The 141,673-nt window shown below is 53.3% G+C and overlaps 1 pseudogene; it reads left to right on the forward strand.

Moving 5' to 3' along the window:
- The first annotated feature begins 49,814 nt into the window (after positions 1–49,814).
- LOC136110108 (dynein axonemal heavy chain 9-like) lies at positions 49,815–120,958 on the forward strand (annotated as a pseudogene).
- Positions 120,959–141,673: the final 20,715 nt, after the last annotated feature.

Genomic DNA, 141,673 nt, shown 5'->3' on the forward strand with positions numbered 1-141,673 from the left:
CCCCCCATTGTGTCCAGGGCCCATTGTGACATCCTGGCGATCCCTGCTTGGCCCCAGAGCCCATTGTGACGTCTTAGGACCCCCCGTTGTCCCCAGGGCCCATTGTGACATCCTGGGGATCCCTCCTTGTCCCCAGGGCCCATTGTGACGTCCCAGGACTCCCCACTGTCCTCAGGACCTATTGTAACATTCAGGGGACCCCCTTTGTCACTGGGGCCCATTGTGACATCCCAGGACCCCACATTGTCCCCAGGGCCCATTGTGACATCCTGGGGACCCCATTTTCCCCAGGACCCATTCTGACACTATGGGTACCCCCCCTTGTCCCCAGGGCCAATTGTGACATCCCAGGACCCCCCATTGTTCCCAGGGCCCATTGTGATGTCCTTGGGAGCCCCCTCTCTTCCCAGGGCTCATTGTGACTCTCAGGGGACCCCACCTTGTCCCCAGGACTGACTGTGACGTCCTAGGGCCCCTCTGTGTCCCCAGGGCCCATTGTGACGTCCCAGGACCCCCATTGTCCCCAGGGCCCATTGTGACATCCTCGGCACCCCCTTGTCCCCAGGGCCCATTGTGACATTCAGGGGACCCCTCTTTGTCCCCAGGGTCCATTGTGACATCCTGGGGACCCCCTCTTGTCCCCAGGGCCCATTGTGACGTCCCAGGACCCCCCATTGTCCCCAGGGCCCATTGTGACATCCTGGGGATCCCTCCTTGTCCCCAGGGCCCATTGTGACGTCCCAGGACCCCCCATTGTCCCCAGGGCCCATTGTGACATTCAGGGGACCCCCTTTGTCACTGGGGCCCATTGTGGCATCCCAGGACCCCCCTTTGTCCCCAGGGCCCATTGTGACATCCTGGGGATCCCCATGTCACTGGGGCCCATTGTGACGTCCCAGGACCCCGCATTGTCCCCAGAGCCCATTGTGACATCCTGGAGACCCCCTTTGTCTCCAGGGCCCATTGTGACGTCCCAGGACCCCCCATTGTCCCCAGGGTCCATTGTTACATCCTGGGGACCCCCTTGTCACTGGGACCCATCATGACACCATGGGGACCCTCCTTGTCACTGGGGACCCATTGTGACACCATGGGGACCCCCCCTTGTCCTCAGGGCCCATTGTGACATCCTGGGCATCCCCCCTGTCCCCCGGGACCATTGTAACACCGTGCGGACCCCCTTTGTCCCCAGGGCCCATTGTGACACTGTGGTGAACCCCCTTGTCCCCAGGACCTATTGTTACGTCCCAGGACCCCCCATTGTCCCCAGGGCCCATTGTGACACCTTGGGGACCCCCTTGTCACTGGAGACCCATTGTGACAGCATGGGGACCACCCCTTGTCCTCAGGGCCTATTGTGAACATCCTGGGGAACCTCCATTGTCCCCAGAGCCCATTGTGAGTTCCTGGAGACCCCCTTGTCCCCAGGTCCCATTGTGACATCCTGGGGAGCCTCTTTGTCCCCACGGCCCATTGTGACATCCTGGGGACCTCCTTGTCCCCAGGACCCATCCTGGCACCGTGGAGACCTCCCTTGTCACTGGGGACCCATTGTGACACCATGGGGACCTCCCATTGTCCTCAGGGCCCATTGAGACATCCTGGGGACCCCCTTTGTCACTGGAGACCCATTGTGGCATCCCAGGAACCCCATTGTCCCAAGGGCCCATTGTGACATCCTGGGGACCCCCCTTTGTCTCCAGGACATATTGTGACACCGTGGGGACCACATTAGTCCCCAGGGCCCATTGTGACATCCTAGGGATCCCCTCTTGTCCCCAGGGCCCATTGTGACGTCCCAGGACCCCCCATTGTCCCCAGGGCCCATTGTGACATCCTGGGGACGCCCTTTGTCCCCAGGGCCCATTTTGACACCGTCGACACCCCCCTTTGTCCCCAGGGCCCATTGTGACATCCTGGGGACCCTCCTTGTCCCCAGAGGCCATTGTGACATCCAGGGGACCCCCTTTGTCCCCAGGGCCCATTGTGACATCCTGGGGTCCCCCCTTTGTCCCCGGGGCCCATTGTGATATCCTGGGGATCCCTCCTTGTCCCCAGGGCCCATTGTGACGTCCCAGGACCCCCCATTGTCCCTAGGGCCCATTGTGACATTCAGGGGACCCCCTTTGTCACTGGGGCCCATTGTGACATCCCAGGACCCCCCTTTGTCCCCAGGGCCCATTGTGACATCCTGGGGATCCCCATGTCACTGGGGCCCATTGTGACGTCCCAGGACCCCGCATTGTCCCCAGAGCCCATTGTGACATCCTGGAGACCCCCTTGTCACTGGAGACCCATTGTGACAGCATGGGGACCACCCCTTGTCCTCAGGGCCTATTGTGAACATCCTGGGGAACCTCCATTGTCCCCAGAGCCCATTGTGATTTCCTGGAGACCCCCTTTGTCCCCAGGGCCCATTGTGACATCCTGGGGTCCCCCCTTTGTCCCCAGGGCCCATTGAAATGTCCCAGGATCACCGTTTGTCCCCAGGGTTCATTGTGACATCCTGGGGACCCCATTTGTCCCCACGGCCCATTGTGGCACCATGGGGAACCCCTTTGTCACTGGGGCCCATTGTGACATCCCAGGACCCCACTTTGTCCCCAGGGCTTATTGTGACACCATGGGGATCTCCCTTGTCCCCAGGGCCCATTGTGACATCCCATGACCCCCCTTTATCCCCAGTGCTATTGTGAAATCCTGGGGACCCCTTTTGTCCCCAGGGCCCATTGTGGCACCATGGGGAACCCCTTTGTCAGTGGGGGCCATTGTGACATTCCAGGATTCCACTTTGTCCCCAGGGCTCGTTCTGACACCTTGGGGACTCCCATTGTCCCCAGGGCCCATTGTGACATCCTGGGCAACCCCATTGTCCCCAGGGCCCATTGTGACATCTGGGGGACGCCCTTGTCCCCAGGACCCATCGTGGCACTGTGGGGACCCTCCTTGTCACTTGGGCCCATTGTGACACCTTGGGGACCCCCCCTTTGTCCCCAGTGCCCATTGTGACATCCTGTGCGCCCCCCTTTGTCCCCAGGGCCCATTGTGACATCCTGGGCAACCCCATTGTCCCCAGGGCCCATTGTGAAATCTGGGGGACGCCCTTGTCTCCAGGACCCATCGTGGCACCGTGGGGACCCTCCTTGTCACTTGGGCCCATTGTGACACCATGGGGACCCCCCCTTTGTCTCCAGTACCCATTGTGACATCCTGGGGATCCCTCCTTGTCCCCAGGGCCCATTGTGAGGTCCCAGGACCCCCCATTGTCCCCAGGACCCATTGTGACATTCAGGGGACCCCCTTTGTCACTGGGGCCCATTGTGACATCCTGTGGACCCCACATTGTCCCCAGGGCCCATTGTGACATCCTGGGGACCCCACTTGTCCCCAGGACCCATTGTGACACTATGGGAACCCCCCCTTGTGCCCAGAGCCCATTGTGACACTGTGGGTACCACCCTTGTCCGCAGGGCTCATTGTGACATCCCAGGACCCCCCTTTGTCCCCAGGGCTCATTGTGACATTCTAGGACCCCACTTTGTCCCCAGGGCCTATTGTGACACCATGGGGAACCCCCTTTGTCCCCAGGGCCCATTGTGACATCCTGCGCACCCCCCTTTGTCCCCAGGGTCCATTGTGACATCCTGGGCAACCCCATTGTCCCCAGGGCCCATTGTGACGTCCCAGGACCCCCATTGTCCCCAGGGCCCATTGTGACATCCCAGGACCCCACTTTGTCCCCAGGGCTTATTGTGACACCATGGGGATCTCCCTTGTCCCCAGGGCCCATTGTGACATTCAGGGGCCCCCGTGTGTCACGGGGGCCCATTGTGACATCCCAGGACCCCACATTGTCCCCAGGGCCCATTGTGACTTTCAGGGGACCCCACTTGTCCCCAGGACCCATTGTGACACTATAGGGACCCCCCCTTGTGCCCAGTGCCCATTGTGACACCGTGGGTACCACCCTTGTCCGCAGGGCCCATTGTGACATCCTGGGGACACCCCCTTGTCCCCAGGGCCCATTGTGACATCCTGGGGATCCCTCCTTGTCCCCAGGGCCCATTGTGACGTCCCAGGACCCCCCATTGTCCCCAGGACCCATTGTGACATTCAGGGGACCCCCTTTGTCACTGGGGCCCATTGTGAAATCCCAGGACCCCACATTGTCCCCAGGGCCCATTGTGACATCCTGGGGACCCCCCCTTTGTCCCCAGTGCCCATTGTGACATCCTGCGGACCCCCCTTTGTCCCCAGGGCCCATTTTGACATTCAGGGGACCCACCATTGTCCTCAGGGCCCATTGTGAGGTCCCAGGACCCCCCATTGTCCCCAGGGCCCATTGTGACATCCTCGGCACCCCCTTGTCCCCAGAGCCCATTGTGACATCCCAGGACCCCCCATTGTCCCCAGGGCCCATTGTGACATCCTGGGGACCCCACTTGTCCCCAGGGTCCATTGTGACACTATGGGACCCCCCCTTGTGCCCAGGGCCCATTGTGAAACCGTGGGTACCACCCTTGTCTGCAGGGCTCATTGTGACATCCCAGGACCCCCCATTGTCCCCAGGGCCCATTGTGACATTCAGGGGACCCCCCTTTGTCCCCAGGGCCCATTCTGATACCGTGGGGACCCCCTTTGTCCCCAGGGCCCATTGAGACATCCTGGGGACCCTCCTTGTCCCCAGAGCCCATTGTGACATCCAGGGGACCCCCTTTGTCCCCAGGGCCCATTGTGACATCCTGGGGACCCTCCTTGTCCCCAGAGCCCATTGTGACATCCAGGGGACCCCCTTTGTCCCCAGGGCCCATTGTGGCACCATAGGGACCCCCTTTGTCACTGGGGCCCATTGTGACATCCAAGGACCCCCCATTGTCCCCAGGGCCCATTGTGACATCCCAGGACCCCCCATTGTCCCCAGGGCCCATTGTGACATCCTCGCACCCCCTTGTCCCCAGGGCCCATTGTGACATTCTTGGACCCCACTTTGTCCCCAGGGCCCATTGTGGCACCATAGGGACCCCCCCTTGTCCCCAGGGCCCATTGTGACATCCCAGGACCCCCCCTGGTCCCCAGGCCCCATTGTGACATCCTGGGGACCCCCTTTGTCCCAAGACTTCATTGTGACATCCTGGGGACCCCCCTTGTCCTCAGGGTCCATTGTGACAACCCAGGACCTTACATTGTCCCCAGGGCCCATTGTGACATCTGGGGGACCCCTTGTTCCCAAGGCCCATTTTGACATCCTGGGGACCCACCCTTGTCCCCAGGGCCCATTGTGACATCCCAGGACCCCCCATTGTCCCCAGGGCCCATTGTGACATCGTCGGCACCCCCTTGTCCCCAGGGCCCATTGTGACATTCAGGGGACCCCTCTTTGTCCCCAGGGCCCATTGTGACATCCTGGGGATCCCTCCTTGTCCCCAGGGTGCATTGTGATGTCCCAGGACCCCCCATTGTCCCCAGGGCCCATTGTGACATGCTCTGCACCCCCTTGTCCCCAGGGCCCATTGTGACGTCCCAGGACCCCCCATTGTCACCACGGCCCATTGTGACATTCAGGGGACCCCACTTTGTCCCCACGGCCCATTGTGACATCCTGGGGACCCCCTTTGTCGCCAGGGCCCATTGTGGCACCATGAGGACCCTCTTTGTCACTGGAGCCCATTGTGACATCCCATGACCCCCCTTTGTCCCCAGTGCTATTGTGAAATCCTGGGGACCCCTTTTGTCCCCAGGGCCCATTGTGGCACCATGGGGAACCCCTTTGTCACTGGGGGCCACTGTGACATTCCAGGATTCCACTTTGTCCCCAGGGCTCATTCTGAACACCTTGGGGCCTCCCATTGTCCCCAGGGCCCATTGTGACATCCTGGGCAACCCCATTGTCCCCAGGGCCCATTGTGACATCTGGGGGACGCCCTTGTCCCCAGGACCCATCGTGGCACCGTGGGGACCCTCCTTGTCACTTGGGCCCATTGTGACACCATGGGGACACCCCCTTTATCCCCAGTGCCCATTGTGACATCCTGCGGACCCCCCTTTGTCCCCAGGGCCCATTTTGAAATTCAGGGGACCCACCATTGTCCTCAGGGCCCATTGTGAGGTCCCAGGACCCCCCATTGTCCCCAGGGCCCATTGTGACATCCTCGGCACCCCCTTGTCCCCAGGGTCCATTGTGACATCCCAGGACCCCCCATTGTCCCCAGGGCCCATTGTGACATTCAGGGGAACCCCTTTGTCCCCAGGGCCCATTGTGACATCGTGGGTACCCCCTTTGTCCCAAGACTTCATTGTGACATCCTGGGGTCCCCCCTTGTCCTCAGGGTCCATTGTGACAGCCCAGGACCTTACATTGTCCCCAGGGCCCATTGTGATATCTTGGGGACCCCCTTGTTCCCAAGGCCCATTGTGACATCCTGGGGACCCCCCCTTGTCCCCAGGGCCCATTGTGACATTCAGGGGACCCCCCTTTGTCCCCAGGGCCCATTGTGACATCGTGGGGACCCCCTTTGTCCCAAGACTTCATTGTGACATCCTGGGGTCCCCCCTTGTCCTCAGGGTCCATTGTGACAGCCCAGGACCTTACATTGTCCCCAGGGCCCATTGTGATATCTTGGGGACCCCCTTGTTCCCAAGGCCCATTGTGACATCCTGGGGACCCCACCTTGTCCCCAGGGCTCATTGTGACGTCCCAGGACCCCCCATTGTCCCCAGGGCCCATTGTGACATCCTGGGGATCCCTCCTTGTCCCCAGGGCCCATTGTGATGTCCCAGGACCCCCCATTGTCCCCAGGGCCCATTGTGACATCCTCTGCACCCCCTTGTTCCCAGGGCCCGTTGTGACATTCAGGGGACCCCTCTTTGTCCCCAGGGCCCATTGTGACGTCCCAGGTCCCCCCATTGTCCCCAGGGCCCATTGTGACATCCTGGGGATCCCTCCTTGTCCCCAGGGCCCATTGTGACATCCCAGGACCCCCCATTGTCCCCAGGACCTATTGTGACATTCAGGGGACCCCCTTTGTTCACTGGGGCCCATTGTGACACCATGGAGACCCCCGCTTGTCCTCAGGCTCCATTGTGACATCCTGGGCACCCCCCATTTTCCCCAGGACCCATTGTGACATCCTGGCCACCCCCTTGCTTCCAGGGCCCGTTGTGGCACCATGGGGACACCCCCTTTGTCCCCAGGGCCCATTGTGACATCCCAGGACCCCCCTTTGTCCCCAGGGCCCATTGTAGCACCATGGGGACCCCCTTTGACCCCAGGGCCCATTGTGGTACTATGGCAACCCCTTTTGTCCCCAGGGCCCATTGTGACATTCTTGGACCCCACTTTGTCCCCAGGGCCTATTGTGACACCATGGGGACCCCTCCTTGCCACTGGGGACCCATTGTGACACCATGGGGACCCCCCCTTGTCCTCAGGAGTCATTCTGACATCCTGGACACCCCCCATTGTCCCCAGGGCCCATTGTGACATCCACTGCACCCCCCTGTCCCCAGGGCCCATTGTGACATTCAGGGGACTCCTCTTTGTCCCCAGGGCCCATTGTGACGTCCTGGGGACCCCCCCTTGTCCCCAGGGCCCATTGTGACGTCCCAGGACCCCCCATTGTCCCCAGGGCCAATTGTGACATCCTGGGGATCCCTCCTTGTCTTCAGGGCCCATTGTGATGTCCGAGGACCCCCCATTGTCCCCAGGGCCCATTGTGACATCCTCTGCACCCCCTTGTCCCCAGGGCCCATTGTGACATTCAGGGGACCCCTCTTTGTCCCCAGGGCCCATTGTGACATCCTGGGGATCCCTCCTTGTCGCCAGGGCCCATTGTGACGTCCCAGGACCCCCCATTGTCCCCAGGACCTATTCTGACATTCAGGGGGCCCCCTTTGTCACTGGGGCCCATTGTGACACCATGGGGACCCCCCCTTGTCCTCAGGACTCATTCTCACATCCTGGACACCCCGCATTGTCCCCAGGGCCCATTGTGACATCCACTGCAACCCCTTGTCCCCAGGGCCCATTGTGACATTCAGGGGACCCCTCTTTGTCCCCAGGGCCCATTGTGACATCCTGCGGACCCTCTTTGTCACTGGGACCTATTGTGACATCCCAGGACCCCCCTTTGTGCCCAGGGCCCATTGTAGCACCATGGGGACCCCCTTTGACCCCAGGACCCATTGTGGCACCCTGGCAACCCCTTTTGTCCCCAGGGCCCATTGTGACATCCACTGCACCCCCTTGTCCCCAGGGCCCATTGTGACATTCAGGGGACCCCTCTTTGTCCCCAGGGCCCATTGTGACATCCTGGGGACCCCCCCTTGTCCCCAGGGCCCATTGTGACGTCCCAGGACCCCCCATTGTCCCCAGGGCCCATTGTGACATCCTGTGGATCCCTCCTTGTCCCCAGGGCCCATTGTGACGTCCCAGGACCCCCCATTGTCCCCAGGGCCCATTGTGATATGTTGGGGAGCCCTCTTTGTCCCCAGGGCCCATTGTGAAATTCAGGGGACCCCAACTTGTCCTCAGGGCCCATTCTGATATCCTGGGGACACTCTTTGTCCCCAGGGCCCATTGTGACATCCTGGGGACCCCATTGTCACCAAAGCCCATTGTGATATCCTGGCGACCACCTTTTGTCCCCAGGGCCCATTGTGATATCCTGAGGACCGCCCTTTGTCCCCAGGGCCCATTGTGACGTCCCAGGACCCCCCATTGTCCCCAGGGCCCATTGTGACATTCAGGGGCCCCCGTTTGTCATTGGGGCCCATTGTGAGATCCCAGGACCCCACATTGTCCCAAGGGCCCATTGTGACTTTCAGGGGACTCCACTTGTCCCCAGGACCCATTGTGACACTATAGGGACCCCCCCTTGTGCCCAGTGCCCATTGTGACACCGTGGGTACCACCCTTGTCCGCAGGGCCCATTGTGACATCCTGGGGACACCCCCTTGTCCCCAGGGCCCATTGTAACATTTTGGGAATCCCTCCTTGTCCCCAGGGCCCATTGTGACGTCCCAGGAGCCCCCATTGTCCCCAGGACCCATTGTGACATTCAGGGGACCCCCTTTGTCACTGGGGCCCATTGTGAAATCCCAGGACCCCACACTGTCCCCAGGGCCCATTGTGACATCCTGGGGACCCCCCCTTTGTCCCCAGTGCCCATTGTGACATCCTGCGGACCCCCCTTTGTCCCCAGGGCCCATTTTGACATTCAGGGGACCCACCATTGTCCTCAGGGCCCATTGTGAGGTCCCAGGACGCCCCATTGTCCTCAGGGCCCATTGTGACATCTTCGGCACCCCCTTGTCCCCAGGGTCCATTGTGACACTATGGGGACCCCCCCTTGTACCCAGGGCCCATTGTGACACTGTGGGTACCACCCTTGTCTGCAGGGCTCATTGTGACATCCCAGGACCCCCCATTGTCCCCAGGGCCCATTGTGACATTCAGGGGACCCCCCTTGTCCCCAGGGCCCATTCTGATACCGTGGGGACCCCCTTTGTCCCCAGGGCCCATTGTGACATGCTGGGGATCCTCTTTGTCCCCAGGGCCCATTGTGACATCCTGGGGACCCTCCTTATCCCCAGAGCCCATTGTGACATCCAGGGGACCCCCTTTGTCCCCAGGGCCCATTGTGGCACCATAGGGACCCCCTTTGTCACTGGGGCCCACTGTGACATCCCAGGACCCCCCCTGGTCCCCAGGGCCCATTGTGACATCCTGGGGACCCCCTTTGTCCCAAGACTTCATTGTGACATCCTGGGGACCCCCCTTGTCCTCAGGGTCCATTGTGACAGCCCAAGACCTTACATTGTCCCCAGGGCCCATTGTGATATCTGGGGGACCCCCTTGTTCCCAAGGCCCATTGTGACATCCTGGGGACCCCCCCTTGTCCCCAGGGCCCATTGTGACATCCCAGGACCTTACTTTGTCCCCAGGGCCCATTGTGACATCCTGGCGACCCCCCCTTGTCCCCAGGGCCCATTGTGACATCCTGGGGATCCCTCCTTGTCCCCAGGGCCCATTGTGACATCCCAGGACCCCCCATTGTCCCCAGGGCCCATTGTGACATCCTCTGCACCCCCTTGTCCCCAGGGCCCATTGTGACATTCAGGGGACCCCTCTTTGTCCCCAGGGCCCATTGTGACATCCTGGGGACACCCTCTTGTCCCTAGGGCCCATTGTGACGTCCCAGGACCGCCCATTGTCCCCAGGGCCCATTGTGACATCCTGGGGATCCCTCCTTGTCCCCAGGGCCCATTGTGACGTCCCAGGACCCCCCATTGTCCCCAGGGCCCATAGTGACATTCAGGGGACCCCCTTTGTCACTGGGGCCCATTGTGACATCCCACGACCCCACATTGTCCCCAGGGCCCATTGTGACATCCTGGGGACCCCCATGTCACTGGGACCCATTGTGACATCCCAGGACCCCCCATTGTCCCCAGGGTCCATTGTTACATCCTGGGGACCCCCTTGTCCCCAGGACCCATCATGACACCATGGGGACCCTCCTTGTCACTGGGGACCCATTGTGACACCATGGGGACCCCCCCTTGTCCTCAGGGCCCATTGTGACATCCTGGGCATCCCCCTTTGTCCCCCGGGACCATTGTAACACCGTGCGGACCCCCTTTGTCCCCAGGGCCCATTGTGACACTGTGGGGAACCCCCTTGTCCCCAGGGCCTATTGTTACGTCCCAGGACCCCCCATTGTCCCCAGGGCCCATTGTGACACCTTGGGGACCCCCTTGTCACTGGAGACCCATTGTGACAGCATGGGGACCACCCCTTGTCCTCAGGGCCTATTGTGAACATCCTGGGGAACCTCCATTGTCCCCAGAGCCCATTGTGAGTTCCTGGAGACCCCCTTGTCCCCAGGTCCCATTGTGACATCCTGGGGAGCCTCTTTGTCCCCACGGCCCATTGTGACATCCTGGGGACCTCCTTGTCCCCAGGACCCATCCTGGCACTGTGGAGACCTCCCTTGTCACTGGGGACCCATTGTGACATCCCAGGAACCCCATTGTCCCAAGGGCCCATTGTGACATCCTGGGGACCCCTCTTTGTCTCCAGGACATATTGTGACACCGTGGGGACAACATTAGTCCCCAGGGCCCATTGTGACATCCTAGGAATCCCCTCTTGTCCCCAGGGCCCATTGTGACATCCCAGGACCCCCCTTTGTCCCCAGGGCTCATTGTGACATTCTAGGACCCCACTTTGTCCCCAGGGCCTATTGTGACACCATGGGGAACCCTCCTTGTCACTGGGGACCCATTGTGACACCATGGGGACCCCCCCTTTGTCCCCAGTGCCCATTGTGATATCCTGCCCACCCCCCTTTGTCCCCAGGGTCCATTGTGACATCCTGGGCAACCCCATTGTCCCCAGGGCCCATTGTGACATCTAGGGGGACGCCCTTGTCCCCAGGACCCATCGTGGCACCGTGGGGACCCCCATTGTCCCCAGGGCCCATTGTGACGTCCCAGGACCCCATTGTCCCCAGGGCCCATTGTGACATCCCAGGACCCCACTTTGTCCCCAGGGCTTATTGTGACACCATGGGGATCTCCCTTGTCCCCAGGGCCCATTGTGACATCCTCGGCACCCCCTTGTCCCCCAGGCCCATTGTGACATTCAGGGGACGCCTCTCTGACCCCAGGGCCCATTGTGACATCCTGGGGATCCCTCCTTGTCCCCAGGGCCCATTGTGACGTCCCGGGACCCCCCATTGTCCCCAGGGCCCATTGTGACATTCAGGGGCCCCCGTTTGTCACTGGCGCCCATTGTGACATCCCAGGACCCCACATTGTCCCCAGGGCCCATTGTGACTTTCAGGGGACCCCACTTGTCCCCAGGGCCCATTGTGACATCCAGGGGACCCCCCCTTGTGCCCAGTGCCCATTGTGACACCGTGGGTACCACCCTTGTCCGCAGGGCCCATTGTGACATCCTGGGGACCCCCCCTTGTCCCCAGGGCCCATTGTGACATCCTGGGGATCCCTCCTTGTCCCCAGGGCCCATTGTGACGTCCCACGACCCCCCATTGTCCCCAGGACCCATTGTGACATTTAGGGGACCACCTTTGTCACTGGGGCCCATTGTGAAATCCCAGGACCCCACATTGTCCCAAGGGCCCATTGTGACATCCTGGGGACACCCCCTTTGTCCCCAGTGCCCATTGTGACATCCTGCGGACCCCCCTTTGTCCCCAGGGCCCATTTTGACATTCAGGGGACCCACCATTGTCCTCAGGGCCCATTGTGAGGTCCCAGGACCCCCCATTGTCCCCAGGGCCCATTGTGACATCCTCGGCACCCCCTTGTCCCCAGGGCCCATTTTGACATTCAGGGGACCCCACATTGTCCCCAGGGCCCATTGTGACATCCTGGGGACCCCACTTGTCCCCAGGACCCATTGTGACACTATGGGGACCCCCCCTTGTGCCCAGGGCCCATTGTGACACCGTGGGTACCACCCTTGTCTGCAGGGCTCATTGTGACATCCCAGGACCCCCCATTGTCCCCAGGGCCCATTGTGACATTCAGGGGACCCCCCTTTGTCCCCAGGGCCCATTCTGATACCGTGGGGACCCCCTTTGTCCCCAGGGCCCATTGTGACATGCTGGGGACGCTCTTTGTCCCCAGGGCCCATTGTGACATCCAGGGGACCCCCTTTGTCCCCAGGGCCCATTGTGGCACCATAGGGACCCCCTTTGTCACTAGTGCCCATTGTGACATCCCAGGACCCCCCCTAGTCCCCAGGGCCCATTGTGACATCCTGGGGACGCTCTTTGTCCCCAGGGCCCATTGTGACATCCTGGGGACCCTCCTTGTCCCCAGAGCCCATTGTGACATCCAGGGGACCCCCTTTGTCCCCAGGGCCCATTGTGGCACCATAGGGACCCCCTTTGTCACTGGGGCCCATTGTGACATCCTGGGGACCCCCCCTGGTCCCCAGGCCCCATTGTGACATCCTGGGGACCCCCTTTGTCCCAAGACTTCATTGTGACATCCTGGGGACCCCCCTTGTCCTCAGGGTCCATTGTGACAGCCCAGGACCTTACATTGTCCCCAGGGCCCATTGTGATATCTGGGGGACCCCCTTGTTCCCAAGGCCCATTGTGACATCCTGGGGACCCACCCTTGTCCCCAGGGCCCATTGTGACATCCCAGGACCCCCCATTGTCCCCAGGGCCCATTGCGACATCCTGGGGATCCCTCCTTGTCCCCAGGGCCCATTGTGACATCCTGGGGATCCCTCCTTGTCTCCAGGGCCCATTGTGATGTCCCAGGACCCCCCATTGTCCCCAGGGCCCATTGTGACATCCTCTGCACCCCCTTGTCCCCAGGGCCCATTGTGACATTCAGGGGACCCCTCTTTGTCCCCAGGGCCCATTCTGACATCCTGGGGATCCCTCCTTGTCCACAGGGCCCATTGTGACGTCCCAGGACCCCCCATTGTCCCCAGGACCTATTGTGACATTCAGGGGACCCCCTTTGTCACTGGGGCCCATTGTGACACCATGGAGACCCCCGCTTGTCCTCAGGGTCCATTGTGACATCCTGGGCACCCCCCATTTTCCCCAGGACCCATTGTGACATCCTGGCCACCCCCTTGCTCCCAGGGCCCGTTGTGACATCCTCTGCACCCCTTTGTCCCCAGGGCCCATTTTGACATCCCAGGACCCCCCTTTGTCCCCAGGGCCCATTGTAGTACCATGGGGACCCCCTTTGTCCCCAGGGCCCATTGTGACATCCCAGGACCCCCCTTTGTCCCCAGGGCCCATTGTGACACTATAGGGACCCCCCCTTGTCCCAGTGACCATTGTGACACCGTGGGTACCACCGTTGTCCGCAGGGCCCATTGTGACATCCTGGGAATCCCTCCTTGTCCCCAGGGCCCATCGTGACGTGCCAGGACCCCCATTTTCCCCAGGGCCCATTGTGACATCCTCGGCACCCCCTTGTCCCCAGGGCCCATTGTGACATTCAGGGGACCCCTCTTTGTCCCCAGGGCCCATTGTGACATCCTGGGGACACCCCCTTGTTCCCAGGGCCCACTGTGACGTCCCAGGACCCGCCATTGTCCCCAGAGCCCATTGTGACATCCAGGGGACCCCCTTTGTCACTGGGGCCCATTGTGACATCCCAGGACCCCCCCTGGTCCCCAGGGCCCATTGTGACATCTGGGGGACCCCCCTTGTCCTCAGGGTCCATTGTGACAGCCCAGGACCTTACTTTGTCCCCAGGGCCCATTGCGATATCTGGGGGACCCCCTTGTCCCCAGGGCCCATTGTGACACCATGGGGACCCCCCTTTGTCCCCAGGGCCCATTGTGACATCCTGGGGTCCCCCCTTTGTCCCCAGGGCCCATTGAAATGTCCCAGGACCACCCTTTGTCCCCAGGGCTTATTGTGACACCATGGGGATCTCCCTTGTCCCCAGGGCCCATTGTGACATCCCACGACCCCCCTTTGTCCCCAGTGCTATTGTGAAATCCTGGGGACCCCTTTTGTCCCCAGGGCCCATTGTGGCACCATGGGGAACCCCTTTGTCACTGGGGGCCATTGTGACATTCCAGGATTCCACTTTGTCCCCAGGGCTCGTTCTGAACACCTTGGGGCCTCCCATTGTCCCCAGGGCCCATTGTGACATCTGGGGGACGCCCTTGTCCCCAGGACCCATCGTGGCACCGTGGGAACCCTCCTTGTCACTTGGGCCCATTGTGACACCATGGGGACCCCCCCTTTATCCCCAGTGCCCATTGTGACATCCTGCGGACCCCCCTTTGTCCCCAGGGCCCATTTTGACATTCAGGGGACCCACCATTGTCCTCAGGGCCCATTGTGAGGTCCCAGGACCCCCCATTGTCCCCAGGGCCCATTGTGACATCCTCGGCACCCCCTTGTCCCCAGGGTCCATTGTGACACTATGGGGACCCCCCCTTGTCCCCAGGGCTCATTGTGACATCCCAGGACCCCCCATTGTCCCCAGGGCCCATTGTGACATTCAGGGGACCCCCCTTGTCCCCAGGGCCCATTCTGACACCGTGGGGACCCCCTTTGTCCCCAGGGCCCATTGTGACATCCTGGGGACCCCCTTTGTCCCAAGATTTCATTGTGACATCCTGGGGTCCCCCCTTGTCCTCAGGGTCCATTGTGACAGCCCAGGACCTTACATTGTCCCCAGGGCCCATTGTGATATCTGGGGGACCCCCTTGTTCCCAAGGCCCATTGTGACATCCTGAGGACCCCACCTTGTCCCCAGGGCCCGTTGTGACATCCCAGGACCCCCCATTGTCCCCAGGGCCCATTGTGACATCCTCGGCACGCCCTTGTCCCCAGGGCCCATTGTGACATCCTGGGGACCCCCCCTTGTCCCCAGGGCCCATTGTGACGTCCCAGGACCCCCCATTGTCCCCAGGGCCCATTGTGACATCCTGGGGATCCCTCCTTGTCCCCAGGGCCCATTGTGACGTCCCAGGACCCCCTATTGTCCCCACGACCTATTGTGACATTCAGGGGACCCCCTTTGTCACTGGGGCCCATTGTGACACCATGGAGACCCCCGCTTGTCCTCAGGCTCCATTGTGACATCCTGGGCACCCCCCATTTTCCCCAGGACCCATTGTGACATCCTGGCCATCCCCTTCCTCCCAGGGCCCGTTGTGGCACCATGGGGACACCCCCTTTGTCCCCAGGGCCCATTGTGACATCCCAGGACCCCCCTTTGTCCCCAGGGCCCATTGTAGCACCATGGGGACCCCCTTTGTCCCCAGGGCCCATTGTGGCACTATGGCAACCCCTTTTGTCCCCAGGGCCCATTGTGACATTCTTGGACCCCACTTTGTCCCCAGGGCCTATTGTGACACCATGGGGACCCCTCCTTGTCACTGGGGACCCATTGTGACACCATGGGGACCCCCCCTTGTCCTCATGACTCATTCTGACATCCTGGATGCCCCCCATTGTCCCCAGGGCCCATTGTGACATCCACTGCACCCCCCTGTCCCCAGGGCCCATTGTGACATTCAGGGGACCCCTCTTTGTCCCCAGGGCCCATTGTGACATCCTGGGGACCCCCCCTTGTCCCCAGGGCCCATTGTGACGTCCCAGGACCCCCCATTGTCCCCAGGACCCATTGTGACATTCAGGGGACCCCCTTTGTCACTGGGGCCCATTGTGAAATCCCAGGACCCCACATTGTCCCCGGGGCCCATTGTGACATCCTGGGGACCCCCCCTTTGTCCCCAGTGCCCATTGTGACATCCTGCGGACCCCCCTTTGTCCCCAGGGCCCATTTTGACATTCAGGGGACCCACCATTGTCCTCAGGGCCCATTGTGCGGTCCCAGGACCCCCCATTGTCCCCAGGGCCCATTGTGACATCCTCGGCACCCCCTTGTCCCCAGGGTCCATTGTGACACTATGGGGACCCCCCCTTGTGCCCAGGGCCCATTGTGACACTGTGGGTACCACCCTTGTCTGCAGGGCTCATTGTGACATCCCAGGACCCCCCATTGTCCCCAGGGCCCATTGTGACATTCAGGGGACCCCCCTTGTCCCCAGGGCCCATTCTGATACCGTGGGGACCCCCTTTATCCCCAGGGCCCATTGTGACATCCTGGGGACCCTCCTTGTCCCCAGAGCCCATTGTGACATCCAGGGGACCCCCTTTGTCCCCAGGGCCCATTGTGGCACCATAGGGACCCCCTTTGTCACTGGGGCCCATTGTGAGATTCCAGGACCCCCGCTTTGTCCCCAGGGCCCATTGTGACATCCTGGGGACCCCCTTTGTCCCAGGACTTCATTGTGACATCCTGGGGACCCCCCTTGTCCTCAGGGTCCATTGTGACAGCCCAGGACCTTACATTGTCCCCAGGGCCCATTGTGATATCTGGGGGACCCCCTTGTTCCCAAGGCCCATTGTGACACCCTGGGGACTCCCATTGTCCCCAGGGCCCATTGTGACATCCCAGGACCCCCCATTGTCCCCAGGGCCCATTGTGACATCCTCTGCACCCCCATTGTCCCCAGGGCCCATTGTGACATTCAGGGGACCCCTCTTTTTCCCCAGGGCCCATTGTGACATCCTGGGGACCCCCCCTTGTCCCCAGGGCCCATTGTGACGTCCCAGGACCCCCCATTGTCCCCAGGACCCATTGTGACACTATGGGGACCCCCCGTTGTGCCCAGGGCCCATTGTGACACTGTGGGTACCACCCTTGTCCGCAGGGCTCATTGAGACATCCCAGGACCCCCCATTGTCCCCAGGGCCCATTGTGACATTCAGGGGACCCCCCTTTGTCCCCAGGGCCCATTCTGATACCGTGGGGACCCCCTTTGTCCCCAGGGCCCATTGTGACATGCTGGGGATGCTCTTTGTCCCCAGGGCCCATTGTGACATCCTGGGGACCCCCCCTTGTCCCCAGGGCCCATTGTGACGTCCCAGGACCCCCCATTGTCCCCAGGGCCCATTGTGATATGCTGGGGAGCCCTCTTTGTCCCCAGGGCCCATTGTGAAATTCAGGGGACCCCAACTTGTCCCCAGGGCCCATTGTGACATCCTGGGTCCCCCTTTGTCCCTGTCGAGGGTTAGGATTGCGGGGTGACAATCAAACCCTGGCAGATGTGTTGTCAACCTCCTCTCCCCCCCAATTCCCCCTTTTGCCCCTCCCTCTCCCTCCTTCCCACTCAGCACAGGCGATCGGGAGGGGAAGAAGCACAGAGGGGAGAGAGCTGGAAAAGTTCAAGATGTTTTACTGATGCTACTGATAAGAACAGAGAAAATAATACAAATATACAAAACCCATCTTGTAAGTCTGAGCAACTGCAGAGCCAGCACCCAAAGTCCTGGATCAGACTCTGCAGCCAACCGGAGCTGGATTCAGTCTCTCACTGGCCTCCGTTCGCAGGGACGACCAGCAAGGTCCTCTCCTGATGTCGGCCATGAGGAAAAAAGGGAGAAAGGGAAAAGGGGCGAGATCCTCGTGATCTCCCACTTTTATATGAAGTATTCACGTGAACGGAATGTTATTCACCGTTGGTCAGTCTCTCGATCACCAGTTTCTCGTTGCCCCTCTCGCGAGATGTCCATCTGTGCTTGTCAATAAGTTTGCATTCCCTTGCTGGGTTTGCCAAAACATGTGTCGGGTTCTCCAGGAAAATGCAGCTGACATGAAGGCTTTGGCTGACAGGCAAATTCACTAAAAGAGAAACTTGTTTTTAACAAAACCAGGACATTCCACCCCTTATCATATGACATTCACTGAATACTTAAACCTTATCAATACAATCTATCAATACAATCTAATTAATCACTACTACTATATATATATATACATATGTACATATATACACAGGAGTAATTAATCAGTGGACCATCCTTTGAAAAGTTCATTAAGTTCATTTTGTCACCACAGTCTCCCAGGGCAGGGAAAATGGTCCAAGTGCATCTCATGACCCCTGTTGGTGGGTTAAGGACACCAACTTCCAAGAAGGTGTCGGGCGCCACTCGAAGAAGCCAGCGCTGGTTTCATCACCATTGTCTTGATCTGAAAGACACTTATTAAACATTGTTAGTGCGGCAATTCACATCGTACAGTTCAGCATTGCACATTTTCACCTAAAATCAAATCCCCTTGAGGTGCACACCGAACTTCTCCATCCTTAAGCATCACCCACCAGGTGCTGCCAGGTCCCTGGGCAAAAACAATCCCACGAATAGGTTTGCCTGTGCCCGATGCAGGAGGAACCCAGACTGCCTTTCCTAACATATTTTTCATGTGTACTACAGGGACTTTATCTCCTTCCACAGTCCATAGAATTTCTGATTGGGCAGGCCCGGCTCGATTGGTTGATCCCCTGGTGTTGACCAACCAAGTGGCTTTTGCTAAATGTGAATCCCAGTTTTTAAAGGCTCCACCAGCCAGTGCCTTTAGTGTAGTTTTTAACAAACCATTGCACCTTTCAGTTTTCCCAGAGGCTGGTGCATGATATGGAATATGATACACCCACTCAATACCATGTTCTTTGGCCCAATTGTCTATAATACTGGTTTTGAAATGAGTACCATTGTCTGATTCAATTCTTTCTGGCGTACCCGGCCACCAAAGGACTTGCTTCTCAAGGCCCAAGATGGTATTTCGGGCTGTAGCAGGAGGTACGGCAGATGTTTCCACCATCCAGTGGTTGCTTCCACCATTGTAAGTACATAACGCTTACCTTGACGTGTTTGTGGAAGTGTAATATAATCAATCTGCCAAGCTTCTCCATACTTACACTTTAACCATCGCCCCCCACATAAGGACCCCCCATCTAAGGACGCCCCAGTTGTGCCCAGGGCTCATTGTAACATATCAGGACGCCCCATTGTCCCCAGGGCCCATTGTGACGTCCCAGGACCCCCCGTCATCCCCAGGGCCCATTGTGACATCCTGGGGACCTCCCTTTGTCCCCAGGGCCCATTTTGACACCGTGGGTATCCCCCTTGTCCCCAGGGCCCATTGTGACATCCTGGGGACCCCCAGTTGTCCCCAGGACCCATTGTGACAACCTGGGGACCAACCTTTGTCCCTAGGGCCCATTGTGACATTCCAGGACCCCCCATTGTCCCCAGAGCCCATTGTGACATCCTGGGCACCATCCTTGATCCCCAGGGCCCATTGTGACATCCCAGGACCCCACTTTATACTGAAGGCCCATTGTGACATCCTGGGGACCCCCATTGTCCCCAGGGCCCATTGTGACATTCAGGGGACAGCCTTTTTCCCAAGGGCCCATTGTGACATCCCAGGACCCCCCTTTTTCCCCAGGGCCCATTGTGGCATCCTGGGGACCCCCTTTATCCCCAGGGCCCATTGTGACATCCTGGGGACTCCCCTTGTCACTGGGGACCCATTGTGGCACCGTGGGGACCCCCGATTGTCCCCAGGGCCCATTGCGACATCTCAGGACCCCCCAGTTGTCCCGAGGGCCCATTGTGGCATCCGAGGACCCCCCTTTGTCCCCATGGCCCATTGTGACACCATGGGGACCCCCTTTGTCACTGGGGCCCATTGTGACATCCCAGGACCCCCTTTGTCCCCAGCTCCCATTGTGACAGTCAGGGGACCCCACTTTGTCCCCAGGGCCCACTGTGACATCCTAGGACCTCCCTTTGTCCCCAGGGCCCATTGTGACATCCGGTGGACCCCGTTGTCCGCAGGGCCCATCGTGGAACCATGGGGACCCTCCTTGTCACTTGGACCCATTGTGACACCATGGGGACCACCCCTTTCTCCCCAGAGCCCATTGTGACATCCTGGGGACCCCCATGGTCCCCAGGGCCCATTGTGACATTCAGGGGACAGCCTTTTTCCCAAGGGCCCATTGTGACACCGTCGGAACCCTCGTTGTCCCCAGGGCCCATTGTGATATCCTGGGGACCCTCTTGTCCCCAGGGCCCATAGTGGCACCCTGGGGACCCCCTCTTTCTTCCCAGTGCCCATTGTGACATCCCAGGACCCCCATTGTCCTCAGGGCCCATTGTGACACCATGGGGACACCCCTTTGACTCCAGGGCCCATTGTCACATCCCAGGAGCCCCCTTTGCCCCCAGGGCCCATTGTGACCTCCTGGGGACCCGCCCTTGTACGCAGGGCCCATTGTGAAGTCCCAGGACCCCCTTTGTCCCCAGGGCCCATTGTGACATCCTGGGGACCCCCCTTTGTCCCAAGGACCCATTGTGACATCTCAGGACCCCACTTGTCACTGGGGACCCATTGTGACACCATAGGGACCCCTGTTTGTCCCCAGGGTCCATTGTGACACCATGGGGACCCACCTTTGTCCCCAGGGCGCATCATGACACCATGTGGACCCCCCTTGTCACTGGTAACCCATTGTGACAGCATGGGGACCCCCAGTTGTCCTCAGGGCCCATTGTGACATCCTGGGCACACCTCATTGTCCCCAGGGCTCATTGTGACATCATGGGGACCGCCTCGTCCCTCTGGCCCATTGTGGCACCGTGGGGACCCCCCTTATCACTCGGTACCCATTGTGACACCATGGGGACCCCCTCTTTCTCCCCAGGCCCATTGTGACATCCTGGGGACCCCCTTTGTCCCCAGGGCCCATTGTGGCACCATGGGGCCCCCTTTTGTCACTGTGGCCCAGTGTGACACCCCAGGACCCCAGTTTGTACCCAAGGCCCATTGTGACACCGTGGGGACCCCCTTTGTCACTGGGGCCCACTGTGGCACCATGGGGACCTCCTTTGTCCCCAGGGCCCATTGGGGCACCATGGGGACCCCTTTTGTCACTGTGGCCCAATGTGACATCCCAGAACCCCACTTTGTCCCCAAGACCCATTGTGACACCGTGGGGACCCCCCTTGTCCCCAGAGCCCATTGTGACATCCTGGGGACGCCCTTTTTCCCCAGGACCCATTGTGGCACCATTCGGAACCCCTTTGTCACTGGGGCCCATTGTGACGTCCCAGGACCCCCCTTTGTCCCCAGGGCCCATTGTGACATCCTGGGGACCCCCATTGTCCCCAGGGCCCATTTTGACATTCAGGGGACAGCCTTTGGCCCAAGGGCCCATTGTGACACCGTCGGGACCCCCGTTGTCCCCAGGCCCCATTGTGAAATCCTGGGGACCCCCATTGTCCCCAGGGCCCATTGTGACATCCTGGGGAACCCTTTGTCCCCAGGGCCCATTGTGACGTCCCAGGACCCCCCATTGTCCCCAGGGTCCATTGTGACATCCTGGGGACCCCTCTTTGTCCCCACGGCCCATTGTGAGATCCTGGGGGCCCCCTTGTCCCCAGGGCCCATTGTGACATCCTGAGGACCCCCTTTGTCCCCAGGGCCCATTGCAACATCTCCGGACCCCCCAATTGTCCCCAGGGCCCATTGTGGCACCATGGGGACCCCCATTGTCCCCAGGGGCCATTGTGACATCTCAGAACCCCCCAATTGTCCCCAGTGCCCATCAAGACATCATGGGGAACCCCTTGTCACTAGGGAGCCATTGTGACACCATGGGGACCCCCCCTTGTCCTGAGGGTCCATTGTGACATTGCAGGATTCCACTTTTTCCCCAGGGCCCGTTCTGACACTGTGGGTACCCCCATTGTCCCCAGGGCCCATTGTGTCACCCTGGGGATCCCCCATTATCCCCAGGGGCCATTGTGACGTCCCAGGACACCCCGTTATCCCCAGGGCCCATTGTGACATCCTGGGGACCCCCTTAGTCCCCAGAACCTATTGTGACATTGCAGGTCCCCCCTTGTCCCCAGGGCCCATTTTGAGATCCTGGGGACCCTCCTTTGTCCCCAGGGGCCATTGTGACATTCAGGCAACCACTCTTTGTCCCCAGGGCCCATTGTGACACCATGGGGACCCCACTTGTCCCCAGAACCCATTATCACATCCTGGGGACCCCTGTGTCCCCAGGGCCCATTGTGACATCCCAGGACCCCCCATTGTCCTCAGGGTGCATTGTGACATTCAGGGGACCCCCAGTTGTCCCCAGGACCCATTGTGACACCATGGGGACCCCCTCTGTCCCCAGAGCCCATTGTGACATCCTGGGGAGCCCCCTTTGTCCCCAGGGCCCATTGTGACATTTCTGAACTCCCCACTGTCTCCAGGGCCCATTGTGAACATCCTGGGGACCCCTCTTTGTCCCCAGGGCCCATTGTGACATCCTGGGGAGCCCCCTTTGTCCCCAGGGCCCATTGCGACACCATGGGGACCCCCCCTTTGTCCCCAGTGCCCATTGTGACATCCTGGGTACCCCTATGTCCCCAGGGCCCATTGTGACGTCCCAGGACCCCCCATTGTCTCCAGGGCGCATTGTGACATTCAGGGGACCCCTCTTTGTGCCCAGGGCCCATTGTGACATCCTGGGGACCCCTTTGTCCCCAGAGCCCATTGTGACATCCTGGGGAGCCCCCTTTGTCTCCAGGGCCCATTGTGACATCCCAGGACCCCCCTTTTTCCCTAGGGCCCATTGTGCCGTCCCAGAACCCCTCATTGTCCCCAGGGCCCATTGTGACATCCTGGCAACCTCCCTTTGTCCCCAGGGCCCATAGTGACATCCCAGGACCCCCAATTGTCCCCAAGGCCCATTGTGACAGCATGGGGAACCCCCTTGTCACTGGCGATGCATTGTGACACAATGGGGACCCCCCCTTTGTCTCAGGTGCCCATTGTGACATCCTGGGGACCCCCCTTGTCCCCAGGGTCTATTGTGACATCCTGGGGACCCCCTTTATCCCCAGGACCCATTGTGACGTCCCAGGACCCCTCATAGTCCCCAGGGCCCATTGTGACATCCTGGGGACTCCTCTTTGTCCCCTGGGCCCATTATGACATCCTGGGCCCCCCGTTTGTCCCCAGGGCCCATTGTGACATCCCAGGGTCCCACTTTGTCTTAGAAGGTCACTGATCGGACTACTGGTACATCCTGACTCTGCTTTCTCAATAAACATTGAAGAACACCTGGGGTTTGTTTGCTCCAAGGGAAAACTTCCCTGCCACGGTTCCTGGTTCCCGGTCCTGTTTCCCGGTCCGGTTTGGCTTCGCTATCAGAACAGCTGCTGCCTCCACAGCCGCGCTCAAAGTCCCCGTTGTGACACCGGGATGGCGGGAGAAGGGGGGTGGCGGGGGCGGCAGCGGCGGCGATTGGGGGGGGGCAGTCGGGGCTGGGCGGACAAGCGGCGGCTGCTGCGGCTCCTCAGGCAGCGACAGCAGCAGCGATCGGGGGGACGTGGGGGGCGGACAAGCGGCGGCTGCTGCGGCTCCTCAGGCAGCGACAGCAGCAGCGATCGGGGGGACGTGGGGGGCGGACAAGCGGCGGCTGCTGCGGCTCCTCAGGCAGCGACAGCAGCAGCGATCGGGGGGACGTGGGGGGGCGGACAAGCGGCGGCTGCTGCGGCTCCTCAGGCAGCGACAGCAGCAGCGATCGGGGGGACGTGGGGGGCGGACAAGCGGCGGCTCCTGCGGCTCCTCAGGCAGCGACAGCAGCAGCGATCGGGGGGACGTGGGGGGCGGACAAGCGGCGGCTGGTGCGGCTCCTCAGGCAGCGACAGCAGCAGCGATCGGGGGGACGTGGGGGGCGGACAAGCGGCGGCTCCTCCGGCCGCGGCCAGGACGTGGCTTCGCCGGCACCGGGGCCCGAGACCGCGCGCTGTGGGGCTGCGGGGCGGGTGTGGGGCCGGGGGTCTCCGCGGGTCCCGCAGCGGCCGCTGTGGGGCGGGATGGGGCGGCTGTGGAATTACCTGTGGGGCACTCATGGGGCTGCTGTAGGGCTCTTAAGAGGCATGTCTGGAGCACTTATGGGGCGACTATGGGGCAGGTGCTGGGCTGCTACAGCGGGACCTGTGGGGCAGCCATAGGGCTGCTATGGGGTTGGTTATGGGTCACAGATGGGAGGGGGCAGCTGGGTGTGGCCCCGCCTACATGGGGTGGGGTCAGTGCCGAGGGGCGGGTACTGAGAGGGCACGCCCACGGGGAGCCCCTCGGGGGGGCGGAGCCTCTGTGTCACGCCCCATGGGAGGTGGTCTGGGGGTGGGCATTCTCTGGGGCACGCCCCCATGGGAGGAGCCTCTTGGGGTAGGGAGAGGGTGCGGTCAACATGGCACGGCCCCAAGGGGGCGTGGCTTAGCTCGGGAAGAGGTGGAGCCGAGAAGGGGCTGCCCGACCCGGCTCTCCAGGCGGCTCTGAGACGGAGCGGAGCGGGCCGGGCGGGGCCGGGCCGGGCACTCCCCGGGGCCTCGCAGAAACAGCGGCGCAGCGAGTCCGCTCCGGGCTCCAACGGTGCGCGCACGTGGCCGCCGAGAGCGCCCCGTGCACCTCGCAGCGCCCATTTCTGCGCATGCGCATTGGGAAGCCCTCGAGACAACCCTTCCCCCGCGGCCCGCCCCTTCTCTTCCCTCTCCGCAATCTGATTGGCCAGCTAAGCACGTCAATTTCCATTCTCTCCGCCTATCATCACCCGTCCCCGTTTGCCCTGCGCTGCGCTCTGATCCAGTGTCTATTTACACTTAAATACATTTAAACTTCCATTTTAACACTCAGGTATCTTTTCAAATTTACAGATTTTGACATATTTACAATTATATATATTTAGACTGGGATATCGATTTACATTTATTAATAAATTAAAGGTATGTATACGGGTGTGAGTGGATATATATAGATGATATTTATTACCTATTTAGACTATGTAACACGTAGTAATTATACAGAGCTCTGCCTACTCACACTTTTTTCTATTTTAAGTTCCTATCTAGATATTTTCTTCTTTTTCAAGTCCTTCACTTTTTAATCTACAAATAGATAAGATGTTTGTATTCTTAAAACCATCAACAGAAATTTTTTACATTCTCAAATCCTTTATATAACAGAGTAGAAAAGGGGTTTTATTTTAAAATCATTTTATATCTACATGAATACCATTCTGCAATATATAAATACAAACGACAGACTTCTCTCTGTTTGAAATTCTCACGCTCATATTTACAGGGTTTAATAAGTTTTATCCTCCCCCAGGAATTTTCAGGCATTTTTGGACTGTGACCCCCTCTTTTCAGGGGGACTCCCTTTTGAGCCCCACATTGTGGGGGATTTGGGGGATTTTCTTGCAGTCAGTGAACATTGTATGGAACTGAACTGAACTGAACAGGGCTCTGAGGCCTCTGTGTCCTGCAAGAGAGCAGGAGAGCAGGAGTGGAGCAGCCCCCGTGTCTACGTGACTGTACAGCCTTCTTCAGTGTTGGAACCGAGCTGCTTCGCCTTCTGTTTGTCCACGTGCACACACACCATTCCTCACTGGAAAACAGGCAGAAACCTTTCCACACGCACCCAGGTCTGTGCACCCAGGCCTTGTCTATTCCTGTCGGGTTTGCTGGGCTCTGTCAGGCTCCTCTGGCTCTGTCGTGCTGTGACAGCCTCTGTCAGGCCCTGCCAGACTCCACTGTTCGCTGTCAGGCGCTGTCGGGATTTGTCGGCCCCTGTTGAGTTCTATCAGGCTCTGTCAAGCCCTGTTGGGCTCTGTCGCGCTTTGTCAGGCTCTGCCTGGCTTTATCATGTTCCACAAGTGCTCCAAAAACTGGATGCTCTTGCGATGCTTGTATTCACACAATTATCGCATATTCATTACAATTTGGGGGAATTTTTAGCATCAAACGCATCTATAGTAAGAAAAAATGTCATAAACCTAGGGTTAGACTGAGGTTAATAATTTCATGGTCTTTGCTGCCATCTAGCGTCCCTTAAGAGAATGCACAGAACACACATTCGGAGGTGCCTGCAGGTATGTGCCTGTTCTTGGACGAACCTGTGCGCGAAAGCCTTAGTGCCTATAAACGTTGGTCTGTCCACATGTGAGTGCCTTGATGTCAGCTCCATTTATGCTAAAGCTGGAGCATCATCGTTCAGACGTGTGCGTGTGTGCAGTGTGCCAAACATCCACGCACGTGTTTACCCTCAAGCACGTCAGTACATTTCACGTACGTCTTTCTGTCAATAGATGGGACTGGGCACGCTTGTGGAAGTGTGCGTGTGTGTGGCCACGTGTTTGCTTACACATCAGTGTGTAGCTGCGTGTGCGTGCACGCGGTGCTGGGTGCACATACCTGGGTGCCCCACAGGTCCCGCTGTAGCAGCCCAGCACCTGCCCCATAGTCGCCCCATAAGTGCTCCAGACATGCCTCTTAAGACCCCTACAGCAGCCCCATGAGTGCCCCACAGGTAATTCCACAGCCGCCCCATCCCGCCCCACAGCGGCCGCTGCGGGACCCCCGGAGACCCCCGGCCCCACACCCGCCCCGCAGCCCCACAGCGCGCGGTCTCGGGCCCCGGTGCCGGCGAAGCCACGTCCTGGCCGCGGCCGGAGGAGCCGCCGCTTGTCCGCCCCCCACGTCCCCCCGATCGCTGCTGCTGTCGCTGCCTGAGGAGCCGCAGGAGCCGCCGCTTGTCCGCCCCCCACGTCCCCCCGATCGCTGCTGCTGTCGCTGCCTGAGGAGCCGCAGCAGCCGCCGCTTGTCCGCCCCCCACGTCCCCCCGATCGCTGCTGCTGTCGCTGCCTGAGGAGCCGCAGCAGCCGCCGCTTGTCCGCCCCCCACGTCCCCCCGATCGCTGCTGCTGTCGCTGCCTGAGGAGCCGCAGGAGCCGCCGCTTGCCCGCCCCCCACGTCCCCCCGATCGCTGCTGCTGTCGCTGCCTGAGGAGCCGCAGCAGCCGCCGCTTGTCCGCCCCCCACGTCCCCCCGATCGCTGCTGCTGTCGCTGCCTGAGGAGCCGCAGCAGCCGCCGCTTGTCCGCCCCCCACGTCCCCCCGATCGCTGCTGCTGTCGCTGCCTGAGGAGCCGCAGCAGCCGCCGCTTGTCCGCCCAGCCCCGACTGCCCCCCCCCAATCGCCGCCGCTGCCGCCCCCGCCACCCCCCTTCTCCCGCCATCCCGGTGTCACAACGGGGACTTTGAGCGCGGCTGTGGAGGCAGCAGCTGTTCTGATAGCGAAGCCAAACCGGACCGGGAAACAGGACCGGGAACCAGGAACCGTGGCAGGGAAGTTTTCCCTTGGAGCAAACAAACCCCAGGTGTTCTTCAATGTTTATTGAGAAAGCAGAGTCAGGATGGACCAGTAGTCCGATCAGTGACCTTCTAAGACAAAGCGGGGTCCTGGGATGTCACAATGGGCCCCAGTGACAAAGAGGGTCCCCATGGTGCCACAATGGGCCCTGGGGACAAAGGGAGTCACCAGGATGTCACAATGGGCCCTGGGGACAAGGGGGGTCCCACCCTGTAACAATGGGCCCTGGGGACAAAGTGGGGCCCTGGGATGTCACAATGGGCCCTGGGGATAAAGGGGGTCCCCAGGATGTCACAATGGGCACTTGAGACAAAGGTGGGGTCCCCATTGTGTCACAATGCATCCCCAGTGACAAGAGGGTTCCCCATGGTGTCACAATGGGCCCTGGGGACAATTGGGGGTCCTGGGATGTCACAATGGGCCCTGAGGACAACAGGGGGTGCCCACGGTGTCAAAATGGGCCCTGGTGACATACGGGGCAGCCCAGGATGTCACAATGGGCCCTGGGGACAAAGAGGGGTCCCCAGGATGTTCACAATGGGCCCTGGAGACAGTGGGGGGTCCAGAAATGTCACAATGGGCCCTGGGGACAAAGGGGGCTCCCCAGGATGTCACAATGGGCTCTGGGGACAAAGGGGGTCCCCACGGTGTCACAATGCACCCTGGGGACAATGGGGGGTCCTGGGACGTCACAATGGGCCCTGGGGACACAGGGGTCCCAAGGATGTGATAATGGGCTCTGGGGACAAGTGGGGTCCCCAGGATGTCACAATGGGCACTGGGGAGAAAGGGGTGGTCCCCATGGTGTCACAATGGGCCCTAGTGAACAAAGAGGGTCCCCACGGTTCCACGATGGGCCCTGGGGACAAAGGGGTCCACCAGATGTCACAATGGGCCCTGGGGAAAACAGGGGGTCCCCACGGTGTCACAATGGGCCCTGGGGACAAAGGGAGGTCCTAGGGCGTCACAGTGGGCCCTGGGGACAAAGTGGGGTCCCCTGAATGTCACATTGGGACCTGCAGACAAAGGGGGGTCCTGGGATGCCACAATGGGCCCCAGTGACAAAGGGGGTCCCCAGGATGTCACAACAGGCCCTGGGGACAAAGAGGGCTCTCCTGAATGTCAAAATGGGCCCTGGGGACAAGGGGGGACCCCAGGATGCAACAACGGGCCCTGGGGACAAAGAGGGGTCCCCTGAATGTCACAAAGGGCCCTGGGGACAAGGGGGTGTCCTGGGATGTCACAATGGACCCTGGGGACAAATAGCAGTTCCCTGAATATCACAATGGGCCCTGGAGACAAGGGGTGTCCTGGGATGTCACAATGGGCCCCAGTGACAAAGGGCGTCCCTATGGTGCCAAAATGGGCCCTGGGGACAAAGGGGGTCCCCAGGAAGTCACAATGGGCCCTGGGAACAAAGGGGGGTCCTGGGATGTCACAATGGGACCTGGGACAACGGGGGGTCCCCCGGATGCCACAATGAGCCCTGGGGACAAGCAGGGTACCCACGGTGTCACAATGGGCCCTGGGGACAAAGGGGGGTCCCGAGGATGTCACAATGGGCCCTGGGGACAATTGGGGGATCCTGGGATGTCACAATGGGCCCTGGGGACAAAGAGGAGTCCCCTAAATGTCACAATGGGCCCTGGAGACAGAGGGGCTCCCCATGGTGCCACAATGGGCCCTGAGGAAAAAGCGGGGTCGCCAGGATGTCACAATGGGCTCTTGGAAAAATGGAGGGTCCTGGGACGTCACAATGGGCCCTGGGGACAAAGGAGGTCCCCAGGATGTCACAATGACCCCTTGGGACAACGGGGCCATTGTGGACATCACAATGGGTCCTGGGAACAAAGTGGGGTCCCCAGGATGTCACAATGGGCCCTGGGGACAAAGAGGGGTCCCCTGAATGTCACAATGGGCCCTGGGGACAAAGGGGGGTCCCCAGGATGTCACAATAAGCCCTGGAAACAATTGGGGCGTCCTGAGATGTCACAATGGGCCCTGGGGACAAAGGGGGTCCCCAGGATTTCACAATGGGCCTTGGGGATAAAGGGAGTCCCCACACTGTCACAATAGGCCCTGGGGACACAGGGGGTGCCCAGGATGTCACAATGGGTCCTGGGGACAAAGGGGGTCCTGTGATGTCACAATGGGCCCTGGGGACAAAGGGGGTCCCCATGGTGCCACAATGGACCCTGGGGACAAACGAGGTCCCCAGGATGTCAGAATGGGCCCTAGGGACAAAGGGAGTCCCCACCCTGTCACAATAGGCCCTGGGGACAAAGGGGGTGCCCAGGATGTCACAATGGGTCCTGGGGACAAAGGGCATCCCCATGGTGCCACAATGGACCCTAGTGACAAACGGGGTCCCCAGGATGTCACAATTGGCCCTGGGGACAATGGGGGGTCCTGGGATGTCACAATGAGCCCTGGGCACAATTCGGGGGTCCTTAGATGTCACAACGGGCTCTGGGGACAAAGGGCATCTCCAGGATGTCACAATGGGCCCTGGGGACAAAGTGGGGTCCTGAAATGTCACAATGGGCCCTGGGCACAAAGGGGGTTCCCAGGATGTCACAATGGGCTCTGGGGACAACGGGGATTCCAACGGTGTCACAATGGGCCCTTGGGACAAAGGGGGTCCCCAGGATGTCACAATGGGCTCTGGGGACAATGGGAGGTCCGGGGACGTCACAATGGGCCCTGGGGACAAAGCGGGGTCCTGGGACGTCACAATGGGCCCTGGTGACAAAGGGGGTCCCCCGGAAGTCACAATGGGCCCTGGGGACAAAGTGAGGTCCTGGGAAGTCACAATGGGCCCCAGTGACAAAGGGGGTCCCAATGGTGCCACAATGGGTCCTGGGGAAAAAGGGCGTCCCCAGGATGTCACAATGGGCTCTGGGGACAAGGGGGGGTCCTGGGACATCACAGTGGGCCCTGGGGAACAAGGGGGTCCCCAGGATGTCACAATGGGCTCTGGTGACAAGGGGGGTCCCCACGGTGTCACAATGGGCTTTGGGTACAAAGTGGGGTCCTGGGATGTCACATTGGGCCACAGTGACAAAAGGGGTCCCCATGGTGTCACAACGGGCCCTGGGGACAAAGGAAGTCCCCACGGTGCCACAACGGGCCAGAGGGACAAGGCGGTCCCCATGATGTCACAATGGGCCCTGGGGACAATGGGAGGTCCTGGGATGTCACAGTGAGCCCTGGGGACAAACGGGGGTCCCTATGGTGTCACAATGGGTCCCCAGTGACAAGTGGGGTCCTGAGATGTCACAATGGGTCCTTGGGACAATGGGGGGTCCTGGGATGTCACAATGAGCCCTGGGGACAAACGGGGGTCCCCATGGTGTCACAATGGGTCACCAGTGACAAGGGGGGTCCCCAGGATGTCACAATGGGCCCTGGGGACAAAGAGGGGTCCCCATGGTGTATACAATGGGTCCCCAGTGACAAGGGGGGTCCCCAGGATGTCACAATGGGCCCTGGGGACAAAGGGGGTCCTGGGACTTCACAATGGGCCCTGCGGACAAGGGCGGGTCCCCAGGATGTCACAATGGGCCCTGGGGACAATTGGGGGGTCCTGGGATGTGACAATGGGCCCTGGAGTCAAAGGGGTGTCCCCATGGTGTCACAATGGGCCCTGGGGACATAGGGGGGTCCTGGGATGTCACAATGGGCACTGGGAATAAAGAGGGGGTCCCCAGGGTGCAACTATGGGCCCTGGGGACAAGAGGGTCCCCAGGATGTCACAATGGGCCCTGAGGACAAGGGCAGGTCCCCATGGTGTCACAATGGGTCCGCAGTGACGAGGAGGGTCCCCATGGTGTCACAATTGGCCCTGGGGACAACGGGGGTCCCGATGGTGTCACAATGGGCCCTTGGGAAAAAGGCTGTCCCCTGAATGTCACAATGGGCCCTGGGGACAATGGGGGTCCCAAGGATGTCACAATGGGCTCTGGGGACAATGGGGGGTCCGGGGATGTCACAATGGGCCCTGGGGACAAAGAGGGGTCCTGGGACGTCACAATGGGCCCTGGTGACAAAGGGGGTCCTGGGATGTCACAATGGGCCCTGGGGACAAAGGGGGCTCACCAGAATGTCACAATGGGCTCTGGGGACAAAGGGGTCCCCAGGATGTCACAATGGGCACTGGGGAGAAAGGGGTGGTCCCCATGGTGTCACAATGGGTCACCAGTGACAAGGGGAGTCCCCAGGATGTCACAATGGGCCCCGGGGATAAAAGGGGTACCCAGGATGCCACAATGGGCCCTGGGGAAGATTGGGGGGTCCTGAGATGTCGCAATGTGCCCTGGGGACAAAACAATGTTCCCTGAATGTCACAATGGGCCCTGGGGAAAAAGGGGGGTCCCCAGGACGCCACAATGGGCCCTGGAAACAATTGGGGTGTCCTGAGATGTCACAATGGGCCCTGGGGACAAAGGGGGATTCTGGGACGTCACAATGGCCCCTGGGGACAAAGGGAGTCCCCACCCTGTCACAATGGGCCCTGGGGACAAAGAGGGTCCCCAGGATGTCACAATGGACCCTGGGGACAAAGGGGGGTCCTGGGACGTCACAATGGGCCCTGGGGACAATGGGGGGTCTTGGGATGTCACAATGAGCCCTGGGCACAACTGGGAGGTCCCTAAATGTCACAATGGGCCCTGGGGACAAAGGGGGTCCCCACGGTGTCACAATGGGCCCAGGGGACAGAGGGGGCTCCCCAGGATGTCACAACGGGCTCTGGGGACCAGGGGCGTCCCGAGGATGTCACAATGGGCCCTGGGGACAAAGTGGGGTCCTGGGAGGTCACAATGGGCCCTGGGGACAAAGGGGGTTTCCAGGATGTCACAATGGGCTCTGGGGACAACAGGGGTCCCGACGGTGTCACAATGGGCCCTTGGGACAAAGGCTGTCCCCTGAATGTCACAATGGGCCCTGGGGACAATGGGGGGTCCGGGGACGTCACAATGGGCCCTGGGGCAAAGGGGGTCCCCAGGATGTCACAATGGGCTCTGGGGACAAGAGGAGGTCCCCATAGTGTTACAATGGGTCCCCAGTGACAAGGGGGGTCCCCAGGATGTCACAATGGGCCCTGGGGACAAAGGGGGTCCTGGGACTTCACTATGGGCCCTGGAGACAAGGGGGGGTCCCCAAGATGTCACAATGGGTCCTGGGGACAAGGGGGTCCCCAGGATGTCACAATGGGCCCTGGGGACAAAGGGGGTACCCAGGATGTCACTATGGGCCCTGGGGACAAGGGGGTCCCCAGGATGTCACAATGGGCCCTTAGGACAACGGGTGGTCCCCATGGTGTCACAATGGGTCCCCAGTGACAAGGGGGGTCCCCAAGGTGTCACAATGGGCCCTGGGGACAATGGGGGGTCCTGGGACATCACAACAGGCCTGGGGACTAGGGGGATCTCCACCCTGTCACAATGGGCCCTGGGGACAAAGGGGGTCCCCATGGTGCCACAATGGGCCCTGGGGACAAAGGGGAGTCCCCAGGATGTCACAATGGGCCCTGAGGACAAGGGGAGGTCCCCATGGTGTCACAATGGGTCCTCAGTGAGAAGGGGGTCCCCCATGGTGTCACAATGGGCCCTGGGGACAAGGGGCATCCCCAGGGTGTCACAATGGACCCTGGGGACAAGGGGTTAGGGGGTTGTGTTAGGGGGTTGGAGGATTAGGTGGTGCAGGATTTGGGGGTGCAAGGCTGGGGGAGCAGGATTTTGCGGGGCCTGATTTGGGGCTACAGGGTCTGGGGTTGCAGGTTCCAGGGGTGCAGGATTTGGGGGTTCAGGGTTTAGGGCAGTAGGATCTTTGGGTGCAGGAGTTTGGGGTGCCGGGTTTGGGGGCCAGGATTTGGGGGTTCAGGGTTTAGGGGTGCAGTGGTTTGGAGTGCAATGTTTTGGGGTGCAGGATTTGGGGAAGGAGGATATGGAGGTGCAGGGTTTAGGGTGCAGGATCTTGGGGTGCAGGGGTTTGGGGTGGAGGGCTTGGTAGGGCAGGGTTTGGGGGTGGAAATTTTATTGGGTAGGGCTGGGGGTGCAGGATTTGGGGGTGAAGGGGTTGTTGGGTGCAGGGTTCTGGGGTGCAGGGTTTGGGAGATCGGTACGTGGGGCTGGAGGATTTGGGGTGCAGGGTTTGGAGCAGCAGGATCTGAGGGTGCAGAGTTGGGGGGTGCAAGATTGGGGGTAGCAGGGTTTTGGGGAGCAGGGTTTCGGGGTCAGGCTTTACGGGGACAGGGTTTGGGGGGCAGGGTTGGGAGGGATGATTTTGGGGTGCAGGGTTTAGGGCAGCAGGATCTTGGGGTGAAGTGGTTTGGTGTGAAGGGTTGGGTAGGACAGGATTTGGGGGTGCAGGGTTCGCATGTTCAGGAACTGGGGGTGCAGGGTTTGGGGGTTTGGGACGTGGGGCTGGAGGATTTGGGGGTGCAGGATTTGGGGTGCAGTGTGTGGGGGTGCAAGATCTGGGGGTGTACGAGCGTTGGGTGTGGGATTTGAAGGACAATGATTTGGGGGTGCAGGGATTGGGGGTGTAGGGTATTGGGGTTGCTGCGTTTGGAGATTCGGGATGTGGAGGTCAAGGATTTGGGGGTACAATGTTTGGTTGCAGGATTTGGGGGTGCAGGGTTTGAAGTGCAGGTCCAAAGGGGGCAGGATTTGGAGGTGCAAGATTTGGTGGTCTGGGGTATTGGGGTGCAGGGTTTTGGGGTGAGGGATTTGGGGGTCAGGATGTGGGGTGGAGGATTTGAGCGTGCGTGCTGTTGGGGCACAGAGTTTCGGGGACAGATCTGGGGGTGCAGGGTTTGTGGGGCAGGATTCAGGGCTGTAGGCGTTGGGGGTGGAGTGTTTTGGGGAGGATTTGGGGTGCAGGGTTGAAGGGTTTAGATCTGGAGGTGCAGAGTTCTGGGGTGCAGGGTGTCGGGTGCAGGATCTGGGGCTCCAGGATTTATGGGTGCAGGCTTTTGGGGTTTAGGGTAGGAGGATCGTGGGGTGCGGGGCTGAAGGGTTTGGTAGGGCCGGATTTGGGGTGCAGGGCTTTAGGGTGAGGCTTTGGGGGTGCAGGTTCCATGTCTTTAGGAACTGGGGGGGCAGGATTTTGTGGTGCGGACTTTTGAGTGCAAGTTTGAGGGGCCTTGATTTTGGGGTGCATGGTTTGGGGGGCAGGATTCCGGGTGTAAGGTTTTGAGGTGCAGGACTTGGGGGTGCAGGTTTCACACGTTAAGGAACTGGGGCTGCAGAGGTTGGGGGTGCAGCGTTGTGGGCTGCAGGGTTGAAGGGTGCAGGATTTAGGGGTACAGGTTTTGGGGGTGCAGGAGCTGGGGATGCAGGCTGTAGGGATCAGAATATGGGGGTGCAGGGTTCTGGGGTGCAGGATCTGGGTGAGCAGGCTGTTAGGGTACAGAACCTTGTAGTTCAGCGTTTACAGGCAGGATTTGGGGGTGCAGGGCTTTGGGGTGAGGGGTCTGGGGTGAGGGGTTCAGGTGTTCAGCACCTAGGGGTGCAGGACTTGGGGGTTGGAGGATTTGGGGGTGCAGGGATTTGGGGGTGCAGGGATATGGGGTGCAACTTGTGGGGTGCAGGGTTTTGGGCATAGGGTTTTGGGGTGCAGAGTTTTGGGGGGGAGGATTGGGGGAGCAGGGTTTTGGGGTGCAAGGTTCAGTGGTGCAGCGTTCTGGGGGTGCAGGGTTTAGCGCCAGAATTGGGGGTGCAGGGTTTGGGATTGCAGGGTGTTGGGGGAAGGATCTGGGGGTACAAGATTTGGGGTAGCAGGGTTTTGGGGTGCAACTTGTGGGGGCAGGATTTGGGGTACAGGAGGTTGGGGGTGCAGGGTTTGGGGTGTAGGATTTAGTGGAGCAGGGACTGGGGGTGAAGGTCTTGTGGAGGCAGAATTGGGGGTGCAGGTCTTGGGGAGGCAGAATTGGGGGTGCAGATTTTGGCTGTTCAGGACCTGGGGGTGCCAGATTTGGGGATGTAGGTTTTGGGGGGCAGATTTTGGGGTGCTGGGTTCGGCACATGGGTCTGGAGGATTTGGGGGTGCAGGGTTAAGGGGTTTAGGATTTTGGGGTGCACAGTTTAGGGTGCACGTTCTGGGCATGTATGATTTGAGAGTGTGTAGTGGCAGAGCCCCCCCCCGCCCCAGGGGGATGGGGTTGTCACCAGCCTGGCTGAGAGGTGAAGCCAGAGACAAAAGAGACTAAAGGAGCACCATTAGAAGGTAATAATGAGTGAGCAATCGCCGGACACATGCGTGCAGAGCGCGTGGACAGCACATGCAGCCTATCATGTTATTGTATAGCACGAGTTACAACCAATCACGTTGTTGTAAGGCGCGTGGACAGGGCAGCTTTGCTATAAAGCCAGCCCGGTCCGACAATAAAGCGAACTCTGTGAACATCATGTTGGTGTGTCAGGTTCCGTGGCTCGCATGGATAAAGCAACACTTTGGTGACCCTGACGTGATCCTTCGTATCGAAGCAAGATCGCCGGAAGTGAAGACGCGAGGACGCCACCTGGGGGCGACACCAGCCCAGCGCTCAATCATAGCGGAAAGTAGGCCTACGAAGAAGCAGGTGGCATGGGAAACACGGCATCCGTGGAAGGAAAAATAATAGTGAGAAGTATTCTGCAGCTGGCTGCAAGAACATGAAGAATTTTGGAAAAAGACGCGGTGGAGCGCCTTTTACTATTCGCCCAGCGTAAGGGCTGTGTTCGTTCGACGGACGAATTTTTTTCTCCCGGTACATGGGAGGACATAGGGACCGAACTATGGGAAGCGGTTACAAGGGGGAGCCGCGAGGCTTGCGATCTCGCCGGACCCTGGCGGGAGGTCAGGCAGCTGGTGCAGGAAGTCTCAGAGGAGCCGAGCTGTGTGCCGTCCCCTCGGAGCCGCCCGCCGCGAGCTGCCCACCCTCCGAGAACTCCGAAGAATCAACACCGCTGGTATGTCCCGTATCAGATCTGGAGTTCTGGGGCGGAGAGCAAATTCTACCCTCTGCGCCCGTTGAGCCATTGCCTGGCTCAAACGACGAATGGCAGCAACCGGCAAGTTTCAACAAGCCAGGACAAGTTAATCCAGCCGACGTGCCTTTGCCGGAGGACCCGATGGAACACCAGGACAGAGCACCGCAGAATCGCCCTGACTGCCAGGAGGAGAGCCACGTGCAGAGCCTGAAGGACTTACTGAGACGGCAGGAGAGCCAGATGCAAGAAGTTCTAGAAGCTATGAAACGACTAGATGGCGGTAACAGTAAAACTTCGCGGTTAATAGCATATAAAAAGGCGTCAGATGCAATTAAGGACGGGCTGGAGGCAATTGGCAGGGAATGTGAAAAACGGGGAAAACAGGAAAGGGAGGGGGCGGAATTAGACCTCACTCCCGAGGAGCTCCGTATCAAAAGGGAGCAAATACAAAAATGGGCTAGACAATGTGTTGAAGATGGGATGTGGTCTGTAAGAGAAGCAGATGAATATTTGAGAGCGCGATATGGAAAAGGGCTGGAGACTGGGTTAGCAGATCGGTTTGCAAATATGCGTCGACTTACTGATCCACAGGGAAACACAAGGGAATTGTATAGCAGTGATAATAATGATAATTTGGGTGCTGCCCTGTGCATCAGGGTAGAGATATTCCTCGAGATCATTCTTATAATGCAGGGCAACGTTGGCAAGGGGTAATCAGAGATGCAACTATTGAAGGGATCATGTTACCTGGTAGTATTACAGCAATGCCAGTGCACATAGATAATAGAGGACAAAGGCAGTGGTCGCCTTTTGATTGGAAAACGGTTAAGCAATTGCAAAGTGCAGTTATGCAATATGGTATGGATAATAAGCATGTGATGCAGCTAATCAATTCATTTTTCAAGGGGCAAGTACTAACTCAAACAGATATTAGGGCATTGATGGAGTTATTGCTTCCTCCAACGGGGTATTTGCTGTTCTTGGACACGTGGCAGGGGAAAGTGGAATTGGCAGTATTAGAAAATGTTCGTTTACCAGCTGATGATCCGTTGCGGTTAGCGAGCATGGACCGGTTACTGGGTCGTGGGCAATATGCGGATGGTGCTACTCAGGCAGCACTTCATCCAAGGATTTTGCAGCAAACGCAAGGGCTTGCCTTGGCAGCAGTGAAAGAATTGCCAAATATAGGTAACCCTGTGCCACCCTATTCTACAATAAAGCAGGATCCTGGGGAACCATATATGAAGTTTGTAGATCGTTTGAAAGAAGCTATAGATGCCTCTCCTAACTTGACTCCAGAGGCAAAAGCTGCTGTGGGGAAAGATTTGGCTATGATGAATGCAAACACCCAATGCCAACAGATATTAGCCGGTTTGGGAAAAAGTGCTTCTTTAGCAGAGATGGTGGAAGCTTGCACACGGGTACCAATGATGCAACAGGAGGTAGAAAAAGCAAAAATACATGCTCAAGCCCACGCTGCGGCCTTGGCTGCAGCACTTAAGCCTGCAATGAAAGGTCGAAGCCCTTCTTCTCGCGGCCTAGCATGTTTTACTTGTGGACAAACAGGACATATTAGAAGAAATTGCCCTCAGTATACTCGGAGAGGGGGACCTAGTAATGGCACTAGTCAGTCACCAGCCCCTCTCAATAATTTGCGCTTTGATGGCACGTGCAGTCGGTGTGATAAGTATGGACACCGAGTAGTGGAGTGTCGATCAAGATTTAAAAAAGATGGGACACCGCTGCCGGGAAACGGGAGGACCAGCGCCAGGGGCTGGGGCGCGATGACACCACAATACCAGCCGAGAGGGGGAACAGCCATGGTTGCTTGTCCGAGCTCAGGGCAGCAACCTCAGGAAGCGCAGGCGTCGATCTGGCCGTGGGAACAGATGTCACAATAACAGACCGGTCTGTACATGTAGTTCCATCTACAGTAACAGGGCCCCTAGGGTATGGATTGAGTGCACTTTTAATAGGTCGTTCTTCTGCTTCAAGACAGGGGTTGTTTGTTTTGCCAGGATTAATAGACTCTGATTATGTTGGACCCATAGGTATTATGTTGCAAGTCTTAACACCCCCTGTGACTATTAAACAGGGGACCCGTATAGCACAATTGGTACCTTTTAAAGCATGTGTTCCAAAGGCTTTAAATACAGAAAGAGGTCAGAAAGGTTTTGGTTCTACTGGAGCCCCTGTGGTTGCTTTCACGGAAAAACTGACTTTGGACAAACCATCTAGGGTAGTTTCCATTATTGGGCCTGGCAGTGAGATTAAGAGGAAAAGAATGCTTTTAGATTCAGGCGCAGATGTGACGATTATCCCTCGCACTGACTGGCCTTTGTGTTGGCCTTTAGAAGCAGTAAATACCATGGTAGTGGGGATAGGGGGGGCCACTCCCACCCACATCAGCACACATATGGTTAAGATAAGGGAGGAGGGCGAGGGCTTAGAGGCATGGGTACGACCTTATGTTCTAAACACAACAATTGCATTATTGGGAAGGGATGTGATGTCTCAGTGGGGAATAGTTATGCAGTCACCTTTTTAATAATGGCCATTGCAGCGAGCGACACCCGGCCATGTATGAAGCTGAGTTGGGAAACAAATGATCCTGTCTGGGTGGATCAATGGCCATTACCAAAAGAAAAGCTCGCACATTTAGAGGAGCTGGTTGAAGAGCAACTCAGTCTCGGACATTTGGTCCCTTCCACCAGCCCGTGGAATACACCTGTTTTTACTATCCAGAAGAAATCAGGGAAGTGGCGTTTGTTACAGGACCTCAGGGCAATTAATGCAGTAATGAAAGATATGGGGGCACTACAACCAGGTCTTCCTACCCCAACCATGCTTCCAAAAGATTGGGATATAACTGTCATTGATCTGAAGGATTGTTTTTTCACGATTCCTTTACACCCAGAGGATTGTGAAAAATTTGCCTTTACTGTTCCAGTGCTTAATCATCAAGCTCCCACAAAAAGATATCATTGGGTAGTGCTACCTCAGGGAATGAAAAATTCTCCTACTATTTGCCAATGGTATGTAGATTTGGCTTTAAAATCATTCAGGCAACAACACCCTCAGATGATCATCTATCATTATATGGATGATATCCTTTTGTGCAATAAAGAGAAAATTAGTAAGGACATAATAACTCAGTTGACAAAGCAATTAGGTCAATGGGGTCTGGTTGTGGCACCAGAAAAGGTACAGCAAACCGCACCATGGAAATATTTAGGATATGAACTAACTCAGGCCATGATTAGACCTCAGAAGCTTACTGTGAAAGCAAAGATAGCAACCCTTCACGATGCAATGAAGTTAGTAGGGGACTTACAGTGGATAAGAAATGTTGTGGGTATTACAAATACAGATTTGCAACCGCTGTTTAGTCTCCTCCGTGGGGGACGAGACCCCCAAGAACCACGGTGCCTCACACCAGAAGCACAGAAAGCGCTTGAGCAGATTGCAAGAAAAGTTTCACAGAATACTGCTCAGCGGGTAAGATCAGAATTGCCTGTTACTCTCTATGTCTATAATACCAATAAGGAAGTGGCAGGACTTTTGGCCCAGTGGAGCACGGAAGAAAAGGATCCATTGGTAATATTAGAATGGATATTTTTAAACAGCCAAAAACAAAAAACCATCATTCAGAGGTGGGAAGCCATTGCCCAAGTGATAGTGAAAGGACTAAGCAGATTTCTGACATTGTCTGGACTATATGTTGCTAAAATTGTGATCCCTATTTCCCTCAATTTGTTTGAACAGATCCTTCTCAAACATGACGATCTTGCCTCAGCTCTTGCCCGGATTCCGGTGCAGGTGGACAATCATTATCCACCACATCCTATATTTAAGACCAACCTCCCCTTAGAGCCTATGTCAATTGTTAGTGAGCATCCACTAGATGCTATAACCATTTTCACAGATGCGAGTAGTCGCTCATGCAAAGGAGGCTTTGTATGGTTTGAGAATGGTCAGTGGCATTCACAGATTGTCATAGCTGAAGGATCGGTTCAAATTTTAGAATTGCGAGCGGTGACAGCAGCATTGCAAAAATGGCATAACTCTCCAGTTAATCTGGTAACAGATTCTATTTATGTTGTGGGAATTGTACAAAGAATACATAGAGCACTTTTGCAGCGAGTTTCCAATTCCTTGTTGTTTGAAGCATTGTTAGATTTGTGGAACGTATTAGATTATAGGACAGCACCAGTATTTATCATGCATATAAAAAGCCATACTAACATACCAGGTGGTCTAGTAGAGGGAAACAGCACCATAGACAAACTTGTGGCAGTAGCAGATATATCCCCTTTTGAACAAGCCAGACAAGCTCACGAATTCTTTCATCAGTCCTCAGCAGCACTCCGAAAGCAGTTTACAATTACAAAGGAACAAGCTCGAGCCATTATCACAGCTTGTCCTGATTGTGCCCGCATAGTCCCTCTCTAACAAAAGGGAGTAAATCCTCGGGGCTTGCAGCCAGGTCAGTTATGGCAAACTGATATTACTGAATTTGCACCATTTGGCAGACAAAAGTACATTCATGTCTCCATAGATACCTGTTCAGGACTGCTGTGGGCTACAGCCTTGACCTCAGCAAATGCAAAGGCAGTAAAACGTCATTTACTACAAGCCTTTGCTGTCATGGGTGTCCCTACACAAATCAAAACAGATAATGGCCCTGCATACCACTCTGACAGACTTGCAGCCTTCCTCACCCAGTGGAAGGTACAGCACCTGTTTGGAATCCCTTATAATTCTACTGGCCAAGCAATTATTGAGCGTGCACACCGTACATTAAAAATCTCTTGTCTGTTTTGAAAAAACAAGGGGGAATTGGTGTGAGCCCAGAAGAGGTATTGATGAAGGCATCGTATGTGCTGAACTGGCTTAATCCTAAAAGTGAAACTGAAATGGAACCGGTTGTTATGCACCAAATCAAAAATGTCAAAGATTTTTCCGAAAATGTGCCTAAGGTTAGTGTGTTTAATCCGACAACACAACAATGGGAAGGTCCTATGTCACTAATAACCTGGGGAAGGGGATATGCTTGTGTTTCTACAGGTAACCACAAAAATTCATGGATCCCAGCAAAGTGGGTGAGACCTTGGCTAGCTAACAGAGAAGAAACCGGTTGCAGTGATGACAACCCTTAACCTCAGACATGTTATCGCTTTAAGCAATGAATGTAGCCAATGTTGAGAATACCACTTTGTAAAACAGAGCAGCAATTAATTTTTTGTTATTGGACATGTTCACAGTTATGAAGAGTTTGATTGTATGTGTTGTTTGAACTTAAAAGTTAAAAAGATAGAAGATTTGCAGAACAAGAAAATAACAGAAGATACTGGGTTTTTTGGGGTGAATGCCTTGTTTGGTTAAAAGGAATATTGAAAACAGGTTTGTTCTTGTTAATTGTAATTGTATTAGCCTTAATGTTCTTACCCTGTATTTCACACTGTATTTAAAGCATGATATGGCGTATTGTTAATATTAAATAAAAGAGGGGGAGATGTAGTGGCAGAGCCCCCCCCGCCCCAGGGGGATGGGGTTGTCCCCAGCCTGGCTGAGAGGTGAAGCCAGAGACAAAAGAGACTAAAGGAGCACCATTAGAAGGTAATAATGAGTGAGCAATCGCCGGACACATGCGTGCAGAGCGCGTGGACAGCACATGCAGCCTATCGTGTTATTGTATAACACGAGTTACAACCAATCACGTTGTTGTAAGGCGCGTGGACAGGGCAGCTTTGCTATAAAGCCAGCCCGGTCCGACAATAAAGCGAACTCTGTGAACATCATATTGGTGTGTCAGGTTCCGTGGCTCGCATGGATAAAGCAACACCTGGGCAGTGCCAGGCGGTGTGAGCAGGACAGAGCTGAGCACACAGCGGGTGGGACGGGGTCTGTGACACGGACAGGGAGCAGACCCAGGGACAGAGACACAGCTGCAGGAGCACAGACATGGGCAGGAAGAGTTAACTGCTACCAGAAATGCTGGGGATGGGATTTAGGAACCTCTCTCACATCCCCTGCAGTGCAGACACATTTCCCAGTGCAACCCCTGATCTCCTCTCCTCTCCATCAGAGCCTCTGCCCCGAAGCCATGGGGTCCAGGTCCTGAGTCTCCACCTCAGCAGCTGGACCTCCAGGGGAAGGGTTCCTGGAACGTGAAACACAAAAAAGGTGCTAAAAGTACTTGCTCTACAGTGTCATTTCATGAGTGGCAGCAGCACAGTCGGGTAAGGAGAAGGTTCCACAGCATGCCCGTCTGCCTTTCTGTCCTTGCTTTATTTCTCAGAAGCACTGCAGTGTTCTTCCCTGTTTCTCCACCTGTTCCTGGAGCTCTTGCTCTCTGGGGTTGGGGTGGGACATGCAGCTGAAATATTCCCATGGTATGCATGGTCTTAGGAGCAAAGCACCGTGACTCAGCCTAAGTAGATCTGCCGCTTATTCTTTTGTACTGCCAGCAGATTGTGGAAGTAGAGTATAAAACCCATCCTTATGGAGAGATCTGTGCATTTTAGGCTTACTCTAAGTAAGCGGGACCGGCGGGCAAGGACTGAACCGGACCGGACCGCACCGGACCAGCGGGAAAGGCCTGAACTGAACCGAACCGAACCGAACCGGACCGGACCGCTGCGGGACAGTGTACGCGACTCTACGAGTCGAGCTTTTCGACCCTCGCGATCCGTGCACACGCTCGGCGAGTCCGTGTCTGGAGTTTCGGGGCTCGCGCGTGGCGTGGGGATGCGGGTTTCGTGGCGGTGTTTTTTTTTTTTTTGGTGGGGGTTTATTTCGGCAGGGGCGGCGGGGTCGTGGTGGTGTCGTCGTGCCCCCCACCCGCACCTGCCGCCGCCGCCGCCGCCGTATAATTTCACTTCGTGTTCCGGCTCAGACTGCACGGCGAGCACAAACACCCCCCCCCCCGCCCGCACCCCAAAGCGCGGTCTCTCCCGCCCTCGCCTTGCCCCCCGCCCCCTCCGGCCCACCCGCGGGAAGGGCCGGAGGGGGTCGGCAACTGCGCGCGCCGCGCATGCGCGCTCTCCCCGCCGCCCGGCAACCGGCCCCCTGCCCCCCGCCAGGTGCCCAACGGTCAGTCGCTCGGAGTCAAGCCCGTCGGGCGGGCGGTCGCGGGGAGGCCAGCGCGGGAGCGTCTTGCCGATCGGCCGAGGAACCCCGCGCGCGGGTAGGCAGGGAGGCAGGCGGGCCGGGACGGGGAGACGGGGACGGGGACGCGGTGTCTCTATGCCTCCCCGGGGGGAGGCAAAGCCGCTGGCGGGGTCGGTTTCTTCTTCAGCCCGCGGCCGGGGCGGGCAGCGGGCCGAGGGACCGAGCGAGCGAGCCACCGAGGAAGAAGCGCGGGAGGCGGCAGCACGGGCAGGTGAGGGGGTTAGGCCTCCGACAGCGGGGCTGAGAAACCGCGGGACGCCCGCGTGCCCCCCCCGCCCCCGTCCACCCCCCCCGCCCCCGTCCACCCCCCCCGCCGTCCACCCCCGTCCACCCCGGGCACGGAGCCGGCAGGGACGCCCCGGCTTCCCGGGGGGGAGGCGAACTCGCTGGCGAAAGGCCGGGGCGGGGGGTGGGGAGGAACTCTGGGCGGGGATGGGCGGCCGGGCTCGCTGCGGCGGACTGGGGCGGGCAGGCGGTGGTTGGGGCCGGGGAAGGCCGCCGCCTGTGCTCTCATTGCCCCTCCTGGTACAGTGGACCACAGAGTTTAGGGGATGGACAGTGAGCAATGAACGGTTATAGAGTTGCAAAGAAAAATGACCCTATCTAAAGGACAGTCTCTCCCAGGATGTGAGTCTCTGCAGTGCAACCCTTTGCTAATTGCAAGGCAGAGAGCAGATGATTCAGTAAGTGGGGTTTATGGATCACAAATAGACATTAGTAGAAAAGATGCCCTGGGAAGGTTCAAAATATATGGAGGTACAAATGCCTGGGTAGAATGGATCAAATATATGGTGCAAAGCCTAAACGAGCAATTGCTATGCCTGTGCGGCAGGAAGGCCTGTGGCCCAAGTGGTACCCTTCCCTCTGGGGTGGAGCGAAGATTGACAGGGGATGGAGTGCGTCTTAGCCTTATGCCAAGACTCTACGGCATGGAGAAATAAGTCGTGTCATACTCTCTCCCTCCTGTTTCCAGCTTTGCAGGGGAAAATATCAAAATTCCCCTGGCATTTTCAGGAATAATTGGAAATTGTACTGCCTGTCTCTCACGACGCGGCAGGAATGATACCAAGTTCCTAGGAACATGAGTAGGTGTGCAGAGACACGGGAAGTTGGTCCTCATATGTCCTCAAATGCTTCTTGAGTGGATCTTTGGTGGTACTGTGGGAAGATGACACTTCATTCCATTTTATCCCCCACTGGGAAGGTACCTGTGACGTCGTACAATTGGAAATTCCTTTTACCCTGGCGTTTGAACACTGTGATCCATCAGGGCAACAGAAAAAGGAGTTGAGGGCTTTCCTCTGATGACAGGGTTTATTTCAATTAGATTGGGGTCCCCAGAGGAGTCCCCAAGGAACACAAAGCAAGAAGTCAAGGTAGCTGCGGGTTCTGAGTCCTTTTTGTTTTGGTAGGTAACTACAAACAAGAATGTAGACGGGATAAATAACATTTATTTATAAGTTATACTAGACAAGCAGTTAAATGAATCACCAAGCAATTAGATGCTACTAGTAGAATGGCATGGGAAAATAACATGGTCCCAGATACGATGTTGGCAGAAAAAGGTGATATATGTCTAACCACAGCTTCAGCAGAAGAATTGGCTGAGAATTCAGGTGTAGATAGTCCACTCATGGCATTGTTAGAATCTTGGTTTGGAATATTGAGAGAAATTACTTCTTTAATCGAAGTAACAGAAGCACTGATTTCTATAGCGTGCTACATCATTGCGTGTCTGCGAGGACTTGTTCAACACCTTATTGGACAGCTCTATCAAAGCAAGTGCCTTTAGGGCCGCTGCCATGCTCAGATAAAATGATCCTGCTAAAAGAAGGGGGGTGGTGCTGGCAGTGTGGGACAACAGCCTGTGTGCTTCAGGGTGGGGGCAGCGGCTGGTTCTGTAGTTAACAAAACAAGAAAAAGGCCCCTCCCATCATGGGGTTGGAGTTTCTTCTATCCAGGTTTTCATTAGTGTTGCCCCCATATCTACCAAAAATTCTACTTGTTTGTTCTTTTGGGTTTCTTCTTCCCAAAGCGGGAAGCACCACCCAGGCTGGTCCCCCAGAAGGACCAAAAGGTGACTGTGAAAAACAGAGTTTTCCAGGTTGCGCCCGGGTTACCCTCCGTGGTGTTTCGCAGGCTTTCTTCACTCTAGAATGGCGAATCCAGGCATTCTGTTCTCTGATATTGGTAGCAGTCAGGGGGTCTTGAAATGGACCTTCCTATTATGGTTTCAAAGTTTTCTGCAAAAGACTTCACATACTCATCAGTAAAATGTGGCCCTCAATCAGAGGATCTAACAGCTGGGCCTCCAAGCCTTGGTATTATTTTGTGTATCAGTGTTGTAGTCACCTCCTAAGCTTTTGCTGTCCTGGTAGGGAACGCTTCTGGCCAACCTGAAAAAACATCAGTTAATACCAACAAATATCGGTACCCCCCTTTTCCTGGGAGTTCTGAACAATCAGTTTGCCATTGTGGTCCAGGCCCATTCCCTTTCCCCATTTGACCCATTTCTAGCTTGGGCATATTTTTGGGATTAGTCTGGAGGCAAAGATCACACCGCTGTCACCTCTTCCACAGTGACAGACAAATCTCTAGCTCCTGTCTCCCTAATCAAATGTTTGCGTAGTGGTTCTAGTCCCCAAGGCCCCTTCTTCTGCTCTTCCCTTCCTAAAGGCCAAACCAGGTGGGAGAAAGCCCCACTGTGTTTGCTTTTTCAGGAGAAAAATAAGTGCTAAAAAGCCACTTTGGGGGTGCCCAGGTGGATCCAGTGGTATCCAGACCCCCCCCAGAGGGAGCATCCCCCAGCACCCCCAAGTCCTTCGCAGGGCTGCTCTCAGGCCCTCCATCCCCAGCTTGTGTTGATACCCGTGGTTGCCCGGGGCAGCTGCGTCTCCCAGGCGAGCTGGGTCCCGCCCCGGCCCGCCCCCGGCTCCTCGCAGTGTCCCTTCCCCCGGGCAACGCGGCTCTTCCCCGCAAACACCCGCCGGTGCCGGCCGGATGGAGCAGGCGGTGGAGCCGGTGCCCGGCGCCGAGCGGCTGTGCCGGTGCGCGGCGCGGGGGCTGGGGGTGCCGGCGGAGCGCTGGGAGCGCTGGGCAGGCGGGGAGGCGGCGGGGCCGCTGCTGCGGAGCTTCCTGGCGGGGCCGGCGGGGCCGGCGCTGCTGCTCTGGCGGGGCCCGGCCGGGGAGCTGGAGCTGGGGCCGCCCCCGCCGCCCCCCGCCGCCCGCCGCAAGGGGCTGTTCTTCCTGCGGGCCCCCGGCGCCGGCCCCGGGGAGCTGCTCTGCGGGGACCTGCCCGCCGATGCCCTGCGGCACTTTGCCGCCCTCGTGGAGGAGGTGAGGATGAGGGGCCACGGGGGCAGGCTCAACATGAGGAGAAATTTGTTTGCTGGGAGGTGCCAGAGCCTGGCCCAGGCTGCCCAGGGCGGGTGTGGAGTCTCCTTCTCTGAGACATTGAAACCCGCCTGGACCCACCTGTGTGATCTGCTCTGTGACCCTGCGTGAGCAGGGCTTGGACTGGGGGATCTGCAGAGATCCCTTCAACCTAACCAGGCTGGGATCCTGTGAGGCCTGGGCAGCCCCGGAGGTGCAGAGGGAGCCCTGGCACCCATGAGTACCGGGTGCCCCTCGCACATGGCAGCGGGGAAGGTGTCCCCTCCTACAGACAGGCTCCTTGGCCTCCCTCCCTTCTCTGCTGATGCACTTGTACCCTTAACTCTGCCCTTTGCAGTACCATGGACGGCTTTAGAACTCATATAAACCACCTGAATGCTGATCCACATCAGCTCTGTCTATCAGTGGGGTCCTTGTGGGACTGATGTACCCACAGGTGCTGGAGGGGACATCTGCAGGTCACCTACTCCAAACCCCTGCTCAAGCAGGGCCATCCAGAGCCAGTTGCCCAGGGCCATGTCCAGGTAGCTCTTCATTATCTCTAAGGATGGAGACTTCACAACCTCTTTGAGCAACCTGGGCCAGTGCTCGATTACTCTCATAGTGAAAAAGTGTTTTGTGATGTTCAGGAGCCTCCTGTAGCTCAGTGTCGGGTTATCTCAGGTGGGCTGATGTTTTCTTAAAGAGATCGTCAAGAGGTTCGAGTGCTTTTGCTTTGCTGTGTTATTAGCCTGAACTAGACAATGTTGTTTCGGTTTATTCCTGATGGCTCCTCACCTGGAGAAGTCTCAGGAATGAGGCTGTAATGGGAAAGCAGAGGAGCTGCTGGATTTGAGAAGCTCTGATCATGATGTTTGGTATATTAAGATGGTGACTGATAGATTGGATTCCCAAGAGCAGGCTGCCAGACTGGTTATCCTGGTTTTGTGAGAAAACACATTATTTATACGGGGAGCTTTTGTTTTGATGAGCCCCGTGGTCTTGCGAAGTCTGCACAAACAGTGGTTTTGCATCACGGCTGGCCAATAGCATTGCAAGCACCGTCTGCTATGGGTAGATGGTGGGGTAGGAACACTTTGGCAGATCCTGTTAAATCCTGTTTTCTGGATGCCTTTGGGAGCCGGGATTGTGCGTCCCAGCTGCGTGTTTGCAGGCTTTGCTCTCCCCTGTGCAGACATGCAGTATTTCTGCAGGGAGCAGATTGTGCCTGGTTTTCATCCTATTTTCCTCTCAAGCTTCACTCGAAGGCAAAAGCAGCGGTGGTGCTGGGTCAGGCAGATGGGGTGGGTCTGCGTGAAGGTGAAAAAGGTCTTGAATTTCCTGGGGTTGGGGTCGTGTGTTCCTCTGCCCACACTTTGTCTTTATTCAGTGAGGGGTCACAGCTGGTGACCTTGTCCACTTGTTGCTTCACTCCTGCGGTGCCGAAGGGAACACACCTGCTCTGTGGGCTGGGGCTTCGTCCTGAGTCCAGTTATCATTTTAACAGTCAGAAAGAAAATGAACGGCTATCATTTGCCTGGTTACAACATCACTGGCATTAGCAGTCCACATGCTTTAAGTAATAGAGACACATCTTGCTAATAATGCAGCTAAAACTGCTGAAGGTGAACTCGTCAGCACCTGCCCGTGTGTTCCCTGGGGTTGTGCTCCCCCTTCCCACGGCTCCCTGGGCACGAAGGTGGCTGGTCGGGTCTTCTTCGGGTCTACAGAGCCAGCCACAGTTCCAAAGAGTCTTCAGCATCCTGGGACAGCACCATGGAGGTGCTGAGCTGCTTTATTCCGTTTCAATTTTATGTCCATTTGCAGCTATTTTTATGCCTTTAGTCACCTCCCCCCCCTCCCCTACCCCCACCCTGAGTCCAGTAACACAAAGGGCTGTTGTTTGTCACTAGGGACAACCTGGCTTTGTTAGGCTGTTGCCACAGGCTGGTCCCAGTGCAGAGCCAGCCAGGATAGGTGACAGACACGGTGTTGCTGTCACAGCTCAAACAAGCCAAAAGCAGCTCAAATCTGGGCAAACCCCGACCAGCCCCACAACCCCATGCTGCCGGGTCAGTAAAAGTGCTGATAAAGGCAAAGCTCCTGTTTGGTGGGCTGCAGCTGGGACCTGGGGGCCCCTCACCACCAGTGTATCCCAGGGGGTACCAGCAGACCTTCCCTTGCAGCACACTGAGCTCAGCCCAGCCCTGGCAGGCTCAAAGGGCAGCCTGACGGCTGTGCCCATGGGCAGGGACATGGGGACCAAGCACCGGGGACAGTTGTGAGGGCAAGGGACAGCAGCCCATGGGGCCATCTCCAGTTGCGGGCTTGAAAGGCTGGGAGAGCCTGGGGATGGGGCTGCTCACTTTGCCTACTGGCTTCCGCCCTCCTTGGCTGCTTGGATTTGGGGAAAAGGGTGTTCTGCTGTATAAAGTGGGCCTGTAGAGATGCCCATTCATCATCAGCTGCCTCTATTTCACATGGGAACTGCTTGAGACAGCAATGAATATGGGTCTCCAGGCTTGGCCAAGCACAGACCTCAGAGCCTGGTGGCCTGTCCGTCTCCTGCTGCACTTTTTTCTCCATTGGTCTTCCGTGACTCCCGCTGTAGGTGATCGTGCCCATCCTAACGAACAAGAAGAACCATCAGGGCTGGCCACAAGTGGTGTCACAAGACATCGTGCGTCATGTCCACAACCTCAAAAGTACCATTTTCACAGTTGTTGGCCAAGTAGACGGCAAGACCTTGCTGCCTCTCCCAGCTGGCTCAGAGGGAATTGAGGACATTGATCTGGAAAATGAGAAATCGTGAGTACCACCCCAAAATAACAGGTTCTGGAAGGTCCAGAGAAGCAGATGCGTTTGTACATCAAGTTGTCATCGTGTCTGGGCTGCGTGCGTGCCCCTGTGGAACCCCAGGAGATGTGTGGGTGCAGTGGAATGAATCGCTCCTCAGACAGGACGTGGTGCGGGTGGGATTTTGTGAGAAGTTACTGCTTCCAAGGCAGTGGGGTGACCTGTCCTCAGCTTCCCAGCCCACTTGGTGGTGTTTCTTGCTGAATTAAGTGAGTTAATGACTGCAGGGATGTAGAATATTTTGAGGGAGAATGGTATGGGGAGAGAGAATCTTGCTGGATGTGTGAGTCTCCAGGTCAGATCCTGAACCTGAATGGATCTGATGTGACAATGACTGGCTGTGCAGAGAGGTGGCGACTGGCTCTTCATTTCCACCATTCACTTTATGAACAGTGTTGTTGCCCACACTGCTGCAGACATTCAGCCATTTTCTCCAGAGTGTAATTCCTATATTAAACCAGTGACAAAATCTTATGGGGTTTGATTGTTTTGTGGTTTTGAAATGTGAAACCCTGTAAAATCCAGCTGCCCACACGGCCATTGGAAGTAGATCCAACTGAGCAATGCACATCAACAAAGTTAATCACGTACTCTGTTTACTACAGCATGGAACGGATAGATGAATCTCTGGTGTATGCCATGGAGTCGGCCATCATAGACTGGAGCCACCAGATCCAGGAGGCACTGAAGAAAGAGTCTTCAGAGCCTCTCCTGCAAGGCAGCAATCCGAACCCAAAGGTGGAGCTGGAGTTCTGGAAGAACAGGTACCCAGAGCAGCCTGGCCAGTGCATGGTGCCCTGTGGTGCTGGTTTTGTGTAGAGGGAGAGTGCTGGTGGTGGAGCTGCTAATTCCATGAGTTGAGAAGAACAGGCCACTTGGGGTTCATGTAGGCTTCAACTAAGGAAAATTGCTCCCGCACAGAAAATCATCATGATCTGCAAAGTGCCTGGGAGGTCACTGGGCAGCTGGCTGTGTTTTAACTTAGCCCCACCACAGGGGCTACACCTCAAGGGACTTTTTTCAGAAATGCCCTTTACAGGATCCCAGGCTGGTTGGGCTGAAGGGACCTCTGCAGATCCCCCAGTCCAAGCCCTGCTCACGCAGGGTCACAGAGCAGATCACACAGGTGGGTCCAGGCGGGTTCGAATGTCTCAGAGAAGGAGACTCCACACCCGCTCTGGGCACTCTTTGGTCACTGTTCACTAGGAGCCATCCACAGGAGTAATTGCTGATGGACACCTGCTGGGGGCTGTCTGGAAATGGTGCATCTCAGCTGGCTGCTGTTCATCTGTCAGGGCCAGAGGGGCTTTAGATGCTCAGGAGCCTGGGAGTGGTATTTCCTCCTGCCCTTTGAAAACCTTTGTGCTGTACTGGTTCAGGCTGACTCGGGGCAAAGCCCTGCTGGCTGGAGAGCTGTTGCTAATGCCTGCAGAAACACGATGGCTTTTTTTCAGCGATGTTCTGTCAGTAGCAGAGCTGCTGTCATGCTGAACTCAGCACTTTCTGTCCTGTAGGGTTTGTCTGTGCCTCATGCAGCTTTCTCCCATTTCCACAGTCCATGTGTAGCTGGAGGAAGCCCTGAATCAGGCCCAGGGGAAACAGATGATGTTGGGGGACAGCTGATGGCCCAGTGTAGGTGGGTAACATGGCCACCAGCATCTTGGTGTGCATCAAGAACAGTGTGGCCAGCAGGCCCAGGGCAATGACTGTCCCACTGTACTCAGCGCTGGGGAAGCCAAACCTCAAATCAGTTTTGGGCCCCTCAGGCCAAGAAAGACCTTGAGGTAGTGGAGTGAGTTGAGAGAAGGGAATAGAGCTGGTGAGGGGCTGGAGCACAAGTGTGATGGGAGTGGCTGAGGGACCTGGGGGGTTCAGCTGGAGAACAGGAGCTGAGGGGAGACCTTCTGATCTCTGAACTGCCTGAAAGGAGCTTGGAGCCAGGGGGGGTCGGGCTCTGCTCCCCAGGAACAAGCGCCAGGAGCAGAGGAAACGGCCTCAAGTTGCGCCAGGGGAGGCTGAGGTTGGATATTAGGAAACATTTCTTCCCAGAAGGGGTTGTGAAGCATTGGAACAGGCTGCCCAGGGCAGTGGTGGAGTCACCATTCCTGGAGGGGTTGAACAGTCACAGAGATGACATTCTCAGGGACACGGGGCAGTGCCAGGGGTTAGGTTATGGTTGGACTCGATGATCTTGAGGGTCTCTTCCAACCAACTGATTCTGTGATTCTGTGTCTCGGTTGCTGTAGGTGTGATGACCTGGAATGCATTTACAACCAGCTGACAACGAGGAAGGTCAGGAACATGATGGAGCTGCTGGAGAGAGTTGAGAGCAGCTACATCCCAGCCTTCAAAACCATGCTAATGGATGTTGAGGCAGGTGAGATGCTGGGGCAACTTTACCACAGTGCTGGCTTCTGGCCTTTCTTCATGGCCTGGTGTGACTGATTTCAAGCCAAATCTTTCTAGTTTGTGAATTGAGACTGGGCTGCTTGTGCTTGAGTCTAGGCTTTTGTTTCCAGGCTGGGACAAGCTCCATCGCTGGTCTGTTGAGCCAGACTCTTGCCAAAGTTCAGGGTGAATGGGTTTGGGAATTTATTCTGCTGTAATAAAGTGTTTGCATTACTCTAACAGGACTCGCCTCAACTTCCACCAGCTCCTCTGGTGTTATTATGCAGGAACGGGAGTTCAGACTAAGAGGACAGATCTTGTACCTAAGACTGCTTTGTTAGAGCGCTGCTTCTCAGGCTTTGGCCACTGCAACCCGAATTTCCTTGCTTTGCTTTGCTTAGGGGAGTTGAGCGCAGCCCAAGGAAATATTGCAAATCCCTGTCTGTAGTGAAAAACAGCGTAGTCCTGCTGGTCTGTCCCTGCAGACCAACACAGCTGGACATCCATGTCCAACCCAGCTGCTCTCTGGCACAATGAAACCATCTAGACTGTGTTAGCTGTGCACGTGCTGGCAGAAAACACTGTTCTTCACCACTTCACGTGCAAACATTGAATCTCTTAAGGATCTGTGTCACACTCTGCATTGTGCAGTTTAAATGGGCTGGAGAAACACCCCTTATATAAGGAGCCAAGGGTTCATTGTTAAACTAATTAATACTTTAAGGGTTTAATCAAAATACAGCAAATATTTGGTTTTAATCCGGCTACAGCGATACTAACCCTAATTGGATAATTTGGACTATAATTGTTAATTTCCATTACAGCGCAGTTCAGATTTGTGTGCACCTGCTTTTAAGTCTCTGCCCCTTTCCCTGGCATTGTACTGGTGTGGCTGCTGTTGGTGGATTTGCTGGGAGGGTGATGCTGATAGTGGGAGTCTCTTCTTCCTTGGTCTTGGGCCTTAGGGGTTATTTTTGCATGCATTCAAGCACTTCTGTCACTTCTTGTTGGTCCACAGGTTTAATTGCACAACGATCTGGTTTTATTAATGCTTGCGCTCTGGGGTAATTCTTCAGGGTAAAACCACACAGCTGTACAGAGCTAAGCTAAAGCTTTCGACGAGTCAGACATCAGTTGCTTTACTGTTGACAGGTTTTCTATTACAGTCAGGACTGGTGGGGCCGTAGTCATCTGCCCACTGGACAAGGAGTTGCTTGAGCCAAAACTGAGCTAAAAAGGGCTCAGGCCAAGGCTGTACAGCCTGTCGTGCTGTACAGCAAGGCCATGGCTCACAGCCATGGCAGCACTGTATTTTTGGTGCTGTTGGGCAAATTCCGTGTGACTTTTTAGCAGTTGTGGACTCAGGCTCTCCACGAAGCCCTGTCCCAGCTCCCTGTCCCCTGCCATCACATCAGCTTATTTCTGTTCTGGTTACTGCCGCAGGTGAGTGATGTTCACGAGTGAGTGACCTGCAGCACACAGGTGGCTGAGGGTGCTCAGTGCTTGTCAGGACAGTTTCTTTTCCCAGGCACTTTTCCATGTGGTGAGGCCAGCACCTAGCTGGGAACCCAGCACACCGCAGCTGGGTGGTTCTTACCGCTTCTCACGTCTCTCAACACAGCTTTGACTGAAGCTCAGGACGTTCACCTGCACCTGACACCCCTCAAACGCCGCTTGGAAGACGTAGAGAGGGTTGAGTTCAGCGAGGTGAAGCCTTTCCTGCTCCCCCTGCTCCACGTGGTGTGTTTGATCTGGGTCACCTCCAAGCACTACAGCATGCCCGTGCGCATAGTGGTGCTGCTCCAGGAGATCTGCAACCTTCTCATTGAGCAGGTCTGTGGCTGTGATGCCTGTGTTTGCAGTCCCCTGTGTCCCCTCTCCCCTTCTTCCTATTGTCCTTCCCTGGAAAAGTGATTCTTTAGGCAACATTTAACTTAATAAACAGGTTCAAATGTGTTCAACACAAGAAGTCCTTGTTTTCCATGATGGCAGAAGTGACCTCTCAGGTGTGATTTTGCTCTTCCAGGCCCTGGTGTACCTGTCTCCAGAAGACCTTCTGAAAGGGGACATGGAGGAGAGCCTGGGCAAGGTGCGAATGGTGCTCGGTATCCTGAACATGTTCAAAGAGGCATTTGAGGAGAGAAGGGAAAAACTGCACATGTATTATGAACCAGGCCAAGAAGTGAGGGAGTGGGACTTCAGCTCCACGATGGTGTTTGTGAGGCTGGACACCTTCCTGAAGAGACTGGAGATGGTGGAGGTGAGACTCTGGTCTTGAAAAACATTGCAAACCGTCAGGAGAACTCTGTAGCCAGGAGATCACTTGCTGGCATCTTTCCTTTCTATAGCTTCACCTGATACCAGGGAATGGGGCCACTCTTTTGCTGTTAGGTCTCCTGTTACAGCGAGTCTAAGACTGTGTTTTACTATGTCCTGCTCAGTGCATATGTAAGCTGGTCAGGTTGATAGGTGTGTTTTTTGCTCTCAGGAGTCCCGTTGGACTCCTTGCTCCTGTTGGGGCAAGAAAAGGAGGATTACTGGAGGTGTGGTTTGCACAGCTGTAAATAAAGCAATGTAATCTCCCAGGTCTCCTGGTGCCATCAGAGACAGATTTAGGTTATGGTTGGACTCAATGATCTTAAGGGTCTCTTCCAACTGAAATGGTTCTATGATTCTATGACACCCTAGAGCTGGGTCCTGCCTGTCTTGGAGAGGCCAGATGGCAGGATCCCCTTGGCTGTGCCACGTGGGCCTGGGGAGGAGCAGGGACACGTTCCTCACCAGGTTGTCCCTTCGCATCCTCATAGTCCATCAAACTGGGGTGCTGTGGCTCAGGGGTGTCCCTGTTTGCCAGATCTGTCACCTGAGGCAGGGACATTGGGGTGTCATCCCTGAGCTCCCAGTGTGGCCAAGGGCTCCTTGAGCCACAGGAGATGTTCTGCAGAGAGCAGGTCTGAGTGTGAATGTGGGAGCTCCCTATGCTCTCCTTACCACATGGCTGTGTCTGGAGACCACAGACATACAGACACCATATGTACCTGTTATACAGACACTGTATATACCTCTTATACAGATACTGTATGTACCTCTTGTACAGACCTTGCATGTACCTGTTATCTCTCACGTGGCTAACCACACACATTCATCTGCTCTCCACACACATCCCAAATGAATTTCTTTGTTGATTGTTGCTGCGTTCTCAGTGTGTAGGGTTGGATGGCCAGTGTACAGGTTGCTGGTGTTTGCAGTTTTACTGCTTTAAATGTGCCATATACTTTTATGTGTTCCTTAATTAACTATGTTGAAAACTGTCATGACTGGTGCCTATTTTAAAAGTATTCATAATGATGGTTTCCAGTAGGGTTTGATGTGAAATAAACCAAATTATGCTGGTCAGTGTAGAGAGGAATATAAATAGACACAGGAATAACTGCAGGTTATCATGAGGACAGTGTTGGTGACAGGTTTACTGGGACCCTGTAAAGGCTCTGGGGCACTGACTGCTGGGATTCCATGGATGCCATGGGCACACTGTGGATATGGGCTGCAGACAAAAGCCAGTGGGGAGGTTTTGAGCTGGGGCACTGTGCGTTTTGACCAGTGTCTGTTTCCTCCTTCCGTGGCTGTCCCACACTCCAGGGACAGTAGAAGCTGCAGTATCTGGAGTCAGAGGGAGAGCCTGCGGAGTGAGCTGTAAAACAAGAATTAAAAGCATAGTGCACACCAGCCTGTTAATGAGGAAAACTGCTGCATCTCTCTCCGTCTCAATTTCCCCTCATCACTTCATTTCAAGCAACCTTGCAAGACAAAGCAAGGGACAACTGGTATTTCCACATTATTTTTTTGCCTTACTAGGTATTTGTTCAAGCGGATGTGCTGGTGTGTCGAAGTGAATATGAATGCATATGTGCATTTGTTTTCGAATTTTCATAAAAGCTGCAGTTACACTGGTGCATGGGTAGCCCATGAGCACGTGAAGAGGGAAGGATCCCTTTCCTTTGGTTCGTTGCACTGTTTCATATTACGTGTCTGTGGTAAAACCTGCTGCCCTGCTCGGGTGGCCCCAGGACAAGTGCAAGCAGAGAGTGGCCACCAGTACATTCCTGTGCACATTTCTCCTGGTCCTCTGAGACAATGGATGTTCAACCAGCCCTTACTTGGCCCTACCTAGGGAGACAGATGAGGTGGGATGGCAGCAGAGCTGCCCAGTGCTGCCACCACCACTGGGGGAGCGGGACATTTTCCCAAGAGGTGACACTGCCAGGCTGCAGAGGATGGGAAGGGAAGGGAAGGGAAGGGAAGGACCCGTGTGCCACCTCAGCAGAGAGGGCCAGCGGGGCAGGTGCTGCAACACCCACTTGGACACGTGGAGGTTTGACTGCGCAGGAGCTTTGGACAGTTTGGGTACCTGTAAATATTAGAAATCTGTCCTTGGTTAATACCTATAAAATTGGGATTCTTAGCTATGCTGGATGACATATAAGAGTCTCATATCCTGCTTTGGATCTGTCCTTTAAATACCCTTAAAAGCGATTTTACAGTTGTCATGGTATTTCTAGTGGCTGCAGCAGGTCTCACTGGGCAGGGACGTGTTATGAGCAGCCACTGATGCTCAGGACAGGCAGATCAGGCTCCCCCCTTCCCATCCCTGCCACCCAGCCTGAGCACCAGCGCTGTGCTTGGGAAGGTCCCTCAGCAAGTGCAACTCTGTCGTGACAACTGTTGTCATCTTCTTTTGTCAACATCATGACCTGTGTCTCCCTCCGTTGACTTTGAAGGATCTCCTGGCAACTTCCTTGGACTTGATGAAGCTGGAGAAAATTGAATTCAGTGGGATTAAAGGGAAGACCCTGGGCCAGCAGGTCCTGGACATGTATGAGGAATTCCAGGAGGCATACAAGGTGTTTTCAGAGCGAACCTATGACTGTCTTGACCTGACCAACACGGTAGGTGGGACCAGTTTGCGGGAACATCAGGAACATGTGCATGTTTCCAAAGCAGCAGTTTCCTGCTATCTTCTTCCCAGCTCTTTCCTCCTTTCATTATGATCTGATCTGGTACTGGAGGGAACAGGGAGCCGCTGGCCTTTCCTGCAGAGATTTGGGACTTCTTGCACGTCTATATCTAACATATCTTGCTAGATCAGCACCTTAGATCAGTGCAGCTGGGAAACTGGGATTTCCATGAGTTATGCACAAGCTTTTGCTGTACATGGTGCTTGCTGAGGTATAAGAGCTATACCAACACCCACATCTCTTTGCTTTCCTGCTCTTGGTATTTACCATGTTTCCCCAAAAAAAAGACCTACCCCAAAAACAAGCTATAGCATGATTTTTCAGGATGCTTGAAATATGAACCCTATTCAAAAAATTAGCCCTAGTTACAGTTCATAAAAAAGTCAATTTAAATAGGGTCCAGGCAGCTATACATGTAAAAAAGTAAGCATCTTTTGCAGCAAAAATTAATATAAGACGCTGTCTTAGTTTTGGAAAAACAAGGTAGTTTGCCTGATGAGGGCCAACTCAGATCATCTCTGGGATGTGTTCGCTCCTGCCTAGATGAACACATGGCATCTGGGGCTCTCAGAATTCAAGGATGCTCTATTTTATTATCAGTAGTGCTTTAATTAAAGGAATATTCCCAGCCCTCTGGGACCTGCCTGGTGTGGGGATGGGTGGCTCGTGCTTTGCTTCCTGCAGCTCCCAGTACATCTCTGCAGGGGTGGCACGTCCCCAGTGTTTCTTGCTGGAAAGCTGCTTGCTCCATAGCACCCCTCCTTCAGCAGGGCAGGCACAGAGGAGAGGTGACAGTGGCTCTGCAGGAGGTGGCTTGGGTTTGGTGACCCCATGGCCATTTGTGTGACTCTGAGTCATGTTTGTTCTTTCAGTGCTCTAGTTTTGCACCCTCTGCCACTGCTGGAGCCGTTTTTTTTAGCTAAAACATGGCATCTGGATCTGCTGGAGCTCAGCAGTAGCAATAGTAAAAGCTATTTCCTTGCACTTTGTCCTTTGGAAAAGAGACACATGACCTCATTTTTAGTGGTTTTGTCCAAGCTAGAACAGAAGGACTGTCACGGACTGTCAAGTTCAGTCTTTGATTTGGACTCTTTTACGTGTAGGAAAACAAATATAGATGTTACTCTTGAAGTTCAAAGGATTTATTACAATTGAAGCAAGAAAAGCAGTGCAAGAAGATGATGGAAATTACAGAAACCCAGTACTGTTGAGTTTGAAAAGGACCTCTGGAGATCACCCAGTCCACCTTCCCTGCTCAAAGCAGGCTCAGCTAGAGCAGGACTGTGACTGGTCAGGTGCAATATCTCCAAGATTACCTATGTCCAAGTGTGGAGACTCCACAGCCTCTCTGGGCAACCTGTGCGAGTGTTTTGAAACTGCCTCACTCACAACCAGCTCACCATGGAACCACAGGCTTGTTTTGACTTGAAAGTAGGTTGGATTTGGGACTCAGCAGGTGCATCCGTGGGTTTTCTGGATGATGGTGTGGTCTTCAGGCCAAGTGGTGGGGGAGAGGGTGTGGAAATAGTCCATCTTGCCTGTAGGCTGAAGATAGTGCCATGTGGGCTGTGGAAAGCCCTCAGGACCAAAGGGTCCCTCCCAGAGAAAGGGCCAACATCTCAGCCATGGGACAGCACAGAAATGTTCTCAAGCTTCGTGAGGACTTTGCCACGTTGCGATGGCTGAAGATTGGCCAGAGGAGTGGCTTAGTTCACGGTGAATAAGAGAGGGCATCTCTGGATCGAGGAGTTACAGGTACCTTCCTAGTGCCATCTTGCAGCCTCACAGCTTGTGTTTTGCCTTTGTGCAGGACTTTGAGCAGGATGCCTTTGGTTTCCAGCAGAAAGTAGAAGACATGGACCGTCGGCTGGGCACCATTTTCATCCAGGCTTTTGACGACGCCTCCAACTTGGACCACGCCTTCAAGGCTTGTTTATCGCTCCCTTGCTCTTCCCTGAAAGGGAAATCAGGGCACCCGGCTCGGTGAGAATCACGCTGAGGAGACCAGGCAGTGCTGGAGCCACAGGCACATGGGGCTGGTGTTTGCTGGTGGGACAGTGGGACTTGTAGCTTTTGGGCTGCTCTTGGTTTGGGATGCTCAGGCTGGTGGGTCCCTCACAAAGCTTTTGGATGCCAGGAGATATATTTGTGTCTCTCTCTGCAAGTTGGGGGAAATCATGCTTTTTCTAGGATTTCCTGGTGAGAATTGATATTGTTAGTATCAATTTGTTAATATTATTAATACGTGGATCTGTTTCAGTTTTGGAAACAGGTTTTCTAGAAACAAAGCTGGTTGATTTATCAATTAATCTATCTTGCAGAAATAATAAATGGTATTTTTTTAAAAAAATCAATATAAGCATTTGTAGAAAAGACTTTAGCAAGTGACAGTGTTTATCTTTGTAAGTTTTTTGAAAAAAATAGAAAATCTTGAAGCATTTGAAGAACAACAGTTGGAATGTGGTCCAACCCCAGAGAAAGTCTGAGAGGCCCCGTAACAAAGGGAGCAAATTTCCTTTTTCCAAAGTGCCCATCGGTGCGGACAGTGTTGAAGCATCTGGGCTGGGGAGGAAGGTCCCAGCTGATCTCTGCAGGAGTCGGGGTTGTAAATTTTTCCCCTCTTCTTTTCCTGCGTGTTCACCCCAACAGCTGCTGGACATGTTCGGGAGCCTTTTGGAGCGACCGGTAGTCGCTGCAGATGCTGCTGGCAAATACTCCGTCCTCATCAGCATGTTCAGCAGGGCCCTGGACCACGCCAGGCTGATCTACTCCCGGCACATCCAGGCAGAGCTGAAGCTCGGTAGGTAGAACGTGCTGAGTAAAATGGGTTTTACAGGGAGTTTGATTGAGATTAATTTGGGGGGGAAATGATTTATTTTTCTAAGGAACCCAAAACTTTACAAATTGCAGATGTTTTCAGCCTCTGTAGCTCCTAGTGGCAATGGAAATGCCTGGGAAAGCTCTGTTCTTAGTATTAAAGCAAATAATTGGTTAGGAGTAAAAATACCCTTTTTCAAATGTGTATGCATGATATGTGACTGGGAATGGAGACACATGCTGAGCTTTTCTCCCAGCGAGGCTGTGACAGGAGGTTTCTCTCCACATTTGTGTGCTGCCTCCAACACCCCATGGGACCTGCAAACCCACTCATGTGCTCCTCAGAATGAATTTATTTTGTTTCCCTTACAATGCTTAAAATGCAAAGTATGCGAGTGGGACTTTGTAACCAAGGGTTTAATCAGCCTTTTCCAAGTTTATTATTCCCCGTGACTGTTGGCACAGGGGGGAATGGGTGGATTTCTATCAGATTATGAGGATTCAAGTCTGTCATTTTGAACAATAACCTATTTACTTGCCTCAGAAAGATCATACTGGAACGAGACAAGTCCTGGACTGGAGAGAATCATGGAGAGAATCATTTGCTGTGAATTTGTGGTTATTGTTCTGTGGCTGTTAGATAAGACGGACAGAAGTAACTCCTGGTCAGAAATCCCTATGTCAGTGTTTGTGAGGGGCGGGGAATGTGTCCCAGGCAAGGGACACCTCACATCAGCTCAGGTTTGGACATAGTCTGGGCTTCTCGTTCGATCTCAGCTCCTTATTCAAGATCCAGAGGCACTCGCCTTGGTCACAGACCTACATCAGTGTGGCAGATGTTGGATTTAAGGAAGGAAGCTGGGAAATCAGAGCAGTTTTCTGCAAATGAGGTTCTGTTGTTGCATCTTTGGGGTTACAAGTGCAGCGTTCAGTCCAATGCTGTTCCAATGTGCCCTCCCCAGGATCCCCCCTGTGCACAAGAACATGCCGCCGGTGGCTGGAGCGCTGCGCTGGGCGCAGGAGCTGCGAGCGCGAATCCAGGTGCCGTTTGATCACTTCAGGCACATCCCACATCTGTGCGTGTCTGTTCCAGCTAAGTTGCTTTATGACCACCTTGCTATCTTCTCTGTAATCAATCTGATTTTCGTTCTGTGGTGAACATTATCCCATGGTTATAGCTGAAATAATTCTTAGTCAAAGAGGTGTGAAGTGGTTGCACTGGTGCTTTTCAGCTTCCTTGTGATCATTATTTTTTTTAAGAAACTCATTAACTGGATTTGTTTTGAAGCGATTAAGAGGCACAGTGGGCTATTCAGCTTTCAGACATAGTTCCCGGGTTGCAATTGAAAGAGGTATCAGAACCTTTCCTGCTGCAATCCCACTCAGCATGTTCTCCAGGACCTCCTCAGCTGCAAGTCCTGGTTCTGGCATCATCCAAACTGTGAATAGCAGAGAAGTGCTGGGCTGGACTCAGCTGAGATGGGTCGATGGAGCTGGGTTTGCATGTTGGGGAGCAGACGAGCATTTTGTTGGGCAGAAGAAAACTTTCTCAGCGTTAAACAAAGGAGCCATCTCCCAAGATCAAGGAAAGAAACCAATGCTGGTATATTTATCACCCAAATGCTTGTTATAACGGATGGTGTCAGGGAAGTATGGCCTCATACTCACAGCTGGCACCACATGAGACAACGTTTAAGAGCTCTGTAAGCAAGGCAGTGTTGGACTTATGACAACTGAGGGTGTTCTAGGGACTGCACCTGGTAGCTCACAGGAATGGCTTCACGTGTGCTGGTCAGGATTCTGTGTAAATGGATCCACTTTTTTAATGTACTTGACCAAAATAACTTGACCGTCACTGTACCATGTTTGTAACCTTCTCTCACTGTATCTTGCCATTAAGTGTCTTTAAGTGCACAGTTATTCTGCAGCAGCAAAGACATTGGTGCAATGAAACAAACTCTTGGGCTGTTCCCAGCACAGAGCCCAAGTTATCATGTCTGATTTGAACCTAAATGGCAAATTTTTGTCCACCATGAAGGACCCAGATCTGCATTTCACACTGATTTTCTGTCCTCTGTTTAGAGTAGTTAATAACATGCTCTGCAACGGTGGTGACATGATGCTGTTGAAAGGGAAAAAGGATTAAAAAGGAGAAACAAAAGTGGTTTTGCTGGGATTTACTTGGATTTGCTCAGAGGACTTGTTTACTTCCAGCAGGTTTCTCAGCACTTGCCCAGCGGTGACTGCTCAGGCGCTCCTTTTTTCCAGCTTTTGGTTAAGTTAATTCAAGTTTTGTCAGTATGTCCTCCAAAATCAACAACCATCTTGAGGAAAACTTGGATATTGTAGATGAAACAGTGGGGAAAAGACAGCATGATAAGAATTCCTCTGGCCTGCTGTTCCCTGGGCTGTACAGCCCTGGCAGCGTGGCCAGGGCTCTGCCTCCCGCACTCTGGGACACCTTTGCTCTTCGGTTGGAGGGGCATGAATTGGGCACCGCCAAGAGCTTCATCTGCCGGGAGCCACACTCTGCTTCTTTCTGTGCCTCTTTGACCTCAGAAAGTGGTGGCTGGTGAGCAGAGGTTGCCCTGCTCTGTGCAAACACCGGAGCATTGAGTATGTTACGGAGACCAGTGTTCCTCCAGCAGCTCTGGGCCCTTGTTCTTCCCCCAGGACGTGGTTCTCATTTGCCAGTTGCCATGCAAACACCCGCAAAAGGGCGCACTGGGGCTTGGAGAGCTTTTGTGCAGTGAAATGGTTTTGGGCGATATGGTGGGGTTGGAATGTAAGATCCCCAGCCAGGCTCTGCCTGCAAGGTGGTGGGTGGTTTTGGGAAGGGGTAAATAGAGACTGCAGCCTCACAGGGCTAAATGTAACGCTGAGCTTGTCTGTTGTGCCACCAGCTGCTTGGACTCTGCTGAAGGAAGAAGGGTGATAGAGAAGTATGAAGAAATGATCCAGCTGCTCGACAGGTAAGTGGTGGCTCAGGCATGACTGTAACTATATGAAAAAAAGCCAAACCTTATAGAATCATAGAATTGTTTTGGTTGGAAGAGACCCTCATGTCCATCCATTAACACAACCCTGGCACTGCCCCGTGTCCCTGAGAACCTCGTCTCCACGTCTGTCCACCCCTCCAGGGATGGTGACTCCACCACTGCCCTCGCAGCCTGTTCCAATGCCCGACAGCCCTTTGGGGAAGAAATGTTTCCTAATATCCAGTCTGAACCTCCCCTGGTGCAACTTGAGGCCATTTCCTTCTCCTTCTCTAAACCACCTTTCAGCACATTTGCAAGCCCAGGGCCTGAGAATGTCTCTTTCTAAGCCAGAAGGAATTTTGTGATGAGAGAGGAGGAGGAATCCTTTGCTACACACCACAGTCTTTCTGTGATATCTTGAAATGAGAAGTTTGCATGGGAGGGACAGGGGCTGTGCAGCCCAGCAGAAATGTTGGAACGAGATTCTTTTGGATGTAGGAGATGCTGTGGTAGAAAACCTGAGCTGACCAGAAGTCTCAATCCACTTGTGCCCATTCACAGTGTACTTACCGTGGCTGTAATGTGTGTATTCCACAAGTGGGAGTGGGATTCGTTGCACCTCACTTAATATCTTAATGTTTGATGCTACAACTGAACTGATTGCTCTGAGCTTTTGAATGTTTGTCCCCAAATTTGAATCCCTATGCAGACTGGTCCCAGACAGTCTCTGAAAAATCACAGTACAACCTTACTCAACCGCTTATCCGGCGAGATCCAGAAACCAAACTGATCACAGTTAATTTTGATCCCCAGGTAAGAACTAGCTTTCCTGTCTGCTGGAGGGCACGTCTCCAAGCTGTGCCCCACCGTGCATGGCAAGTCTGGTGGGATCGCTACTAGATCTGTTCTGCTGAGGTCCCTGGAGCATCTGTTATGGGTGACGTGAATTAACCATCCCCTTTGTGGGCTCTGTCTCCTGGTAAAATATCAGGATTACAGTTTAAGCAGCGCAGATTGTAATTAAAGCCAGAAAGTCTGTGAGTAGCCAGATGTTAACTGGTGTCAACATCTCCAGAGCAGGTTGGTTTGACGCTGGTGTGGGGAGCGTAGGAGCATCATCCTACAGACGTGGGTTCGTGTTATGTTTACCTGAAATCTGAGCTTCCTGAAAGGGTATAAAAATCCCAGGAAAGGTTTGTTTTGTTACTTCAGTGTTGTGGCTGTTGGATTTCCTTAATTGTGGTGCAGGAGGCTTCCAGTAGGTCTCTGTTCCCTAGGGCTGCCCTCTCCAGCACAGGGAGGCCTGACCATCCCCCTGCCCAAAGCAGAGGCAGGGTCCAAGCCAGCAGAGTGCAGAGGTGGATTCAAAGGTTCTGGGGCCTGATGAGAGCTGGGGCCTCTCAAATGTGAAATGCCATTTGCTGCGGAGGTGCTGAATCTCAGGGGCCTGGGAAAACATCAAACACTTCCCCCTTTCCCTGGGACTTGCTGCTGTTAGAGAAAAGTGTTGAGGTTCCAGAGCTCATTCCAGCTTGGCTCTCAGACAAAGGATTTGTCCAGCTCCTTGGAATCTCCTTGCTAAGGTGGGAAGCAAATGGCCCCAGGGGATGTTTTCCACCCTTCACCCTGGTGCCAGGGTTTGGAGCCTGTGACGTGCTGAGCATGTTCTCAGCTCCAGTCTCTGAGTGCTTCTGCGCTGCTCTCAGCTTTCCGTACTGAGGACTGCCTCATGTCCTCAGGTGCCTGCTTAGCAGCCCCTTCATGCCCTTCAGAGCAGATAGGAGCACCTCATTTTGCCTAAAGGGAGGATGTATTTGCAACCCTTCAACATTAAAGAATCTTCCAGAGCTCACCTTCCATGGAGGAGAGGGAAAGAGGGTAAGACATCCTTGACACCATGGTGGGGATGTCTCAGACATTCCAGTGCATAAAAGGGAGGGGAGTTTGGTTCTATCTCACTTGGCCTCCTGCTCCCTCAATCCCCTGCTTTTCCCTTCCTCCCATCCCATCCTCTTCCATCCACCTCCTCAGACTGCTCCCTTCACCCTTCTGCGCTCCGTCTTTCTTTCCTCTTCTTGTCATTGTGGACATAGTCACTTTAGTATTGTAGATACTCCTCACCCCTGCCATTGCCCATACAATATACTGAATTTCTGTCACCCAGCCAAAATGTGCAGTTTCAGGAGCATTTTCCCTCTCACAAGCCACTAAACTGAGCAAAGATTTTTTTTTTTTGTCTTAGAAGTGATATATTGCGTTGGAAGACCTTGCTGCTCCGTTTGTTGCAGGGACTCACTTCTACTTGGGTTTATAGTTTAATAACCCACTCAATCCCGTTCCATCACAACTCAAAGATGCTTTTGGTTGTGCCTCCTCCTGCAGGCACAGTATTGCTGAAAGACTGTATTGATGAGGATAGCTGAGAAGACCAGAGATCATCATGGCTTTTAGAGGCTGCACAGGGTTTGCTGGCTGGGTAGTTAACAGAGCTAGATGTCTTTGATTGGGAAGCAAATCAGAGGCAAAGATCAATGGGAGGGAGATGGTCTGGACTAGGAGGTGTCCAGGCCCTTCTCAGAGCGTACTGCTTTGTGAATAAAACAGCAGGAACCCCCTAAGATCCCCAGAATTGACGGGAGGGTGTCTACCAGGTGAATGGGGAGGATTGTCTCACATTCAGCTCTCTGCCTTGTTTCTGCAGCTGGTGTCGGTGCTGAGGGAGCTGAGCTACCTGTCTGGCAGCCGGCTGGGAGCCATCCCACCCACGGCAGCAGAAATCTATTCCTCCAAGGAGTCATACCGGCAGCTGGCGGCCAACTTGGAGCTGATGGTGAACAGATACAACAAGGTCCTGAAGACAGTCCTGGAGGTCGAATACCCTCTCATACAGGAGCAGCTGTGGGATATTAACTTGAAGCTGAAGAAGGCAGAAGAAACACTCAACTGGAAGATGGAGGGTGAGCTAGCTCTGTGTTAGGGCAAAAGAGGCCGTACAGGATTTCACAGAATCCCAGACTGGTGAGGGCTGAAGAGACCTCTGGAGATCTCCCAGTCCAACCCCCCTGCTCACGCAGGGTCACAGAGCAGATCACACAGGTGGGTCCAGGCGGGTTTCAATGTCTCAGAGAAGGAGACTCCACACCCGCTCTGGGCAGCCTGGGCCAGGCTCTGGCACCTCCTAGCAAACAAGTGTCTGCTCATGTTCAGATGGAGCCTCCTGTGTTTCAGTCTGTACCCGTTGCCCCTCACCCTGGTGCTGGGCACCACTGAACAGAGTCTGCTCCATCCTCTGACAGCCACCCTGAGATATTGATCCCATTGATCAGATCCCTCTCAGCTTCTCTTCTCCAGCTCAACAGCCCCAGCTCTCTCAGCCTTTCCTCAGAAGAAAAATGCTCTAGACCCCTCAGCATCTTGGTAGCCACCGCTGGGCTCTCCCCAGTAATTCCTTGTCCTTCTTAAACTGGGGTGCCCAGAACTGGACACACCACTCAGATGGGGCCTCACGAGTGCAGAGCAGAGGGGGAGGATTCACCTCCCTCGACCTGCTGGCCACACTCCTACTCACGCAGCCCAGGTACCATCAACCTTCTTGGCCACAGGGCACATTGCTCATGGTTAACCTGCTCACTTGGGTCTCATCAGATTCCTCCCATGTCCCCAGCCTCCATCACCTGGTTCCCAGTGACAGTTCACAGCAGGGCAGGGGACTCTCCAGCAGAGCCAGCACTGGGGAGACAAAGGGCAGCCCCCAGCCTGCCTGCTCCTTCCCATCTTACCTTGATCTGCTTGGGCTGGGGACAGGATCCTGATCCCTTCAGCTTCCCTCTGGGCTTTTGGGGAAGAGAGGCTGCCCTGTAAGCAGTGATGCTGAGGAAACGGCAAGATTGGGGTTTGTGAGAGCTGGCAAGGCTGGGGTTGAAGAGTCTGCTCCCTGCCCGTGCCAGCCCAAGTGACCCACTGTGTGGTCGTGTCCCTGTGTCCCCAAGGCACTGCTTTCTCCCTGAGTTGTGCAGGGACTGGGACCCCTTGGCCCAGCCATCTGGCTTGGGACAGACTTCTCCCGGTGGGGGCCAGGGCCACCTCGTTATCCTTTCCAGCCAGATGAAATACTGTGGTTAGTGGTGAGGTTTGTGCACCGTGACTTTGGGATGATTTAACCAGTGTTCTTGCTTGATCAGTTTTAACTGCAAAGCAGAATGGAGGAAGACAATTTGTTTCCTCTTGGTGAAAGCAAACTGCTCGCTGTTGGAATATATATTTCTGTCATCAGGCTTGTGGTATGAACAGGAACAAGTGTCCTCCCTTGGGAACTTGCAAAGCAGAATTCCTCATGCTGAAAAACTCTTTCTCCATTGCACAACAAAGATGAAGGGACTTTCCTGCAGATGAAGTTCCCTGAATCTAAATGCAGCCCTCGCTGGTACCTTGGGCTGTCACAGCCTGTGTTTGTGGGGCTGTGGGTCCCTGCTCTAGTGACAGTGGCAGGAACACTCAGCCTGTTGTCCTTGTTCTCTCTCTGGTAGCAGATTAAATCTGGGTACGGGAAAGGGGGAAGTGTCAGACGTCCCCACGGTGCTGGTGCTCCTGGCAGAAAACAGAGGCTGCAGCTGTACCATGGATTGTTGGGGTAGGAGGGAGCTAGAAGTGACTCTTTTGGTTGAGGTGGTAAGTCTCTTGTGTTAATGATGGGTGAGAAATACATGAAACCGTGGGGGAAAAGTCTTATGGAGAGTGCACAAGAGCTTGGCCATGCAGCTCTGAAAAAAAGTAGTCAATCATCTCATTTTTTACCAGGTGTCTGGGATCACATCTCCATGGTGATGGATGATGTCCATGACCTCGAGCAGAGGATACAGAAAGCCAAAAACAATGTTGAGGAGATCCAGACCATCGTGGGATCGTGGGCGTCGCCCATATTTGTGAGAAGAGATTGTAAAAGAGAATCGCTGCTGAGCCTGGAGGACTGTCAGGACCGCCTGGAACGGCGTTACAGCCTTGTCCGAGAGTCAGGGCAGAGGATTCATCTGCTGGTGAAGGTGAGGGGGGACCTTCTCCAGGGGTTTGTTGACTCTTCATAGGCTCTGGGTGTCTCTCCGCTCTGGTGAAAATGTCCAGAGCTGCTTCACCTTAAAATTAACTCCCTTAACTCATTTGAAAAACTTACCTGTTGTTGATTAAGGAATACTTTGATGGGTGAGCTGGTACAGCTGAGTGTGCGGGGCTGCTGACCAGGCACCGAGTTTGGAGCAGGAGTGGGAGCCGATGCAGCCCAGTCTGGCTCCCAGTCCTGGTTCTTGTGAAGCCACTAGAGGGGAGTCGTGCATCAGGCTTTGGGATCCTGCTCAGAGGAGAAACTCCTCCGAAATATTCACCTTAAAATGGAGAGGCAGCTGGCTGTGGCTGACCTTTCTGCTTTAGGCTTGTTGTTCCTCTGTGGGAGCAGGAGGTGACGCTGTCAGTCCAGGGAGAAGCTGAGTAACAAGAAAAAAGCTGCTGTCTGAACCCTGGGTTTTTTCCAGTGGCTTTGCCAGAGCTGAGAGTCCTCTTTGCAGAGCAGGAGAAAGCCCAAATCTCTGCGCCTCACCTGCCCAGAGGTTTTAGCGTGTCAGGGACAGCACCTTGGCTGGAAGGCAGATGGATTTTAGGTCCAGCCCACTCCTGAGGGGTCGCCATCTGGCCTTGGACTCTGGAGAGACTGGGCTGACCCTCTCTGGGACACTGAGCCCTTGTTGCTCACCTTACTTCACTGTCTGCACTCAGCCTTGGGCTTCTGACCCACTTCTGTACCCTCTGAACCCACGGCGAGGATTTTACTATGCCCACGTTGTCCTGCTGCTACAGCTGTGACAGGCTCAACCACCTCCAGCTACACCCAAAAGATGGGAACACTTCCTAAATTGACCGGAGAGAACATGGGGCTGTGGCCAAGGCAGAAGGGCTGGCACCGCTGCTCTGGTGGCTCACAGGGCAGGACCAACTGCAAAGCAGCATGAAGGTCCTGGGGAGGGAAAGGCACCGTGGCCCAAAATAGGATGTCCCCATGCCTCTGTCCTGCTGTGCTGGTCAAACCTGGAGGAACAGCAGCAAAGGGGCCAAGAGCTGGTCTGCTGTGTTTCCCTTGGGTGTTCAGGTCTTCTTTTGAGCAGGTGAGTCTTGAGGCTGCTGAGAGAAGAGCACAGAGAGTTTGGGTACGTGCACCCACAAGCACAGGCAGGACAGTGAGATGCTGGCTTGCATTGCCCTTTTGCACCAGGATGAGGCCTCTGGAGTAAAGGTTCAGTAGAACACCAGTGACAAGGGGGCATTGTCAAATACAAGGGCATGGGACAGTGAAGAGGGGGTGGTGCTTTCAAATGGGCATTCCCATAGTGTTCAGTCCTGTGAAGTTCCCCTTTCTCTTGTGTCAGCAAAATGTGGAGGTGAGTCTGCAAGGCACCAGAGCCCTGGCTTGCTCTGTTAACAGTTTAATCACTCAGCGTTGATGTGTAAAGTTGGGGAGCAGCAACTCTGGGTTGACTCAAGCCCAATTGGCAATGCCACTCTATCTTGAGGAGGCTGAGGCCAGACCTTCTTGCTCTCTGCAACTGTCTGAAAGGAGGTTGGAGCATGGAGGGGGTTGGTCTCTTCTCCCAAGTAGTAAGAGATAGGATGAGAGGAAGTGGCCTCAAGTTGCACCAAGGAAAGTTCAGATTGGATATTAGGAAAAAATAATTCACAGAGAGGATTGTGAAGCTTTGGAATAGGCTGCCCAGAGCAGTGGTGGAGTCACATCCCTGGAGGTGTTAACAAATGTACAGATGGGGTTCTTAGGGACATGGGTTAGTGGTGGAGTTAGGTTATGGTTGGATTCGATGATCTTGAGGGTCTCTTCCAACCAGAATGATTCTATGATCTCATGTGTGCCAAGCTGCCATGCCACTGGGAATGGCACCCTCTCCTGTGTCCCCAGAGATGAAATACAGCCAGCTTTGAACCCCTGGCAGCAGACTGCAAGCTGGACCTTACGTTTTTTTTGAGCCCGTGCCTGTGTTGAGAGCCCCTGGCAGGCTTAGGAGAAAGAGCCCTCAGAGGGCATAGCAAGGCCGGAACAGGATCACGGCAGAGCCTGGGAGGTGCAGGGGATGGATACCCAGGCTGGTCTTGTGGGTGTGGAAGAGGAGACGCAAGAAGGATGGGGCCATTCTGTGGCCTAGAAAACCGTGAATTTCCTGACTGTGAACTTGCCTGGAGGTAAGGAACGCAATAAGCTGAGAAGGGAGGCTGTAAGCCAACCCTTTGTCTTCTGATCCCAATCTTTAACTATTTTCACTTGGTTTATTTAAAAACCCTTTTCTGAATTTTAAAGTTCTCTTGTTTTGAGATGACCATTTGTAGGGCAGAGGTGTAAGCAGTCCACTTGGAAGGACTCATCCACCCAAGGTAACATTATACAGGCCACAAGGACTGAGGCTTCATGCATTGGGATGAGCCTTTGGCCCAGGTCTGCAAAGCACCCTTGAGCCCTTTGGCTTCAGAGAAGAGGGAGGAGAAGGTTGCAGGGCTGCTAAGTCTCTCACGCACTCCATTTTTACCTTGTGATTATTTTGAGCTGCTTCAGATGACAAAGCAGCCCTTGACAGAAGGAGAAAATTGTGGCCATGCTACCAGCAGCAACATCCGTCTGTCTGGTTTCTCTCCCCCCGCAGGGCTGGTACCTGTGTGCTCATTGCCATGAGTCCTCAGCTGTGGGCAGCTCTTGTAGGACAGACTCAGCCCCGCTGTATTTCAAAGTGTCGTCTTTTTCTTCCAGGAAAACCAGAGCCTCTTACTTGCAGACCCAGCATCTGACATCTGGAAGGCCTATGTGGATTACGTGGATGAGATAGTTCTGGATGGATTCTTCACTGCCATTGAGTGCTCACTCAAGTACCTCCTCGAAAACACAGGTAACTGCTGGTTCCTCAGCTCTGGCCGTGATACCATCTTCAGTCTCACCAAAAGGAAGTTTCTGTTTTGTGCTTTGACTTGTGGTGGTCTTTCTACTCTGCCTCTTGCATTGTCTACAGCAAGTGCTGGAGGAGCCTCCAGACTCAGAGGGTAACTCTGTCCCCTGGTCACTGGAGCAAAGCCTTGCTCAAGGGAAGGGACAGAGATGACTGTGCACCATTTGCTGGGATTTGTGAACAGACAAAATTGAGGCATCATTCCAAGTCTGTTCTTGGGCATCAGCCATCTCCTGACCTCCCATGCACAAAGCATCAAGGTGACACAACCTTTCGTTTGTGGAGAGTCTCAAGAGTTGGTTCTGTGGATGAAAGACATGAAAGAAAAACCTCCATCACTGAGGAGTGAGGAGAGGGGTCACCAAACCAGAGCTCCTGCCTAAGGCTGCCACGGAGGGTCACTCTGCTGAGAGCAGCTGTGTCCAGCTAAAGCACATCTTCAGAACGCTTCCCTCCTGGATGTGGAGGCACACTGAGCTGGAGAATTGCATCCAGTTCCTCACCATCTTGTTAAAAACAAGCACATAATTTCACATTTGTGAAACCAGTTGGTGTTTTATTTTTTCATGCCTTTCTCCACTAGATTAAAGAGCCTCTTGGTTCCTGTTGTTTTTCTCCTCTTTAAGTACTTATGCGCTGTAATTGTTCAGCTCTCAGACTCCCTTTTGATTAGCTGAAGAGCCTGGTCTCTTTAAGGCTTCCCTCCACAGCATTTTTCCGGTCCTTAAATCACTTGTGTCTCATCTGTTCTCCAGTATCTCCTGTGGGTACCAGAACACCAGCTGGTTTGGCAGCCTCCCCTCTGCGTTGTGTGCAGACACAATGTCACTGGACCCAGCGAGTGGGTGTCCCACCTGCCTGGTGTCCCTGTGGGGCATGTGTGTGTCTTGTGGTGGGATGTTAGTGGTGGCTCTAGATCACTTTTCTCCCCTTCAAAAATAACCTGGCACCTCTGTTCTTCCCTACCAGATCCCAAGGCAGGGCTTCCTCCCCTGTTTGAGGTGCAGCTGGATTTGGTGATCCCAGATTTGATATTTCAACCCTCCTTGGACCCTGGCACAAACGATGGCTTCTACGACGTGGTGGAAGGTCTTCTCAACGACATCTACCGGATCTCATCGCTGGTGCCCAGGCTGGCTGAGCACAGCGGCTTCCTCCACTACCAGGTCCGTGGCTGTGGAGCTCCCTCACGCTGTGTGGCAGTGAGGAGGTGCCACGCTGCCCCCGCATCACTGCGAGCTCCTCTCCTCTTCTCTCCAGGCTGACATGGAGGACATGGCTGACCTGGCCGACATGCGCCATGAGCTGATGGGGCGTGTGCAGGCCGTGATGGCGGCCTGCTGTGATTACCGCAGTGCCTTCGACCACTACTCCTACCTGTACGGGGAGGACAGAAAGGAGTTCTTCCGCCAGTTCCTCCTCTACGGGCACATTCTCACTGCGGCAGAAATCGAGGCCCATGCAGAGAACGGGGTCCCTGAGTCACCTCCCACGCTGCAGCAGTTCCGAGAGCAGATTGACTCCTACGAGAAGATCTATGAGGAGGTGAATCGCATCGAGCCCATCAGCATTTTCCAGAGTTGGATGAAAGTTGATGCTCGGCCTTTCAAAGCGTCTCTGCTGAATGTGATTAAACGGTGGAGCTTGGTGTTCAAGCAGCATCTCATGGACCACGTCATGCACAGGTAGGAACCGTTCTACCTCTTCTTCCCAGAACCAAAGTGGGTTTCTCTTGTGTTGGCTGGGCTTTATCATTTCACACTGATAAGCAAAAGGCTAATACAGGAGCAAGAGGAGGGGGCACACACCCCCTGCCAGCTCCATCGCATCTCTGCTAACTTTCATCCCCTCGTCTCTGCTGGGAGCAGCTGGTCCAGCTGAGTGTGTAAAGTGCAAACAGTTCCACGAACTCGGTACCATCGACATCCTGCGAGCTGATGCTCCTACGACCTACTGTGTGGTGTTGGACAGGATGTCTGTTTGTCTGTTCATCCTGGTCCAACTAATCTAATCTCTTCTAGGGCTCTATGCTTATTTTGTTGAATTTGCCATCAGTAAAGCTGCATTAATGCCATGAGATACTTGCTCCGTTTCTAAATGCAGTGCTCTTTTGAGTGCACTCTTTGTAAAAAAAGTAATTTGGGTTGCCTGGCATGAGCAGTCATGGGGAGGCAGTTTCAAGGTTACAAAAAGGAGGAGCTTTGGATGTAAGTTTTGAATTAACATGTGTTCCCTGCTCTGAATAGCTGCTCAGCCGCCTGGTCTCTGCAGGATGATGTGTTAGGTGATTTATTTGAGTAGTAGCAGCTGAAGGATGCCACAGGGCTTGGATGCTTACGAAGAAATATTTACAGACATATGTACTAGTGAAGGCTGCTGCGTGTGGTGGCTGCTGTGATCTCTTGTGTTCTTTTCAGCACGATAATTCCTGTGCAAAGAGGTTTTTGCATAGGTTAGAACAGGCATTTAGGAGTTCTTATTAAGAGCTCCTGACTCAGCAGTTTAGTCTTTAATAGGTGAAGTGTTTAGGGCTATGTTTTGGTCCAGCAGCATCCACAGAATTTAAGCGGGCACTTCAAAAGTAAGCGTTTTGAGAAGGGAAGAATGGAAAGGACCAAAGATCCAGGAGCCCATCAAGCTCTGCTAACAGTGTCCAGCAGCTGGTGAGATCAAGAAGCAGGTAGGGAAACTTCCCCCAAATAGTCTCCTTGTCTCTAACCATTCATACCTGAGGACTTTGAGAGTCATGGGTTGTACCTTTGTATCTAAAGACCTGGATGGATTTTTTTTTCTCCCACAAATGTTCGGTTGCTTTTCTGAACCGCTGTGAATTTTTAACATCTGCATCCTTCTGCAGCAGAGACTTACCCTCTGAAATAAGGCAGCGTGCGAAGAAGAATCCCTGTTTGTTGTAGCTTTACAACCTACCAGGTTCATTTGTTGAATTCTTGTATTGGAAGAGATGACATGAAAACTGTCCTTTCAAATTCACTCTCTTCAGACCACAGACCCGAGCTCACAGGTCTCCCTTATAGAATCATAGGATAGAGTCATAGAATCTGTTTGGTTGGAAGAGACCATCAAGATCACAGAGTCCAACCATAACCTAACTCTGGCACTACCCCATGTCCCTGAGAACCTCATCTATATGTCTATCCAACCCCTCCAGGGATGGTGACTCCACCACTGCCCAGGGCAGCCTGTTCCAAGGCCCGACAGCCATTTCTGTGAATAATTTTTTTCCTAATACCCAATCTGAACCTCCCCTGGAGAAATTTGAGGCCATTTTATCTTATCACTTGCTACCTGAGAGAAGAGACCAACCCCCTCCATGCTCCAACCTCCTTTCAGACAGTTGCAGAGATCAGGTCTCCCCTCATCTCCTGTTCTCCAGGCTGAACAGCCCCAGCTCCCTCAGCTGCTCCTCGTAAGACTTGTGCTCCTCAAATGCCTTTTCTCCAACCTGTGAAGTCCCAACCCATTTATCCGTTCCTCACAGGAAGCTGTACCACATCTATGGATCCCTGTGAGCATGAACTGTGGTTCTGATGCCCTCAGCATGTTGCCATGTGATGGGCAGAGTTAGCCAGGCCTTTCCCTCTCCGTGCCAGTCCAGCTGCCTGGATGATTCCGGTAGGAACTGCTCTCATTTGGTGCTTTCCTGTTTTGTGTTCTACAGCTTGTCTGACCTGGACGAGTTCATAAAAACTGCTGACAAAGGTTTGAGCAAAAAGGTTGAAAAAGGCGATTATGATGGTTTGGTGGAGATCATGGGGCATCTCCTGGCCGTTAAGGAAAGGCACAGTGTCACCGATGCCATGTTCGAGCCCCTGAAGCAAACCGTCGAACTGCTGAAGACGTATGAGCAAGAGCTGCCGGAGGAAGTCTATAAGCAACTGGAGGTGGGTGAAAAGCTGCGGTGGACACGGCGGTTTGCCAAGTAGCCAGCGTCAAAGAGTATGAGCTTAAGAGCATTGCAGGAATATTTAAAGCCCCACTCCCTGTCATTAGAGGGCCTCAGTGGATAGTATTTTACTATTGTGGGATGTGCCTTAATAGCTCTAAATTTTGGAGTTATATTGAGGTTTTTCTTTTAAAGCAGAGATTAAGCCTTTTGTTATGTATGAAAAACATAGAATTGCCTGCTCCAACTCTCAGCGATTACTCTTGAAAAAAATTAATGCATTTTCAAATACATCTGTTAATTAGTTTGAATTATAATTATTTTTAAATAAGCCAGTTCTTGGCAACTGTGGAGATGGGAAGGATAATGTTGGCAGAGGAGTCGCCTTCTCATAGGACTTCAGTCCTCCACTAGGTCTATAACACCCAATCTGCTTGACCCAAAGGACATCACTGGGAGCACGTTATGAAAGTATTTCAGCACCTTTCCACATCTGGCCCTGATGAATCAATTTTTCTTTGGGGAATTCTTCTCATTTCTGGACAGGGGACCATGAGGTGAAGGTTGGAAAAGCCTGTGGGATGCCCAGCCAGCCTTGGGGAACTGGCAGCAGTCACCATGTTACGGTGGAGGAGCGTGTGGCTGCATACTGATGGATACCCCTTAGTCACGGGGCGTTGTGTGCAGAGGGCTCTGTGTAGGACACCAGGTTTAAGGCAGAGCTTTTTGGGGAGAAGTTCCTCCCTCTGCTGCAGGCTTGGATGGGACCTGAGCGGGGTTCAGCAATCCCCCAGTTTTCTGCTGGTGCAGCCGTGATCCACGGATGGTTGTATCACCAAATCTGACACGGGTAAGGGTCCTAAAGATAACTGGATTCCTACAGACACCCTGAAAAACAGAAGAGCTGCATTAAATGAATGTTTTGGCTGCTACAGCAGCTTCAGTTCAGCATAAAAAATGGTGCTATGGGGAACCCAGCTCTGCTGATTCCTCTGCCCAAGAGCTGCTTGCTTGGTGCCTGTTTGTGCGTGTAGATTTGAACAACTGATTTATTTTTCTGACAGAAGAAATGAGGTATGCAGGGCAGCCATTCAGATGTAGGAGATAACAAAACAGTTTCGTTCTTTCTGGCAAGTGACAGCAACACATAGTTGAATAATTCATTCACTGCTGTACACAGTAGGAAAACCAAAGTAAGTTCCTCCAGGTACCGCTCCCTCCATGGCCATGAAGGTGGATGGGCTGGAGCTGATAGTTTGTATGAGAAGGACAAGGAAGCAGCTCCATGTGTGCCCTGCTATGGTCATGGATAGTGATTTCTACAGAGACTGGAACATGAAGTGCCAGAAAGAGACCCCTCAGGAGGGACTGGCCCTGCTCTGGCCGCCTCTGCTGCCTCCAGGTTATTTCGCTTCTTTGCATAGTGTTGGTGCATCTCCATTAGTCTTCTCAACTATGTGCACTGGGATGAAAAGAAGCCCAAAGTCTTTCCTGTAGGCTGGCACAGTACCTGGGGAAGTGGGAGAGCAAAGCTGTGGGACTTGAGGACAGCAGAGCCCTGGCTGGTGTCACTGTCTGGGGTGAGGATTTGGCTCGAGAAGTCTAGTGAGAAGAGAAGAAATCAAATCTCTTTCTAAATAAAATCCCAGGTGCAAAGGGTGGATTGTTAGCAGTGCTGTGCACCAGCAGCTTGGATGCAGTCCTGAGAAAGAAACTGTCTTATTTAGTACTAATATTATACAGGCAGGCTGGAGGGATTTGCCCCAGAAAGCTCTGTAGAAGTCCTTCTGGCATAATATCTTCTGCTCTAAGAGCTGGCTGGAAATTTCCCAGGCTCTGTTTCTTAATTAGCTCTGGGAAGCCGGACGATCTGATGAACTTGCATCCTCAGCCCACCCTCCTGCCCCCAGCCAGCTCTGGGTCCCGCTGGGCTCGGTGTCAGGAGAACTGTGCTCTCTGAACCACCGAGCCATCCTGGGAGCCCAGGATCTGGTCTGGGACCCTTCTTCTGAAGTTATTTAACATGTTTTTGCAATCAGAGCAGTCAGTTTTAAAGTCTCAGTCTTCATTCGTCTTCAAAATTGTGGATAACTGATAAGTTTTATCCCGAATTGTGTTTAGCTTTTGCATCACAACAAAACTTCCTTGCAGTTTTAGGCATGGAATCTGTTGCTTTTCCTGTTCTGTGATTGTCCATAAACAGATCAGTCACATCTTATATCAAATAGCAAATACTGCCTACCGTCATTTAAATTTTGCTTGCAGGAGCTGCCAGAAAAATGGAACAATATAAAGAAGCTGGCGATAGCTGTGAAGCAGCATGTGGCTCCTCTGCAGGCGAACGAAATGACAGTTGTGCGCAAGAGCTGTGCGGCGTTTGATGTTGAGCAACACAGATTCAGAGAGCGATTTCGGAAAGAAGCACCATTCAGGTACAGTGAAATTATAACATCAGAGAAGCCCTGAGGAAGAAAAGCTTCATGGGATCATCTCGGAGTGTCCTGAGGATGTGTTCTTGAACCCTTGCATACATTTCCTACCTGCTCACGGTGTTGTATCTGTTATGCCCTGGGTGTTTTGTCCCTGCAAACACTGTAAGGTGTTAGCAAGAGATTCAGTCTGGATGCTGAGTGCACAATATTGCTTAAAGGGGTTGTCAGCAGTGCCATGTGGCTGCACCATCAATGGGTACTATAGATGTATCATGTCTGCTTTGTGTCTCAGAGGCACCATTTGTTTTATGTTTTCTTTAGAAGTTGTTACAATATCACTTATGAAGAATAAACATTTCTTTCTAGGTTTGACCCCAAAAAGCCTTATCAACTGCTGGATACAAAGCACATTGAGATTAAACAAATGGAGTCAGCCATGACCTCGATTTATGAATCAGCTGGTCTGTTTGCAGTCATAGTGCCAGACTATAAACAACTGAAGCAGTGCCGAAAGGAGCTGTGTCTTCTCAAAGAGCTCTGGGCTATGATCTCCCTTGTGGGCACTTGCCTTGATGACTGGCAGACCACCAAATGGGCGGATATTAACGTGGAAAACATGGATCTGGAGTGTAAAAAGTTTGCAAGAGAGATTCGGAATTTGGATAAGGAGGTGAGGGCGTGGGATGCTTTCACTGGGCTGGACAGCAAGGTGAAGAACATGCTGACGGCCCTGAAAGCTGTGGCAGAACTTCAAAATCCCGCCATTAGGGAAAGGCACTGGAATCAGCTGATGCAGGTGACGGGTGTGAGGTTTGTGATGGACTCGGACACCGCGCTGGCTGACCTCCTGAAGCTCAACCTCCATAACTTTGAGGATGAGGTTCGTGGCATTGTGGACAAAGCGGTACGAGAAATGAGTATGGAGAAAGTCCTGAAGGAGCTAAAAATGAGTTGGAGCACCATGGAGTTTCAGTATGAGCCTCACCCCCGGACGAACATCCCGTTGCTGAAGTCAGACGAGGAACTCATAGAAACTTTAGAAGACAACCAGGTGCAGCTGCAGAATTTAATGACATCCAAATGTATTGCTTTCTTCTTGGAGGAAGTGTCCATATGGCAGAGGAAGCTGTCCACAACAGATTCCGTCATTTCTCTCTGGTTCGAAGTGCAGCGTACGTGGTCTCACTTGGAGAGCATATTCATAGGCTCAGAAGATATACGGGCACAGCTTCCTAAGGTATGAAATCCCAAATCCTATTTTTCCTGTGTGGAAAGCGTTGAAGAAGAGCCTCCATTACACAGAAGAAGGTTGTCTATATTGCCGTGTTCCCCCAAGCAGGACTGTTCTCTTGCTGCATTGCTTTCTTGGAGGCTCCCTTAATGCTACAGCAGTTTCCCCAGTGTTGCCCCAGGATGTTTTTGTACTGTTGGTTGTGCCTGAACCCTGCTGAGAAACTGTTTTTCCTCCCCTCCACCATTGCACAGCAGATGCAGAGTTCCTGGAGGCTGAGCAGGAGGCTGCTGGCTTCCTTCAGTGATACAGGCATGTTCCCTCTTTCCTTGGAGGGGAGAAGACGGAGATAATTACTCAGATGGTGCAAATTGTCAAATCAGAGCTGGATCAGGCAGCTTTGCAGTATCCGCTTCCCTGCCTCCAGTGCTGGTGCAGCAGGAGAGCAGCTCTTCTCCCACTTCAGCTTCAGAAAATTGAGCAGAGTTGTCATTGATGCCCTCCTCAGGGTTGTGACCTCCTCAGGGCTGTCTTTGAGTCCAGCTTCCAGTCTTATTCCCTATTCTCTTGATTATTTAGAAAATCTTCCAAGCTTGTTCCTGGCCCCGCTGGACCACTCGCAGCCCTGTGGAGGAACCTGCCTTTCACTCACGAGTGACCCACAGTTGGCTGTGTGACCCCCGTCCCTGTTCACGAGCAGCATCGCTGACAGCACCACTGTGGGACGAACACCCACGAGGGGATGTGCGCAGCCCATTGACCCCTGGACAACACACTGTTCTGTCTCCAACCCTGCACTCTGCTCTGCTTGGACTGTTCCTCCATCTGCTTCAGAGAGCACGCTGTGCTGAGTGTCCTGGGGGCAGTTTTTGGCCCCTCACACCAAGAAAGCCCTTGTGGTGCTGGAGCAAGTTGAGAGAAGGGAATGGAGCTGGTGAGGGGCTGGAGCACAAGTGTGATGGGAGCGGCTGAGGGACCTGGGGGATTCAGCTGGAGAACAGGAGCTGAGGGGAGACCTTCTGATCTCTGAACTGCCTGAAGGGAGCTTGGAGCCAGGGGGGGTCGGGCTCTGCTCCCCAGGAACAAGCGCCAGGAGCAGAGGAAACGGCCTCAAGTTGCGCCAGGGGAGGCTGAGGTTGGATGTGGGGAACAATTTCTTCCCCAAAGGGCTGTGGGGCATTGGAACAGGCTGCCCAGGGCAGTGCTGGAGTCACCATCCCTGGAAGATGTATAGATGAGGAACATGGTTTAGTACTAGATTTAGGTTATGGTTGGACTCAGTGATCTCAATGGTCTCCTCCAGCTAAATGATTCTATGATTCTGGGCACACCTCGCTCACTGGGCAATATATACAGGTGCTGATAACCAGTGCCCTGAGGCTGTACCATGTGCCAGCAAGCTCTTAATATCCAGGAGCTATCTAATGTCATGTATGAAATTGCATCATGATTTACATTTGCATCCTGCTGGGCAGCTGTCTGCATCTCAGTAGCTGTCTGGCAGTGGTATGAACCATAGAACCATAGGATGTCCTGACTTGGAAGGACCCATCAGGATTGTCAAGTCCAACTCCTGTCCCTGCACAGGACACCCCACAATTCACCCCATGTGTCTGAGGACGTTGTCCAGTCTCTCCTTGAACACTGTCAGGTTGGGGCTGTGACCCCTCCCTGGGAGCCTGTTCAGTGTCCAGCACCTCTGGGTGAAGAACCTTTTCCTCATGTCCCACTGCCCTCCCTGGCACATCTTCTGCCATTCCCTGGGTTCTGTCACTGTCACAGAGAAGAGCTCAGCCCTGCCCCTCCTGCTCCTGCTGAGGAACCTGCAGCCCCATGAGCTCTGCCCTCAGTCTGCTCTGCTCCAGCTGAGCAAACCCAGGGACTTCAGCCGCTCCTCATACGGTTTCCCCTCCGAACCCTTCACCAAGTTCATGTCCCTCCTCTGGACACCCTCCAGTAGCTTTATCTCCTTTTCTCCTGTGTCCCCAGCCCTGCACACAGTGAATGCTCCAGGTGAGGCCGCCCCAGCACAGAGCAGAGCGGGACAATCCCCTCCCTGCCCGGCTGGCCGTGCTGTGCTGGATGCACCAGGACACGGGGCCCTCTTGGCTCCAGGGACACAGGTGGCTCAGTCAGCAGCTTCTCTTCCGTAAAAGAAAGACTGAAGCTCAAAGTCTCTGTAGCTGAGCACCCTCAGGATGCATCCAGGGCTGGGGGGATGTGCTGACAGGCTGTGGGATGCTCACCTGGAGCTGGATCTGTGGCGTGAGTGTAGGGAGGGCTCAACCTTCCAGATGGAGCCTTGCTCCTGGGGCTGAACACAGGGTAGCGTGGAAGTGTTACCTGGACTGCTTGGAACACTTGTTCAGTGTCCCGCCTCACTTAGGAGGCCTGACCTGGGAAGAAGGGAGGAGCAGAGATGTTTTGAACATAGCTTGCTTTATTCTTCAGTGTTTAGCTCCAGAAATTCAGAGTCCCTGTTAGATATGGAGCATAATTGTTGATGTGGGCCTCCGGTGCTGACGTGGGGTTTCCATACCCTCATTGAAGGCAAGGAAGGGCTCTCCTCTACAAGAGTCATCATACCCGTTTTGTGGATGGGTGTTGGGATTCCTGTGCTGTAGCAGGAGGGGAGGAGTGCACTCACATGAGGCTGGTAGCCTTTCCACGGTGTGGGAGCATCTCCTGCTGCTGCAGCCAGGGAAACTTGGCACTTCACCTGGACATGGGAGAGAGAGATTTATGAGGTTTTCCAAGGGGAATTAAATCCCATGAAAATGGTTGGTCCTAGACATTGCCTCCTGCATGGAGCACTTTATCCACAACCCCTTTGGGATACAGTGACAAGAAGGCAAGTGCCTGTTTGCAGACTAGTTTCAGGCAAGTCAGTGGAAGAGCCATTCTGGAATGGTGGAGGGGTCCCTGTCTGCACTGGACAGAAGGTTTTCCCCTCAACCCAAAGACAGCACCCAGAGGATGGAGACCTTTAGCACAAAATCCATGTTTTACCATGAACATGTTTGTGTTGCTTTTTAGGACTCCAAACGCTTTGAAGGGATTGATGTGGACTTTAAAGAACTGGCCTATGAAACTCAGAAAACCCCAAATGTGGTTGAGGCCACCAATAAACCAGGTCTGTCCCAACAACTGGAGGACATTCAGAGTAGGTAGGTACAACTTCAGTCCCAGGATTTTGTCAGAGACTGGGATCAGCTCTAATAAGTTGGTTTAACCTGTGCTCCAAGGCTTTCCTTCTGGACTGTGCGTTCTTTGCATTCACACATTGAGTCTCTTTATTCATGATCCATCACCCTGAAGCCCCCAAGGTGGATTCTGGCTTTGCGTATGTGCAAACTCTTATCTTGAATATTGATTTGCACACATACAAAGCTAGGCACTCAGTTGGTTTTAATAACATGTGGCCTCACTGCCACCCCAAATTTGGTGTCTTAAATATCTATTTAGCAGTCCAAGCAGGGATATCTGCAGCAGAGCTGATCCCATGTGCTTTAATTAACAAAATTATCTTTGTGTGTGTACCCTTCACAGATGGTATAACTAAACTCCCTGAGAAAGACCTTAATGTCCAGAGATGGATACAGTTCTCACCTAACATATGAGCTACTCTACCTGGAACACACCTAACAAGTTAACGTGATAGCTGTTGTGTCAGTAATAACTATCCATTTAAAACAGAGATCTAATTTTACTTCCTAAACAGATAAGGCCCGTGTTCCCCACAGAGGACTAACTGCATGTTATTTATGAACTTTGAAAGCTCAGCAGCAGTTTAACATGTAAACACTGAGAGATTCATTTTAGAACGGAGCAAACAAGTTTCTTTTCAGGCTTCACAAGCACAAAAAGCTGAGTAGGTTTGAATCAGACTTTAAAATGTGCTCATTAGAATAAAAGCAGTTTTGGAAACTTTCATCCTAGTGTGAAATCACCTGTGGCAGTTGAGAGCTTGTCTAAAACAGTAAGTCAGACTGCAAAGCCTTTCTAGCCTCTTCTTCCACCTGTGTTTCTGCTTTTTGGTGAGGATTCTCTGACTCTTTGTCTGTTTGACCCTTGGGAGTGGAGAGAGATCTATGAGTTACTATGTGCTTTGTTATCTATTTGGAAAATGCTGTAAAGGACCAGCCTGCAGGCTCAGCTCATGTCTGGCATTTCCCCATGGGAGGGGAGAATCTGCTCGATAACCCAAACTGTAGCACGACACATTAAAGGATATTCACCCGCCTGTCCTGGGCTCTATTTTTCTGCTCTTCTCCCCAGGTTGTCCCTGTGTGAGAAGGCTTTGGCTGAATATTTGGACATGAAAAGATTGGCCTTTCCCAGATTTTACTTTGTTTCTTCAGCAGATTTATTGGATATTCTTTCCAATGGCACCAACCCACAGCTGGTAAGCCTTGCACTATGTCACCTTCACATTTTCCAGCTGTCAGTAATGTCAGGGTGGAAGATGCTGTCTAGGGACTCAGCTGTAGCTTATCCTTTCTTGAGTGCCTTTTCTCCCACCCTCACTTGGATTAACAATAACTCTTTCACTGCTGGCCTTCATCTGTCGTCTCTGAAAGGCAATGCGCACACTGTATGTTGTCCCATCTGTCCCTGGTGATGCTTGCAGATGGTTCTGAAAGCACTGCACAGAGCAGAGCTATGTTCTTGATACCATAAAAACAGTGGGTTTGTTTCTGCTGGGATACAGTGAGGTTGGGGGAAACCATTTCTTGAGGATCTCAGCCAAAACTTGTTGCTGAGCTTGGTTCCCCAAGCTGGGATGCCAGCAAACAGCATCTGTTGTTGAAAGAGCCACAGACCGGTCATTCAAATGTGACAGTGTTGACAACCGAGGGCTTGGAGACGTCTCTGTTTTTAGGCAGAGGAGACATCTGCTAGTCAGCCACTTCTTCCTTCCCCCATGCAAAGGTCTTTGGGATGGCCTGTTTACAGGGGAAGAGCAGAACACAGCCTGGAAGAGGTAAGACAGCTGGTGGTCAGACAGTGGCTGTGGCCAAGGCAGGACTTCCTTGGGTTGCCACCCACCCCTGCACAGCTCTGCTTGGCCTTGTTTGGGACGCATCTTTTATTCAGAGGTTGGTGCATAAAACCAGTCAAAACGTTCACAGCAAAAGGCGAGTGTTGGATGATGAACAAAGTCCTAATTCTGTCTTTTGGTAGCGAGTATTTTCACTTTCTTCAGGCTTTCCACCATTTTCAGTATTGATGTGAGCACAGGAATGGAGCAGGTTTGCATGTGTATTTGGAAATGCTGTTGTTTACCTCTAACCTTTAACGCTGCTTCTATCTGTGTCTGCTGCTGGGTGATTTCAGCCCACAGAGTATCATAAATACATAGTTGATTGATATTTAAAATGAAGAGGAAAAAAAAAACACAGGAAGCAAAGATACTGTGTTGAAATGCTCTGTTGAGTAAGAAGAAATTCCTGGTGTTTTCTGTTATTCAAAAGTATTTGCAGTAAAATCAAAGTAAATGTCAAGCAGTATCATACATAGATACACTCTCAGCCTTCCCAATGTAGTTTCAAAGTCTGATGATTCCTAAAGGAGGATTAAATACACAATGACATTATCCTCGTGAACTGGGTGCTGAACTTGTGCAGATTCAGGTGCGTTCGGGCTCTGGCAGCAGGATCGCAGCAAGTGCTGGGGTTGTGTCCGAACCCTCCAGACTGGACAGGGTCTGGGAAGGGGCAGCTGGGGATTTGTGACCAGAAGCTTCTACATGTAAGAAAAAGTTTCTACGGTTTACTTACGGTTTGAAAAGAGATAAGCTTATGGCCTCAAGATACGCTTAATGGCCTCAAGTTGTGCCAGGGGAGGTTCAGATTGGATATTGTAAAAAAATTCTTCCCAGAAAGGGCTGTGGGGCATGGGAACAGGCTGCCCAGGGCAGTGCTGGAGTCACCAGCCCTGGAGGGGTTTAAAAGACATTTAGACGAGGTTCTTAGGGACATGGATTAGTGCCAGAGCTAGGGTATGGCTGGACTTGATCCTGAGGGTTTCTTCCACCCAAAATGATTCTGTGATCTGGGGGGATGCTGAGTGCCCTGTGCTTCTCAGAGTCACTTAGCACCTCCCAGGGTTTGGCCCTGCTTGTATGTGTGTGAGAAGCTGCGTCCACTTGCAGCACAGCTCATGAGAGGGAGGGTTGTAGTTCTTTGTGAGTCAGTGAGTCAGAATTAGATGGACAAATCCACCTCCACCCTTCCTTCTCTGAAAGCATCAGAGCATTGGGCATCTCACGCAGAATCCCAGAATGTCAGGGTTGGAAGGGACCTGGAAAGCTCATCCAGTGCAATCCCCCCATGGAGCAGGAACACCCAGCTGAGGTTCCACAGGAAGGGGTCCAGGCGGGTTTGAATGTCTGCAGAGAAGGAGACTCCACAGCCTCCCTGGGCAGCCTGGGCCAGGCTCTGCCACCCTCACTGAGAAGAAGTTTCTTCTCAAATTTAAGTGAAACCTCCTGTGTTCCAGTTTGAACCCATTCCCCCTTGTCCTATCACTGGTTGTCACCGAGGAGAGCCTGGCTCCATTCTCCTGACACTCCCCCTTTAGATATCTGTAAACATGAATGAGTCCCCCCTCAGTCTCCTCTTCTCCAGCTCCAGAGCCCCAGCTCCCTCAGCCTTTCCTCACACGGCAGATGCTCCACTCCCTTCAGCATCTTGGTGGCTGCGCTGGACTCTCTGCAGCAGTTCCCTGTCCTTCTGGAGCTGAGGGGCCACAACTGGACACAATATTCCAGGTGTGGTCTCCCCAGGGCAGAGCAGAGGGGCAGGAGAGCCTCTCTGACCTACTGACCACCCCCTTCTAACCCACCCCAGGTACCATTGGCTTCCTGGCCACAAGGGCCCAGTGCTGGCTCATGGTCACCCTGCTGTCCCCAGGACCCCCAGGTCCCTTTCCCTCATTTCTCATCTCCCCTATGGGAGTTTTTCTACCTCTCTGCTGTAATTGAGAGAGGCAGCTCCTGTCTGGGACTGCTTTGGGAGCTTCCCCTTTCTGTGGGGACGTCAATCCTAGGAGAATCTCACCTTCATTGGCGTGGGGCGCGCAGTGATGCAGTTGTGTGTTACGCAGTGGTCTGGAAGAAGTGCTGGTGACCTGCTCAGCTCCCAGCAGGCAGATGCTGATGTTGAGAGCCCACAGCATCTCCCTGTTGGCTTTGCAGACTCAGATGGAGGTGAACAGGAAAGAACTGAATTATTCTTTTCCTTCTGGAAGAGTGCTTTTGGTGAACATGGTTGTTCTATAGGAGGTCTGGGCTGTTTATCATAGGTCTTAGGCAGAAATAAAGATCTTTCTTCTCCATGAAAGAGAATTTAGGATATTTCACTAGCACAAAATCAGTTTCTAGTAGTGGAAAAACAGGAAAGTTCATAGTGAAGAAAACTCCACGTTGTGCTGAGAATAGGATGAGGTGGAGAAATGGCTACAGACTTCTCATCACTACATGTAGGGAAATTTGGGGTAGGAGTCATGAGGTGTTTCAATGTTTTCTATGCTTTTGCACTGTATGGAAGATTTCCCAATGGAGAAACATGATTTATTAAGGCATGTCTGTTTTCTAAATTACATAGAAATAGGTGGAAGTATTACAAGAGACAGCAAGAGGCTTTTGTTGGCAGTATGTTGGCCACATTTGAGAAGATGTGGTGCTACCTAAATATCCAAGATATTTTGTTAACATGATTTTGCTTGTGACATGTATAGTGATCTTCATTCCGCTCGTCCTATCTTGGTTGCTTTATTTATACAACCCGTTTTGCAGGTGCAACGTCATCTTTCCAAACTCTTTGACAGCTTGGCCAGGATGAAATTCCAGCTGGACTCTGAGCAAAAGCCAACCAAGGTTGGCCTGGGAATGTACAGTAGAGAGGAGGAGTACGTCAGCTTCAGCAAGCCCTGTGACTGCAGTGGGCAGGTGAGAGGGAAGTCCTTGTCTATCAAAACTGTCCGGTGGAGTCTGCTCCCCTGCTCCTCGTGTGAGATCCCTTGCCAAGACGTCATAGAGCTTCACTGCTCTCCCCTGGTGCATGAGAAAAGCTGGAAGAGGTGGTGATTTAGTACCTCCTTACACCACAACCTTTCGTGTCACTCTGGATAGGTCCTCACTAAGGGGGGACGTGGATGTCGCAGTCCACTGTGAGAGAAAGAGCTGTGCCATTTTTCTGACTAGGTTTTTAATTTGATTTTTTCTAAGACCTTTTGAAGGTTAGTCTTAAAGCTTGCTACAAATATCCTCGGTGAGGGAGGGGATGCAGACTGAAAAGAGACTAAGCTATTCCATAGTACCTCTGCACGGGTGTGTTTGGCAGGAGAAGGCCTTTTACCTGTTTCTCAAGTCTTCATTATTTCATACCACGAGTGAAAGTATGAAATGTAAGAATCAAGCTACTGCTCAGCTTATCTATCCTGGTAGTTTCACCTTTCTGCATGGTCTATTACAGGAAGCTAAAGTACGTAATACCGGCTACTGAGCTCCCCAGCAATGGAGCTTGCTGCGTTCAGTCTGTCTTCTTGTTGAGGGCTTTGCCTGTGAAATATGAAATTCAGCAGGAATTGTGTTCCCAAGTTTGGCAGCATCTTTCTTCTGCTGCTGGCAGACTGCCCACATCCCACCAGGGATTCTGTCATGGCCTGGAGGTGGAACACACCTGACCAAATTATTCATTGACGGAGTTCATTTTGGTTCCTCCTGTAGCTAGAGTTCAAGAAAAAAATCTGTCTTCTGTTCTTGGTGTCTGGAAGTAGATGCTAATCCTACAGTACCAGAATTAGCCAAATCTACCCAGTCTGAAGGAGGCTGTGAGGTTTGGTTAACTCATAGAATGTCCTGAGCTGGAAGGGACCCACCAGGATCATGGAGTCCAAGTCCTGTCCCTGCAGTGACAACCCCACAGGTCACCCCGTGTGTCTGAGGACGTTGTCCAGTCTCTCCTTGAACACTGTCAGGTTGGGGCTGTGACCCCTCCCTGGGAGCCTGTTCAGTGTCCAGCACCTCTGGGTGAAGAACCTTTCCCTCATGTCCAGTCTAAAGAGAACTGAGATGCTTGCCTCATTTCCTATCTTCACTAATTACCAAAGGCACTTAAGAAGAGCAAATGTGTTACTGGGATTTAATCTCTTTTCCAGGTTGAAGTCTGGCTCAGTCATGTACTAGACAGCATGAGGGCTACTGTGAGAGATGAGATGACAGAAGCCGTCATGGCTTATGAGGAAAAACCAAGGGAACAATGGCTCTTTGACTATCCTGCCCAGGTATCTGCCACTGCTTCTTATCACCACTCAGGCTGGCTCGTGGAAAGGTAGCTCTTGGGTTCCCCATCAGTCCTGCCCTTCCCTTCTTTCAGCAGCTGTGGACAGGCATGTTTCTGGCCTCCACCTTGCTATCCAGGAGAGAGGGAGGATGAGTTGTCCTTTATCCTGGCGGTCTCCTGATGGAGTTTTCAGGCTGAGCTCCATGCTCTGGTTGGGGCTCTTGGTTGGGTGACAGAGCCCAGGGGCTTGGGCAGTGCAGTCTGTACAGCCAGAGCAGTGAGAGGTGCAGCAGGAAGGCAAAGTGGTGAGGCCTGATAAGAGTGAAGAGCCCCTCAGATGCACCTCTGACAACCTCGTGGTCTCCAACTCTTCCTCCTCTGCTGTGTCAGGCATGTGAAAGGTGCTGATTTACTTATAACTAGCTGCTAAATGTGTCTATCACTGATATGGTGTTTTAAATGAATGTCATGGAGCAGATCCTTGTTGTACTGTCTGCTGTGACTACTGTATGAAAAAATACTTAATTTCATGTCACGGATGTTTCATCCTTGATCTCCCTGTGGATCCGACACTCTTGAACATAAGGAAGCTTTGGTATTTTCCCTGATACTGAACCAGCCTATTTCCCTAGGTGGCGCTTTGCTGCACCCAGATCTGGTGGACAACCGAGGTTGGGATTGCCTTTGCCAGGGTGGAGGAAGGCTACGAGAATGCGATGAAGGAATAGCACAAGAAGCAAGTGACCCAGCTGAACACCCTCGTTACCATGCTGATCGGGCAGCTCTCCAAGGGCGACAGACAGAAAATCATGACCATTTGCACCATCGACGTGCATGCTCGGGATGTGGTGGCAAAGATGATAGCACAGAAGGTTGGTGTTGGCAGTTCAGCACAGTTCTGTGGGTGCTGGAGAGGGGGCTTCAGGGGGCCCAACCACTGGCCATTCAGATCACTGCCGGTCTCAGTGGGAGACGTATGACTAAATTTATTTCTACAATGTTTGTAGTAAGTGTGCAGAAAGCCCCTGTAAGCCTGCAGAGCTGTGCTGTGTCATGGCCCTGCAACACCAACTTGTAGTTGCTGCAGATTCACACCAGGAGTGAGAGCGCGGCCCTGCGTCCTGGTGCCAAGACATGTGCTGGTGGATGATGGTGGTGTGTTGGGAGGCTGCTGGACTCAGTCTCAGTTTTGACTTTAGAAAGTAAGAAAAAGCATTCAAGCTTTGTTCTTTGTAGCGTCCTTTGTCTGGTGTGGGGCCACAGGGACTTATGTGGGACTCCCTTCTCCTGCAACACCTCTCCCACACTACTCCCCTGTCCCTGACACCATGCCAAGTGTTTAGCCTTGCAGGTGGGTGGGAAGATGCCCTGAATGTATTGGGTTGTGGCTCTTCCCTCATCTGTGTCATCTCAGAGGCAGCCAGGCTGCTCACAGGGTTTCTGTCTTCAAGGCTCAGCTGGGCTCAGTGGTGCCTCGGTCCAGCCTGGGGTGAAGTGATGCATCTGGACCTGCCTGCTGGTTGTGCAGAGAGCGCTGGCCATGCCTGTCTTTGTCCACCTGTCCCCAGTCTGTTTCCTTGGTGCTGTCTGCAACCTCTTCCTTGTCTAGATGGCCTCTGCTCCTTCTCTCACTCTGGTTGCGTTATGAGACCTTCTTCATGACTTGCTGCTTCTTAAATCTATTCAGGAGTCTTTTTGTAAGGCTCTTTCTCTTGGCCATTAATTTTTTCCTCTCCCACCAATGTGGTCACTAATTTGGTTCCTCCCCTTTACTGATGGGAGATGGGGAGGTGACATTTCTCACCGCATTGCAAGGAGGCGGCCTTCCTCACCACACCTGCCTTGCAGTGAGGACCAGTCATCCCCCATGAAAATTTCATAGCAGTCGCTATTTTGGCCCCCGAGCTGCATGTGTCTGGCATCCCCGGCCTTCCTGTGATGGTGTTTGTGGGTGTGTTGCAGGTGGACAATGCCCAGGCCTTCATTTGGCTGTCACAGCTCCGGCACAGATGGTCAGATGAGGAACGGCACTGCTTTGCCAACATCTGTGACGCCCAGTTCCTGTACTCCTATGAATACCTTGGCAATACCCCTCGGCTTGTGATCACTCCGCTGACCGACAGGTAAGTCCCTGGGACACAATGTCATAGCTGGGCTTTGCCACACAGGTAGAGAGAGAGATGCCAACCAAAGATGGATTTAGTTCAGACACCTGTATCCCTCTTGTTCTGTCTCCATGTCCCAGCACTCCAGTGGTCGAGCTCTAACTCTTATCTGGTTTTTGGTGGTACCCTCTGGGGAATTTGTACATCAGATCCCTGGGTGGGATTCAGCTCACACATTAAAACACTTGTGGGTGTCTTCCTGTGCACAAGATGTCCACAGTCCATAAAGCTGGTGAGTCTAGAGAGCTTTCATCCCATCTTGAAGCAGACATCTACCTGGTTGCCTCAGTGGGGACACCTAGGGTTACTTGAGATACTCTGTGTTGTCCCACCTGGCTTCCAGCTGCCAATCCAGAAGTGTAAAAGTCTCCTATGGACCCCTTGTCATATCTCTCCACCCTATGTGACATTTCAGCAACCAAGAGCATCTCAGGTGGCTCTAGTCACCTGTGTTAGTCAGCTGCGTCAAGCCCCCAGGTATCATCAGGTTTTGTTGGCTATATTGACTACACCTCTGTGGCTTATACAGGTAGTATAGATACTCACATGTGGACACCACCCCAGTGTCCATCATCAACATGATGGAGAAACTTTGGGACTTGCTGCAGCTTTGAGTTGGGTTCACTCATAGGCCACCTGAGCAGGTTTCTGTCAGTGACAGGTCTTCCAGAAAAGCTGTCCTTTTCTCATACTGCCTGAGATGTGCCCAATATCCATGAGTTGTATGAGGATCCAGAGAGAACACAAGCTGGACATGAAGAGGTTTGGGCAGACCTTGGTGGAAGATGAGTATCTCTTGGAGAAAACAGAGCTGAGCAGAGGTGGTAATTAATGCCAAGAAGGCTTTCAGCTCAGACATGACCCCTGCTCACGTACAGCTTTTCAGAGGAGAGGCTCTGCTGAGTGCAATGCTCTAGTGCTATTGCCCTGCAGCCCACAGTTGACCTATTGGACATATTTCCTTTTTTCATTCATCATTCACTGTGAAAGATGTTACATCACCCTGACCCAGTCACTGCACCTGACCATGAGCGGAGCACCTGCAGGCCCTGCGGGCACTGGCAAGACGGAGACTACGAAAGATTTGGGGCGAGCCCTGGGCATCATGGTGTACGTGTTTAACTGCTCCGAGCAGATGGACTACAAGGTATGGCTCCCACCTCGGCTGCAGTGCGGTCACATGGGGCTGGGGATGCTCAGGGCCCGAGCAAACCTGAAGGATGAGAGTAATCCAATGGTACCTGGGGTGCATTAGGAGAGGTATGACCAGCAGGTCAAGGGAGGTTGTTCCTTCCGCTCTGCTCTGCCCTGGTGATGCCACATCTGGAGTTGTGTCCAGTTCTGGGCTCCCCAGTTTAAGAAGGAATAACTGCACAGAGTCCAGCAGTGGGCTACAAAGATGCTGAGGGGTCTGGAGCTTCTTTCTTGTGAGGAGAGACTGAGAGAGCTGGAGCTGTTGAGCTGGAGAAGAGAAGCTGAGAGGGATCTGATCAATGGGATCAATATCTCAGGGTGGGTGTCAGAGGATGGACCAGACTCTGTTCAGTGGTGCCCAACGCCAGGGTGAGGGACAACGGGCACAGACTGAAACACAGGAGGCTCCATCTGAACATGAGCAGAAACTTGTTTGCTGGGAGGTGCCAGAGCCTGGCCCAGGCTGCCCAGAGCGGGTGTGGAGTCTCCTTCTCTGAGACATTGAAACCCGCCTGGACCCACCTGTGTGATCTGCTCTGTGACCCTGCGTGAGCAGGGCTTGGACTGGGGGATCTGCAGAGGTCCCTTCAGCCCCACCAGGCTGGGATTCTGTGATCACCTCTCTCCAAATCCCTGCTACACTCCTTTAAGCTGAATGCCTTTTCCTTCTCCTCCCGTTCCTTCTCTAAGATTTGCACAAGGTTCTTCAGGAGGCAGAGACCCGAACTATCTTCTCTGCCTCATTATGCATTTCCCTTCCTTTCTGGAGTTAGATTTCATGTGTAATTCTTCAAAAATGTTGGTCTGTTCAGTTGAGACCAAGGCTGTGCTGATAGTTGGACCCTGGTCGTTTCTTCTCGGCGTGCTCGCGACCTGGCAGCCCCTGGCACGGGGAGGGACCTGTCCTGGTTTTCTCAGGATCCTCTCCCAGAATAAACCCAAAACATAGTGAACCTTCAGCCGCTACAGAGCACTGAATCATGAGGCTGAGTCTTGCTCTCTGCCAGTCTGGCACGGTACAGTGATTTTGGTAGCCTCGGATCATATTTCATTTAGCTTATGGGCTCTCCCAGGAAACGGGACCATCAGTAATTCAGCACAAGTGACCTTTAAATGAAACTGGTGCACAGATATATCGAGAAAGTGCAATTAGCAGATAAAGTGGCAAGCTGCGCAGAGCTATAAATATTATAATTGAGTTGTGCCTGCTGTTTCCATGCACTTTTCTAAATACCCACAATAGACTGTAAATTGCTATAAATAAACAGGCTGGGAAATAAAATCAATTTTTTGCTGGAGTTGATTCCATTTATGATTTCACTCTTGTAATCTTTGTTTTTGTTTTGTTTTTCCAGTCTTGTGGGAATATTTACAAAGGCCTTTCCCAGACGGGAGCCTGGGGCTGTTTTGATGAATTTAACAGGATCTCAGTTGGGGTCCTTTCTGTGGTTGCTGTACAGGTGAGTGGAGAAACACTCATAAATAAATACAAACAGAGCAGAGCCATTCTGCAGTCTTTGGAGCAAGGGTAAAAATGGCAATTGCATATTGCCGGTTTCAGTTCTGTGTATAGGCAGGTGTGGGATTAGATCTCAAGATTAATCACATGAATATCACAGCACTGCCAAGATGTCGCAGTTACGTGCTGCAAAGATATTTGTCACTTTTCTTGCCCCAGTTACAGCATTTGTGCCAAGACAATTCTTTGTAGCATCTTTTCCCAGACCACTACGCACCATGGCTCTGTACCTGTTCCTCCTCAGGAAAGCACTCGTGTCATTAATCTGCTGTGAGATAATTGCAGCACATCGTTTCAAGACAGAGAAGCTGCCTTGACTTGCGGCTGCTCAGTCTGCAATGTAGGGAATAATTTTCACAGAGGGGAAGAGGGGTGTTTGGGGCAGATCCGCTGGACTTCTGGGGGTTCCTTATCACCCCTGGTCAGGCACAGGTTGTGTGTCATACTCAGGAAATGGGAATACATTCAGGATTAATTTTCTTAACCTGTCTCCAAAACTATATGGCTGTGGATTTAGTTCTGGTGTCTGTAACGACAGCTCTGCCAAGCGGCTTTGGAAGGTATTCCTGGCCAACTGGCACCATTCCTTGGAGGAATGTGTGCAGCCCCGTGGTGCTCCCAAAAGCCAGTGTCAGCTGGTGACACTCGGGAGCTGGAGTCTGGGGCAGATCTGCGGCCCTTGCTGACGCGCTTGCCCAGGGTACCCTGACACCGTGGGATTAAACCTGGGACAGAGCTATTGGAGCGGTGCCCAGCTGGGCATGGGTGTTTCCCCTGGCGAATGGTTTCTCATCTCCTCTGTAGTTCAGCTGCTCAGTGCATTGTGTTGGTGAGTCTCGTGTGAAGCGCAGCAGCATCCCTGGAGAAGGGCTGGAAGGGAGACTGGCCTCCCCATCGTGCCAGAAAGTCCTGTGCTCTCGTGCTTATATATATAATCTGTCACTTCGCGTCCTCCTTCCCCTCCTCTTACCAGCCCATGAGGAAACCTGGCATTATTTTATACAGGGGAAGCCTTGGGGGGCTTCAGTGCAGAAAACTGAGGTGCCAAAGTGCCCAAGTTCTTCAGGATCCAACTGTCAGCTGAGTGCGTGTTTTAGGATCCTAATATCTGATTGAGGTGCTGAATTGTTCCTGGACTCCCTTTTGGGCTCAGTGTTACAGAAAGATATAAAGCTCAGAAGTTTCTACACTTCTGTAAATGTTTCGGTCAAAGACATTGTTCTGAACCCCTCCATGAACTCCTCATTCTTCTCATCTGTTTCACTCATAATTGGTACCTTATGTGGCATCCCAGAGAAGCCCCAGGCAGGTACAAGAGTTTATGTATCATTCCCTCTCAATTTCTCTTCCGTCAGGTCCTAGTTTAAAGTTGTCATTGAAAAAAAGTCTTTGAGGATCTTGAAATAAAAAGGGAAGCTGAACAAAAGAAGCCCAGGAATGACTCAACTGCTGATGGTTCCCTCGCTCCTGGCTGGAGCGTGGCAGCTGAAGAAAGCGGCACGGCCGTCATTCCATCATGGTGTCTCCTGGCTGCTGTTAGGAGTGTTACCATGGCGATGTTTAATTGGCTGTCTTACTCCTGCAGCTGATGTCGATATGGTTCCTTACAGGGAAAAATTCGATTAATTGCTTTACTTTGAGATGGCAAACAGTAGTGAGGTTAGAGCGGTGAATAGAGAGAGATTTGCCCCTCGCTGAGGTGCTGTTTGCAGAGAGGTGAACTCTTCGGAAGGAGAGGAATGAGCAGAACAAAGCTGCAATCAGGCAAATATAAAACACAATATAATATTAGTGAGTGAAGGTGTTAGGAGAGGTTTTACAGCTTCTGCCTTCTGGTTTTGGTTTTAAATCAAACGTCTGATGTCCCAAAATCTTTAAAAGTGATATCAAGTGGTCAGTTTACAACTGAGCTGAGGCCAAGCTTATTGGGAGGTGCTACCCCTTCTCTGGGCCTGGTCAGGGAACGGAGCAGGCACAGGAGGGTTTTGGGATGTCCTGAAGAGCAACGCTGTGTGGGGAGAGGTGAGATGGGTAAAGGGAATAATGGGCCCATATTGTGATAGACTTTGGGGAGTGCGTTTGGGTGTTGGCTGTGTTGTGGGTACCTGTACTGCCCTGTGTCTCTCTCACACATCAGACCTCTGCTGGGCTGGCTGGTTCAGAGATGGTGGAGCCTCTGGTGGTGTTTTTGCTGTGAGATGTGCTGAGCAGTGTCCCACAGGTGATGTCAAAAGCCAAGGTGAATGCAGGCAGTGCTGGGGACATTTCCCGCTCCTGAGTTGCTCTTCCTGACCCACGTTCATCATTGTCTCATGGAGCAAAGGTGTGAAGTCTTGCAACTCCTTTGCATTTTGACTTTCCACTCTCTTCAGCTCTTTTTTCTGCTTTGCCAGAGTTTGACTGAGATGGGAAATTGATATTGCCATGCTGATGTACTCCAAACAGTGTATAAAGCTTTATGCTGCCGGTAAAAAATAAAACAGTGATTAGCCCCATTTGTCACGAGGCCAAGAGTAACGAAGGAAGCACCGTTGTCTGATGTGTTTTTCATAAGTGAACGCTGATACTATAGTACTGTCTTGATTTCTAGGTGAAGAGCGTGCAGGATGCAATACGGGAGAAGAAGAAATCCTTCCATTTTCTTGGAGAAGACATCAACTTAGTACCATCAGTAGGCATTTTCATCACCATGAACCCTGGTTACGCAGGGCGAACAGAGCTACCTGAGAATTTAAAAGCTCTCTCCAGGTGAGTCCAGGTCAGGGTTTGTGACCTGGCAGAAACTGTCTTTTGGAACATCCAGGCTCGACCTCATGTCCTTGGGGAATTCACTTGCACAGGGCATTCGCAGGTAGTTTAAGCCTTGCACAACAGGCCTGGGTCTGGGCACGCACAGGCAGGGCAAAGGAGCTCTGTCCCTTGTCGTGGGGAAGGCAGAGGGTGACCTGGCTCGTAAAAGAAGGCCTAGAAGATGAAGCTGCAAATGCGCTGCCTGTAAGACCTGTAGTCAAGAAATACTTGTTCTGCAATGCCTCCTCACCTGTCATTTTAGGCCGTGTGCGATGGTTGTGCCAGACTTTGAGCTGATCTGTGAAATTATGTTGGTGGCTGAGGGATTCATCGAGGCCCGGGTGTTAGCCAGGAAGTTCATTACTCTCTACCAACTCTGCAAAGAGCTCCTGTCCAAGCAGGTGAGCCTGGTTCTGTGGCTGAGTGGTATGATGAATCTCCAAAATCAGCAGAAACATGGCACTGTGCTGCTCAGCTCCATGGCTAACGTTTCACAGCTTTTATTTAATGACTGCATTTGCACTGGCTGCTGGGGGAGGAGAGGGTTGGTGATCATCGGAGCAGTAAAATTTTCAGACTGCTTTACTGGAGCATCTGCAGGGACAAAAGCATTTGACCAGCTGCATTAATGGGAGACCTTTCAGTGAGTTTAAATGACACCATGTTTGGGGTAGTATTCAGTGACCTTTTGCTTTCCAGTCTCTTCCTATTGATTCTCCTGCCTGCAAAGGGTTTATGGTGTCCCTCTCTGAGTTCAGCCTTAGGCTGGTTCCAGGTCTTGTTAGAGTTACTGTCAGTGCAAAGCAAATCAGATTTTTCCTTGTCATTATTTGTGTAGATCGAAGCTGGGTCCAGAGGAGACCTGAATCAGGATTCCTGATGATCCAAACCTGATCTTGGCTGTGCCAGCATGAGGCTGGGTGGGATATGCTCTGTCGCAGAAACTTGGTGCTGTGCCTTGAGGGGCCTGGTGGAAGCCATGGCCTCCCACACAGAGCAGTCAGCTGTCGAGCTGTGCTCTGGAGGGTGTTAACAGGACAGAAATATGAACAGTTGTTTGTTGGCTTGAGAGTTCTTCTCATGTCGTTTTGTGGTACTTTTTCAGCAATGTCTTTACTGACCCCTTATTCCTGGACCTCCTCTGAGACCAAACAGGCTTGTCATCTTGTGATGGGCAGGGTGGAGAAACTTGGGTCTTTGGGGCCTCATAATGGACTAACAAGCCTTTCACCTTGGTGGCTCCTGCAGAGGCAGGGGGCTGGCTGGCCTTGCTATAGGTGCTTTATGATTTAGGTGAAACAAATTGCTTTGGTCTCTGGAGTGCAAATCCTGCTGCTGTCTTACTGCCAACTGTGAGCCCATGTGATGGTCTGAACAGCTGAATTATTTGACTCTTTAATACTGTCCCTGACGGGAATCTCACCTACTGAGATGGAAACCAGGTCACTCAGGCTGGAGAAGGTCTCTGGCCACAATGCAAATAACAGATTTAGATGTATTTTCATTGCTTACTAGTCTGGCAGTTTGGGAATGGTGGTTCTTCACCCTACATGGTACTGTCTAAGCATAAACTCATGCCTCTTTTTTTTTCTTCCTCTGGTGTAGGATCACTACGACTGGGGCTTGCGTGCCATTAAGTCAGTGCTAGTTGTTGCTGGCTCCCTCAAGCGAGATGACCCAGAGCGACCCGAAGACCAGGTTCTGATGCGCTCTCTTCGTGACTTCAACATCCCCAAGATTGTGACGGATGATGTGCCGGTGTTTATGGGGCTGATTGGGGATCTATTCCCTGCACTGGATGTGCCTCGGAAGCGTGACCTGAATGTTGAGTCGTTTGTGAGGCAGGCTGTGCTGGACCTCCGGCTGCAGGCTGAGGACAACTTTGTGCTCAAAGTAAGACCAAGAGATCTTCTGCTACACCCACATCGCCATCAAATCATTTGGGTTTTCTCAAACAGCTTTGCTTCTACAAAGAGAGCTCTGCACAGCATTGTCCTTGCAGGCAGATCTCGCTGGAGGGCAGTCAGCTGTGCTGGGTCTGAGGCAGCTGCACCTGCTCCTGAAGTCAGCACTGGATCAGTCTCTGGGCTTCCAAAGGGGCCAACTTTTGTAGGCTCATGAAAGTGTAGCCCCTGGAGAGCAGGGCCTCATCAGGTGGTGGTTGTCAAGTATAAACAGCGCTGAAAGTTTATCTGCAGGCTGAGGATTTCACCCATTGTGATTAGAGTGGCTGGACCAAACTCAATTGTCAAATCTGCTTGTGTCTCAGGGTCACGTCTTTCTAAAGAGGTGGCCCAGTGGGACCTATTTTATAGACCTGAACTTCAGTTTGGCGTCTTTGTCTAAAATTTGGGAGTGTTTTTCTCAGGTGGTGCAGCTGGAGGAGTTGCTGACGGTCCGGCACTCTGTCTGCGTGGTGGGTAACGCGGGCACGGGCAAGTCTCAGGTGATGAGATCCCTGAACAGGACTTACCAGATAATGAAGCGACGTCCTGTCTGGACAGACCTCAACCCCAAGGCAGTCACCAATGATGAGCTCTTTGGCATCATTAACCCAGCAACAAGAGAATGGAAAGACGGTAAATGTCATTTCATGTCTGAAATATGTAGATAAAGACGGGTATTTTTAATGAATTTCCCGAGCAGCAGCAGGGTGACTGGTTCTTCATGTGCAGGTCTGAGAGCCCAGGTGCTTGTCTGCTGCCTACAGCCACATGACAGTTTGTTGTTGAAAGGATACACAGGATGTTTTAGCTCTTTGATCTTCAAATGGGAAATATAGCATAAGCCTACTTGATCCTATTGCCCTAAGAATAATTTTAATGCCCATTAATACCAACACTTACCAGTTCCTAAGTGGGGCAGGCAGGTTTTGGGAGTTGGCTGGACCAGTGATGGAAGAGATGTCCCTCCTGCACTGTGGTGTGCACTGGGACCCCAAAAAATGTCCCATCCCCAGGTTTTCATTGCTGATAGCACGCACAGCAGCCTTAACGTCAGTTTTTCCACTCAGTATGGCTGCCCGATCTCTGTAGCACACCAGCGTTTGCCAAGCTGTTGATCCTGCTTACTCCTGAGGAACATTTCAAACTTGCTGGAAGATTACAGAAAATCTGGAGTGGAAATGTTGGGTTGTGACTGATACATAAAGGCAGCTTCGATTTACGTGTGCGGCGGGTTTGGGAGGTGTGGGGGAGGTGAGGGAAGACATTACCGTGAATCATCCACAGCAGCAGATGAGCTGCCACCCACCTCCCCTGGCCCCGCCATGGACCCTTCCCGACCCCCTGCTTTGCTCCAATGCCAGGTTAATTTCTTTCTAATTGTAATTAGGGAGCCTAAATCAAAGTGGCAGAGGGACGTGCAGGGTACAGCCTGAACTGTGCAGACTGGCTGCAGCAGTGGCTGCAGATCGAGGGCAGCGGTGACACCGAACAGCAGGAGGGACATTTTACAGGTGACTGTCCAGTGGTTTCTGGCCTGCGATGGTTTAAATGAAATAGTGGCACTCCTCCCTGAGCTTTCAAGGCAGATATTTTCTGCAGTAACCATTCCTGAAAATGTTGTTTCATGTTGTCAAAGACCAGCAAGGCAATCTCCACCACAGCCTAGCAAGAGGTGACCTGTTCCCTTACAGATCAGCCCCTGCTTTTCTGCTCCCCAGTTTTATCCTGTCACATTATCAGAAGTTGAAAAGGTCCTACATGTTAGGTGGTAAAAGGTCCCATATGGGAATCCCAAAAGTGTTCTTTGCAGAACAAAACTCTTCTTTTAAACCCCAAGAGAGCCGTGTGCTGTGGATGCACAAGGTCGGGACAGAGGCGCTTTCCTCTCCCCGCTGCCGCGGTGTATCCGAGGGAAGCCCTGATGCCCTGAGACAGCAACTGTTTCTGATGCTAATAATGTCGGAGTGGTTCCCAAGGCGCGTGTCCAACACGTAAGGAACTGGCTGGAGGCAGAGGCGCTGAAGCGTTATTTTTGTTGACCCGGTCTCGGGATCACACACCTGTTCCAGGTGAGCCGTTCTGCATTTGCTGAGCACAAGCTTTGTCTTCAGTCAGATGGTGCCACCAGCTGTTCCTGACCTGGATCACAAAGAAATAGCTTGTCCTGGAGAAAAAAAGAGAAAAAAAAAGAGTTCTTGTCACAATTCACTGGAAGAGAGGCTTTTTTTTAATGTTTGCCTGATGTTTTTTCATGAAGACCAGCATCTCCCGAGGTATTTTCACATGTAGAGGAGAGCAATAGTTTTGTGGAGTTTTCATTTGCTCTGCAGTGCTGCTGCTCTATTCCCAGCCTTCGTGGTCTTCTTAACATTCATTATTTACTCCCCTTGAGACTCTGTATCCTCTCTCTCCTTGATTTTACCAACATTTTGTTCTGTCATTCAATGTCATTCTGTGCTTGTTCTCCCCTCAGTCTCACTAAAGCCATGACCCAGCGTTTAATGCATCTTGATTGCCCTGATATACTTTGAGCCACAAAAAAATATTTATAAGGATTTCCTAGGCATATTCAGGTGGTTTTCTCTGCATTGTATAACTCATGCCGCCTTTTGCCTTTGAGTAGCTACTCTACATTTTTCTTATCCCTTATGATTCTCGGTGGGAATGAAGCTCGTGCGTAGGTCTGCAATCATTTTCAGTAGTGATAACTGATAACCCTTTTTTCACTTTAAAGCAAACTAGAACCGTATTGTGATATAGTAATATTTACGTATAGGCACATAGAGTTTTGCATGTTTGAGAGGAAAGCATTAATTAGAGTAATTTTTACTGTGTTGCTGGAGAAAACCGTTAGAGCAGGTGTCAAGTTCAGTGTTCATCACCATCTTCCTGTCACCCTCCCAGGCCTGTTTTCATCAATCATGCGAGAGCTGGCCAACATCACGCATGACGGTCCCAAGTGGATGGTACTAGATGGAGATATTGATCCAATGTGGATTGAGTCTCTTAATACTGTGATGGATGATAATAAGGTAATGAATATAAGTTAAAGAAGGAGATATTCTTTGACTGCATGGCATGGTTCAGCCTAAAAATGCAGATGCTGAAATAACACCTCCTAGAATAATGCGGTTGTGTTTCTTCAGATACACCAAACAATATCACATATAGAAAATGGTGCATGAGGGGAAATAGCTCAAATCATGGTTTCATTGTAATTTCCCTTCCTGGAACTGGGCTCGTGGATAATCACAGATGTCCTGATTGTAACTCCAGGCCCTTCAAAAATAGGGTGGGGTCATAATTCCACACCTTTTTCCGCCGCTCGAAGGGAGTGCTGTTCCTTTGAGTCATGGAAGACAGTTCTACTACCTGCTGGAAATCAGCTGCATTCCCTCAAGGAACTGTGCTGGCAGCAACCAAGCTTTTTAGTGCAAAGTGCTGAATGCTTTTCATTCCTGTTCCTGGGGAAGATGTCATTCTGTCTGTCTGTCTGCCCAATGCAGGTGCTGACCCTGGCGAGCAATGAGAGAATCCCTCTGAACCCAACGATGCGGTTGGTGTTTGAGATCAGCCACCTGCGCACAGCCACCCCAGCAACCGTGTCCCGAGCGGGTGAGTCCTGGCCTGAGCTCCGCACTGGGATTTGCCGTGAACCCAGGAGGATCTAGTGCCATTAACCAGTCTTCTGTTGGCCAACTTGACTCCTGTTGCAAGTACCCAACCTGAGATCACAGCGGCCGTGGGTGGACAGGGCAGGTTTCTGACAGACAAACTGAGGATCCTGACCCCAAATGCACATGTGGAGCTGTCATCATCCTGGAGATTTACCCAGAGCACTCTGACTGTTGGTGGGTGATCATGGCTTCAGCGTTGCTGAGTGCTCCTGTTGTGCAAAGCCCTTTGGATGGACTTTATGAGGAGAAGGACAGTATCTGTCTCAAAGAGTTTTTGATCTTCTGAAGAAGTGCATGAAGTATGGGAGAAGGGAATGGAGGTGTCCCCTAGTTTTACACATGGGGAAATGGGGCCCAGAGCAATGAAACTGCTCAGACAAGACAATGTTCTGAGTTTAGGGCAAGGTCATGAAAAGCGCCGTGGTTTCAAGGGTGAAGTTTCTTCACTGTTCATGTTTCTACTCTGCAGTGGGGCAGGAAAAGGGGGCAGGTAATGGGACGTCCCGTCATATTTGATAGGGTTTTAGTTGTGTGAAAGTACCTGGTAAACTCTGCTGGAAGAAAGGAACAGTTTCTGCTATGTCTTTACTATATGTTCTCTCTTACCCTGGGCCTAAAGGGATCCTGTACATCAACCCGTCGGATCTGGGCTGGAATCCTCCAGTGAGCAGCTGGATCGACAGGCGAGAGATCCAGTCCGAAAGAGCCAACCTGACCGTTTTGTTTGATAAGTACCTGCCCATTTGCCTGGACACCCTCAGAACAAGGTACCATCTGATGAGTGATTGTGTCACCCGTGGTGAGGGCATGGGGACACCTGCCACTGTCCAGCCCAGCTGTGCTGCGCTGGGTTGTGCTGCACATGATCCTCCTTGCCCCTGGAAGCCCTGAGCATCATTGGCTTAAGCTCAGAGAACCAGCAGGGCGAGGTGGGCAAAGTGACGCTCCTGCCTGTATCGTGTTGGTCAGATCTGGTTTTCATCTGATTTTGATTTGATTTTTATTGTATTTCCTGTATCAACTCTCTATCTCTTGGAAAATAATTCCGGCAGATCCCAAAGAGAAAGCTTTTCAGCCTCCTGATGTGTCAGGCTAGACCTGAGCCCACTCCACAAGTTATTTTTCATTAAGAACTTGGGTATTTGGAAGGGTCCTAGTGCTTCTTGGCTTGATTTGGCTTTAAAGCAGTGTCCACAGGGAAGTCATGTGGTTCTTGCTTATCATCATGTGAAACCATTCTCTTTCTCATACTGTGGTGAGGACTGGCCAAAGTAGAGTCCCAGAAAACTTAAGGGAGCATCTCCCATCCTCTACTTGCTTCCTATAGTTGCACTTTCCTTTAAAAACAAAAGAAAAATCAGTGAGCATGGGAGATGTCAGCCAAAAGGGGGATGTGTCAGAAGGGTCTGGAATCAGGACTTAAACATTGTGCTAGGGAACTTCTCTCTGTGGGACCAAGTTGGTTTTGACTGTTGGTAGCAAAGTCAATCGGACGTTTCCCATTCTGTTTGCTGAACATTGTCTCAGAGCGTGAAATCCACGGGATTAGCTGCAGGCAACCCTGAGCTGAGTGTTTTGGTAGCTTGCTTAATTCAGAAATCGTAGAACCAACCTTTCAAATAGCTATAATTACTTTATGGAGGACTTCAGTGCAGCTACAATATTAGTTTGGAATTCTGTAAGTGTAGCTTAAATGAATGTAAAATGGCAAGATGAAAGGGTTTATTTTATTACTCCTCTATTTGACCGCTTTTGAACTCATCGTGCTCGCAGGAAATCATTGCCTTTAGCAAGTCTTCCATTCTGCTTCTTTCAAGAAGATCAAAGTTTTAAAATGCTTGAAACTTCTGATTATTGTTATCACTTGTATATGTGCCGGTGCCAGCGGGTCTGAGTGTGAGAATGGGTGTTCTCTTTATTGTACCTGGGAATAGGACACGTACCGCTGACAAGCAGAATGCCAGTATTCTGAAAGAGCATTTCTAGTCTTCCTGGGTTGTGATGGACGTATTGCTTTCTAATTTCCATCCCTTAGATTTAAGAAGATTATTCCCATTCCTGAACAGAGTATGGTTCAGATGTTGTGCTCCCTCCTTGAATGTCTCCTGGCAGAGGAGAACACACCTCCTGACTGTCCCAAGGAGCTTTATGAACTTTACTTTGTCTTTGCTGCCGCCTGGGCCTTTGGTGGATCAATGTTTCGAGATCAGGTAAGACGGAAGATGCCTCTTCAGCATCTTTCACACAGTTTGTTTGTGTGGTTTTGTGTTGTTTTGATTTCTTCATACTTTCTGAAACATAGTGCTATGCCAGTAATGCTGTTTTCCTGGGGCTCTCATATAGGTGATAATAAACTAGAAACACAACAATTCCTTTTACGAAAGGCCTCGTTATCCAGGGTGTAACACCACCGGAGAACAGCTGAGGGGTCAGTGGTAAAGGTGGAGGGATGTTTGCTTATGCAGATGCATTTCACTGGGGAGAAACATAAGGTTAACTTATAGAAACCTGTGGATGTGCATAATGTGATCAAATTAAGACTGATTTATCAGATGGATGTATCAGTGGAGCAGTCTTTCAGCCTTCTGACTGCACAGGTAGACGTGCTACATAACACAAACCAGCCGGTGTTTTGTCACCAGGGCAGAGCAGAGCCGGAGGAACAACCTCCCTTGACCTGCTGGTCATACTTTTCCTAAGGCACCCCAGGTGCCATTGACTTTCGTGGCCACAGGGGCACACCTACTCTTGGGTGGTTGCATCCCCTAGTCAGAGGACGCCTTATCCTCAGATCTAAAGTGTGTGGTCCTGATGTCTGGGTCTGCCCACACTGCACTGCTGTCAAGGGCTTGGAGATCCACGTCTGATCTCCGCTGGGCTTGTGTCAAACTCTGTGTTGTCTGGACTATGCGGGAGGTCTCTCCACGAATGTAACACCAGACACCCCTCCCCAGCTCGGGTGGAGGCACTGCCGTTCTTGATGGCTGCTCAAGTGCTCCCAGGGGTCTCTTTGTGTGTTTTCATGTACCTTAACGCCAGACCTAGAGTGTCTGCTGGTCTCTTCAGATTTGCTCCATGCCAAGGATCAGATGCTTCAGGAAGTGCTGAACAACACAGCTCAAGCTCAGCTGGGTGCTCACTTGGTGCCATCACACCTTGTGACCATTGAATGACCTGTGCGAGACCAGCTTCCTTGGTCCTTGTGGAGCCTCCATTTCCCATGTGCCAGCTGGGAAATACTCAGCCTTAGTGTTGCCAGTCTAGGATGACTTAAAGAAACAAAACAAAGCACAATAAAGCCTGGGAAGCACTACTTGTCTTTGCTTCAGCAGTACAAGCGCAAGTATGCTGGTGTGCGGTGCTGTGGCAGCTGGCCGCTGTGTTCCCCGTGCCGCACAGTCAGTCTCGGGTGCATCAGGCCGGGCTCCTGCCTGCGGTAGTGGCTCTGGGTGGGCTGCAGGAGCAGCTGCAGGCACAGCGACCCTCCGGGAGGCTCCGCCGGGAGCCTGGCTGTGCGTTACTGCCCGCGGTGCTCTGTAAATGTCAGAGCTGAGAGTGCGAGGATACAGCAGTCCGAGCAATGGGGAGCCTGATGAAAAATGATCCAATATAAAATCTGTTTATTGCTTTCCACCGAAGGTGCCCTTCGCGCTGACCTTTCGCGGCCGAAATGTCAGGAGAAACAGTCTGGGAGGCTTCCCACTACTCGGTGCTTGTTGGTGGGTAGCGGGGCCCCTGTATAAAAACAGATGATAGATTTGCCATTTCCTGGCTCTGAAATTAGCGGTAATCCATATGGGGTTTTTATTAAGGAAGTGGTTTGAATTCCACACCGTTCTGGCAATAGAGCTGGGGCTGGAGTGGCTCCGTTTAACCGCGGGGTCAGGGAGGGCGGGCAGCGCGGCACAGCGCGCTTGCAGGCGGTCTGGCTGTGCGGGGTAAGGGCACCCTTGTGGGAAAGCTTTTAGCAGCCACGCACGTCCCGCTCCACTGCGGGCTACTCTGCTGCCGCTGCTGAGGAGTTATAGCAACAGGAGAACGGAGAATTACAGGGATTCTGCCTCTCTGAATAGCATGAGTCTGCAAAATCGTGGATACTATTAATGTGTTTTTCAAATCCACTGGTCTTTTGAGGGACTGTGGCTCAGGAGGCTTTATGGAGGACACTTGGTTCAGTTCAGCAACAAACCCAGGTTTCCTTATGGAGGCCGAGCAGCCTATGGACAATGTGTTGGTGACCCCACATTGTATGGCTATGGGGAGGAGAGACCCGCAGACACCCCAGGAACAAACTGTGCTGTTAAAACGGGCTGAATGATGCGTCCGGTATTTCACAAACGTCTTTCTCACAGCAATTTTCCTCTCCTCCTCCCCTCCACCTCTCTCCAGTTCCCATTGTCCACATGGGAAGGTGTTTGGGCAGAATGGCTGGCCCAATGTCATACAGGAGACCTAGGGCAGAGGAGGGGACTAAGCACATTTTGTGAGTCCTGACCCAGCATCTAAAGCAAAACTGTCACCCCAGTTGAAAAAATTCAGATGCTCCAAAATCTCCATGTGTAGAAAGATGCAATGGGGAAAAGCAAGGAAACGGGTGCTTTGAGGGGAATGTGGCAGCGCAGAATCACGGCGGGGTCAAAGGGGCAGCCCCTCGCTGCTGCTTTGGTGCGCTGGTGTCTGCAGTCCTGCTTGTCTGAAACGTTGTGGCTTGAAAAGAAGCCAGAAGACAACAACTCCCTCTGAATAGAGTGGTGTGATTGATGAGGAAAGGCTTTGGTATGCATGCTGTGACTGACCATGAGCACAGATGTAGACGGATGTTGTGTCCTTGTCTGTTGGAAGAAGTAGGCACCAAGAATCAATCAAGTGGTCTGTTTAGTCATAGGCACGTATTTCTCTTGTTCAAATTGATGCATCTATCTAGTCTCAGACATACCAAGAGTGATCAACACAGAGGATGAATTATTTAGATGGATAAATAGGACTGATGAGCAGAAATGAAGAAAATGAAAAATTAGGCTTAATAGCAGGAAAAATGATAAGAACTTTATGCTGTGGAATATATTTTAAGGACTAATCCCGCTCTGGTGGACTGGGATAGATAACATTCTCCATTACTAATTAATTGATCCAGATTAGTGTATTTTCTCCACTTTTTGTCTTATAGCTTGTGGACTACAGAGTGGAGTTCAGCAAGTGGTGGGTGGCAGAATTCAAGACTATCAAGTTTCCCTCTCAGGGCACAGTCTTTGACTTCTACATTGATCCAGAAACGAAGAAGTTTGAACCTTGGTCTAAACTTATTCCTCAGTTTGAATTTGATCCAGAAATGCCCTTACAGGTATGTGAACCTTGCACGTGTTTTGTCTGGGAAGAGCACATGCATTTTAGTGACTGTATGCAGGCATTTCAATTGAAGTCTCATTCGAGGTCAAGCACTTCATAATAAGAATGGCATTCCGTCCTGGTTTTGTTAAAAACAAGTTTCTCTTTTAGTGAATTTGCCTGTCAGGTAAAACCTTCATATCAGCTGCGTTTTCCTGGAGAACCAGATCCATGTTTTGGTAAACATAGCAATGGAATGTGAGGTTATTGATAAGGACAGATTCGCATCTCGCGAGAGGGGCAATGAGAAACAGGTGACCAAGAAACTGACAAACAGAGTATAACATCCCATTCACGTGAATACTTCATATAAAAGTGGGAGATCACGAGGATCTCGTCCATTTTGCTTATGGCCGAGATTAGGAGAGGACCTTGCTGGTCGTCCCTGCGAACTGAGGCCTCATGACAGACTGAATCCAGCTCCGGTTGGCTGCACAGTCCAGTCCAGGACTTCAGGTGCCAGCTCTGCAGTTGCTGGGGCTTTCAAGATTGGTTTTGTATATTTTGTATTATTTTCTCTATTCTTATCAGTAGCATTAGTAAAACATCTTTAATTTTTCCAATTCTCTTCTATCTATCCTTCTTTCCCTCCCAATCACCTGTCCTGAGTGGGAATGGGGGAGAGAGAGGGGCTGAAGGTGGGGGAGAGGGGGCTAACAACACATCTGCCATGGTTGTATTGTCACCCCACAATCAAAACCCTTGACACATTCTTTATGAAGTACAACTCAATTACCCATCTTTCTTTACTGTACTTTGACTGTGAAGACTCATCCTCCATCCATCTTCCAGAGCTGAGTGATGTACATGAGGCGCAGGCTCAGAGACACCTATGAGCCAGGGCTGGTGTGCCCAGGGTGCGGGATGGAGGTGCGTTTGGCCTGCAGAGAGAAGCAGGATGTGGGACAACGTAGTGACAAAGTCCCTGAGACACCATCTCGTCATTCTGCGTGGCTGAAAATAGGGTTGTTTATATGATTTGGACGAAAAATGAGAGTTGCTGCAGGTAGTGAATTGCGTTTGCCAGCTATGCCTTTCTTTCCTTTTAGAGGTGCCACAGTGAGCAGATGACTTGTAAAAATTGTTACCATTTTAGCAAAATGTGTGTTTGCGGGGAGATCCAGATGTTGCTCTCAGCATCCCGCTGTCATTGTTTCGTCTGTACAGATAGTTTGACTTGAATGGTTGGTAGCAGTGTATTGTTCCCTTCCTAGCGCCATCTAGAAACTCAGGTCACCGCACTCATTCCTGGCTCTCCCAGTTTGATGTCTCCTCAGAACATGGCAGTGGGGTGGTGCCACAGATGGGTACACTTACCGGCTCGTTTTGCCCCTCTCAGGCTTGCCTGGTGCCCACCACCGCGACGGTCCATGTGCGGTACTTCATGGACAGGCTCCTGGAGCGCCGGCGCCCCGTGATGCTGGGGGGCAACGCCGGCACGGGGAAGTCTGTGCTGGTGGGGGACAAGCTCTGCTCACTGGATACAGACGCCTATGTGGTGAAGAAGGTCCCGTTTAACTACTACACCACCTCTGCCATGCTGCAAGGTAAGACAATGGCTGAGATGTGGGGCTTCTGCCTGGCAGGTCACCAAATTCCCGGGGTGTCCGTCGGGGTTTGGAGCTGGGTGTGCACTGTGGGCACTGCACTGGCACCCACTGACTCTTAAATCCCACTGTGAAACTCACTGGTCCGCAGACTCCTGGTTTTATGGAAAATGGCATTTCCCAACATGAGGGATTGAATTCTGAACACCACGACTCTGGTTCAGGGCTGTGCAAAGCACACACTTAAATCTGCTGCTGTTCTCTACAGCACACAGCTCGTACTTGACTTGAGGTGTGTCTTTAATACGCTTGAATTTAAGCCCGTGCTGAATAGAATGGGTTGCTTGGCTGGGATCTAAGCTGTCCTCAGAGTGCAATGATGGGAATTGCATCCCAGTTGTCAGTGAGGACAGTGCTAATGGGGATGTGCAGGTGCTGCTGGTTCCTGGGCTGTCCCCCGCATCCTGATGCAGCCCCGTGTGCTCCCACGGAGCGGGTGCCACATCCCACCGCCCCAGGGGACACGGCTGCTGACCCTGGGAGGCTCTGACCTGGGGAAGCCCATGAGAATATCTTTGATGAGGATTTTGGCACATCAGTGAAAGATGAAGTTTGAGACCAGGATAAGGTCAGTTCTGCTGTGTAGTCTTTTCACAGATGAAGAGAAAGAGGGAATTGTTGAAAAGTGACTCATTTTGGAATGGTATTTTCACTTTCAGTTGACCTAAAGAGAGAGGATAATTTTCTACATGTATTTATTAATCAGGAATGAAACAACCTTGCTTGTTTTGAGTTGAACAACAGCTGTGGGTCACTGTAAACCAAAATAACTTCCTTTATGGAGTTTGGTCTGACCCAAGTGTCCTGAAATCCCTTTACTCCCTCTACAGGACCAGCACCAGTGAGACCAAGGTTTTAACCTTCACCATGTGGGTTTTTCCTGGCCAGGTGGCCCTGGGGCGAACACGCTCACGGCCATGAGCATCACAGCCCCTGTCTGTGCTCTGCTGGGCTCCCGACACTGCAGATGTTTTAAGGAAGGTGTCAGAGTTTAAAGTTGCCCTGTGGGACTGATCCACTCGCAGAGGTGACAGCACAGGCTCAGCCCACGCTGTGTCGCCTGGGGCTGTGTCGTGGAGTCACGGCAGCTTTCTGGGGCAGGTCTGAAGGGTTTTGGGTCTTGCTAGTGTGTGATGGCTGCAGTCTCCCTCCTCCCTCCCAGGTGCCCCTTTGCTTTTTTCCCTGTGTTGGGGTCTCTGCAAAATGCCCTTGAGCTGCTAAATGGGCTGAGCTGTCTGGCTGTCTGTCTGTCTGTCTGTCTGTCTCTCTGTCCAGCTGCCTGGGTGGGGGACAAAGATGCTGAGGGACCTAGAGATTCTTTCTTATGGGGAGAGACTGAGAGCTCTGGGGCTGTTGAGCTGGAGAAGAGAAGCTGAGAGGGATCTGATCAATGGGATCAATATGTCAGGGTGGCTGTCAGAGGATGGACCAGAGTCTGTTCAGTGGTGCCCAACGCCAGGGTGAGGGGCAGCGGGCACAGACTGAAACACAGGAGGCTCCATCTGAACATGAGCAGAAACTTGTTTGCTGGGAGGTGCCAGAGCCTGGCCCAGGCTGCCCAGAGCGGGTGTGGAGTCTCCTTCTGTGAGACATTGAAACCCGCCTGGACCCACCTGTGTGATCTGCTCTGTGACCCTGCGTGAGCAGGGCTTGGACTGGGGGATCTGCAGAGGTCCCTTCAGCCCAACCAGCCTGGGATCCTGTGATTCTGTGAATGTGCAGCCGTTTGTCTCCAGCTGGATGGGCGAGTGTGTGCAGGTGTTATTTGTACAGGCAGACCTGGCACCGTGTCCCTGGTCATGAGCTGTGGGCTGAGTCAGTGATTTTCTTCCCCTGCACAGAGGAGCAAGTTGTCTTGTGTGTGGATGAAGATGTGGTGGTGAGATTTGCATTGAGAAGCATGATTTATACTGCTTGGCCTGGATCCCTGCTGCTCATTTTTTAGAGTTAATTTGTCCCTTTTTGTGTAGTTTGTCACTTGGCTGCTTTATTCTTTTCCCCAGCAGGCACATCTTTAAATTTGTAAAACATGGGCACAAAGTAATTTTGGATTTTTTCTTACTTAAAAAAGATCCTAACCTGAGTTCCAGTAGTTCCTTAGACAAGGTGCCTGTTGCTGCAGAGATGTATAAGATGCAGCCCTTAGGGGAAGCAGAGTTGTTGTTCAACCCATCCCTGCATCCTGTGGCTTCCAGAAGCGCCATGTGCACAGGGGTTAAAAGGAGCCCAACACTCTCTCTGCCTGAACCTGGGGCCAGTTTGGGGATTTTCTGTAGTTTATTGTGACTAAATACCACATTCTGTGGCATTTGCCCTGGGCCTCGCTCTGCTTCGTGCCCTCTTGGGCCTCTGCCCCTCCATCAGATGTAGCCCTGACTTCTGTCATTCAGAGAAATTGCAATAAATCTTGTGGTTTTTTTGTTTGGGTTCTTTTTTTCCCTCTCCCTTGCTCACCAACCAGAAGGTACGAGGGGTCCAGACTGTTTCTTTGAGGTGCTGGTTTGAGTATGTGTCAGGATCTCACACAGACACACCGCCCCTTATTATTATTGTGAGATACGGCTTTGAATTAAAATACCACTTCCACGAACATGTCACTTGATCCCCAGTAATTGCATTTCAGTGTGATGAATCTCTTGCATACTTGTTTAACCTCAAAAAGGGCTGATTTTATATGTTAATTAGGGACTAATTAAATTTAAATGAAATGCTTATTTGAAACACTTAATTTAACTTGCTACCAGAAATTTCAAATATTGTGGTTTTATTGAACGGGGAGAGAGGCTCCGCTGAGGAAAGATTCATCATTTTTCGTAGCACAATCCATTCCTTTGTGCAGCAACTGTCTGTGACAAGAAATCAGCTGCACTTTGAGTGGTGAGCAAGGCAAGCTGTCTGCAGTGCACCCAAGCAGGAAAAACCCAGCGTTTTGAAAGGTCTGTGATCTGAAACAAACCAACGGAATATAAATCTTCCTTAACAACTTTTGCACGTGATAATAAATGGCTTAAAAAAACTCCCAGTCCCGTTTACATTTGCCAGTCTTCCCTAATTACAAAGAATTGCTGCTTACCATGTGCTGCTTTATAGCACCTTATAGGTCTGTTGCCAACCCAAAACTGCTAATGAAACAAATTCTTCGAGTAAGCACAGGGCAGAAAACCCACCCGGGGTCTGGGCAGAGGAGCGTTGCTTCCGTTTGCTTTTCCACTTACTGAGACAGTAAAGGTTGCCTGGGCTGCAATCAGAGGAATCAATAACCTATAGAACATGATGTGCAGCGACGTGGGGTGATTTTTATTAAATATCAGCCCAGGATTATAAATATTCCCCACGTTTTATGAGCTAGAGCAACATATGACCCCAGCCTTCTGCTAAAACAAATTAAAGTCTTCCAAGGCTTTGAAATGCGAAACTGTTCTCTCCGTGCTTTCCTTTGCGTGTGCGTGACCCTACTTGAAACCAGGTGGTAATTTGACAGCTCGTGTTGGAATTAAGTCTTGTCACATTATCTGGAGGGTTGGGTAACGCTGGTGAGAAGATCAGGGAACTTATGATTATTTGATGCATTTAAATAAAAGTGTCATGTTGGTTGTTCTGAAGATGTCCAGGAATTTGGCCCTGAGATCGCCTATTTTTGTCTAACAGGGTAAAAGATGCATATATTCACAAAACCAGCAGCTTTGCTCGTGGGCTTCTGTGCCCACAGCATCCATCTCCCTTTCTCCATCGCAGCGCCCAGTGCCTGCTGCCCTGGCCACGCTGCAGTTGCCGCATCGCCGGGGCAGGCAGCAGGGGACGCTCACTGCTCTGGCACAGCCACCTCTGCAAGCAAGATTTCGTTTAAAAAATTATGCAGAAGAGATTCAAAAGGCTTTATCTTGCATGAAAAGCTCTTGTTTGCTCTGAGGTAGACATGTTTTGTAGCAGACGAAGTTTGTTGTATTTTTGTTTGGAAGGAAGAGTTGAGAGCTTTCTGATTTAAGTCAAACCAAAGTGCTGACCAAGGGTCCCTGCAGGGCTCCCAGCTGCACTGTAGAATCATAGAATCAGTTTGGTTGGAAGAGACCTTCAGGATCATCGAGTCCAACCGTAACCCAGCTCTAGCACTCTAGTCCCTGAGAACCTCATCTCCACGTCTGTCCAACCCTCCAGGGCTGGTGACTCCAGCACTGCCCTGGGCAGCCTGTTCCAATGCCCCACAGCCCTTTGGGGAAGAAATTGTTCCCCAGATCCAGCCTCAGCCTCCCCTGGTGCAACTTGAGACCATTTCCTCTGCTCCTGGCGCTTGTTCCTGGGGAGCAGAGCCCGACCCCCCTGGCTCCAAGCTCCTTTCAGGCAGTTCAGAGATCAGAAGGTCTCCCCTCAGCTCCTGTTCTCCAGCTGAACCCCCAGGCCCCTCAGCTGCTCCTCATACAGCTGCAGCTGGGGGACATCTCAGCTCCTTGAGGGGCCGCTGTAGCTACACACAGCACAGCATTGAGCTGGGCTGAGAAATCATTTTTATTTTGCAGCAGTTGCTCTCCCAGTAGATGAGCTTTGCACCTCTGCCTCCCTACAGGTATGCTTGAGAAACCTCTGGAGAAAAAGGCTGGTAGGAATTATGGCCCTCCAGGTACCAAGAAGCTCGTGTACTTCATTGATGATCTCAACATGCCCGAGGTGGACGCTTACGGGACAGTGCAGCCCCATACGCTGATCCGGCAGCACCTGGACTACGGCCACTGGTAGGAGCCTGCTTGGGCTTGGTTGTCGGAGACCTTTTTGTTCAGCTCCAGTGCTGGGGAGTGGGTTTGAGAGAATCTCAAAGCGTGGGTCCCTCTTCCCATTGCATACTGCTGGGCTAGAGCTGGTTGGGAGGCTCTGGGTGAACTGAGAGTTGAGCACCCTCAGGGCTTCCCCTGTCCCCAGCAAACAAATTCACTTAGAATCACAAAACGTCCTGAGCTGGAAGGGACCCGCAAGGATCATCGAGTCCAGCTCCTGTCCCTGCACAGGACAACCCCACAGTTCACACCGTGTGTCCGAGGACGTTGTCCATCGCTTCTTTAATACCGCTTGATTGCTTACTCATAGCTGGGTTGAGAGGAGCTTTGCTCTGCTCTTGCTGTGGCTTGTGACTGTGGTCCCAGCGCAAAGCCTGCGAGGGGAGCGCGATGCTCGGCCTTGCTGCCCCGCGACGCTGAGAGCAGAGGCGGCTGTGGATTTGGCCTCAGCTGGGGTGAACCCCCCTGCTGTGAGCACCTAACATTGTCTTCTGTCAGGCAGCAGCAAACAACCATTATCTAGGCAGAGGTGATTTGAAGGAAAAGCAGTGACTGTTTTGGAAGGAGATTGGTGTGTTTTACACTTTAGCCAGCAGCTCTGTGTGGGACATGAATATTTGCATCTCTCCACAGGGAATACAGGGCAGGGACGCATTGCAATTTCCACTCTCCTCAGCTGTGTGCATGCCTGAGCTCTGCCAAAAGCTTCCGAGGAACAGAGACAGTGGAGCGGAGGCAGAAATCTTGGGCTGTGGGTGTCAGGGAAGTCAGGCAGATAGAGGGTGAGGGAGCTGCGAGGGAGCGTTGGAGGCACAAGGGGCTGCAGCGAGGAGTAGGGGGATGCAGTGAGGCGCAGAGGGATGCAACGAGGTGTGGGGGATGGAGTGAGGCATAGGGGGATGCAGCGAGGTGCGGTGGGATGCAGCAACGTACAGGGGATGCAGCGAGGTGCGGGGGGATGCAGCAACGTACAGGGGATGCAGCGAGGTGCGGGGGGATGCAGCAACGTACAGGGGATGCAGCGAGGTGCGGGCGGATGCAGCAACGTACAGGGGATGCAGCGAGGTGCGGGGGGATGCAGCAACGTACAGGGGATGCAGCGAGGTGCGGGCGGATGCAGCAACGTACAGGGGATGCAGCGAGGTGCGGGGGGATGCAGCAACGTACAGGGGATGCAGCGAGGTGCGGGCGGATGCAGCAACGTACAGGGGATGCAGCGAGGTGCGGGGGGATGCAGCAACGTACAGGGGATGCAGCGAGGTGCGGGCGGATGCAGCAACGTACAGGGGATGCAGCGAGGTGCGGGGGGATGCAGCAACGTACAGGGGATGCAGCGAGGTGCGGGCGGATGCAGCAACGTACAGGGGATGCAGCGAGGTGCGGTGGGATGCAGCAACGTACAGGGGATGCAGCGAGGTGCGGGGGGATGCAGCAACGTACAGGGCATGCAGCGAGGTGCGGGGGGATGCAGCAACGTACAGGGGATGCAGCGAGGTGCGGGGGGATGCAGCAACGTACAGGGGATGCAGCGAGGTGCGGGTGGATGCAGCAACGTACAGGGGATGCAGCGAGGTGCGGGGGGATGCAGCAACGTACAGGGGATGCAGCGAGGTGCGGGCGGATGCAGCAACGTACAGGGGATGCAGCGAGGTGCGGGGGGATGCAGCAACGTACAGGGGATGCAGCGAGGTGCGGGCGGATGCAGCAACGTACAGGGGATGCAGCGAGGTGCGGGCGGATGCAGCAACGTACAGGGGATGCAGCGAGGTGCGGGGGGATGCAGCAACGTACAGGGGATGCAGCGAGGTGCGGGGGGATGCAGCAACGTACAGGGGATGCAGCGAGGTGCGGTGGGATGCAGCAACGTACACGGGATGCAGCGAGGTGCGGGCGGATGCAGCAACGTACAGGGGATGCAGCGAGGTGCGGGCGGATGCAGCAACGTACAGGGGATGCAGCGAGGTGCGGGGGGATGCAGCAACGTACAGGGGATGCAGCGAGGTGCGGTGGGATGCAGCAACGTACAGGGGATGCAGCGAGGTGCGGGCGGATGCAGCAACGTACAGGGGATGCAGCGAGGTGCGGGCGGATGCAGCAACGTACAGGGGATGCAGCGAGGTGCGGGGGGATGCAGCAACGTACAGGGGATGCAGCGAGGTGCGGGCGGATGCAGCAACGTACAGGGGATGCAGCGAGGTGCGGGGGGATGCAGCAACGTACAGGGGATGCAGCGAGGTGCGGGGGGATGCAGCAACGTACAGGGGATGCAGCGAGGTGCGGGGGGATGCAGCAACGTACAGGGGATGCAGCGAGGTGCGGTGGGATGCAGCAACGTACACGGGATGCAGCGAGGTGCGGGGGGATGCAGCAACGTACAGGGGATGCAGCGAGGTGCGGGGGGATGCAGCAACGTACAGGGGATGCAGCGAGGTGCGGGGGGATGCAGCAACGTACAGGGGATGCAGCGAGGTGCGGGGGGATGCAGCAACGTACAGGGGATGCAGCGAGGTGCGGTGGGATGCAGCAACGTACACGGGATGCAGCGAGGTGCGGGCGGATGCAGCAACGTACAGGGGATGCAGCGAGGTGCGGGCGGATGCAGCAACGTACAGGGGATGCAGCGAGGTGCGGGCGGATGCAGCAACGTACAGGGGATGCAGCGAGGTGCGGGCGGATGCAGCAACGTACAGGGGATGCAGCGAGGTGCGGGGGGATGCAGCAACGTACAGGGGATGCAGCGAGGTGCGGGCGGATGCAGCAACGTACAGGGGATGCAGCGAGGTGTGGGCGGATGCAGCAACGTACAGGGGATGCAGCGAGGTGCGGGGGGATGCAGCAACGTACAGGGGATGCAGCGAGGTGCGGGCGGATGCAGCATGCCATGGGTCCCCTCCCAGACACATCGAGGCCTTCTGCCCATGTGCTCAGCAGTGCCCACTGGGCACTGTATTGCATGCAGGAAGTTATCATCTCACCAATATAATAGGCTCAGGTAGGATCTCTCAGCAAAGCATATTTTATTAACGATTTTGCAAGGTCGGGTGTTCCACCTAAAGGTAGGCACACAAAACAGGGCAAAAAGCCACTGCTTATATCCACCCCTAATCCCAACTGCAAATTCCCTCCCCAGTTCCCCGTTGGTTGGGTACGGCAGGGTTTACAGACTACCTGACACTTCCTAGCTGCCAAGGCTCAGTTTACCTGTCTCACGACTCCATTCTAATAACCCTTCCCATTATTTCTTTATTTTCATTGAAGGTGTGTTTTCTTGACTGTCTGAATTTTAACCACTGGAATGGTTTTCAATTCCTCCACACCCGCTCTGGGCAGCCTGGGCCAGGCTCTGGCACCTCCCAGCAAACAAGTTTCTGCTCATGTTCAGATGGAGCCTCCTGTGTTTCAGTCTGTGCCCGTTGCCCCTCACCCTGGCGTTGGGCACCACTGAACAGAGTCTGGTCCATCCTCTGACACCCACCCTGAGATATTGATCCATTGATCAGATCCCTCTCAGCTTCTCTTCTCCAGCTCAACAGCCCCAGCTCTCTCAGTTTCTTGTCACAAGAAAGGTGCTCCAGATCCCTTAGCATCTTTGTAGCCACCGCTGGACTCTCTCCAGTAATTCCTTGTCCTTCTTAAACCAGGGAGCCCAGGACTCCCTGTCCTCCCCCGGCAGCAGCAGCCTGCTGACCCTTGTCATGTCCCACCTGGCGCTATGGTTGGGGGAAGTGTGACTGAGATTTGTCAGTCCCCTGGGTTGGAAAAAAGTACATACAATCCTGAAGGTCCACAAACAAAAGACCTTTATTTTTTGTAGCTTGGTCCAATTGGCAAATGACTCAGTGGCAGAAGGATTTATGTTACTTAAGCTCAATCGATAAACAGTTTAGCAGCGAAAAGATTCACATGAAAGAGTTTTGTGGCACAAGTGGGGCTCTAAACCTTATGTTACTGTATTACTCACAAAAAGGAAGGCAAAGAAATAGGAATATAGGAAGGAAAGAGAGAGGAAGAAAAGAAGGGGAAAGGAAGGGGGAAGGAAATGGGAAGGGAAGGAAAAGGAAAGGGAAAGGAAAGGTCTCACCACCCTTAGGGCTCCGTGGTGTGTTTGAGGGGTTTGTAGTCTCAGGTCCAGTTCCTATGCAGGAATGCTTGGGTCTGTAGTCAGGGTTCAGCACCCTGTGGTGTGTGGTTCGGTTCCCGTGGTCAGCCCGGTGGGTGGAAGGGTCCCCAGGGTGGCACCCTGCCCGTGCTGGCACAGGTTTTATAGGGTTTATAGCCCTCGGGATCACCTGGGCTTTTGTGCAGGCGTCACTGGGGGTGATTGTGGAAGATGGGGGAGGCCCGGAGGGTCTCTCAGCCTGGGCCTTGACACTGTGTCGGGCCTGTCAGCGCACAGGCTGCGTGTCCTTCAACACAGCACTGCCTGTGTCACCCAGCCTTTGTCTGTGGCTGTCACCTCGGCCTTGACATGTAAATCACCATTCACCTGCTCACGATGGCCCGTCTCCCATGACTGGGTGTTGCAGGGCTGGGTTTGCCACAGTGTTTGAGAGTCACCCTTGTAGTCTCTCACACCCTGTCCCGGGTTGGGATCAAACCAGAGACACTCCTGCTGTTTTCTGCCATTTCCATGCAAGTGAAGAGTATGGCCCAGGGGCTTTGCTCAGTGCTTATTACTGATAGAAATATTAGCTACAGGTTGTTGAAGCTGAAGGATTTCCACCAGGAGCAGGACTCGCGTGTGCCAGGCCGTGTACAGATAGGCCGGCAACCTGGGCCTGGGCCTCATCTTGGCAAGACGCAGAATTTGAGCCCCTGAAGACAAGCGGCCTCTGGCAGCCCAGGGACACGTACTGAGAGAGGCAGTGGCCGTGGTCACTGTGCTGCTGCTTGTGTTTTGCCCGAAGGTACGACCGGACCAAGCTGTCGCTGAAGGAGATCACGAACGTGCAGTGTGTGTCGTGCATGAACCCGACGGCGGGGAGCTTCACCATCAACCCTCGGCTGCAGGTAAAGCCCTGCACAACGGCAGGTGCATCGCTGGGTTTATTTTGGGGTGGATCATTTAAACGTGAGGTTAGAGGACAACCACTGGCAGATCCTGCTGTTGTTTTATCAGTACAAATGGCACGAATCTGTCGAGTGACTGTGATTCCTAATAGTGAAGCACCGAACTGGGTCCCTTATTCCCTTGTTTGTTTTTCCTCGCATTCTGCAGCTCCGTCAGAGGAGGAAGTCAAAAGTTGCCAGCCAGCTTAACGCCTACTTTCAGGACAACCTTCTGGTCCATACAGGCAGATTTTGCCTTCATTTAGCTCGTATTTAGCTCTGAAGCATGGTGCATTAACGCCGCCTGCTTTCCAGAATTGTCTGCTGCAGCTGTCAGTAAAAAGAGGTGTGGGGGAGAAACCCAAACGAAGAAAACAGACAAAACTAAAAAAAAACCCAAGCCACACCAAAACACAACAACAACAAAAACCCCAACAAACCCCAAACCAAGCAACCAAACAAAACCAACAAAACAAAGAACACCAAAACCAACCAACCAAATCCCCCCAAAAACCTAACCGAACAAAAAAACCCCAAGCCAAACAAAAAGCAGTTCAAGCGCTGCTGATAACAGAAGATTTGGGAAGAGATCTTAAACATTAGACTTTGATTTTTGGGAGCTGCCAACCGATGGAGGGACTGGGTAGCAGTGAGCAAAATTCATTTCATCATGGAGAAACCTAATGACCAGAGTCAGCTTGGACCCTGGCTCCTCTTCAGCAAGGTGTGGAGTTAAAATGAAGTGTCCCATGGGCAACTTTGCAAGTTCCAAATTAGTAAAGAGGTCCTCTGGGCTTTGTCAGAGGTCGGTGGGACCTTCAGAGCCCTTTGGCTCTTCAATGGACTGCACTTCCAGTGTAGCATTGGTGAGATGCAGTTGAAAATCCCTGGTTTAGTGAGCAGAGTGATGTCACTTCCCACCTGAGCTCTGCTGGCAAACTGGGAGAGGGAAATAACCTTGTTCAGGTGGACTGCAAATCAGAGAATCATAGAACAACCCAGGTTGGAAGGGACCTCAAAAGATCATCTGGTCCAGCATTTCATGGGAAAGGGAGCCTAGATGAGATTATCACAGCAAATCCCCAAGGGCATTTTGCTTGAAAGGTGTTTTTCTACCTCTCTGACCTTTCCATGCCTTCCTTTCTCTCCCTCAGCGTCACTTCTGTGTCTTCGCGCTGTCCATCCCTGGGCAGGATGCCTTGTCCAGGATCTCTAGCACCATTTTAACGCAGCACCTGACAAGTGGAAATTTCTCGGGGGCTGTGCAAAAATCAGCTCAGCAGCTGATTGCCCTTGCCCTGGGACTGCACCAGAAAGTAGCCGCTACATTCCTTCCAACAGCCATCAAGTTCCACTACATTTTCAACTTGAGAGACTTCTCCAATATCTTCCAAGTAAGTGCAGTTGCTGTCCTGTGGGACTTGAAGCTTGTCCCGATGCTACAAGAGGCTGCGGAGCTGTGTTCCTCTAGCTCTGGTGGGCAGAATGCAGTCTCCTACCTAAAAATGACACAGCACATGTGTGCCCTGAGTAAAGTGGGTGACCTTAGGCCATTCCTTAATTCCTTGTTAGTTTTGGATGGATCCCAGAACCATTGCCCATGGCTTTGAGAAGCTTAGTTACTTTCCAGCCTCTTGTGGTCAGCGGGGAGGGATGAGTAGTTCCAGATGGATGTGCAGGTTTGGGGTGGGTTGAAACGCCCTCTGGCTGTAGAAGGGACCAGCTGAAGGGAGCTTTGGGCTTCCGACTTCAGCACTTAAATGACTGATGGTGAGTGCGATGGAGCTGCGCTCATCTTTGGGAGCCTCAGTTCCACACGTGTAAATGTGGGGATTAATGGCACTGTTCCACCACACAGGCAAAGTATTTTATTGTACTGAAGCAGGTGGTGGATAGTTAGTGGGTTACTGGCCCTGAAGTTAGATCCAGCTTAGCTTGTTGGCCTGTACTGGCATGTCCTCTGAGCTTCTTGATGGTCAGATGCTCAGTATGTGCATGAAGGGTGGCATTTAAAAAGGTGATAATTGAATCAAACCCAGCTTTGACTTAATTGCTAAAACTGAATTTCCACCAGAGCCAGTTCTGTACCAAGGGGAAGTTGTTCAGATTTAGAAATATTTTCTTCCAACAACGGAGAGACTTTTTTTTCCCCTGAAATCTCATACTTTGAAGCAGGAGATATTACTGCTCAAAGAGCCTTTCAGAGTTTAAGGCTGATTAGTAAAATTTGAGAAGGTTCTCAGCAGCCGAATCGAGAGGTTTGGAACACCATAAACTCTTGTAGAACCCCGGTTTGTAACTTGTTGCTGTCCTTCTTAACACCTGTTCTCCTAAGTACGTACTGAAAGTTTGGTGCCTTGTGGTCTGGTCCATCACACAAGAACTGAAGTAATGACGTAGTGGGAAATGCAAAAACAGGGCCTTGAAAAAGTTAATAACTCTTTTGTGCCAAGAAAGAATCAGACCTGTCACTTATGCTCAGCTAAACATCAGCAGCTTTTGATGTTAGATGTGGGTCGTGTTAACTCCTGACGTCTAGTTAATCTGTGCTTTGAAAGGCAGAGAGAGAAAAGCAGCATTTCCATGGGAAGCTTTAATTTTAACTGTAACCTGCTTGAAAGGTGCTCAGGTTGTGGGATATTAGGAAATGTCCTGCCAGGTCTGGATGCTGGGGCAGGAGCAGCGACTGAGCTCAGGTGTTGTTTGGTTTATCACGTGGCTTCAGGAGTGGGGGAGTCTGGCTCCTGGGCTTCATAATGTTTATTGAAATAGTGGTCCAATTTTTCTTGAAATCCTTCCTTACCTTTTGGATTCATTCTTGATTATTCCTTCACATTAAATATTCTTGAGTTTTTGAGATCTCCTGATATCCTGTTTGTCCCTACGGGAACACAATTTTCTTCCTGAAATTGAGTGTGAAAGAAGCTCTGGACTCCGGGAATGCATTTCCATGTGTTACTTTCATTCAATCTTCATAAACTCATAATTTAGCTCACACTCTCTTGTCCAAACCCTTCTTGTGCAGTGCTGGCTTCAAAGTCAGGTCAGGCTGATCAGCCAAGTTTTGAATGTTTCCATGACTGGAGTTCCCATAACCTCTCCGACCCTTGTCACACCACTAAACCCACTCCACGGTGAAGCTGATATATTTTTATTTCAGTTGGAATTTCCCTTCCTGCAGTTTGTTACCTCTTGTCCTTTTGCTATACACCTCCAAAAAAAATTGGCTCAGTCTTCTCTATAACTCCCTATTAGGTAGTTGTAGACAGAGTGTCGAGGGTTAGGATTGCGGGGTGACAATCAAACCCTGGCAGATGTGTTGTCAACCTCCTCTCCCCCCCACTTCCCCCTTTTGCCCCTCCCTCTCCCCCCTTCCCACTCAGCACAGGCGATCGGGAGGGGAAGAAGCACAGAGGGGAGAGAGCTGGAAAAGTTCAAGATGTTTTACTGATGCTACTGATAAGAACAGAGAAAATAATACAAATATACAAAACCCATCTTGTAAGTCTGAGCAACTGCAGAGCCAGCACCCAAAGTCCTGGACTGGACTCTGCAGCCAACCGGAGCTGGATTCAGTCTCTCACTGGCCTCAGTTCGCAGGGACGACCAGCAAGGTCCTCTCCTGATGTCGGCCATGAGGGAAAAAAAAAAAGGGAAAAGAGACAAAAGGGACGAAATCCTCGTGATCTCCCGCTTTTATATGAAGTATTCACGTGAATGGAATGTTATTCACCGTTGGTCAGTCTCTCGATCACCAGTTTCTCGTTGCCCATCTCGCGAGATGTCCATCCGTGCTTGTCAATAAGTTTCCATTCCCTTGCTGGGTTTAACCAAAACATGTGTCGGGTTCTCCAGGAAAATGCAGCTGACATGAAGGCTTGAGCTGACAGGCAAATTCACTAAAAGAGAAACTTGTTTTTAACAAAACCAGGACATTCCACCCCTTATCATATGACATTCACTGAATACTTAAACCTTATCAATACAATCTATCAATACAATCTAATTAATCACTACTACTATATATATATACATATGTACATATATACACAGGAGTAATTAATCAGTGGACCATCCTTTGAAAAGTTCATTAAGTTCATTTTGTCACCACAGTCTCCCAGGGCAGGGAAAATGGTCCAAGTGCATCTCATGACCCCTGTTGGTGGGTTAAGGACACCAACTTCCAAGAAGGTGTCGGGCGCCACTCGAAGAAGCCAGCGCTGGTTTCATCACCGTTGTCTTGATCTGAAAGACACTTATTAAACATTGTTAGTGCGGCAATTCACATCATACAGTTCAGCATTGCATATTTTCACCTAAAATCAAATCCCCTTGAGGTGCACACCGAACTTCTCCATCCTTAAGCATCACCCACCAGGTGCTGCCAGGTCCCTGGGCAAAAACAATCCCACGAATAGGTTTGCCTGTGCCTGAGGCAGGAGGAACCCAGACTGCCTTTCCTAACATATTTTTCATGTGTACTACAGGGACTTTATCTCCTTCCACAGTCCATAGAATTTCTGATTGGGCAGGCCCGGCTCGATTGGTTGATCCCCTGGTGTTGACCAACCAAGTGGCTTTTGCTAAATGTGAATCCCAGTTTTTAAAGGCTCCACCACCAAGTGCCTTTAGTGTAGTTTTTAACAAACCATTGTACCTTTCAATTTTCCCAGAGGCTGGTGCATGATATGGAATATGATACACCCACTCAATACCATGTTCTTTGGCCCAATTGTCTATAATACTGGTTTTGAAATGAGTACCATAGTCTGATTCAATTCTTTCTGGTGTACCGTGCCTCCAAAGGACTTGCTTCTCAAGGCCCAAGATGGTATTTCGGGCTGTAGCAGGAGGTACGGCAGATGTTTCCAACCATCCAGTGGTTGCTTTCACCATTGTAAGTACATAACGCTTACCTTGACGTGTTTGTGGAAGTGTAATATAATCAATCTGCCAAGCTTCTCCATACTTACACTTTAACCATCGCCCCCCATACCATACAGGCTTTAACCGTTTTGCTTGTTTGATTTCGGCGCAAGTTTCACATTCATGAATAACGTGTGAAACAGTGTCCATAGTTAAATCCACCCCTCGATCACGAGCCCATTTTCATGTTGCATCTCTACCTTGATGCCCTGAAGCACCATGGGCCCACCGAGCTAGGAAAAGTTCACCTTTATGTTGCCAGTCCAAGTCCACCTCAGCTACTTTAATCTTAGCAGCTTGATCTGCTTGTTGGTTGTTTCGATGTTCCTCGGTGGCTCGACTTTCAGGCACATGAGCATCTACATGACCAACTTCCCCAGGCAGGCTCTCCAGCCGAGCAGCAATGTCTTCCCACAGCGTGGTTCCCAATGGTTTCACCTCTGCGCTGCCAGTTGCTTTTCTTCCATTGCCGTAGCCACCCCCACAAGGCATTTGCTCCCATCCATGAGTCAGTATAGAGACAAAGCATTGGCCACTTCTCTCGTTCGGCAATGTCCGAAGCCAGCTGGATGGCTTTCACTGCTGCAAACTGACTGGATTCACCTTGTCCTTCAGTGGCTTCTGTAACTTGTCGTGTGGGACTCCACACAGCAGCTTTCACCTTCGATGTTTTCCTACAGACAACAGGATCCATCTGTGAACAGTGCACACTGCTTATCAGTCTCTGAAAGCGGATTATATGGTGGTGCTTCTTCAGCACGTTTTACTTCCTCCTCATCTGCAGACATCCCAAAGTCTTTGCTTTCTGGCCAGTCTGTAATCACTTCTAATATCCCTGGACGGTTGGGACTTCCAATCCGAGCTCATTGCGTGATCAGTGCAATCCATTTACTCCATGTAACTTCGGTGCCATGATGTGGAGAGGGAACCGTCCCTTTGCACACCCAGCTCAGCACCGGCAGTCGAGGTGCAGGAGGAGCTGTGCTTCAGTGCCCATCACTTCTGAAGCAGCTCCAACTCCTTCATATGCTGCCAGTCTCTCCTTTTCAGTTGCAGTACAGTTGGCCTCAGATCCTTTGTATCCTCGACTCCAAAAACCTAAGGTTCGACCTCGGGTTTCTCCTGGTGCTTTGTGCCAGAGGCTCCAGGTAAGTCCATTATCTCCGGCTGCGGTGTAGAGCACATTTTTAACACCTAGTCCAGTTCGGACTGGTCCAAGGGCCACCGCATGAGTTATCTCACGCTTCATTTGTTCAAAGGCTTGGCGTTGTTCAGGGCCCCACTCAAATTGGTTCTTTTTACGAGTCACTCGATAGAGAGGGCTCACAATGTGGCTGTGGTCAGGAATGTGCATTCTCCAAAAACCTACAATGCCCAAGAAAGTCTGTGTCTCCTTTTTATTAGTAGGTGGAGACATTGCTGTAGTTTTGTTGATCACATCCATTGGGATCTGACGACGGCCATCTTGCCATTTTATTCCTAAAAACTGGATCTCCCGTGCAGGTCCCTTGACCTTACTTCGTTTTATGGCAAAACCAGCATCCAAAAGAATATGAATTATTCTCTCACCTTTCTCGAAGACTTCTTTCGCTGTGTCGCCCCATACGATGATGTCATCAATGTATTGCAAGTGTTCTGGAGCTTCACCTTGCTCCAGCGTGGTCTGGATCAGTCCATGGCAGATGGTAGCACTGTGTTTCCACCCCTGGGGCAAGCGATTCCATGTATACTGGATGCCCCTCCAGGTGAAAGCAAACTCCGGCCTGCACTCTGCTGCTGCAGGAATAGAGAAAATGCATGAGCAATGTCAATTGTAGCATCGCACTTCACTGCCTTTGACTCCAGTTCAAATTGCAGCTCTAGCATGTCAGGCACAGCAGCATTCAGTGTGCTGTAACTTCATTCAGGCCACGATAGCCTACAGTTGGTCTCCACTCATCACCAGACTAACGCACTGGCCAGATTGGGCTGTTAAAAGGTGAGCGGGTCTTACTGATCACACCCTGGCTTTCCAATTGACGGATCGGCTTCTGTATAGGAATCAAAGAGTCTCGACTGGTGCGATATTGCCGGCGATGCACCGTCGTGGTAGCAATTGGCACCTGCTGATCGTCAACCATCAGCAGTCCTACAACAGAGGGGTCATCTGAAAGACCAGGCAAATCAGACAGTTGTTCAATTTTCTCAGTGTCCACAGCTGCTATACCAAATGCCCACCTATACCCTTTTGGGTCCTTAAAATACCCTCTCCTGAGGTGGTCTATACCAAGGATGCACGGAGCATCTGGACCAGTCACAATGGGATGCTTTTGCCAGTTTTTTCCAGTTAGGCTCATTTCAGCCTCTACAACAGTCAGCTCCTGGGATCCCCCAGTCACTCCAACAATATTGATGGATTGCATTCCTTTATAATCAGAAGGAATTATTGTGCACTGAGCACCAGTGTCCACTAAAGCTTTGTACTCCTGGGGTTGTGTTGTACCAGGCCATAGTATTTGTACAGTCCAATAGACTCTGTTATCCCTTTCCTCCACCTGGTTGGAGGCAGGGCACCTCTAATTCCTGTTTTGCACAGTCTCTGGGTGTGAATTAGAGGTTCCTTCAAGAGCATCAGAATCTCTTCTGCTCCTTTTGTAAACTGGAGCAGCCACCTTCCTAGGAGTTTTTCCTTTTATCTCACGTACTCGTTCCTGAAGTTCTGAGGTCGGCCTTCCATGCCACTTGTTCATGTTTTCTCCCTGCTCATGCAGGAAGAACCACAGTGAACCTCTTTTTGTGGGCTGTCTCTGCCCTCTCTCTCGAGATTGGAAACGCCTTCTCCTAACAGCTGAAACATAGGTTTGTGCAGGTCGTGAACGGTACGAGTCTGCTCTGAGCTCTTGGATTTCTTGCAACAGCTTTTCAAACCGGTCATCAGATTTTTCACACAGTTTCTCCACAGCGGAGACACAAGCCCGCAGAGAACCAGCAAGGCTGTCCTCAAAGTACCGGAGCTGCTCAATCACTTCATTAATTTCTTGTGCACCTCTAGCTGACCAGACCATTCCTGCCAATGACTTAGCATATGCAGGTGGTGCACTTTGTACAAATCTGCGCCACATAGATTTTGTACAATTGATTCTATCTGGGTCTGTCCCCTCTTGGCTGTTTGGTCCTAGATAGATGATCTCTCGCACAGCTCATTCTCTCAGGAACTGGATACCTCTCTCCATAGTATTCCATTTCCCTAACGTGGATATACAATCTTCCTTGTAGGGAAATCTGACTTTCATAGCTGCAGGAGTCGGGTCCAGAGAGTAGTGGCATTAGACTCTCTTGAAATTGCCCTATCAATGGCGGAATCTTTTGACAGAGATCCCAGTTGCCTGGCTTCACCACCTTCTAATTCAATTGTTTCTGCCCCATTGTCCCAGCATCGCAGCAGCCGGGTTAAAATATTCTCGCCTTCACGACGACTGAAGTCTTTTCGCAGGTCTCTCAGCTCACCTGGAGAAAAGGACCGAGTGGTGGTCACTTCATCTCCTCCCTGCCCTGATGATGATGCCTCTTGGGTTGATGTTGGCCCTGTGCCATCACCTGCTGCACGGGTGGTCTTTCTAGTGACTTTCTTACAACCAGCAACTGATGCTGATATGGGTTCACCATCATTTGATTCATTTCCAGAGTCTGAATGACTGTCCCAGTGATTGCTGTGGTTACAGCAGCAACAGTGCCCAGTGTGTGAAGGCGGGGGGGCTGCCTTGTCAGCCTTTGAGGCTGGAGAAGTAACGTTATCTGCAGCGCCCTTGGCAGAGGAGCAATGCGGAGGAGCTGGAGCTTCAGCCTGCGAGGCCGCGGTTGGGGGGCAGTGGCTGCAGCAGCAGCTTTGGCTGTTTTGCCTTTTCTCGAGCGGCCAGGAGTGCTTTTTGCTAAAGCTTCCGAAGGCGCACCGCAAATCTCAGGACTAAGAAGAGACGCAAACCTCCTATTGAACCTCATTTCTCTTAACAGTAACACAAACTGACACACATTCAGCAAACCAGATAACACCATCACAGTTCTACAAAGCTCCAAGGGTATTCAAAGTTCTCTAAAACATTTGCAAACTGTCCCAGCGAAAACACAAAAGTATTGTTAGTCAGCCTTTCTAAAGATTTGCTTGACCAATTAGCAAATATAGAGCCATTCTGCTCTTTAATCTCTCCTGGAGGTTTTTCAAGGTAAAGCAAAAACGAGTAAAAATACATTAGCGGCTGCAGTATAATGAAATAAACCAGTGCCAAACCACACAGGATCATCATCACGACTAAATAATATCCGAATCAAACAGACGCGCGAGTATCACAACTCTATGAGCTGGCACCGTGCCAAGAAAATTGAAAGGTACGTCAGAGCAGTAGAAAAGCCAAAAATCTCCAAATTTACCCCGTTCTCTGGCCCCACGTTGGGCGCCAATTATCTGTCGAGGGTTAGGATTGCGGGGTGACAATCAAACCCTGGCAGATGTGTTGTCAACCTCCTCTCCCCCCCACTTCCCCCTTTTGCCCCTCCCTCTCCCCCCTTCCCACTCAGCACAGGCGATCGGGAGGGGAAGAAGCACAGAGGGGAGAGAGTTGGAAAAGTTCAAGATGTTTTACTGATGCTACTGATGAGAACAGAGAAAATGATACAAATATACAAAACCCATCTTGTAAGTCTGAGCAACTGCAGAGCCAGCACCCAAAGTCCTGGATCAGACTCTGCAGCCAACCGGAGCTGGATTCAGTCTCTCACTGGCCTCCGTTCGCAGGGACGACCAGCAAGGTCCTCTCCTAATGTCGGCCATGAGGAGAAAAGGGCCGAGATCCTCGTGATCTCCCACTTTTATATGAAGTATTCACGTGAATGGAATGTTATTCACCGTTGGTCAGTCTCTCGATCACCAGTTTCTCGTTGCCCCTCTCGCGAGATGTCCACCCGTGCTTATCAATAAGTTTCCATTCCATTGCTGGGTTTAACCAAAACATGTGTCTGGTTCTCCAGGAAAATGCAGCTGACATGAAGGCTTTGGCTGACAGGCAAATTCACTAAAAGAGAAACTTGTTTTTAACAAAACCAGGACACACCCCCACACACTGCACCCCAAATCCTGCACCCCCAAATCCTCCAGCCCCATGTCCCAAACCCCCAAACCCTGCACCCTCAAGTCTTGCACCCTAATTCTGCCTCCCCAAGACCTGCTCCCCCAAACCCTGCACCACTAAACCCTGCACCCCCAAACCCTGTACCCCAAATCCTGACCCCCACAAGTTGCACCCTAAAAACCTGCACCCCAAATCCTGTCCTACCAAACCCTTCACCCCAAACCCCTTCACCCCAAGATCCTGCTGCCCTAAACCCTGCACCCCAAAATCATCCCTCCCAACCCTGCCCCCCAAACCCTGTCCCCGTAAAGCCTGACCCCTAAACCCTGCTCCCCAAAACCCTGCTACCCCCAATCTTGCACCCCCCAACTCTGCACCCCCAGATTCTGCTGCTCCAAACCCTGCACCCCCAAATCCTCCATCCCCACGTACCGATCTCCCAAACCCTGCACCCCACAACCCTGCACCCCACAACCCCTTCACCCCCAAATCCTGCACCCCCAGCCCTACCCAATAAAATTTCCACCCCCAAACCCTGCCCTACCAAGCCCCCCACCCCAAACCCCTGCACCCCAAGATCCTGCTCTCCTATACCCTGCACCCCCATATCCTCCTTCCCCAAACCCTGCACCCCAAAACACTGCACTCCAAACCACTGCACCCCTAAATCCTGCAACCCCAAATCCTGGCCCCCAAACCCGGCACCCCAAACTCCTGCACCCAAAGACCCTACTGCCCTAAACCCTGAACCCCCAAATCCTGCACCCCTGGAACCTGCAACCCCAGACTCTGCAGCCACAAATCAGGCCCCGCAAAATCCTTGCACCCCCAAATCCTGCACCACCTAATCCTCCAACCCCCTAACACAACCCCCTAAACCCTTCTCCCCAGGGTCCATTGTGACACCCTGGGGATCCCCCTTGTCCCCAGGGCCCATTGTGACACCATGGGGGACCGCCTTCTCACTGAGGACCCATTGTGACACCATGGGGACCTCCCCTTGTCCTCAGGGCCCATTGTGACATCCTGGGGACTCCCCTTTGTCCCCAGGGCCCATTGTGGCACCATGGGGACCCCCTTTGTCCCCAGGGCCAATTGTGACATCCCAGGACCCCCCTTTGTCCCCAGGGCCCATTGTGACAGGGTGGAGATCCCCCTTGTCCCCAGGCCTGTTGTGATGTCCCAGGACTCCCCATTGTCCCCAGGGCCCATTGTGACACCTTGGGGACCCCCCTTGTCCTAAGGGCCCATTGTGACATCCTGGGGACCCCCTTGTCCCCAGGGCCCATAGTGAAGTCCCAGGACCCCCTTTGTCCCCAGGGCCCATAGTGACATCCTGGGGACCACCCTTGTCACTGGGGACCCATTGTAACACTATGGGGACCCCGCCTTGTCCCCAGAGCCCATTGTGACATCCTGGGGACCCCCCTTGTCCCCAGAGCCCATTGTGACATCCTCGGGACCCCCTTTTTCCCCAGGACCCATTGTGGCACCATTGGGACCCCCTTTGTCACTGGGGCCCATTGTGACGTCCTGGGGACCCCCTTTGTCCCCAGGGCCCATTGTGACGTCCCCGGATCCCCCATTGTCCCCAGAGCCCATTGTGACATCCTGGGGACCCCCATTGTCCACAGGGCCCATTGTGACATTCAGGGGACAGCCTTTGTCCCTAGGGCCCATTGTGACACCGTCGGGACCCCCGTTGTCCCCAGGACCCCTCATTGTCTCCAGGGCCCATTGTGACATACTGGGGACTCCCCTTTGTCCCCAGAGCCCATTGTGACACCGTGGGGACCCCCTTTGTCCACAGGGCCCATTGTGGTATCTAAGGACCCCCCAATTGTGCCCAGGGTTCATTGTAACATATCAGGACGTCCCATTGTCCCCAGGCCCCATTGTGACGTCCCAGGACCCCCCGTCATCCCCAGGGCCCATTGTGTCATCCTGGGGACCTCCTTTGTCCCCAGAGCCCATTGTGACATCCTGGGGAACCCTTTGTCCCCAGGGCCCATTGTGACGTCCCAGGACCCCCCTTTGTCCCCAGGGTCCATTGTGAAATCCTGGGGACCCCTCTTTGTCCCCACGGCCCAATGTGACATCCTGAGGACCCCCTTGTCCCCAGGGCCCATTGTGACAACCTGGGGACCCCCTTTGTCCCCAGGGCCCATTGTGACAACCTGGGGACCCCCTTTGTCCCCAGGGCCCATTGTGACATCCCAGGACCCCCTTTGTCCCCAGCCCCATTGTGACATCCAAGGGACCCCCCTTTGTCCCTAGGGACCATTGTGACATTCCAGGACCCCCAATTGTCCCCAGAGCCCATTGTGATATCCAGGGCACCATCCTTGATCCGCAGGGCCCATTGTGACATCCCAGGACCCCCCTTTGTCCCCAGGGCCCATTGTGACATCCCAGGACCCCACTTTATACTGAAGGCCCATTGTGACATCCTGGGGACCCCCTTTGTCCCCAGGGCCCATTGTGACGTTCCCGGACCCCCCATTGTCCCCAGGGTCCATTGTGACATCCTGGGGACCCCCATTGTCCCCAGGGCCCATTGTGACATTCAGGGGACAGCCTTTGACCCAAGGGCCCATTGTGACACCGTCGGGACCCCTGTTGTCCCCAGAGCCCATTGTGACATCCTGGAAACCCCCTTTGTGCCCAGGGCACATTGTGACCTCCCAGGACCCCACTTTGTCCCCAGGGCCCATTGTGACATCCTCGGGACGCCCCTGGTCCCCAGAGCCCGTTGTGACATCCTGGGGACTCCCCTCTGTCCCCTGGGCCCATTGTGACACCGTGGGGACCCCCTTTGTCCCCAGGGCCCATTGTGACATTTAGGGACCTCCCAGTTGTGCCCAGGGCTCATTGTGACATCCCAAGACCCCCCATTGTCCCCAGGGCCCATTGTGACGTCCCAGGACCCCCCGTCATCCCCAGGGCCCATTGTGACATCCTGGGGACCCCCTTGTCCCCAGTGCCCATTGTGACATTCCAGGACACCCCTTGTCCCCATGGCCCATTGTGAAATCCTGGGGACCTCCTTTGTCCCCAGGGCCCATTGTGACATCCCCGGACCCCCCATTGTCCCCAGAGCCCATTGTGACATCCTTGGGACCCCCATTGTCCCCAGGGCCCATTGTGACATTCAGGGGACAGCCTTTTTCCCAAGGGCCCATTGTGACACCATCGGGACCCCCGTTGTCCCCAGGGCCAATTGTGACACCATGGGGACCCTCCTCGTCACTGCGGACCCATTGTGACACCATGGGGACCCTCCTCGTCACTGCGGACCCATTGTGACATCCTGGGGACCCTCTTGTCCCCAGGGCCCATAGTTGCACCCTGGGGACCCCCTCTTTATTCCCAGTGCCCATTGTGACATCCCAGGACCCCCCTATGTCCCCAGGGCCCATTGTGACACCATGGGGACACCCCTTTGACTCCAGGGCCCATTGTCACATCCCAGGACCTCCCAATTGTCCCCAGGGCCCATTGTGACATCCTGGGGACCCGCCCTTGTCCGCAGGGCCCATTGTGAAGTCCCAGGACCCCCTTTGTCCCCAGGGCCCATTGTGACATCCTGGGGACCCCCCTTGTCACTGGGGACCCATTGTATACACCATGGGGACCCCCATTGTCCCCAGGGCCCATTGTGACATCCTGGGGACCCTCCCTTGTCACTGGTGACCCATTGTGACACCATGGGGACCCCCGTTTGTCCCCAGGGCTCATTGTGACATCCCAGGACCCCCCATTGTCCCAAGGACCCATTGTGACATCTCAGGACCCCACTTGTCACTGGGGACTCATTGTGACACCATAGGGACCCCCGTTTGTCCCCAGTGCTCATTGTGACATCCCAGGACCTCCCATTGTCCCCAGGGCCCATTGTGACATCATGGGGACCGCCTTGTCCCTCTGGCCCGTTGTGGCACCGTGGGGACCTCCTTTGTCCCCAGGGCCCATTGTGACACCATGGGGACCCCTTTTGTCACTGTGGTCCAATGTGACATCCCAGGACCCCACTTTGTACCCAAGGCCCATTGTGACACCGTGGGGACCCCCCTTGTCTCCAGGGCCCACCGTGGCACTGTGGGATCCACCGTTGTCACTGGGACCCATTGTAACACTATGGGGATCCCCCCTTGTCCCCAGAGCCCATTGTGACATCCTGGGGACGCCCTTTTTCCCCAGGACCCATTGTGGCACCATTGGGACCCCCTTTGTCACTGGGGCCCATTGTGACTTCCCAGGACCTCACTTTGTCCCCAGGGCCCATTGTGACGTCCCAGGACCCCCCATTGTCCCCAGGGTGCATTGTGACACCGTGGGGACCCCCTGTGTCCCCAGAGCCCATTGTGACATCCTGGGGAGCCCCCTTTGTCCCCAGGGCCCATTGTGACATTTCTGGACCCCCCACTGTCTCCAGGGCCCATTGTGAACATCCTGGGGACCCCTCTTTGTCCCCAGGACCCATTGTGGCACCATTGGGACCCCCTTTGTCACTGGGGCCCATTGTGACTTCCCAGGACCTCACTTTGTCCCCAGGGCCCATTGTGACGTCCCAGGACCCCCCATTGTCACCAGGGCCCATTTTGACACCGTTGGGACCCCCTGTTGTCCTCAGGGCCCATTGTGACATCCCAGGACCCCCAATTGTCCCCAGGGCCCATTGTGACACCATGGGGAACCCTCTTGTCACTGGGGACGCATTGTGACACAATGGGGACCCCACCTTTGTCTCAAGTGCCCATTGTGACATCCTGGGGACCCCCTTTATCCCCAGGACCCATTGTGACGTCCCAGGACCCCATTTGTCCCCAGGGCCCATTGTGACATCCCAGGGCCCCACTTTGTCCCCAGGGCCCATTGTTACAGGGTGGGACCCCCCTTGTCCCCAGGGCCCATTGTGACATCCTGGTGACTCCCTTTGTCCCCAGGGCCCATTGTGGCACCATGGGGACCCTCTTTGTCACTGGGGCCCATTGTGACATCCCAGGACCCCACTTTGTCTTAGAAGGTCACTGATCGGACTACTGGTGCATCCTGACTCTGCTTTCTCAATAAACATTGAAGAACACCTGGGGTTTGTTTGCTCCAAGGGAAAACTTCCCTGCCACGGTTCCTGGTTCCCGGTCCTGTTTCCCGGTCCGGTTTGGCTTCGCTATCAGAACAGCTGCTGCCTCCACAGCCGCGCTCAAAGTCCCCGTTGTGACACCGGGATGGCGGGAGAAGGGGGGTGGCGGGGGCGGCAGCGGCGGCGATTGGGGGGGGGCAGTCGGGGCTGGGCGGACAAGCGGCGGCTGCTGCGGCTCCTCAGGCAGCGACAGCAGCAGCGATCGGGGGGACGTGGGGGGCGGACAAGCGGCGGCTGCTGCGGCTCCTCAGGCAGCGACAGCAGCAGCGATCGGGGGGACGTGGGGGGCGGACAAGCGGCGGCTGCTGCGGCTCCTCAGGCAGCGACAGCAGCAGCGATCGGGGGGACGTGGGGGGGCGGACAAGCGGCGGCTGCTGCGGCTCCTCAGGCAGCGACAGCAGCAGCGATCGGGGGGACGTGGGGGGCGGACAAGCGGCGGCTGCTGCGGCTCCTCAGGCAGCGACAGCAGCAGCGATCGGGGGGACGTGGGGGGCGGACAAGCGGCGGCTGCTGCGGCTCCTCAGGCAGCGACAGCAGCAGCGATCGGGGGGACGTGGGGGGCGGACAAGCGGCGGCTGCTGCGGCTCCTCAGGCAGCGACAGCAGCAGCGATCGGGGGGACGTGGGGGGCGGACAAGCGGCGGCTGCTGCGGCTCCTCAGGCAGCGACAGCAGCAGCGATCGGGGGGACGTGGGGGGCGGACAAGCGGCGGCTGCTGCGGCTCCTCAGGCAGCGACAGCAGCAGCGATCGGGGGGACGTGGGGGGCGGACAAGCGGCGGCTGCTGCGGCTCCTCAGGCAGCGACAGCAGCAGCGATCGGGGGGACGTGGGGGGCGGACAAGCGGCGGCTGCTGCGGCTCCTCAGGCAGCGACAGCAGCAGCGATCGGGGGGACGTGGGGGGCGGACAAGCGGCGGCTGCTGCGGCTCCTCAGGCAGCGACAGCAGCAGCGATCGGGGGGACGTGGGGGGCGGACAAGCGGCGGCTGCTGCGGCTCCTCAGGCAGCGACAGCAGCAGCGATCGGGGGGACGTGGGGGGCGGACAAGCGGCGGCTCCTCCGGCCGCGGCCAGGACGTGGCTTCGCCGGCACCGGGGCCCGAGACCGCGCGCTGTGGGGCTGCGGGGCGGGTGTGGGGCCGGGGGTCTCCGGGGGTCCCGCAGCGGCCGCTGTGGGGCGGGATGGGGCGGCTGTGGAATTACCTGTGGGGCACTCATGGGGCTGCTGTAGGGGCTCTTAAGAGGCATGTCTGGAGCACTTATGGGGCGACTATGGGGCAGGTGCTGGGCTGCTACAGCGGGACCTGTGGGGCAGCCATAGGGCTGCTATGGGGTTGGTTATGGGTCACAGATGGGAGGGGGCAGCTGGGTGTGGCCCCGCCTACATGGGGTGGGGTCAGTGCCGAGGGGCGGGTACTGAGAGGGCACGCCCACGGGGAGCCCCTCGGGGGGGCGGAGCCTCTGTGTCACGCCCCATGGGAGGTGGTCTGGGGGTGGGCATTCTCTGGGGCACGCCCCCATGGGAGGAGCCTCTTGGGGTAGGGAGAGGGTGCGGTCAACATGGCACGGCCCCAAGGGGGCGTGGCTTAGCTCGGGAAGAGGTGGAGCCGAGAAGGGGCTGCCCGACCCGGCTCTCCAGGCGGCTCTGAGGCGGAGCGGAGCGGGCCGGGCGGGGCCGGGCCGGGCACTCCCCGGGGCCTCGCAGAAACAGCGGCGCAGCGAGTCCGCTCCGGGCTCCAACGGTGCGCGCACGTGGCCGCCGAGAGCGCCCCGTGCACCTCGCAGCGCCCATTTCTGCGCATGCGCATTGGGAAGCCCTCGAGACAACCCTTCCCCCGCGGCCCGCCCCTTCTCTTCCCTCTCCGCAATCTGATTGGCCAGCTAAGCACGTCAATTTCCATTCTCTCCGCCTATCATCACCCGTCCCCGTTTGCCCCGCGCTGCGCTCTGATCCAGTGTCTATTTACACTTAAATACATTTAAACTTCCATTTTAACACTCAGGTATCTTTTCAAATGTACAGATTTTGACATATTTACAATTATATATATTTAGACTGGGATATCGATTTACATTTATTAATAAATTAAAGGTATGTATACGGGTGTGAGTGGATATATATAGATGATATTTATTACCTATTTAGACTATGTAACACGTAGTAATTATACATAGCTCTGCCTACTCACACTTTTTTCTATTTTAAGTTCCTATCTAGATATTTTCTTCTTTTTCAAGTCCTTCACTTTTTAATCTACAAATAGATAAGATGTTTGTATTCTTAAAACCATCAACAGAAATTTTTTACATTCTCAAATCCTTTATATAACAGAGTAGAAAAGGGGTTTTATTTTAAAATCATTTTATATCTACATGAATACCATTCTGCAATATATAAATACAAACGACAGACTTCTCTCTGTTTGAAATTCTCACGCTCATATTTACAGGGTTTAATAAGTTTTATCCTCCCCCAGGAATTTTCAGGCATTTTTGGACTGTGACCCCCTCTTTTCAGGGGGACTCCCTTTTGAGCCCCACATTGTGGGGGATTTGAGGGATTTTCTTGCAGTCAGTGAACATTGTATGGAACTGAACTGAACTGAACAGGGCTCTGAGGCCTCTGTGTCCTGCAAGAGAGCAGGAGAGCAGGAGCGGAGCAGCCCCCGTGTCTACGTGACTGTACAGCCTTCTTCAGTGTTGGAACCGAGCTGCTTCGCCTTCTGTTTGTCCACGTGCACACACACCATTCCTCACTGGAAAACAGGCAGAAACCTTCCCACACGCACCCAGGTCTGTGCACCCAGGCCTTGTCTATTCCTGTCGGGTTTGCTGGGCTCTGTCAGGCTCCTCTGGCTCTGTCGTGCTGTGACAGCCTCTGTCAGGCCCTGCCAGACTCCACTGTTCGCTGTCAGGCGCTGTCGGGATTTGTCGGCCCCTGTTGAGTTCTATCAGGCTCTGTCAAGCCCTGTTGGGCTCTGTCGCGCTTTGTCAGGCTCTGCCTGGCTTTATCATGTTCCATAAGTGCTCCAAAAACTGGATGCTCTTGCGATGCTTGTATTCACACAATTATCGCATATTCATTACAATTTGGGGGAATTTTTAGCATCAAACGCATCTATAGTAAGAAAAAATGTCATAAACCTAGGGTTAGACTGAGGTTAATAATTTCATGGTCTTTGCTGCCATCTAGCGTCCCTTAAGAGAATGCACAGAACACACATTCGGAGGTGCCTGCAGGTATGCGCCTGTTCTTGGACGAACCTGTGCGCGAAAGCCTTAGTGCCTATAAACGTTGGTCTGTCCACATGTGAGTGCCTTGATGTCAGCTCCATTTATGCTAAAGCTGGAGCATCATCGTTCAGACGTGTGCGTGTGTGCAGTGTGCCAAACATCCACGCACGTGTTTACCCTCAAGCACGTCAGTACATTTCACGTACGTCTTTCTGTCAATAGATGGGACTGGGCACGCTTGTGGAAGTGTGCGTGTGTGTGGCCACGTGTTTGCTTACACATCAGTGTGTAGCTGCGTGTGCGTGCACGCGGTGCTGGGTGCACATACCTGGGTGCCCCACAGGTCCTGCTGTAGCAGCCCAGCACCTGCCCCATAGTCGCCCCATAAGTGCTCCAGACATGCCTCTTAAGACCCCTACAGCAGCCCCATGAGTGCCCCACAGGTAATTCCACAGCCGCCCCATCCCGCCCCACAGCGGCCGCTGCGGGACCCCCGGAGCCCCCCGGCCCCACACCCGCCCCGCAGCCCCACAGCGCGCGGTCTCGGGCCCCGGTGCCGGCGAAGCCACGTCCTGGCCGCGGCCGGAGGAGCCGCCGCTTGTCCGCCCCCCACGTCCCCCCGATCGCTGCTGCTGTCGCTGCCTGAGGAGCCGCAGCAGCCGCCGCTTGTCCGCCCCCCACGTCCCCCCGATCGCTGCTGCTGTCGCTGCCTGAGGAGCCGCAGCAGCCGCCGCTTGTCCGCCCCCCACGTCCCCCCGATCGCTGCTGCTGTCGCTGCCTGAGGAGCCGCAGCAGCCGCCGCTTGTCCGCCCAGCCCCGACTGCCCCCCCCCCATCGCCGCCGCTGCCGCCCCCGCCACCCCCCTTCTCCCGCCATCCCGGTGTCACAACGGGGACTTTGAGCGCGGCTGTGGAGGCAGCAGCTGTTCTGATAGCGAAGCCAAACCGGACCGGGAAACAGGACCGGGAACCAGGAACCGTGGCAGGGAAGTTTTCCCTTGGAGCAAACAAACCCCAGGTGTTCTTCAATGTTTATTGAGAAAGCAGAGTCAGGATGTACCAGTAGTCCGATCAGTGACCTTCTAAGGCAAAGTGGGGTCCTGGGATGTCACAATGGGCCCCAGTGACAAAGAGGGTCCCCATGGTGCCACAATGGGCTCTGGGGACAAAGGGAGTCACCAGGATGTCACAATGGGCCCTGGGGACAAGGGGGGTCCCACCCTGTAACAATGGGCCCTGGGGACAAAGTGGGGCCCTGGGATGTCACAATGGGCCCTGGGGACAAATGGGGTCCTGGGACGTCACAATGGGTCCTGGGGATAAAGGGGGTCCCCAGGATGTCACAATGGGCACTTGAGACAAAGGTGGGGTCCCCATTGTGTCACAATGCGTCCCCAGTGACAAGAGGGTTCCCCATGGTGTCACAATGGGCCCTGGGGACAATTGGGGGTCCTGGGATGTCACAATGGGCCCTGAGGACAACAGGGGGTCCACACGGTGTCAAAATGGGCCCTGGTGACATACGGGGCAGCCCAGGATGTCACAATGGGCCCTGGGGACAAAGAGGGGTCCCCAGGATGTTCACAATGGGCCCTGAAGACAGTGGGGGGTCCAGAAATGTCACAATGGGCCCTGGGGACAAGGGGGGCTCCCCAGGATGTCACAATGCACCCTGGGGACAATGGGGGGTCCTGGGACGTCACAATGGGCCCTGGGGACACAGGGGTCCCAAGGATGTGATAATGGGCTCTGGGGACAAGTGGGGTCCCCAGGATGTCACAATGGGCACTGGGGAGAAAGGGGTGGTCCCCATGGTGTCACAATGGGCCCTGGGGACAAAGAGGGTCCCCACGGTGTCACAATGGGCCCTGGGGACAAAGGGAGGTCCTAGGACGTCACAGTGGGCCCTGGGGACAAAGTGGGGTCCCCTGAATGTCACATTGGGACCTGCAGACAAAGGGGGGTCCTGGGATGCCACAATGGGCCCCAGTGACAAAGGGGGTCCCCAGGATGTCACAACAGGCCCTGGGGACAAAGAGGGCTCTCCTGAATGTCAAAATGGGCCCTGGGGACAAGGGGGGACCCCAGGATGCAACAACGGGCCCTGGGGACAAAGAGGGGTCCCCTGAATGTCACAAAGGGCCCTGGGGACAAGGGGGTGTCCTGGGATGTCACAATGGACCCTGGGGACAAATAGCAGTTCCCTGAATATCACAATGGGCCCTGGAGACAAGGGGTGTCCTGGGATGTCACAATGGGCCCCCCTTTTTGCCTTCATCTCTCCGTCCTTTTCCCTGTGTGTTTGTTTCTCTCTCAGCTCCTCTGTCTTCTCTCTTGTCTGATTTGTCTCTTGCTGGTCCTCTGTCCTTCTCCCCAGCAGCTTCAACTGAATGGCCAGGTGTCCCTGCACTCTGGTGGTTCCTCATCACTGCCCTGGGCTGTGTCTGTAGGGCTGGGGATCATTTAGGAGCTGCTCTCCTTCTGCAGACAGCAGAGCCTGGTGCAGCTACAGCAGAGGTTGTTCTCAGCTGCTGCTTATGCAGCTCGTTGGAAGAGCAGCTGTGGGCCTTCTTTGGAAGGGAGGTTTCTTGTTCTGTGCTTACTGCTCCTGGGGACCCTGCACAGGAGCGGTGTTGGGGTCTGCAGGGACGGGTGGGACCTGCTGTGATTCCTGGTGAACGTGAACTGAACTTGTCCTGATGTACTCGAATGAAAACAGACTGACTGGAGATGGTTTACTGCCCTGTTTCAGTTCCAAACTACATGCTTGGCACTGGAGAACATGAGACTTTGTGCTGCGTTCCAGATGTCAGCTGAGAACATCACTGCCTTTGGTACCAGGGCAGGTGGTCTGTGATCAGGGGTGCGGACTTGCATGGCACTGCTTTAATGAACATTCTATGGTCTTGCCACTTCAAAGCCCTTCATTTTCCTAGAAATTTGAAGATGGCATTTCTCATTCGGAGGTTCAGACTTCGGTTGGACTTGATGTTGAATGGTCCATACAATGGGGTGCATAAAAGAAGAATCTCGCTTCCTTGTTGTTGTTGTTTTCTAACGCTGTCTGAATTTGGTAAGCAAGAGGAAGAGTGGCTTGCAGTGTCTGCTTTTGAGAGGAACGTATTCCTGACTGTCTCCATCTCTGTATGGTGAAGCTTTCTGCCTGCACTATGATTTTGCTGGGCTGTGAGGCTGTGTTGGAGCAGCAGAGCTCAGAAGTGGTGGCTTTAAAGGCGTTGAAGCTGTGGTCAAACTAGCAGGAAAAGCTGGTTTCTTCCCAGAGAGCTGCCTGACAAATATAGCTACAAGTAAAGACCCTTGAAGTTGGCTTTTTTTATTTAAATTTACTATTAATATGTAGCTTTTGGGATTGATTGATTGATTGATTTCTGGGAAGCAAGAAGTGAGAGCCTGTGCACTCCCACAGGCAGAGCTGCCTCCCAAAATAGGTGCACCCTTCTCCACCTCGGTTCCTTCCATGCTGGTGTAGCACAAGGCCATGCAGCAGTGTGCAGATGTGGTGATTCCAATGTGACTGTGAGGTCAGAGCCCCTCGGTGACGTGCTGTGCTGTGTCTTGGCAGCAGCAGCATCATGGGGCGAGCGTGGGGGCCATGGTCCTCACCCTGTTCCTCCTCCTGGTGTCCCTGCCAGCCCGGGACGCCCAGGCTGCTCCAGCCGAGCGCAGGGAGCAGGTGGGCGAGCAGGGGCAGCACCCAGCCCCGAGCAGCTCAGCAGGGCAGCAGTGGGGCCAGGGCTGGGGCTGGGGCCGGGAGAGCAGCCGGGCTGGGCCGGGCAGGGCGAGCCAGGCAGCACCAGGGTGTGGGCAGGGGGCAGACACCCGCAGGGAGGGGAGAGGGGCTGCGGCTGCTTCAGGGGCAGGTTCTGGGCAAGCAGGGGCTGGGAGTGCTGGCACAGGGCAGAAACCAGCACTGAGTCCCTGTGGGGCCCTCCCTGCCCCCCAGCCTCGTGCCACACGGCCCCATCCCAGGGCGCGCTTTGAGCCTTTGGGCCCGTTTCAAATCAAAGCTGGGATTGCTTTGGCACTTTGGGCCACTTTAGAGCTAAACCTGGGCACATTTGTGCCCTTTGGGATCGTTTCTGCCTATATCTGGGAGTTCTTTGGTTTTCCAGTTTTGTTTATACCCAAATCTGGGGGTGTTTGGGCCATTTTTGGCCATTTTTTTACCCAAATCTGGGCATACTTCGACTCTTTGGTCCAGTTTCACCCTGAATCTGGGGATGTTATACCCCTTTTTGGCCAGTTTTGCTCAAATCTAGTGGTGCTTTGGTTTTTTCTGCCTCTCTTGACCCGATATACTCAGGTGCTTTTGCCCATTTTTTCCCCTGATATGGGCGCTGTGATCCCAAATATGGGATGTTTTCATGTTTGCCGACAGCTTTGCACCCAAGTGTGGATGTTTTTGCCTCTTTGGGCCACTTTTTGCCCAAATACTCAGATTGTTTTGCCTGTATTGACCAATTTAGCCCCCAAATATTTGGAATATTTTGTCATTTTGCCAGTTTTTTCCCCAAATACGGCTATTTTTCTGCAAGATATGGGCACTGTTGTCCTAAATATGTTGTGTTGTGTTTTGTTTTTTCTCTCTTGTCTATGTCCTCTTTTACCTGGAATGCAGGAGTGTTGCTCGGTGAGCCTGGAAACCTCTCTGATCTGTGCTTGACTCCAGGACATGGCCTTGGCAGAGTTGATCGAGCTTCTCAGCTGGGTCCTGGTTAGGAGCCTTGGGCTGTCCCAGAGGTGAGTTGTCACTGTCTGTCTGCTTGAGCGAATAAACACTCGTGTTTTAATAGGTTATTCGTGTGTGATTGTACCCAAGATCCTCTCAGAGGCTTTCCAAAAGCTTTTTGTGCCTTGGTGGTATTACACAGACAAGTCATGAATGTTCAATTTGCCTGAAAACCTGCTAGGTCTCAGCAAAAAGGTCACCCGTGCTCTGTTTCTAGCTGTGGGAACACACACCTCTGTATGTGTCTCGTGTCATTATCTCACCCTCTCCCATCACAGCAGGTGACTGAGGAAGCAGGAGATCACAACGTGCCATGGAAGCTCCCACCCGTGTTTGACTCCCTGTTTGGTTCCTGCAGTCCATGCTGATCAAGCCTCTTGGTGTAATCCTGTTCCTGAGCCTGAGGGGAATCGCAGGGGTAA

Source organism: Patagioenas fasciata, chromosome 19 (assembly GCF_037038585.1).
Source record: "Patagioenas fasciata isolate bPatFas1 chromosome 19, bPatFas1.hap1, whole genome shotgun sequence".
In the NCBI taxonomy this organism is placed as follows: Eukaryota; Metazoa; Chordata; class Aves; order Columbiformes; family Columbidae; genus Patagioenas; species Patagioenas fasciata.